This window comes from Mesoplodon mirus, assembly GCF_964341445.2.
Source record: "Mesoplodon mirus genome assembly, chromosome: 3".
NCBI classification, from domain to species: Eukaryota; Metazoa; Chordata; class Mammalia; order Artiodactyla; family Ziphiidae; genus Mesoplodon; species Mesoplodon mirus.
The window spans coordinates 123,488,510-123,604,172 of record NC_138978.1 but is presented as its reverse complement, the minus strand read 5'-3'; the positions used below and the strand labels follow the sequence as shown (position 1 = coordinate 123,604,172).

The 115,663-nt window shown below is 43.6% G+C and overlaps 4 protein-coding genes across 5 annotated transcripts; 2 read left to right on the top strand and 2 right to left on the bottom strand.

Annotated features, from left to right (window-relative positions):
- Positions 1–18,363: 18,363 nt before the first annotated feature.
- On the bottom strand, positions 18,364–18,765 carry NHLH1 (nescient helix-loop-helix 1; the record flags this gene model as incomplete). Its single annotated transcript, XM_082612976.1, has 1 exon — positions 18,364–18,765. The coding sequence occupies one exon, from the start codon at positions 18,763–18,765 to the stop codon at positions 18,364–18,366; it is 402 nt and encodes a 133-aa protein (XP_082469102.1).
- Positions 18,766–29,742: 10,977 nt separating this feature from the next.
- On the bottom strand, positions 29,743–44,555 carry NCSTN (nicastrin). Its single transcript, XM_082613749.1, has 17 exons — positions 44,378–44,555; positions 43,040–43,144; positions 39,160–39,283; positions 38,607–38,728; positions 38,031–38,176; positions 37,119–37,269; positions 36,716–36,825; positions 36,300–36,452; positions 35,523–35,627; positions 35,265–35,342; positions 34,224–34,396; positions 32,649–32,751; positions 32,439–32,534; positions 32,057–32,144; positions 31,642–31,796; positions 31,190–31,402; positions 29,743–30,543 (listed from the first exon to the last, which is right to left on the bottom strand). Exons 1-17 carry the CDS (start codon positions 44,460–44,462, stop codon positions 30,421–30,423), a joined length of 2,130 nt encoding a protein of 709 aa, XP_082469875.1. The 5' UTR covers positions 44,463–44,555; the 3' UTR covers positions 29,743–30,420.
- Positions 44,556–44,591: 36 nt separating this feature from the next.
- COPA (COPI coat complex subunit alpha) lies at positions 44,592–95,318 on the top strand. Its single transcript, XM_082613743.1, has 33 exons — positions 44,592–44,727; positions 47,727–47,840; positions 48,029–48,102; positions 51,545–51,625; positions 53,414–53,490; positions 54,221–54,330; positions 59,541–59,650; positions 61,003–61,102; positions 61,704–61,839; positions 62,475–62,557; positions 75,143–75,293; positions 76,217–76,283; positions 77,228–77,303; positions 79,193–79,275; positions 80,101–80,240; positions 80,805–80,890; positions 81,006–81,144; positions 86,573–86,735; positions 86,838–86,984; positions 87,753–87,942; positions 88,065–88,160; positions 89,322–89,410; positions 89,604–89,727; positions 90,598–90,687; positions 90,868–90,977; positions 91,381–91,458; positions 91,622–91,690; positions 92,246–92,382; positions 92,644–92,830; positions 92,929–93,039; positions 93,358–93,519; positions 94,181–94,375; positions 94,643–95,318. Exons 1-33 carry the CDS (start codon positions 44,688–44,690, stop codon positions 94,700–94,702), a joined length of 3,675 nt encoding a protein of 1,224 aa, XP_082469869.1. The 5' UTR covers positions 44,592–44,687; the 3' UTR covers positions 94,703–95,318.
- A 3,144-nt stretch (positions 95,319–98,462) lies between these two features.
- PEX19 (peroxisomal biogenesis factor 19) lies at positions 98,463–105,359 on the top strand. Of its 2 annotated transcripts, none has more exons than XM_082612449.1 (8): positions 98,463–98,567; positions 99,984–100,093; positions 100,527–100,692; positions 101,129–101,214; positions 101,430–101,591; positions 102,322–102,498; positions 102,665–102,709; positions 102,930–105,359. In XM_082612449.1, exons 1-8 carry the CDS (start codon positions 98,498–98,500, stop codon positions 102,951–102,953), a joined length of 840 nt encoding a protein of 279 aa, XP_082468575.1. In that variant the 5' UTR covers positions 98,463–98,497; the 3' UTR covers positions 102,954–105,359. The 2 variants fall into 2 exon arrangements, with proteins under 2 accessions (XP_082468575.1, XP_082468574.1); XM_082612448.1 differs by having other exon boundaries at positions 102,878–105,359.
- The last annotated feature ends 10,304 nt before the right edge of the window (positions 105,360–115,663 follow it).

Sequence of the window (115,663 nt, the reverse complement as noted above, 5' to 3'; positions counted from 1 at the left end):
TGTAGGATGGGGCTTCCCTGGTAGCGCAGTGGTTAAGAACCCGCCTGCCAATGCAGGGGATATGGATTCAAGCCCTGGTCTGGGAAGATCCCACATGCCGCGGAGCAACTAAGCGCTTGTGCCACAACTACTGAGCCTGCGCTCTAGGGCCTGTGAGCCACAACGACTGAGCCTGAGCACCACAACTAATGAAGCCTGTGTGCCTAGAGCCCATGCTCTGCAACAAGAGGAGCCACCACAGTGAGAAGCCCGTGAACCTTAACGAAGAGCAGCCCCTGCTCGACGCAACTAAAGAAAGCCCGCGTGCAGCAACAAAGACCCAATGCAGCCATAAATAAATAAATAAATAAATAAATTTTAAAAAATAAAAAACAGAAAAAAATTTTTAAAAAGAACTGTAGGATGTAATAGGTTTGTTTTGAGGTGTCTCTCTCAGATAAGCTGCTGATCTCTTTGAGAACAAGGACCAAGCCTCATTCATTTCTACATGAATGGCACATAAAAGTCACTAAGTTAGTATTAGTCCCCTTCCCTTCTAACTTCCTTTTCTTTCTCTATTCCTAACCTATCCCCAAACTTTACTACTCCCTATTCATCCAATCTTTATCAAGCGTGAACTTCCTCAGATCCCATCCTATTATCACCAATCTAAAAAGTCACCTACAATTAAACCAGTGGTTCTCAACCGTGGCTGCAGATTTTAATCACCTGGGAAGCTCTGAAAACATACCAATACCCAGGACCCATGCCAGACTAATTAAACCAGAAACATCCGAGTTGTGGCCCAGCTATCAGCATTTATTTTTTAAGTTACTTCAGGGATTCTAATGTGAGAACCACTAAATCAAACTCTTTTTTGATAGGCTTCCTCCTTTCTTGACACAAGGAATGCCCCCACCTCCCTTGCCTAGGACTAATCCCCCCAGGTTTCATTAGATCCTATCCTTTCCCAACTCCATTTGTTATCCCCAGTCTCTACTGTATCTAACTTCTAACTCTTGTAGCAAAATAAAATACCTCCCTCCACTCTGCACCCTCCTCTTGCTTCAGCCCTCTCTTCTTTTCTTATCATCCAGTCTTCTCAAAAGAGTAGGTTCCTCACCACTATCCTTCATTCCTCAGCTCCTTGCAACCCAGCCATCCTCTCAATATCTTTCCTCTTCCTGACTTTGAATATCGATATTTCCCAGAATTCAGCCTTTGTCCCCTTTACTCCTCACCCTACATCCTCCCCCAAAGTAATGTCATTCTCTCCCTTGCCTTCAGTCAGTGCTTACTTATTAATGCTCCTAAATCCAGGTCTCTCTTCTGAACATCAGACTCAAATTTCCAGCTTCCTACTGGACATTTTATTGCCTATTCTTTTTGGTACTTTAAATATAGTAGGTTTAAAGGGAACATATTATCTTCCCTCCCCCATCCCAAATCCCTTGGCTTATTCAGACCTTTCTCACTTCCATACTTGTATCATTCCCTTCCAATCTATCTTTCTATCTGTTGCCAGTGTGATTTTTCTGAAAGAGAAATCAGACTGTCCCTCCATTGCCTAAAACAATTCAATGACTCCCCACTGTCTACGAGATGAAATCGAAACTTCTTGGCACTCTATGCAAGGACTTTGAGCCTCCCCCTCCAGCCTTATCTCCTGTTGCTCCCTGAGCATTCAAAGCCCAAACATGCAATACGCATACGTTCTAACTAGACCCATCTACTGGTTGTTCTGCCAGCTTAGGGCTTTGTTACTGCCTCTTCCTTTCTGAGGTGTTTTCTTTGCCTGAAATCCCATCCCCGTCCTCTCTGCCTAGAAAATTCTGTACATCCTTCAAGACTCCACTGTGGTCTCCTCTCTGATTCCTCCTCAACTTTCCCAAGCAGAGTTAGATGCCCCTTTCCCCAGAGAGCCTCCTTTGTGCTCCCAGAGTTCTGCACTTTATGGCATTGTATGGTAATTTCTTATTTACATATCTGTCTGCCCAGCTGGTTCTGTGAGCTTCTGAAGTGGAAGAAACAGTGCTTTATGTATCTTTCTACCCTCAGAACTTGGCTCAGTGAGTGGGACACAACAGTAAATGTTTGTCTAGTGAAACCTAACAGAGAAGAGACTGAGAGGAGATAAACTGGAATATTTGATGTCAAAGAAATCTTTCTGTATTTTACAGATAAGGAAACAAGGGTGGAGAAGGTAAACCCACTGCCCCCAAATCATAGAGCTGACTAGTTGGCAACACCAAAATTGGAACCTAAGTCTCCCGATTTCTTGTTCAGTAGTCTGTCAACTATATCATATTAACTGAGCATTAATTGTTTCACTTGAAATAAAGATACAGGGCAGATGGAGCTTAGCTTTTTGTGGACCGGTGCTTTCTTTGAGACTTTGATGAAAACTACAAGCTCTCTCCAGAAAAATGCGATAGAATTTCCCGTCCATTTTCAGGGGATTTAGGGAGTTAGTTGTTGAGTGAGGGATGATTGGAAGCAAGAAGGATCTAGAAATGGAGAGACCAGTGAGAAGGCTAATGCAGTAGTTGAGGAGAAAGAGCAAGCAGGCTCTAAGAGTAGGGGAGTAGAAAAGAAAGTTCAAATTTCAGAGGTGCCCTGCAGGTGGGATGGATAGAGTTGGGGAACAAGGAGGCATTTAAGATGACTCTAAAAAAAAAAAAAAAAAGACTCAGGCTTCTGATATAGACATTAAGGAGGATAGTGATGCCACACATCAAATTAGGGGCTACTGAGGGAGAGTAGGTTTGAAGGGCAGATAATGTGTTTGATTTGACAGGTGTCTTAGATGTCTGCAGGCCCTCAGGGTGAGGATGTCCATAGGAAACTGGCAACAGCACAAGTACCTTCCACATCTCCTGCCACTCTTCCTCAGACCATCTGGATGATCTATTTTTCTCTGAATCCAATACATACTTTCCTGCCTCCATCCCCTTTGTCTATCCCATTCCCTCTAAATGGTGTACATTACATTCACCATCACCCTTACTCAAATTATTATTATTATTATTTTATTTTTTTTTTTTTCTATACGTGGGCCTCTCACTGTTGTGGACTCTCCCGTTGCGGAGCACAGGCTCCAGACGCGCAGGCTCAACGTCCATGGCTCATGGGGCCAGCCGCTCTGCGGCATATGGGATCCTCCCGGACTGGGGCACGAACCCATGTCCCCTGCATCGGCAGGCGAACCCTCAACCACTGCGCCACCAGGGAAGCCCCCCCCAAATTATTTCAAGGTCCAATTCGGGTGATAGTTTCTCTGTTAAGTTATTCCTGACACCACCAATTTGACCAATTTAATCTCTCCCTTCTCTAAAATCCCAATTTTTTCTCTGAACATCTCTTACCATATTTTATATTTTGAATTTCAGTTATTTGTGTTATTGAGAAAAAGGCATAAAAAGAGAGAAAAATAAATCAAGGATAGACAGTACAAATAAATGACAAATAGCAAGATGAAAAACGTAAACCCAGCTATATCAATAATCACATTAAATGTGAATGGTATAAACACACCAGTTAAAAAGCAGCATTGGTCAGATTGAATTATAAAAGTACTATCTCACTATACACTGCCTACAAGAAACCCATTTAAATATGGGAAAATATATGTCATGCTAACACTAATCAAAATAAAGTTGGAATGGCTATATTAATACTAGATAAAGTAGATTCCAGGGCAAACGTATTACTAGGAATAAAGAAGGTCATTTCATAATAATAAAGAGGTCAATTCATCAGGAAGACATAACAATTCTAAGCATTTATGTACCTAATAACAGAGATTCAAACAAAAACTGATAGAGCTGCAATGAGAAACTGACAAATCCACAATTATAATCAAAAATGTCTATACCCATCTCTCAACTGATAGGACAAGTAGACAGAAAATCTGTAAAGATATAAAGAACTTGACCATCACTATCAACTCACTTGGCCTAATTGACATTTATAGAATATTCCACTCAACAACAACTGAATACACATTCTTTTCAAGTGCACATGGAACATTTTCTAAGATAGAACATATTGGGCCATAAAAATCATCTTGATAAATTTAAAAAGAATCAGATCATACAAAATATATTCTCTGACCACAGTGGTATTAAATTATATATCAATAATAGAAAGATATACAGAAAATCCCCAAATATTTAGAACGTAAATAATACAATTTTAATTCATGGATAAAAGAAGAAATCAAAAGGGAAATTAAAATTTTTGAAATGAATGAAAATAGGAACACAACATAATCAAGTCTGTGGGATGTATCTAAACCAGTATTGAAAGGGAAATTTACAGCTCTACCAGCCTATTAGTAGAAAAGAAAAAAGCCTCGAGTCAAAGATATAAGCTTTCACTTTACAAAATTAGAGGAAGAGTGCAAATTAAACCCAAGTAAGTAAAAGAAAGGAAATAATAAAGATCAAGTAGAAAATCAATGAAATAGAAAACAGAAAATTAATAGAGAAAAATCAATGAAGTCAACAGCTAGTTCTCTGAGAAGATAGGTAAAATAGATAAATCTGGCCAGACTGATCAGAAAAACAAGATCTGAATCACCCTATAGCTATTAAAGAAATTGAATTGAAGTATAAAAGATTCCCACAAAGAAAATACCAGGTGTAAATGGCTTTACTGGTTATTTCTACCAAATATTTTAAAAAGAAACAATACCAATTTTATACAAACTCTTCCAGAAAATTGAAGCACAGGGAATACTTCCCAAGTCATTATATAAAACCAGTGTTACTCTGACACTGGAATAAGACAAAGAGATTACAAGAAAACTACATATCAATATCCAGTATGAATAGTTGCAAAAAATCCTTAACAAAGTTTTAGCAAATCAAATCCAATACTGTATAAAAAGGATAATACATCATGACCAAAAATGTAAGATGGATTTAACATATGAAACATTGAAAACATTTTAAAAGATTAAAAAAAGAAAAAACCAAAAAAAGGAAAACACATGGTCATCTCAATATCTATGAAAAGACATTTGACAAAAATTCAATATCAATTTCTGATTTAAAAAAAAAGCTTTCAATAAATTTGGAACAGAAGGGAACTTCTTCAACCTGATAAAGGGCATCTACAAAAAACTATGGATAACATCATATTCAAAGATTGATTCTCATAAGATGAGGAAAAAGGCAAGGATGTATGTTCTTACCACTTTTACTCAACATTATACTGGAGGTTCTAGCAAGTGCAATAAGGAAAAAAAAAGGCATGCAGATTAGAAAAGAAGAAGTAAAATTGTCTTTATTCAGAAATGACAATCATCTTTATAGAAAATTCAATGGAATATTTTTTTAAAGTTACTAGAACTAATAACTGAGTTTAGCAAGTTTTCAAGCTACGAGATCAATACACAAAAATCAATTATATTTCTACATACTAGCTGTATTAGTTTCCTAGAGCTGCCCATAACAAAGTATCACAAACTAGGATGGTTTAAAACAGCAGAAATGTATTCTCTCACAGTTCTGGAGGCTACGGATCTAATATCAAGGTGTTAACAAGGCCATGTTCCCTCTGAAGGATCTAGGAGAGAATCCTTCCTTGCCTTTTTTAGCTTCTGTTGTTTTCTGGCAAGCCATGGGTTCCTTGGCTTGTAAATGCATCACTCCAATCTCTACCTCTGTTGTCACACAGCCATCTGTTCCCTGTGGATTTTTACATCATCTTCCCTCTCTGCATGTCTGTGTCCAAATTTCCCTCTTCTTATAAAGACATCAATCATATTAGATTAAGGCCTCACCCTACTTAAGTACGACCCCATCTTAACTCTAATTACATCTGCAAAGACCTTATTTCCAAATCAGTTGACATTCATAGGTACTGGAGGTTAGAATTTTAACATATCTCTTGCAGTGGGGGAGACACAATTTAACCCATAACATTAGCAATGAACACTCAAAAAATTAAATTTAAAAATACCATTTATAGCATCAGAAATATAAAATATTTAAGGTAAGTCTGACAAACGATGTGCACTGAGGGACTTCCCTGGCAGTCCAGTGGTTAGGACTCTGCGCTTCCAATGCAGGGGGCGTCGGTTCGATCCCTGGTGTGGGGAACTAAGATCTCACATGCTGGGTGAAGCGGCCAGAAAAAAAAAAAGTGTACACTGAAAACTACAAAACATTGCTCAGATGAATTAAAGAAGACCTGAATAAATGGAAAGGTATACATGGTTCATGGATTGGAAGACTCAATATTGATAAGATTTCAATTCTACCAAAATTGATCTAAAGGTTCAATGCAATCCCAAACAAAATCACAGCAATCTTTTCTTTTTATAGAAACTGACAATCTGATTCTAAACATTATATGGAAATGTAAAATGCCTAGAACAGCCAAAACAACTTTGAAAAAGGAGAGTAAAATTGAAAGATGTATATTATATAAATTCAAGATTTATTATAAAGCTACAGTAATCAAGACAATGTAACATATGCATAAAAAAAAGATAAGTAGATCAATGGAACAGAATAGGGAGTTCATAAATAGATCCACATACATATGGTCAACTGATTGTTGACAAATGTGCAAAGGCAGTACAATAGAGAAGAGATAGTCTTTTTAATATAGAACAGTTGGATATCTACATGCCCAGGAAAAGAATGTCAACCCACACCTTGCATCATACACAAAAATTAATTCAAAATTGATCACAAAACTAAATGTAAAACAAAACTTCCAGAAGAAAACATAAGAGAAAGTCTTTGTGACCTTTGGTTAGAAAAAAATCTCTTAGATGTGACATTAAAAGCATGGTCCATAAAAGACATAAAATGATAAATTGGACTTTACCAAAATTAAGAACTTGTGCTTTCAAAAGACACTTCTAAGAGGTGAAAAGACAAGTCACAGACTGGGGGGAAGTATTTGCAAATCACGTATTTGATAAAGAACTTGTATCCAGATTATATAAAGAACTCTCAAAACTAAAAAAAAAAAAAAAAAAAAAAAAAAAAAGTAATACATAAAAATATTGCAAAGGAAAAAATAAAATTGCTCTTTTAATTTAAAAAAAGATGGATTGTTCAATAAATGGTATTGGTATAATTAGGTAAACATTGGGAAAAAGCAAAGTTGGATTCCTACCTCATTTCTTATATCTAATGAAATGCAGATAGATCAAAGGACCAAAGGTAAACGGCAACAACACCAACACAATAATAATAATATAACTACTAGAAGAAAGCAGTGGAGTTTCTTTTTTTTATCTTCTGATCTTGGAGCAGGGAAGGCCAAGGCCCAAAATACAGAATCCAGAGAAGAAAAAAACTATAAATTTGACTAAATAAAAATGTTCTGCATGCAAAAGAGTTAGTATCCATAATCCTATAGATTTTACAATCCTATAATCCTAGAGATACTGCAATCAATTAGAAAATTCCCAACAATCAAACAAAACAATAAAAGAATATTTATGACTTTACATCTACCTGAACAGCAAAACTTATAAGTTGGATGATATCAGGTGCTAGTGAGGTGGTAGGAAATAGAGATCATCACGAGCTGCCAGTGCAAAGATGAGTTGATATGTTTTGTAGCACAATTTAGAAGTATCTCATAAAATTGAATATATGTATAGTCTATAATCCAGTTCCATTCCTAGGCATGTATGACAAAAACGACCCTGCAAAGGATAAATAAATTGACATATTCAAGGATATCCATTGCAGAAAAAAAACTGGGGGAGAAAAATCTTATATAATAAATACATGGTATTGATAGACTGTACATATGGTATATGCAGATAAAAAAAGAACTAGTTCACCATATACTGTATTTTAAATTCCATCTCATAAGAAAAGCAGAATAGAATTTTAAAACACAATGCTCAGTAGGAATAAAAAAGGAAAGAAAAAGTAAAAGAAACAGACTGAGATGTACATCACAATATTGTCCTGAAATATAAAAACATGTTAAATAATGTAATGTACGGATCCTGGATACATACGAGTCAATAAAGGGATGAAAGGGAGATTCAAACACATGCACTAAATAAATGAGTAGATTCCTATGGGAGGGGTGGCAAGGAAAATAGGGTCAAGGCTGGGAAGAGGAAGCAACAAAAAGGGAGGCATGGACGAATTATTTAGCGTGTCACAAACTGAGGAATTAACTTGATTATAGCAGTTGAACAAAAGAAGAACAAAAACATTTTTGTTCTCCTTAAAATCAATTGTGTTTTTTAAAAGAAAAAATATTGCATAAAATTTTTTTAAATAAACAGTTTTTTTCACTTAAGAACCAGAGAAGCTCATGAGGAGACCACCTGAGACTAGATTAAAAGAATGCAGGTCCTGCGTGCACCCTGATCCTTATCAGCAACCCCACTCTTGAACTATTGCTATAAAACTTCTCATCAAATCCCCCCAGGTTGGGGCACACAGTTTTTCAGGGCACGAGCCTGCTGTGTCTCCCTTTGCCTGGCAAAGCAATAAAGCTATTCTTTTCTACTTCACCAAAAAATTTTTAAAAATAAATAAACAGTTTTTTTCAATAGGCCAATGATATGAACAGGCAAGTCACAGAATAAATACAAATAAGCATATGAAATTATTATAAGCATATGAAATTATCATATGAAATTATCTAATAAGCATATGAAATTATTATCATCAACCTCAAATAGGGAAAATTCAAATTAAAGAAAAATTTGATATTTCTCTTGCCCATAAAGTTGGAAAAAATAAAAAAGAATGATAATATCCATTGCTATGAAGGGTGTGAAGAAATGTAGACTTTCATGTATGGTTGGAAATAGTGGAGGTCGATAAAGACTTTTTGGAGGGCAATTTGGAAGAATCTATCAAAATTTTAAATGTTCATTCTCTTGAATCCAGCAGTTCCATTTCTAAGAATCTACCCTCCGAAAATGTTCACATTTGAGTGAGCAAATATATACATAAGTGTACAAATGTATGCATAGAATGATATACGTTGCAGCATTATTAATAACAAAAGATTGGAATTAACCTAAATGTCCATCAGCAGGATGGTTATATTAATTATCATACATATGTCCTATGCAGAAGTTTAAAAAGTGAAGTTAGTCTGTATGTACAAAGAAGATTTTTATAGTGTGTTGTTTAAAAAAAAGTAACTGTACATATTAAGTTAAAGTCTAACAGTAAATGTACAATATAATTTTAAATGCATGCACCTATGTATTTATATACATTTGTAATGTAAAGTTTGGAAAGATGGTTCAGACCAAATGGTTAATACAGATTACTTTGGGGGAAGGGTAGGTAATTCATACCCACACAGTTGGTACATCTACTTTTAACTCTATGTACGTATGTTAGTATTATTTGAATTTGTTACAATAGGCAAATATTACTTTGGTAATTTTCTTTTAACTTGCCTTTTTAATTTTTTTAATTTATTTTTGGCCGTGTTGGGTCTTTGTGGCTGCGCGCAGGCTTTCTCTAGTTGCGGCGAGTGGGAACTCCTCTTTGTTGAGGTGGGCGGGTTTCTCATTGCGGTGGCTTCCCTTGTTGCGGAGCACGGGCTCTAGGCACTCAGACTTCAGTACTTGTGGCTCGCAGGCTCTAGAGCGCAGGCTCAGTAGTTGTGGTGCACGGGCTTAGTTGCTCTGCGGCAAGTAGGATCTTCCCAGACCAGGGATAGAACCCGTGTCCCCTGCATTGGCAGGTGGATTCTTAACCACTGTGCCACCAGGGAAGTCCAGTAATTTTTTAAACGCTTTTTAAAAATGAGTAATCCTATGGTTTCCAGTGGAGTGAAAAGATAAGACACAGCTTCCAGAGGAAAATAACATATGAGAACCCCATCTGAAATGTCAAATGGACTGGAATATATGAATGCGTATTCTCAAGGTGAATGTTAACAGGTAGATGTTGGGACAATACAGAAAACTGAAGTGGAAGATAATAAAAGCCATCATCTGTCTTAATATAACCACCATTTATTGAGCTTTGTTATGCACTAGCATGGGGCTAAGGGCTTAATATGTTACATCTAATAAGGAAACAGATGTTTGGAGATTTCAAGTAACCCACCCAAGCCACACCAAAACCCATGTGATAGTAGGTAAATGATCTCAGTACCATTCAATGTGGGGAGGGCAATCATAGAGATGTGCATAGAAAGCTAACGGGGAGCAGGAAGGCTATAGGAGGGTTTCCTGGAAGACGGGACATCTTTGTTGTCTTGAAGGCTGAGTAGGACCTACACAGGTGAAATAGGAGCAAAGGCACAGAAGTCAGGATCAACGTGGAGCGTGCCAGAGAGCTCGTTATAATGTTAGAGGACAAAGTGTGAAGGATGGAATAGCAGTCGGGTTGCAAAGACTTGCAGGAGCTGCACCATGAAGGGAATTTCGTGCCATGTTGAAGAATTTGGATTTTATTCAAGAAATAATGGGGAGCCATTAAAAGGATTTGAGTCTAGAACTGTCGTGATTAGATTTGCACTGGGGGTAGGTCACTCTGATGGCAGTCTGGAGGGTGGATTTAAGGAGACGGAGCCAAGAGTCAGGGAGACAGCTCGGCAACTGCGCTAGTCCAGGCAAAGGAAAGCGGGGGTGGTACTCGTGGAAATAAAGAAACGGTTCCAAGTCTCGTTTAGAAGACAAAATGGATAGATGTCGATGATGGATTGGAGGTGGGAGCCAGGGCAATTGAATGCTGATGGTGCCATTTAGTCATATGAAGAGCAACAAGGGAGAAGTCGGGATGAGGGGAGGAGAGAATAAAGAGGCCAGTTTGGGGATGTGGAGTTGGAGATTTCTGGGACACGTCCTAGCAAAGAGGTCCAACTCTTTTGGTCACAAACCCAGAGAGCCAACTTCCTTCTGGACAGCTCCATGGGAAGACTCCTCAACAGCTCTTGTTCAATGTGTCCTTAGTACGTCACCACTACTGCCACCATCCCCACCACAATTCCCCACAGTTTCTCCTCCTATTTGGTCTATTTTGGAAGGCAGCGTCACTGTTCATCCAGGCTTCCCAGCCAGAAATCTGGGAGTTCTCTTCTAGCCTCCCACATTTAATAAATCGCCAAGTTCTGTTGAATCCACATTTCAACAGCTTTTCCTAAATCTGTCCTCTCCTCTCCATTCCCTCTGCCACTGCTTAAACAGACTCTCTTTTTCTCTCAGCTGACCTTGCAATAGCCTTCTAAAACTGTTCCCTGCACAGATCTTACCCTTGCTCATCTGTCTTCAGAACTGTCCTTAAAGTGACATTTCTAGAATGTAAATCTGACGGCATTTATCCACCCTACTCGACAACATTTACTGGTTTCCTATCATTATGTGGCAAAGGACAAGCTCCCTAGGATAACATATAAGGCCTCTCCTGCCTGGCCCATGCTTACCTCTCCCGCCGTTCTCCATCACTCTCCTGTCCCACCAGCCCCTTTTATTTTACGTCCTAAAAATACCAAACTGTTTATGGTATGCTCTTGCTCACAAAGCCTCCTCAGGCCTCCATGCCTTCGTACCTACAGTGCGTTCTATCTGGAATATCACTGTCTCAGGTAGAGTTCCCTGGGAAAGAGATTCTTACACACTGAGGTGTATGCAGGAGGATTCTTTCAGGAGACAATACCTGTGAGGTGTGAGAGAGGCTGTATTAAGCAGAGAGCTAAACTGAAATGCAATGGGATTGCGGGAGAGGCCTCTGGCAGTCCCATGGGGGATCTCAAGCTGGGACAGCCCTTCATGGTTGTCCCTGGAATAGGGCTGTGTAGCCCCACGCACCAAGCAGCCCTTGCATGTACACTGCCTAGGGAGGGAGAGCAGCCTTAAGCAAGGCAGCTTTCCTCCTCCAAAGGCAATTCCTGGAGAGAGACTCCTCGGCTGTGAGTCAACACTCCTGCATCTGGGGAGGTGAATGTCCTGTCCAGTGAAGGAGGAAATTTGCAAAGGGGGCTCCTGACAGCACACCACAGAATTTTCTGCAAGCACCTTCACAGACCTGGCAAATCCCTTTCAGTCTTTGAAGCCCAGCTCAGGTTTTACCTGCTCCCTCCTTCACCAGCACTCCCTCTGAGTTCATACTGACTTCTGATGCTTGCATATGCTTTTCACCCTCAGGAAACTGATGTGCTTCCATGTCTGTCTCCCTGGTAGATACTGAGGAGAGCCTGGGCCTGTATTTCAGAACCTAGAACAGTGTCAGGCACACATTGGCTAGTTAATAAAGGTATGGTGCACTGAATAAAATGGGAATGACTGGTGAAGGAGACAGCTACAAGGTTATAAAAGGAGAAGGCTTGAGTTTAAGTGCCACTAAGGACAGCAGAGAGGTGGATGCCAAAGGGTTGCTGATCTCAGGGCTCTCCCTCTCCTCTCACTTCATGTGGGAACCAGGTTAAACCCAAGAGTCCCAGGTTAAAGCAGAACAAGGCTCTGCTCTTGGAATGATCAAAGCAGGGCAGAAGCCAGCAAAAGTCTGTCACTTGTAAATAACTGTGTGGCTGATGGAGCTGGGAGGCAGAGGTAAATCCTAGAAGGAAGGATGTAATGGTCTATATGGGAAGAGAATCTTAAGAAAGAGTAGATATATGTATATGTATAACTGATTCACTTTGCTGTATACCTGAAACTAACACAACATTGTAAAAATCAACTATACTCCAATAAAAAGTAAAAAAACAAAACAAAACAAAACAAAAAACCTAGAGTGAAGGAGAGGAAGTTAAACAGCTTCAGTTCTCTGTGCCATACCTGACAGTTGTCACTCAGATTCCAACATGAAAAAGGGCACAAAAACAAGCACGCCGATGTATGTGCATACAGAGACCACAGAAGCAGGCAAGCACCCTCAGAGTAGAACACACACACACACACACACACACACACACACACACACACACACACCCTGAATGAAATGGACACAGGAAAAAATCAATCCAAAAATTATAAACCATTAATATATGTAAATGAAACACCATTTATCCCTAGACAGCTATCAGCCTTCATCCACCTTCCAGAAACCTCCGACAAGAAGAGAACTTTGGATTGCAGGTCCCACCACATCTCCTTCACCCTTTGTCCCCAGTCTAGCACCATCTTCTCATTTCCCATTTCTTAGCAGCTCCCAGCCAGAGAGGGGGGAGAGTGAGAACATCTCTAATCATGGACAGCAGGGGGCAGTGCTCCATAAGCAATAATCAGACCTGGCTCAGAGAAACTTGCTTAAGGGAGAGAACAGGGGAAGAGGAGGAGCAAGAGGTCCGCCCAACACAGCGTTCTGATCATATTCCCCCACCCAGGCCTCCCTCCTTTTCTGTTTCTTCAGCACCCACCCCCCTTTTCCTCAGCTACTACGTCTCCATCCTCAGTTTAGCAGATTTCAGAGTTTGGCTCTACCCAACTCTCCAGAGAAGCCTGAGCTAAGGGATCCACAGCCTCTTGTCCCCTCCCACTCTATCTTGGTTTCCAGGGTGGTCAGGACCCCTGAGTTTTTGGCTGGACTCTTGACTGATGCTCAGGAGCCCACATGAGGGGCTTGATTCTAAGACCACCCACCTCTTGAAGGATGCATGCATCCTCACTGGCACCAGTGGCACAAATGCTGTGGTGGAACAAGGGCTGAATATCAGGCCCCTTCGCTGCCCTGGCCTGGCACATTGCACAGTGCACAGACTGTGCAACAGTACAGGTTGGCCCTTTTACTTGCTGCCCCTGAGGTACCCTAAGTGAGAACTTATCATGCTAAGCACTGCCACGATGATCTCGTTTAACCTTCATAACACGCCTTTGAGGCAGGTCTCATTATCTTCCCCTTTTTGCAGATGAGGAAGTTGAGGCCCAGGGAGGCATGTGCTTTGCTCATTATGGCACAAAGCGCAAAAGGTAAGTATGGAGCTGGGACACACGTCCTCCGGCTGCCAGGTATGAGCTTTCTCTCTCCTCTAGCACAATGTTGCTGCTTCTGCTGCGGCCACCACACTGACTCCCTTGTCCCCAACTCCCTCTCTGCTCTCTTCCTTCTTCTCTCTGGCGAACTAGCATTTGAGGACTAACCTTCCTGTTAGCTTCTTTCTTCTATCCCCAATCCTTACCCAGCTGGATTTCAAGAGCTTAGGAAAGGACATAAGAAAGCAAGAAAGAGTCAGAAAGATGAAGGAAGGGGGTGGCCTAAGGGGCCTTCCAGAAAGAGGAAGAAGAGAAGGCAAAGAAGTCAGGCACTGAATTGGGAAGGAAGGAAGGTGGGTGAAATGAGGGAGAGGAGCCCTGTGCCCAGACTGGAAAGGGGCACAGGCAGGGTCTCCATTGTGTGGGCACAAAGGGGCCATATGCCTGGCAGCCTACACAGTGTGTGTGTGTGTGTGTGTGTGTGTAAGGGGAGGAGAGGGAGGAGTGGCTAAGAAGTCCCCCCCCCATTCTCTCAAACCCCTGGGGCCCTGCTGTCTGCTCTGTCACTGGGGGTGGGGTTTTCTGAGAAAAAGGTCAGAGGGGAGCAATTATGACAGACAGCATGGGAGGGTCAAGGCCAGCGGTAACTGGGGATGGAAGAAGGCATGGAAAGCTGAAGGGGCATGGTGGGGAGGGGCTAGAAGAGGGAGGGGTGAGGTGCCAGAGCCCCACTCTCCAGGTGCCCCCAAACCGCCCCTCCCCCACCCCACTGGCCCACTTGCTGGGGTTTGGAGGTTGTGAAATGAGGGCCCCCAGATGCATCCTCTTCTAACCTTCCGTTCCTCCCTCCTCCTTGAGTGCTAGCCCCGGAGCGCTCTCTTTTCCCCTCATCCAGGGACTTCCATCTCCCTGACAGTCTCCTCTCCCAGGGCCTGGTCCCCTGCTCCCTTCCCCCTCCACTCCCCACCTCCTTCTCCCATCCTGTGGAGCAGAACGGCAGCCGAGGCCAATTGATTATCTGAAGAAATTCGGAGCTAGCAGTAGAACAGCTGCAGCCGCCCCCTCTCACCAACCCCAGGCCCTAAGGGATCCCTGAGGGGAGGGGCCCTTCTGCTTTCCAGCGGGGCAAAGTGATGAGAGGAGGAAGGGCGCTCAGAGGACTGAGACTGCTGTGCAGTGGAAGGCGCAAAGTACTTGAGGCCAAGTAACCCCAGTCCGCCATCATGGGTGAGTCCCATCACCTTTGTGGACAGCATTTCACCTGCCTTTCACACAAAAGTGTTGGATTCAACAATTTCTGTGCTCCCTTCCCACCCTGGCCCCTTGTAGTCCTCAGATTCTCCGTGGTCTCTGTTCAGCCCTCGCTCTTGCCAGGTTCTGGGCAGAGTACATTTCATCTAAATCAGATGGGGAAGGGAAGATGTCAACCTCTTCCCGTATGGGCGTTCTTCCCTAAGTCTAACTCAAACCCCTCTTGCTGCTGATGTCATTCTTTGCCCATCAGAGATGAAAACAGCACCCTTCAGAGACTGAAGGACATCTCAGCATCTTCCTCCCAGTGTTGGCCTTCAGCCTTCTCAGAAGGCCTTCAGCCTTCTAAAGTTTGGAAAGGATCTTCAAGTTCACCTAGCCAGGATTTCATCTGGCAGGAATGGCTCCCTGGTAACTCTGCCTACAGTGTTTTCTTCAGACTGTCTATTTGGACTCCTCCTCCTTGAGGCAGGCGCTTCCACTGCTGGACAGCTCCAGATGTTGCAACGCTTTTTGGAGTTAAAAATCTGTTTCCTATCACTTCCACCTACTGGTCTTTGTTCTGCCTCCTGGGACCACATAGAATGCCTGTTTTTGTTTTTTCTTTCAATATTTGAAGATGGGTTTTATTGTCCCTAACTCTATTCTTGTAAAGACACATATCCTCAGTGTTTCAACTATTCCTTCTGTGAAGTTGTTTCCAGACCTTTTGTCTTCTTGGCCACACAACTCTGAATACTCTCTAGTTTATCAAAGTTCCTGTTAAAATAGGGAGTCCATAGAGTGTCACCTGTCAGGCTGGCTCATTTCAGAGAAGCAGAAGGGCATTGGCAGTATAGGACAAAAAGAACCTGGGTTTGAATCTTCTCTCTGCCCTTTACTAGCTGTGTGACCTTGGGCAAGGTCCTTCTCCTCTCTGGGCTCTAGTTTCCTCATCTATAAATTGATTTTAGAGTCCCTTCCAGGATTCCTTTGATATTCCTTCAGCACTACTTTTTATCCCTTTCCCTATTCTTCTCTTAGTACCAGGTTCTCCACTGTATTCTCTCCAGTATCTGAAAGTTGGGGAACATAAAATGGGCCAAGAACTGTGATTGCAAGGAATTTTGATCCAGCTCAGAGACAATAATGGGGAAGGCCATGTTTCATAGCCATGGCATGAAATGTTTCATAACCCAGCAACATGGACCCACAGACACATGTTTAACTTGGGTTCCACTGGGACACTCAGCTTCTTCCGTGATCCACAGAGACCAGGAGCAGAAGCACAACATCAGAGGGGTCAGAAAGTTTCACTCAGTGGGTGCCAAGATGGAAGTACATGGCACTTTAGGTGGAGAGGCCTGGGACCTGTTACACCCTCCCCTGCACTTCTTTACTCTGTGACCCCTTCTTCTCTCTTTTTTCATTTGGTCACCATAGTGAGCTCTCATGATCCCATCAGGAAAGCCTTCAAGGCTTGGGACCCTCAATGCCCACTCTATCATAACCTACAGTCCAGTTTCCCAACCCAATTGAATGATCCACAGCTGTACCTGGTGCTAGAACGAGGTCACTTTAATTTTTCTTTTTGTATGAAATCAGAACTGCAACAGGAGGAAATCACACACAGGACACAGGACACAGACCTTTAGGGCCCACTGTTGGGGGTCTTAGGAAGAAGTGAGGGTCATGGGAGAGGGCGGGAGAGAGAAAAGGAGCAGGCAGGACTCGGGTGGGATTGTCTGGGGATGGAGGGAGCTGAAGAAGGATCCAGGAGCCCTGGAAGTGGGGGAGGGGTGCCATCCCAGAGGACTAGGGTGTCAGGACAGATGGATCCCAGGAAGGGATAGGGGTGTGGTGAGCAAAAGGGATCCCCACACACACCTGGAGTTACAGAAGGAGCAAGAAAGGGAAGGGAATAACTAGGGAGGAAGCAAGAGAGACCTGGCTAGGACGGCCAGGAGCTCCCTCACTCGACCCCAAAGTGCACGACTCGGCAATAAATAGTAATATTTATAAATAAATAAGTAAATAAATAGATGAATAAATAAATAAATACGTAAATAAATAATATCCTTGTAGAGCTAGGAGTTTGGTGCGAGGGAGGTGGAAGCATGGGAAGTGCGGTGAGCTCATCTCTTCTACACAGGTCCTCAGGCCCTTCATTCTGCCACGGACCCTGGGCTACTGAGCAGGGGGCGCTCAGCAACATGGGGGTAGCGCAGAGAGCCACGAGGTGGGATGGGGTAGGGGGGTATCTTCCCTTGCTAAAGGCAGCTTAAGGAAGCAGAAAAAAAATAATAAACAGGTCCTAGGGCCGGGAGAGCTGAGCTTTCCCAGAGGGCAACAATAGGGCATCCCCCCTGCATCCGAGGGAGAAATCAGTGTGGGTTTTGCACATCTTTGTGGTGGACTGGGATGGAGGAAGCAGACATGAGATTTGGCCCACTCACTGCCTGGGCCTTTTGCAGATACTCTGGGCTGATTTGGGGGACATCACCCCCTACCCCAAGATCTAGGTTCCCTTTCTCTGGCTGCACACAAAGAAGAAAAAAATTGGGATGGTTGGGGTGGGAGGAGATAGGGAGGGGGCCAAATAGCTCAGAGAGGGCAAGGCACTCACTACCAAGTAAGATTCGAGGTCTGTATATGCTAAGCCTCAGGAACAAGATAGAAAACAGGAAGAGTTTTTCCATAATCCCCAGCTACTGAGATGCCCCTCACAGGAGCTACCTCACCATGCCCCTGCCTCCCAAGGGCTAGACTGAGATGTCTGAGAAAAAGCCCACCCCCTCTAACCCCAGCCTTCCCCGTTCCTGTTCCCATGGCCCTTCTCTACCATGGGCAGGAGAAGCTGCAACAGGGTGCGAACAGGATGGGAGACAGAGTCAGGGTCTGGGGAAGGGGGTGTGTCTCTGAACATTTGGATTAGGAGTAGGAAGGCAGCAGCCCATGAGCGAGCCAGGGGGAGACCCCAAGACTGTACACCCACCACCCAAGCAAAAACATTTCTAACCGGCTGGGTCCCAACAACAAACTGTAGAAGGTACCCACGACAAGAGCCCTCCGGGTGCCTGGGTGAGTAAAAGGAAATCTCTTTCGACCAATCGACCAACCGGTGGGCACTCTGCCTGGGCCCGGGGCCAGTGGGTACATGCTATGCCAGAGTACAGGGGCTCAGGGAGGAGAGGCCGTTCTAAGCAGTGAGCGGTGAGGAGGGACCCCAGCGAAAACCCGGGGAGAGGAGTGAATCCAGGGCGGGAGGCAGGCAGTGTTCAGACGTCCAGCACGTGATTCAGGTAGGAGATGTAGCAGATGGCCAGGCGCAGGATCTCAATCTTGGAAAGCTTCTTGTCGGGGGGCAGCGTGGGCAGCAGCTTGCGCAGCTCGGCGAAGGCCAGGTTGAAGGCTTCCACGCGAATTCGCTCCCGCGTGGCGTGGGCCGTGCGGTACTTGGCTGTGGCGCGCCGCCGGCGCCGCCGCTCCTCACGGCTCAGGTGCTGCAGGTCTTTCCGGCCCGGCTCTCCTGGCTCCAGGACGCGAGCCTGGACCCCTCCCGGCCCCCCCGGCCCCGCCCCGTCAGGGCCCGCCCCGCCCCCACAGTCGCTGAAGCCTGACTCGGTCTCAGAGTGGGTGGGAGGCAGGTCCAGCTCCATGGTGTCTGAGTTGAGCATCATGATGGATGCCCCTCGCCCTGTGAGATCAGGATCCCCTCCCCACCCCTCCCTCTGGGAGCCTGAAAGCTGGTTGCGGGAGGGGCAGGAAGGGCCTGGGGTGGTGGGGTCTGCCACTGAGCTCAAGGAAGTGAGAGCCACTTCAGGGTTCCATGGTCAGCGTTCTGGTCGGGAGCCTGGAAGAGAGAAGAGGAAATGAGTAAGGGCAGAGGGAGGAAGGAGGGGACAGCTCAGAGATGGGGAGGGGTGAGGAAGGTTTAAGATGGGCTGGGAGAGGGGGAGGTACTGTAAGCTCGGGGAAAGAATAGCAGAAACATGGGGAGGGGTGGAGGCAGTGAGGCAGGAGAGACAGGCAGGAGGCCATGGTGTCAAGGAGTAAGGGGAAAGATGGAGAGAAGGGAAGAGATCCAGAAAGTCGGCAACTGGAAAGGAGAAGAAGCAATGAGAAGGACAGGGTCAGGATAAAACTGAGCAAGAGGATTAAAGACCTAAATGTAAGACCTAAAACTGCAGCTCCTAAAGAAGACACAGGGGGAAAACTTCATGACATTGGACTTGGCAATGATTTCTTAGATGTGACACCAGAAGCACAGGCAACAAAAGCAAAAATAGACAAACGGGAGACTACATCAAACGTACAAAATTTGTGCGTCAAGGGACACAATTAACAGAGTGAAAAGGCAATGGGAGAAATTATTTGCAACTCATATAGATGTAAGGGGTTAATATCCAGAATATTATAAAGGACTCCCACAGCTCAACTTCAAAAAACTAAATAACTTGATTAAAAACTGGACAAAGAGCTTGAAGACATTTCTCCAAAGATGATATATAAATGACCAGCAAACATATGAAAGGATGCTCAACATCACTAATCATCAGCGAAATGCAAATCGAAATCACAATGAGATATGTATGACCTCATACCCATTAGGATGGTTACTATTAAAAAAAACAAACAAACAAACAGAAAATAACAGGTGTTGGCGGCAAGGGTGGAGAGAAATTGGAACCCTTTGCCCTGTTGGTGAGATTGTAAAATGGTGCAACTGCTATGGAAACAGTATGCAGGTTCCTTTAAAAATTAAAAATAGAATTACCATATGATGTAGCAATCCCACTTCTGTGTTTATGTCTAAGGAAATTGAAATTAGGATCTTGAAGATATATCTGCACCCCCATGTTTATTGCAGCATTATTCACAATAGCCAAGACATGGAAACAACCCAAATGCCCATCAATAGATACACAGATAAAGAAAATGTGGCATATACATACAATGGAATATTATTCAGCCTTAAAAAGGAAGAAAATCCTGTCACAATGCTACAACATGGATGAACGGTGAGGACATTATGCTAAGTGAAATAAGTCAGTCACAAAAACACAAATATTGTATGATTCCACTAATACGATATATCTAAGTATTCATCTTCATAGAAGCAGTATGTAGAATGGTGCTTACCAGAGGCTGAGGGGAGGGTGGGGAAGGGGAGGTGTTGCTCAAAGGGTATAGAGTTTCAGATTTACAGGATGAAAAAGTTCTGGAGCTCTGTTTCCAAACAATGTGAATATAATTAACACTACTGAACTGTACACTTAAAATAGTAAATTTTATGTTATATGTTTTTATCACAATACATTTTTTTTAATAATTAAAAAAGGGGGGAGAGCTGAGCGAGACTGGAGCCACAGCTCCAGGAGAGATTGGCTGTGGCTCTAAACCTTTCCCAGTTGTGAGGGGAGCATTGCAAGCCTTGGCCCTGCCATCCCCTCCCTCCCAGGGCCTGTCTCCACCCTGGCTGCTTCTGTATGTGTGTGTGGAGGGGAGAGGATGATAAACACGCAGATTGCCCTTTGTAGAGTGGACTGGGGCATATGGAGCTCGGCACAGCTGCCCAATTCAGTCCCTCCCAGCCCCCAAGCCCCACGACAAGACCATTGCAGACACCAGATCCTACCACCCCGACCACTAGAATCAGGGGGAGGTATCTCCTCTGGCCACAATCCCCCTGCTCAGGACAGTCCCTTCCTCCAACTCTGTCCTCAACACCCTCAACCCTTGCCATTTCCTGGCCGTTTCGGCAACTCTGCAAGGAAGATTGGGGAAAGGGAACATAATCAACTTTCCACTCCACATCCTCCCCCAGCCCAAGGCCAGTTCAGATTGGCCGGCAGAGAAGGATAGGGGTAGCTTTTGGAGGCCACCATTTGGGGCTTGGCGAAGGTTGCTTGTCCCTGGGACCAGAGGAAATCAGGGAGAGGCAGCAGGAACATGGTCTGGGGAAAGGCTGGGGAAAGGGCTTTGCTGTGGGGGAATGTCAAGTGGGAACAGTGGGCCAGTCGCTGTGAGCTCAGCCGGACTTAAGTGGCAGAAACAGAAGCACAGAGGCTCCTTCGCAATCACCATATCCCCTTCCTCACCAGTCCAGGTTCTCCTGCCTGATGGACACCTTCACAGGGGTCAGGACTCCCCAGCCTTGCCCCGCCCCACCATGCAGAAAACCGGCTCAAATGAGTAGTCCACTAACAGTAAGCTCTGAGGTTGGGGGTGTGAGATCATCAACATCTGACAGCATGTACGCACACAGCCATAACACAAAACAGAAGGGGGTGAGTGCTGAAATTTAGAACACACTGCATATTCCAGGGTCCAAAGGAACACGAGGGGATGGATGGCAATAGCGTGGGAGACCCCGAAGTCAGCACCTCCCAGTACGTGTTTAGTGCACCAACTCCCCACCGCCTTGATTCAGGAATTCAGCTACGGGGTTCTCAGCACATCTATCACAGCCCAATTCTCCCTCTGCCTGGTCCCCATGTTCCTTCATCCCTGATCACTTGGCCCTCCCTTCCCCCCTTCTGCTCCCAATCTGACCCCAGTCCCATTTCCACCTGGACCCACTGTCTTCCCCAACTCAAGTCCTGGCAGCAGCTTCTATTCACCCATCAAGTCAGTCCTCACCCCAAAATCCACTTCTGGTTTCAAAGTTGCAGGTTCCGAGGATCAGAATTCCAAGCATCCAGGATAGGACTTCCTGCCCCACTTCTGCCATCCCCAACCCAACTGAGAATAGATAGGCACAAAGAGTCAAAGAGGTGAAGTGGGGAAGAGGGAGGTGCAGGGACAGAGAGAGACACAGCGTGAGAGAAAACTAGAGGGAGGCTCTGGGAGGGGACTTGAGCCAGAGAGTGGGAGGGACACGCCCACCCCTCCCCAGCCTTTGGTTCCCCCTTTACCTAGGAGGAGCCTGTGAGGGGATCCAAGCTGGCAGGACAGGGGGGCAGCGTTGACAGCCCCAGTCTCCTCTGGCTGCTCAGAGCTCATCCGTCTGCAAAGTTATTGACCAGCTTTCTAGACCTCTCCGGGGCAGCGTGGCGTGGCTGTACAGGCTCCGGGGCATAGGAGAGGGCTACACATGTTGGGGATATAGGGCCCAGGTGGAGGGGGTGAGCTTGGCCAGGTACTGGGGACACCCGCACTCACACGCACACACACACCACACGCTCACAGACACATACACACCTGAGCTGGCCCAGCCCTATGTATATATATGGAGATACACACACACACCCCCAGCTCTCCATTGGCTGGCCCAGCCCCCCCTTATCAATATTAAACAGTAAGGCCAGGCAGCCATTGGCAGAGGGATCTGGGAACCCCCCTGGGAGCTGGGGGTGGGGCTGGCCCTGGTGGGGGCGAAGAGTGGGGGAGCAGGGACATCTGTTCTCCATGCATATTTCATAAGCAAGAAATGGAGAGCTGGGGAAGGGGTGGGGCTGGGGCGAGAGCCAGGGCAGGATCACAGATGAAACCCCTCAGTCTCCTACACCAGAGGCGGCAGGGACAGAGGCCCCCAGCAAGCCAGGTTTAAGTACCATGGTCCCATTCTTAGTCCCAGCTGGGCTTTGACAGCCCCTTCCCACATCTCCTTTTCCCTGGGAAAAAGGCTCTCCAAGATACTAACAGGGAAATCGAGAAAAGGGCAAGTGGACAGCACGAAAACGCAGAAGAGGTCTCTAGAGTCCTTGCCCTCACCAAGCTCTCATTCTTCGTAAAGCTGGTTCCCACCAGCCCCTTTGCCAGGCTGCCTGTGGCTACTGTTCAGGCCCCTGCCCTCGTCACCCTGGGACTCAATCACCCCACACCCTCTTATCCCAGACTCCAGCCTCCCACCTACACAATCACCAGGGGAGGAGTGGGGTCAGATTCCTGACACAGATCCTACAAGGAGTTTTTCTAGGCTGGCTGGCCCAACCTGACCCACGGGGAATTGGGAGGAAAGAGGTAAAGGCTAAAAGGAGCAGGGTACAGGAGTGCCGGGAGAGGAAGAACCAGGGTTGGAAGGACACTGGAGGAGGAGGGCAGGGCACCCAGGCAAGCTTCAAGCATGCTGGGGCATCAAATGAGCAATAAGAAAACTAGCTACAAAATCATATGCAAATGGGCATTGATTAAGTTCACATCAATAGCTCAGCTGCCTGCAGCCTATGTGTGCATGTGCGTGCATGTCTGAGTGTGTGTGTGTGTGTGTGTGTGTGTGATACAGGGTGGCAGGAGCAGGGAGCAAGGGAAGCACAGAGGCAGTGGGCTACACTTCCGTATCTGAAGTTCTCTTCCCCACTCAGCTGTTGAATGTCTTCATTGAACCTCTGTGAATATCCAGAATGAACCACGGCTGGGAGGACTCCAGAGACGGCTACAGTGCTACAGTGAAGAAAGCTTTGTCGGCTGTGTGACCTTGGATGAGTAACTCAACCTCTTGAGCCTCAACCTTCCTTTTCTGTAAAATGGGATTAAATATAGCTGCCGCTTAGGTTGCCACGGAGATTAAGCCAGATAATGCATGTAATGGGTCTGGACCTTAGTAGGAGCACAGTCCACCTGCAGGCTTTTGGAAGATTTGCCATTTCCCTGTTGCTGATCAACATTTTCTGGGCTTTCTCCAGGGTAAGACATTCCCTAAGGGGAGTCCTGTAATTCTTCCCCAAGCTCCCTCACCCCCAGGTCTGGGAGGTGCCAACTCCCACCTGGGCAGGCCCAGACAGGTGCCCAGGCGCCAGCAGATTGGCTGAGCTGGAGGGGAAAGGAGGCTTGAGGAGGGGGGCTGGGGGGCAGGGGATCAGGTGGCATCTCAGTTCTTGCATCATCATTGCCATGGTGCTGATTAAAAACCAATCTCTACCTAATGAGCCCCCAACAAAAACAATCCTACCTCCCCCACCCTGTTGCCCTCCACCTCATCCAAGAAAATTGGGAGACAGAGAGACTCAGGAGAGAGGGCCATGGAGGAGAGGAGAGATACGGAACAAATGGGAGATGATGGAGAAGAAGCAGAGGAAATGAAGGGGGAGACGTGGGGAGATGTCGAGACACACACAGAGAGGAACAAGATGAGAAAACAGAGTCATGAGGTTACAGACATGGGGAAGATATAGAGAAACGGGAAGACTCGTTATGGGGAGATGGAGACGTAGGGGAGACAGAGAGATAGAAGAGAGAAGATGGGAGCAGAATTGCCAGGTTGCCAAGGCTTTGTGGAAGATTCGGGGATGCAAGATACAGGGGTATAGAGACATGGGGAGAGACATGAAAAGAGGAGATGGTTAGGGAGACACAGACCTGGGTGAATTATGGACGTGGAGAAAACACGGATATTCAGGGTACTGATACTGGGAGAGGGTCCTGAGGAAATCCCCAACACAGGGTAGAGATATACAGACATGTGGGAAGCAGAGTGCAGACAGTTGTGAGGAAACAAACAAATACTGGAGACAGGGAGACAAGGAGGGGAGACACGACAAACAGCTATAGAGATGAGGGACTGGTACTGAAATGGGGAGGCCTGGCTCCCCAAGGGTGAGACATTGAGAAAAACAGAAGCAGGACCTGGAGAGACAGTAGAAGCAGAAGGGCACCATGGTGGGGTGGAGATGGGAGAGAGAAACCAAATCCTTGTGCCCAGCCTCCCTCCTTTTAGTCAGTGCAGCTCAGATACTTCAACCCTGCAACCGCCATCCTCGAAGCACCCGGCCCAGGCTGTGCCCAGTGCAAGCTGAGGGTTGATGGTACATGGGGGTGGGAGAGTGCTCTGGGACCACCTCTGTCTGCCTCCTCTGCATCTGTCATTCCAGGGTCCTGGACTCTGGGGCCCCCAGCCCCAGTGTTCACTCAGGGATTCAGTTTTTGCACCTAGGGGGTGTAGCTAAAAAGGACATAGCGTGTGATAAAGAGGAGGAGCTAAAAGCATGGAGTGGTGGGAAGAACTACTAATTCTACTGAACTTGGGGCCAGTAGACCTGGGTCCAAGTCCTGGTGACCTTGGACACATCATTAACCTTTTTCTTTTGGCTGCGCAGCTTGTGGGATCTTAGTTCCCCAACCAGGGATCAAACCCAGGCCCTTGGCAGCGAAAGAATGGAGTCCCAACCACTGGACCACCAGGGGATTCCCTGGACACATCATTAATCTTGACTGAACCTATTTTGTCATCTGTGAAATGGGAAAAACATTGCCTTCCTCGTAGGGCTTTTGTCCCACCGTGCGTGGGAAAGTGCTAGGTACCCCAAACCCTTACATTTGTGCAGTGATTCAAAGGTGGCAAGAAATCGTCCACGCATGTATATGAGGCATGATGATTGAGGGAGGCTGGGGAGAGCTCTGAGGTCAACTCAGGTTGCCAGCAGCTCCAGGCCCCACGGGGGGAGGAGAACCCTGGGAGTTGTGTTGGGGTCTTTGCTGTAAGCAGGGCAGGAAGATGGGGAGGGGGTGGGAGGATGAGTGTGGCTCTGTGGTTTATTGTTATTTTGCATTTGATAGGCGTTCAAGTTTTCAGATTGTTACTCCTCATCTTTTTTCATCGCCACACTGCCTGCCTGTGAGGTAGATGGTGGGGGAGGGAGGTTGGGATGTAAGGAAGACATGGGGGCAGGGGGCCTGGTCCTTGAGGGTGGGGGCAGGGCCTGGAGGAGCTGGGAAGCCGTGGGTTTGGCAGGAGAGGGGGTGACATATGTGGGGAGCCCTGGGGACCCAACCAGGCAAGCGGCTGGCAGAGAGAGCAGACGGCATTAACCCTCACTGTGCCACACTGCGCGACCTGTCCCGGGAGTGGCCCAGGGCGGGGGTGTTATCATGTGTGTTCTGGGTCACAGGAGCTCCTGGGCAGGATCTGTTATGTTCCTGGGAAGCGCTGGCTCGTCTTGGATCTTCTTCCCTCTTTGAAGTTCCCTCCTCGTCTGCTTCCACGTGTTCTCCCTCAGTCTGTCTTTCCCTGTCTCCACCTCTCTGTGCCTCTAGGTGACAATGGGTCTCCACAATCTGTCCCCCTCTCTGCCTCCAGCCCGGCTGGAAGCCCCTTTTCAGCGCCAGGCCCTGAGCCCTCTCTCACCCCCGGCCCCCAGGCCTTGTCGCCTTTGTCTCCTAAGGCAGCCTTTCCTTTCTTCTCTCCTCTCTGCTCACCTCTCCCCAGCTCCAAGCCCATCCCAATCTCATTAGGCCTCCTCCGACCACTGCCCCCCCACCTCTCCTCCTCCCTCCCCCATCCATCTGTCTTCCCTGAAGCCCTCCTCTTTGTGTCCACCCATCTGTCACCACCAGCTCTGCCCCCCCCCACACACACACACCCGCCTGGCCTCTCTCCCCTCAGGCTCAGCTCCCTCAGAGCACTCCCAGCCTCCTTCCCTCCTTCAGCCCATCAAGGATTGCCTACTTCCACTTGCCCTTCACCCCTTTATTCTTTTTCCAGATACCCTCTTTCATCTCTGTTGTTCCTTTTTCCCCTCCAGTTTCTCTAACTCCTCCTCAGTTGATGGGGGGAGAGACAGGGGACTCTAGGATCCTGGCCCCCAGCCCCTGAGCAGCCAGCCAGCCGGAGCCAGAGGCTGGTAATATTTACTTACAGTTGCATCATCTCCTCAAGCCTCCTGAGATGCCCCCTCCACTCCTGTCCCACGTTCTTCTGGTTGGGAACAGGGGCTCCAGCTGCCCTTCTCAACAACAGGAGTGTGCCAACCCCTCTACCTTCTGAGTGTGGGACTCAGAAAGGAATCAAAATCTAACCTGAGGCCCACATGGACCCTGACCTTCCAAGGCTCTCTGCTTCCCAAACTCCCACCAACTCAACAACTCCCACCAAGCTTTTTTGAGGATGGGAGGCTGAGTTTCAGGATGGCTTTTCTACCACATTATGCCACTACCCGCAGTCTACTGTCCCTGGGTTAGAGGGCAATCAGTGCCCCCCAGGCCTCCCTCTCCAGTGGGAGAACTTTCTAACTACCTTCAAAAGCTCATGAATTGGCCAACCCTTCAAGCCATCCCCTGCCCTGAGGGGTTTAGGATGAAAGGGAGAAGGGAAGAGAGGCTGACTGTCAGAGCAGGGCGGGGCCTCAGACAGCAGCCTAGTCTGACTCCACTTTGTGCAAATGAGAACACTGGGGCCCAGAGAGGGGAGTGCCCTTTCCAAAGTCACACAGAGCATTGGAGGCACTCCAGAAAATCTGGTCCTGAGCTCTTCCCACAGCAACATGAAGCTTCTCCTTACTGGCCCCACCCAAAGCGAACCCTCCATCCTCTGAACTTGGGTAGAACTTTTTATAGCACTGATTTTGCGTGGAACATATGCTGCCTGGCCTGGTTATTTATCTCGTGTCATGTCCCATCCTGCCATCTAGACTCTGGATCCTAAGTCTCTAAGGGAAGGTGCCATATCTCATACCCTTTTACGATGCTGGGACAGAGTGGCTTGCCTGTAGTCAGGCTCAATAAATGTTTATTACCACTGTAGCTGCCAGTGCAGATATAAGAAATGTTCCAGTCTCTGCTCTAATATGCTGTGTAACCTTGAGCAAGCCACGTCACTCCTCTGGGCTACTGTTTCCCCCATCTATCAAATGAGTTAGACCATACACACAATTTCTCAGGGCTTATCATATGGTCCCTGGAAGAAACAAAGTCCTCTTGAAAAAGGTGGGATCTCGGTACAGAACACCAGACTCTGGGTGAAAATATCTCCTCCCAGGATGTGCCTCTGGGATGTGGGAGACAAAAAAGAGTAAACCCTTTACTCAGAGAAGCTGGGAAAGAGAAACCAGCTAATAGGAAAGCCTTCGGTGCTAGTCTCGAGGGACCAGGTGTCACAAGAGGTAGAGACAGGACAGACTGGGTCCTGGAGCAGGGTGGTCTGTTATTCAACAGTCCACGTAGGTTGGGTGGAAGAGAAGGTGCCGTGAGAACTAGCAGTGGGTAGGAGTAGGGAGGGAGGGAGGGAAGCCCTGTGGGCAAGGGAGGAGCTGGAAAATGACAAATTTCAGAAGGCGGCACAGAGGTAAGCAGGGCCTGGAGCAAGCAGGAAGAGGGAGGCTAACGAGTTAAGTCTGTGGCCCTAAGACGCTGCTAGCCAATCGCATGCGGTCTCCAGGACACAGGAGGTGGCTGGGGAGGAGTTAGACTGTGGTCTCAGAAAGAAGGCCCCAGTGGGTCATCTGGGGGTCTATCGCCCCTTCCGTGGAGCCTGGTCTCCTCAGGAGACATGTTTTTTGGTTTTGTAATTTCTTTTTTTGGGGGGGGAGGGTGAGGTAAGGGTAGCATGGAAGGCGGAAGACAAGCTGGTGCTGACGATTCCTCCCTAGGAGGAGACTGGAGGACAGAAAACCCTACATCCTGTACCCTTCTCTTGCCCACCCCATGCACTGATTCTGCCTAACCCTCTGCTTCCCTGTTCAGCCCTCTCACTGGTTCTCAGCCACTTCCTCACTTCCAGAAGCTGCCAGCAGGATGAGGGAGCTTAGTGTTCTGTCCACTGGGAGACCTGTTGGCCGAGGGAGGCATGGAGTGGGCCCAGGCGATGGTGGCAGCTGTGCTCAACTCCCGCCAGCACAGTGCACAGCTTCTCCAGCTCAAACTGGGAGGGGTGTGGTGGAGGGGAAGCAGCGGGGTGTATTTCCACATCCCAGAACCCCAAACATGCCCCCTGAGAGAACTTGGAGAGAAACCTTGAGAAAAATCACCTCCTCTCAGCAGTATTTGAAAAGGTAGTCTAATCAGGAAACTAAGAGGAGTGCTTGGGACTCTGAAAATGGCCAGTTCTTTTCCATCTCTGCTGTCTTTAGGCACGTTGGAGACAGGCCCTTGGCCAGCAGCAAGCGGAGAAGGTTGGGCTTCAGGCGCCACTCTTACCGGTTCGCGTGCCCCCTCAGCTGACTCAGCCCCTGCCCATCATCTAGCAGTTCTGCTATCCTCCAGAATTCTGACTCTGTGAAGACCCAGGGAATGAGAGTATCGCCAAAGAGCGATTCTCTTTCTAGAGGGGTCCAAACTACTCGTTTTGGTCTACAAAATGCCCACTGACAGCACAAACCGCTTAGCATGCCACCCAAGGGCCTTTGTGACCTGGCCCCAGCCTGCCTGCGTATCCCTACGGCTCGGGAACACTGAACCACCTACCATTCTCAAGCATGAGCCATGCCTTTTCTTGGCTCTGTGCTTCCACACCTGGTGAGCTCTAAATCACCACCCAAGTGCCTCCTCCTCTCTGCAGCCTTTCCAAATGTCACCCCCACTGCCCTGAATCCCTCCATGTGCTACCAGAGCACTCTGGAGAGGCTGCGATTTCTCCATTTACTACACCTAGTTGTGAGTGTATGTTTCTCCCTTTAGCCCAAATGTGAGCTAATCAAGGGTCAAGGCTGCTGTATTCCCTTCATCTCTGGACCGCAGCCCGGGCCTCAGATAAGGAAAGAAATGTCTGTCGAATACAAAGTGGGAAGAAACCGTGCTAACGTCGCTCTTGTAGAGGGAAACCAGGATTCCAGGGCTCCACAAGGAACCCTTCTGCCAGAACTTCCATTGTATTTGACAGAGCTTTGCTACTCGGGCTCTCTGGGGACTCAGAAGAGAGCATCTGAGGTTACGGTTCCACGACTCCAATCTGGGATCACTGAACAAGGGGGCTCAGGAAGAATAACAGATAATGGTACAGGACATGTGGGAGAGTCTGTTTTAATGAGACTCGTTATTTATATACTTATATACACGTACACATACACACACAAAAGGAAAAAAGAAAACAAAAATAGATATTACAGCTTAATAAAAATTACAACTGAGCACTGTGGGCTGGAGGTGGGATACCCACCCAGCAGCACACCCACCCTGATGTGCCATCTGAGGGCCTTGAGACAGGACAGCAGGAGGGAGACAGGAGGCTCAGCCCACAGATGGCTCCTGTCCTCCTCAGGGCTTCCTTGCAGTTTGCTCCCAGCATTCACCCCTTCATGTCCTTCCTGGTCAGGAAGGGGGCGAGGGGCGGGGAGCAGAGGGAGGTATAAGGTGGGACGGAAAGAGAAGAGGGATCCTGAAGAAGGGAAAGTTAGGGTAGGTAGCTAGGAGTCAAAACAGGAGCAAGAAGCTTCTATTTGTCATCCCAGGATTTGGCAGGGGTGAGGAAGAAGACACGGGGAAGGGGAGATGGGAAGGGGAAGATGGGGGCGGCAGGTAACTCGTTTCTCCCTCAGTCTCTTTTGGGCAGTTCCACTTTATGTTAATGTCAGTCCGAGCCAGGCCCAGAGAGGTTCCAGTGACAAACTAGTGGTTTATGTCCCAGTGGGATAGATGATCTAGGAAGTGAACTGCAGAGCTGGCAGGAAAAGCTGGGGTCCTCTTCAGTAAGACACAGATCCTGGTTCCCCGGGAGCAATGAAAAGGACATCGGCTTTGGCATTGATGCAGTAGGTGACGACAAGAGAGAAGACGAGGACGCCGAAGCCCACCATCAGGGTGATAAACTGCAGGAGGGGGTGGGCAGGGAAGGAGAAAGGTGCTCTCAGAACTCGGTGTAGTTGTGGATAACTGTTTGGGGCTGGGAGCCAGGACATTGGAATTCCAGAGCTGGCTCCAAGCACCAAGTACTGAGCAATCACAGGCAACGTCTCCCCAGTCTGGGGACTTAGTCTCCCCATTTGAGAAGAGGAGTAAAGTACCTCTGTCCTTGCTTCTGCCTTTTTTACTTAGATTTTAAGCATCCAGAAGGTAGGGCCCATGACTTTCTCTTGTGGCCAATTACGTGACTGACTCACTTGTGACAGGTGCTCAATAAGTTATTAGATTGACTCGTCCTAGCGATGGCTGGTGGACATACCGGATGGGAGTGGAGCTGCGGAAGGGCTACATAGGGTCCACAGGGGAAGGCATATTTCTTTGGGTCTCCATGGGAACATATGTCCAGAATGAACACATACGCAAACTATCAGTGAAGACAAGCTTCCTAATGGCGCATGCTGGCTGACCAGGGACAGATTTGCAGCAGGTTTTTGTGGCAAATCTGGGGCAAATGGGAGATGGAAGGGGGTAAGAGACAAGAGGCAATAAAAAGAGGTCAAATAGACCTCTGCCACCTCCCCCACGCCCCACCCTCCCCAACCCATGTCTCACCTCCAGCTCTTTGCTGGCTATCAGAAATATCCGGGCGCGGATGTCTTTCCAGCGGCTCTCAGTCCATGTAGAGTATTCAGTAGAGCCCCACTGCTTCAATTCAAAGGCAGGGGACAAGGCCCTGGCGAGTCGTGCCGTGGAACGCACACACCGGGGAAGCCGGTCTGTCTCGTTGGAATTCAAAGGGCCCTGAACCCAAGCGTACTCGTACAGCTGCACAGAAGACAGGCCACAGCAAACGGGCTGACAGGATCCTCTCTCTCTCACTCTCTTTACCCTCTAGATGGTTCGTTTTTACCCAGGCTACTGCCTCTTCAATACTCAAGTTCAAAGGGCTGCATCCCTCCACCTCTCCATCCCAGTCTCTTGGGTCCAATTGGGCCTAGGAGATCCACCAACTTTCCCAAGGGAAGGGGACCCTTGGGGCGCCTCCAATGTCCACTACCACTCACATCCTTGTTTTCAGTGGGGACTTTACTCGGATCCTGGCACTGCTCTCGGGTAAGGCTGACCGCCTTGCCAGTCAAATTTGCCAAGGCGTACTGTACAACGTAAGTGGTGTTGGTGGGGCTGGAGACGGCGATGTAGTGCTGAAGAGGCCCGTCACCTGACCGGAGACCACAGGGGAAGGGAGGATTTGGTGGGTGGGAGGTGGGGTGCAGATGGGCAGGGACAGGAAGAGCCCAGGGATAGGCAGGAACCAGAGAAGAGAAAGTTAAGAGAAAAGGATCCAATATCAGGAGGAAAAAAGGAAAACAGGGGGGAAAGAAAATAGGAGAAAGGAGAAAGGAAAGATTAAATCAAAATGATGACTTTTTCTCTCTCCCTTCCCTTCGTTAAGGGTCCCATCGCACATCAGGTGCTTACCCAAGTAGGACCTTAGGTCCGGCCTGAGGATAGACTGGAACCACGAGTTGTTGGCTCTAACCAGGAACCCATAGAGCAGGCGGGTAACCTAGGATTGGGACAGGGAATTCCTTAGAGCCCAAGGAAAGAATTATTAGTGGAGATCCAGTCATGGGGTAGGAACCAGACTGGCCAGACACTGGGGTTGGGGAGACGGTGGCTGGTCACAGGATGCAGATGAGGCTCACCCGAGAGCTCTCTGGGGCATCAGTGATCCTCACCTGCACATCCAGGGCCGCTGAATGCCAAGGTTTGGGAAACTAGGCAAGGGACCGGGATAAAGGATGGGGTAGCCTGCTGTGTAAACAGAGACAGAAAGGAGCCAGGGCCCACTTGCTCTTACCGTTTGGGGATCGGCCTGAATGGTGTGGCTGAAGTTGGTTCCTCCTGCGAGCTGGTACAGTGCACGTCCCAGCACCGTGGCCACACCTGCCAGAGCCTGTAGTAGGTGAGGAGGTGGCTGAATGGCCCAGGTTCTCTGACCTCCAACATTAACATGCTAGCCATCTGCACTGTGTTCCCCATGCTCCCACCCAGCCCGGGTGGGTGCTACCTTGGCAGTGTCTGTCACAAAGTTCAGGTCCTCTTCAGGGCTCTGCCCTTCAGGGTAGGTCACATTAATGTTCTCAGCAGTGTCGTAAATGCTCTGGTAATAGCTGCCAGAAAAGCCAGCATGAGCCTTGGCTGCACTCAGCCAGGGCCCTGCCCTTTCCTCCCTCAACTGTCCCTTCTGCAGGAACTGCAGGATCTCATTTTTCCTCATACAGGGAGGAGGGAAGAGAGAAAATCAGGATTCCATATTGAAGAAGGTGTAGAGAATGGCAAAGTAGGAGTGAACGTGGGAGTGCTTAAATACAAAGACTCATCTGACCGACAAGACAGAAAAGGTAAATAAGATCACAATGCGGGAACCGTTCCTTCCTGGGAGATCTTTAAACGTAAGAGACACTTCCGTGTCATTTGGGTTGGAGATACAGGACGGTGGCTAAGACGACTCTCAGAGAACCCTGCTATATGTTATCAGAGCAATCATATGATCGTTTCAATGTACATCCATATTGAAGGTGGCTGGGAGTAGAGGGGGATGAGCAGGTCTGTCCACAAATATGTAACACTACACTGGGTCAAACCACCCTGATGCTCCTTGGGAAGCCCCAAGGAGACAGATCTTAGAAGAGAAGCTAAGAGGACAGCGCTCCCAGCCTCTACCATCACTGAATGCCTGCCCCCCCCCACAGAATCAAGACAGCCTCATGGCCAAGTCCAACATATGTTCAAATGATGAATCACCCCTCACCACAAAGTGATACAGAAGACAGGTTTGGAGAAGAGAGCTGACCCTATGTATCAGAACCGTCACGGCCCTAAATAAATGAGAAGGTGCTGTTGGGTGGGGGCTGGAGAACCAGAGCTTATGCATTGTTACTCAGAAACTCGGCCTGTTTTGAGAAGGGAAGGGAGGCTGGGGGCTTAGCAATCCAGCCTGAGTCAAGTCCCCCGTTACCCGAGGCCTCAAGTTAGGGGCAGTTTAGGGGTGCCTAGGACCAGCAGAGAGGTGACTACCAGGGCCTCACCCCTTATTGCTGGAGCCCCCTCAGCTGTAGGGACATTTTTACACCCACACTGAACCACGTGCACTTACCACATGGCAAGAACATGTTACATTTCACAGAGTGTGAGTACTGTCTGTGGCACCCTTGGGCGGGCCATAGGCACCCTTGGGCGGGTCGTAGAGAGCAGGGACAGCTATCTGTGCTCCAGCCAAAGAACCCCCAACATCATTCTAGTGCACGTTTGAGATGATGCCCTCTGCTGGCAGCCCTGGGGAACTCAGGCCCCTGGAGAGCTTTGGAGAGGTGGAACCACAAATGAGGATTGTGCTAGGAAAGGGCTCAGGGTGAGGATGTTTTCTAAGATGAAATGTCAAGTCAAATGCAGGGACCAGGTTAGATGTGAAAAAGACACTGAGCAAAGAACACAGATTGACCTGAGATTTTGGCGAGGGTCGTGTGGGAACAGGGGCGAGCAGTGATCTCTCTCGACACAGAGACATTTCTCTCTATGGACCTCTGGCTGCAGAATAGATTCTCTTCGGGAACAAAGAGGATGCAGGCTAGGTGACTCTTACTGGTTATGGAAGACAGCAGAATGGTCAGCAAGAACAACGCCAGAGATGTTTCGAGCTCGAAGAAATCGCTGCAGAGAAGATGGTGGGAGAGGCTGGGACCGACTCAGCCTCCTGAGGACTACAGTAGGGACGCCAGCACCGCTCTTCTCCAGGGTGGTCAGGAGCTCCTCCACCTGGGGGATGAGGGGCATTAGCTGATGGGACGCATTGGGGACAGGAAGCAGGAAGAGGTCTCTCTTAGACCTGAAACACTCTCTTCTTCAAGTCCCCAACCTGTTAAGCAGCCCTAAATTCTCCTAGATCTAAATCCTTCAAGCCTTTTGGGATCAAGGCTCTCTGAATTTTCCTGCAGCTCCCACTATCCTGTTTAAGTTACGGCACAGAGAAGTAAGAGGCCTGTGGGTTCTTTTTTTTCATATTTACAGGTAAACCCCACTGTCCTCAGGACACTGTCTTATCCTCAGCCGATGTTTTACTTATTATTTGCTGTGTAGAACTGGAGGAGCAAAAAATAATACAAAACAATGCTGAATGCCACACCAGTAGTCCACTCTGTAGGGGCTCTAAGAAGCCAGAGCAGGGATGACACTGAAGCTGGCATGGCAGGAAGAGGACCTCAGGGAAAAAACAGACCTATTTTGAGGGAGAGAGGGTCTTGAACAAGAAGTGAGGAAAGTGGAAGACGGTTTGGGTAGGGAGTCTTACACAGCCAGGATGAGGAAGGGCAGCCAGGACAGCTGGGTCCCTGGGGCAGCAGGAGACAAAGGAGGCACTCACACCCTGTCCTTAATGGGCAGTGATAGTTCGCTAGGCACCGAATGATCAGAGAACCATCCATCTCAGGGAACCAGTGACAGGAGCTGAACTCATGGTTTTTCCCAGGGAGCTGTAACAGCTGGGGTATTCACCCTTTGGCCAACACCCAACCTAAGGTCCTGTTTCACAGGCCCCAGAGGCTGGTGCGGATAGGGCCAGGACAAGAGGGTGCCCATATTCTAAGCTGTTGAAACGGGAAGTGAGGGGAAGAGATGCTCAGATTACCTGGTTCTGTACAGTTGCATTTTTCTGAGACATGGGGTCTGTGTGCATCCAAAGCTCTAGTGAATTTCTTAAGGCCACCTGAGAAGATGAAGAAGCAACATTTATAATTAGTCTCCCATTCTGGCCCATATCGGGGAGAAAAGAGTGGGATCAGAAGTCAAGGGAAGAGGTGGTGGCACCTGCAGTGGGCACAAGAGAACAGCAGAGGTGAAGCTTTAGGAGGTAGGAAGGAAGGGGTGGAGGATACATGCTGCACACCTGTCCCAGCTCCACGAATGAGTCAATGTTCTCTAACTGCACAGGAAACTTGCCATTTTCCATATCATAGACCATTCTTGAGCTGCCAATGTAGTCAAAAGTTTCCTGAGGGGTGGAGACAGGTGGGAAAGGGAACAGAGATTCCAAAGTGTTAGGGCAGCCTCAGTGCCTTGGGGCCAGATCATCAAAGCTGTAGGTACAAAGGTTATTGTCTGTGTCATCTCAACTGCTGGCCAGCTTAGTCACGTGACTCTGCCCTCCTCCCTACCCCAGCTCCCAGCTGTGGCTATGCCTCACATGTATGTGCCACAGGACTTCTCGAGCCCAGACGTGGGGAGAGCAGCCTAAGTGGAGGCCCAAGGCGAACATCAGCTGTTAAGTGTCTGCTTTTTGCTTCTCCCCCATCTCCGCCGACTGAGCCACGGCTGCTGTTCCTTTATCCTAGGGCCAGTCTGTGGTGGCAGTGGGGAGAGGCAGGAGCCTCAGGGCTCCTGGGTGGAGGTGGCAGGGAAAGGGTCCAGAGAATGTAAAAGAATGTCTCAAATAGACCGTATCCGTGGGGAAGTGAGGGAGTTGGCATTATACCAATTCCAGGTCAGGGTGCAAAGGCTTCCTACAGTGGGGGAATCTGAAAGGGAGACACACATAGACACATCCAGAAGCTCTCTGGTGAATAACAATTAAGTTAAGTGCTGAGATCTTCCCCAAACAATAGCCACTCCCATCTTCACCACCCACTCCTTCCCGGCCATCCCACCCCAGCCAAAGAGCCCTCACCCCTTGGAAGAAGACAAACATGACATTGCGGGGCAGGGTGGTCACGTCGGGTGCCTTCTGCAGAGCTTCGGCTGCAGCCAGCTGAGTGACGAAGGAGGCAACGGCACTTTCAGCCCCTGGGGCCACATTCCAGAAAAAGGAACGACTGTCCAGCTGGGCATGGCAGACAAGGCAGGGGAGGTACACTTTGAAAATGGAAATTTGGGGCAGGCCCCAGTCCCCCTCTCCTGTTCTGGCCAAGAAAATATTCATGTCCTGCGGCGATGGCTAGAACCCCAGAGTCCCACAGCCCAGATCCCTCTCCATCTGAGGCTCCCCACTGTAGCAACTCAGACACCTGATATGCCCCAAACAGGCCTGCCTGCCTGCCCTTTCTGTGCCAGCCCTGCCCACCCTGATCAGGGGCCAACACTCACCCGGGTGGCAGCCACCACAACCTTGTCATCGGGCTCCAGCGTCTCGGAGGTATTTACAGGCTTAAGCATGCTCCATACGTTGTAGTCGGACAGGGGGTCACAGACGATTTCTGAGCAGGACACAGACAGTGAGAGATCAACAGGTAAGGGAGAAGGTAGCTACAGAGAAGGTCCAGAAGACCTCTCTGTAAGTCATTTTCTGTCTCCACTCTTCCACGTTGGCTTCTCTGCCACCGTCCACTTCGGGGACAAGCTGCCTCGATGGCGTAGAACTGCTTCCACTTCTCCCACCCAGTGCTCCTTACCTGTGCCCACTCTGTCCTGATAGTGGTCTTGCCCACATTCCCTGGCCTGACCCCTCCTCCCCACCCAGGGCACCCAGCTCGCCTCGGATCTGTCCTACCTGGGTTGATGCTGAAGGAGCTCTGGATGAAGCTGCGTCGCATGCAGGTGACGGTGCTGACGACGGCGTGCATGTGTGAAAAGAGCTGCATGGCGCACAGTGGGAAGGCCGGCGCTGAGCCGTTCTGACTCAGGTTGTGATCGCGGTAGCACTACAAGGGGAGATGAACCCTGATGAGGCAGCTAGCTGTGGAGTCCACCCCATACCTCCCAGAAGGAGGAGGGCCCAGCTCCATCCTTAAGCCATTCCCACATCTGTCCCTGAGCTACAGTTGTCCTGGTACAACCACAGGAGCTATAAGGTCAAAGAGAAAAACTCACCAAGAGGTGCCAAGGGGCACAGAGTCAATGACTTAGCTGGGGCAGATGAAATTACCCTATACCAAATGGCCTGCCCCAATTTGGAGCTTCAGTCACTGCTCCTAATGTGATTTGCTGTAAAGAGCACCAAATTGGGAGATGAAAAATGAAATTCAAGACAGCTTGCGCATCAACTCACCATGTAACTTTGGACAAATCTCTTAACTGCTCTATGTATCAAAATTAGAGAACATTAGATTAGAATTAGAGAACATTAGAGCTAAAAAGAATTTCAGAAATTACTGAATTGAATCTCTCAATTTCTAGTCCAATGCTCTTTCTTACCACACTAAAGGTTCTTAATCAGGGCTCTATACCTTATCTCATATTAAATATTCTTTATGTTTTCTTCCAGTCTAAAAGCCTTTAATGCTATAATTTCAGGCAGGAGAGAGACAGGGGAATGTGAGAAAAATAAACCTCTTGGCTCTTCCTGGAGCAACTGTCTTTCAGAGGGTGTACTAGTAGAATGAGGCTCTCTCTAAACAGGAGCAGAGCCTAAAAAATAATTCTCTTTCTAAGTGGAATTGCTAGGAGCTGGCAGAGTCATTACCTGCTTAATGACATTGGTTTCATTTTCATCTTCAAGAAGGAAGATGGGGAAACTGAAGTCTTCATAAGCCAAGCCATCGCCCAGGGAGTTCCATGCTATCTCTCTGCAGTGAGCAAACTCTGGCCCATAGGAGTTGGAGTAAACACCTGAAAGGGAGGACAGGGGATAGGATGTTGGGACACCAAGCACTCAGGGACCAGGTAAGGAAGGAGGGCTAGGATATCATAGGATTGGGACTAAGAGTTCTGAAGGAGGGGGTGACTCAAAGAAGCAAGTATCAACCTATCATCACCTACAGTAAAACAGACACTGGTTATCAGGGAGCCCTAAGCTGGGCAGTTAGGGATCTGAGCATGTGACAAAAAGGGAGGATGGAAGGTAAGCAGAAGAAAGGTGAGCAGGAGAGAGAAGGGATGAGTGGTAAAGACAAAGAAACGAATCTTCTGTTTGGGAGTCAGTTGCTCACACTATACACAGACAGACGCACACCTCTTCCCAAGCCCTCCAAGATGTGAGAATGAAGCAACAATGAGCTTTGGGTGACAGCAGGCTACCCTGATCCCTTGGGGCTCTTACCAAACCCATCATTGGGACACTGCACACTAGGAGAGAAGCCGGAGGCAGGACTGGGCTTGGCTAAAGACACTGCAAGACCAGCAATTCGGCTCGTTCTCCCCTTCAGCTTCTCCATCAGATTCCTGGAATAGGGTGACAATGCCATGAACGAAGGCAGGGAGGTTATCAGGCAGCCCGACATCCTGCCCCCTAGGATGGAAACAAATGGGGAGTTAGGGGAATCAACACTGTCGACTCATTTCTTGTCTTTTCGGTCTCTTAGCTTCTGAGTGAGAACCATGACCTGATCTGAACTCAGGGCTTAATCTCATCTACCCTGTCTCTGTGCACCCCTTCTTCCTCCCTGGGGTCCTTATTCAACTAGAGCTCTACTTACAAGGTCACTGAGACGATTCCTTTTAATGGCCCATCTTTTCTTCGGAGGATCACTCCACCCCCTGCCCTGATCAGACCAGGGCAGCCAAGGGAAGTTTTCACTCACAAGTGTGAGGATTGTTCACTGACTCCTCCCCTCTCTGGACGCATTTCCTCAGCAGGAACACAGAGTTCTTACCTGGTAAAGAGCGTGCCCTCCAGCAGAACCACATAAGGGGGGTTAGGGCCATCGGTCAACACCCACTGTAGGTCTTCTTCCTTCTGTACTACGTGGATAACCCCTGTGTCCCCACTAACGGAAGCTGCCAGAACAGAATGGGTCAAAATAAAGCACCCACAGCTGACCATTTTGACTTTGCTTCACTGACTCTGCAGATCATTTATCCCCATTTATTTATCATTTATTATCTTGTGACAAAATGTCACAAGACGTTGCGTTAATGCAGCCAACTCTGGACTGGAACTGAAAGGCTGAATTGCCCTGGCTTCATTTGAAGGCTACTAGGAGGGAATAGAGGACAAGAGAGGCCCGAAGTCTACTCATTAGAGGCCTTGTTTGTTAAATGTCAGAAAGGCTCTACGATCTTCATTTTCTTGCCCTCTTCCCTCAACCTCATTTAGCCATGTATACAAGATTCTGTAACAGCAGACACCAAAGTCTTTACACATGCATTTTCTCCATGAAACGGCAGGCTCTAGATCTCAAGCTTAGAGTTCTAGCACTGAATCTTCCTTTTTGAAAACATATGTGTAGATTTCCTTGGCCTCATAGCCTCCTTGGATCTCCATTCCTTTGCCCTATTTGGAAATGACTTTACTTGCTTTTGGCCAGTTTTGGGAAAGGTTAATCAAGAAGTTCAAGGAGTTCTGTAGAATAGTTTCCCAAATGATGGGCCTTGAATAGATTAGGTGTGCTGATATCTAGTCCTCTCATTGTTGGGGACCAAGGGTTTCCAAAAACCCTATACTGGTCACCCCAGGCCAGGAACAGACTCATTCATTACCCCAGGATGCTCTACAAATAACATTTTCTTTTATTTTAAATATTTGTTTATTTATCTGGTTGCACCTGGTCTCAGTTGTGGCAGGCAGGCTCGTTAGTTGCGGCATGCACATGGGATCTAGTTCCCTGACCAGGAATCGAACCTGGGCCCCCTACATTGGGAGCTCAGAGTCTTAACCACTGCACCACCAGGGAAGTCCCAAATAATATTTTCTATATGTTTCATGACAAAGACTGGAAGGCACCGCTTTAGAGGATGGACGATCCAGTCCAGAATGCCTTGAGTTCTATGTAGTAATACCCCTCAAGTCCCTAGTGATCCATGTAGAGACATCCTAGGGTCTCCCCACACGTTTTCTCCCCACTCAAAACTGGATGTGTTACTCATAAATTGTTTTAGAGCAGTATTTCTCAACCCTGGCTACATATCAGAATCACTCTGGAGTTTTAAAAAATAGAGATGCTTGTGCTTTACCTCAGATCTACTCGATTTAAATCTCTAAAGGTGAGACCCAAGCATGTGTATTTTCAAAACACGTCACATGGTCCTTTATTAGGCATGAGAATTATGGCTCTAAACCAAGACACTGGAATACTTGTAACTTACAAGAGACAGAAACCACAGGTACTTTTCAGACTGCCAGCCACATAGAATTTTTCTCCCATAGGATCTGGTAAAAGCTAGATATAGAAGCAGGTCCCCAACATTCAACTAAGTCATATATAGCAAATACTTCGTAAGTTCATGTTGATAGTGATAAAACATAGAGGAAAATCAGAATCTGGAATAACTTTGGTAAAGATTTAACTACCAAATGGCAATTCTAAGTAAAACAATAGACAACAGTGCGTGCCACAGCATTTAAAACACAAGAAAAGAAAGCTCATCTGGCAGATAAAAAATATGTAACTTCAGCTCCAAGGAGGACAGGAAGAAGACAAGCTATAACACAGGCCTGAAAAAACCTGGATTGGACACTGGGTTCCCATTGGTGACTGTGTAGTCTTAAATAACTTGCTTACTTTCTCCGGTCCTTCAATGGGGAGGTTTTCCACCCCTATTCATCTCATACTGTAGGAAAAGAGTAAAAAAGGAAAGAAAGGAAGGAAAGTAAAGAAAGCTACAGATAGCCCCTTATGAGCACTTTTAAAAGGGTCCAATATAAACAGAGCATCAGAATCAGAAAATCAAATCTAGGTCTTTCTCTCCAAATTTAAGCGGGTGTAGCTTGCTCAGGATGGATAGATATGAAGACTTAGAAATAAGTATGTTGAAAAGGAAACAAGATCTTAATGAGGAAGTGGCCAGAGTCCAGCCCCACCCCTTTCGTCTCTCTGTATTAGCACCAGGCTTTATCTCTAGAGGCTACTGCTTTGCTTCCCACAGGGCTGCTCTAAGAACATGCAGCAGAATGACCCATTCCCAAAGGGGATATCTTAGAGCTCAGCTTCAGGAGGATGGGGGCCTAGCCTTTTGCACTAGAGTGGGGTTCCAGCAAGACCAGCAGTCTGATCTCAGCCCACACTGGACCTGGCTCCCTTCTACTCACAAATCTAGTTTAAGAACAAAGTCCAGGGACCTCCCTCGTGGTCCAGTGGTGAAGAATCCACCTTCCAATGCAGGGGACGCGGGGTCGACACCTGGTCAGGGAACTAAGATCCCACATGCCGCGGGGCAATTAAGCCCGTGCGCCACAACTACTGAGCTCACACACCTCAATGAGAGAGCCCATGCGCCACAACTACAGAGCCCATGTGCCTTGGAGGCTGCATGCCACAACTAGAGAAGAGAAAACCCACAGGCCACAACTAGAGAGAAGCCTGTGCACCACCACAAAGACCTGACGTGGCCAAAAAAAATAAATAAAATACATAAATAAAATAAATAAATATTAAAAAACAAAACAAAACAAGGTCCAACAAAAATTTAATTTGGGACTGTTTGGAACCAGTTAACCTACTCCCAGTATTTCCTGTAGTAAGGATATGGACAATTAATGTAGAGTATAGCTAAGGGAAGGATGGCTAGAAAACTAGTAATTGCCACCTTGAGCAAGTCCTTCACTTCCCACTGTCTTCTTTTCTCCAACCAAAGTGGAAGGTTTCAGACAATCACACAGTCCTGCTGAGACCACACTCAGCATCATCAATAAACACCTATTAAAGGCAGTCTGACTTTCAGCTTTGTGCACTTATATTCTAACCATTTTTACAGGAGTAAATAAATTCGGAGGTAACCAATTTGATGACGAAGAAGTCGAGATCTGACTCGAAGTTTCCTGCATCCCTGCAAAACTACATTCTGACAAAGCTACTATCCATAGAACAAAATCTGAAGATAACAGGTTAAGCAGCAAAGGAACTAGGGATTCAGCCTTCAGATTACAACTTTTTTCCCTCTTAAATAGTTTTATAACCATACCACATTGACAGGGTAGCCTGTCTTGGAACACATTTACAAAACATAAAGACAAATCTAAATCCTTTACTATTTCCTTTTGTAACTATTTGGTTTCTCAATGCCTTCTTCTTCAAAGAGATCACTGCCTTAAGGAAGCCCATTTTGGTTCCAAAAAGAGCATTCAGAGTGCAGGTGATGAGTGGACTTCATAGAATAAGAGGCTTTTACTCCTTAGAAAAGACTGTAACTTTCTACCTAACCAACTGGGTGGTTAAGAGTCCTGGTTTAGAAATTAGACCACCGGGGCTCAAAGCCAAGCTTCATCACTTAATAGCAGAATGATCTTGGAAAAGTTACTACACTTCACTAAGTCTCAGCTTCATCATTTGTAAAATGGGGGTAATAACAGGACCTACTTATGGGGTTGCTGTGATGGTTAAATGAGATGTACATGTAAGAACCTTGTATGTAGCATTTCCTAAATGTTTGCTCTTATTAATTATCTCACCTGGTTTGACAATTGGTTCTCTATCACCTACTACCCACATCGCCTAATTTGTGTGCTACGACTCCCAAGGAGGACTTGGATTATTATACCTAGGGCACAGACTGAAATATCAATAGCCACGAACACAAATCCCAACCTCAACTCACACTGGCAGCCAATCTGATGAGTAGCATTGAGCAGACGGACACAGGGAGCTGTTTTATTTAAGGGGATGTAGATCTTCTTCTCCACTGAGTTTCCTTCACACAAACCTGATCAGAAGATAAAAAGTGTTAAGAAGAAATTGAGAGACATTGGTACTAGCCTCTATCATGTCACAAATTTGTTGTATGGCTTGAGTATATCATACTTTCTAAAATGGGACTAGTGTCTATTCTTCTCACCTCTTGGGCACATTATTGGAACAAATAAATGCACCCAGCTATGTACCACAGAGAGTTACTACAAATCATAGAGCAACTGACATTGAAGCTAAAAGACAAAAAACTTGATTGGTCAAAGGAAAGGTATTTAACCTCAGGTGTACCTGCTTCTGGTTGCATGGACAACCACACTTCTGCTTTTCTTTTCTGTATGTACACGACTAATTAGTTAATAAATGAGTGCCAGTCTAAGAATATAGATCACAACAGCAACAAAATCTTCTTGAGACATTTTTCCAGGGGTCTGAATGGAACTGGGAGAAAACTTATGCCAAACACGCTGTCAGTTAGTTTAACATCAGTAAGTCATTTGTGTGTGCCCACAGTGTGAGGCAGCTAGTTTCTCCTTTGGGGATTTTTAAAACAAACAATCTCAATTTGGGGGAAGGTATCGTCGTGGTTATAAACAGGCATGTTTGTATTTTAGGGCTTGACCAACTAGAAAACCATATACCAGAAAATGAATGGGTGTAAGCAAACACCTGTGCACATTATAAATGGCTAAAGTTTCTTGAATCATTATTTCACGGCATAGACAGTTAAGAGAACTAATATCTTACCTTAGTTTCACTTTATTGATGGGACAAACTGAGGTGAAGGACAGGGACGCGGGTTTACGGTGGAATAACAGAGAAAGAAATAAGGCATTTACCTTCCTAAGCGCCGCAATGCACCCACAGAACCAAGCGCTTTGATCTTAAAAGTCTAAACGCACTGGGAAGAAAGCTGAACGCTAACACCTGTCCTTTCTGATTGTGCGTGGGGTGGCTGGGACCGTGGGGGAAACGAGATACCCGGACAAAGTAGGAGAAAGCGGGGCTGGAAGTCCAGGAAGAGGCCTGGAGGAGGAAATTGGTCTACACGACGTGCCGCGGGGGAGAAGGGACCTTCAGGTCCAGGCAAAGGGGGAACTTCTGTCGTGGGAACGAAAGAGAAAGAGGATTTACAGGGTGGGGGGACGGAGGGGCTGCGGGGACCAGAAGGGAGACGGCAGCGCTCGGGCCGGCCAGATCCGGAGGATTCTTCTTACAAACTGGAGCTCAAGGGCCGGGTAGGTCTCACCTGCCAGTAGGACGCAGAAAGACACAAGGCGAAGGAGACTCCGACTTCCCAGGTCGGCCACATAGCCGCCCCCATCCGTGGCCATCTTGCGTCTCGGTTGAGCGGAAGCCCTGGTTCCCTCCTTGTCCGGCAGTGGCCTCTCTAGGCCAACAATGGCGCCGTCTCTGTGGCCCGGAGCTCCTGGGGCCGGAAGTTCGTGTCTGAGGAACTTCCGGGAGCAGCGGCTGAGGGACGCTGACGTGGAGGCAACCAAGGGACAGCAGGGAGTGTCAGGGCTCGGATTAACAGGTTGAAGCCGGAGATCTGAAGGATGCTAACCAAATTCGAGACCAAGAGTGCGCGGGTCAAAGGTAATGGAGATTAAAAGGGGGAGAACGGAGGCTGGATGTCAGGGGCGGCGCTGTCACTGGGGAAGAGAGAGAAGGTAGACTTAACGGGCTGAATTGGGCCCACCGTGCGAACCAGAGGAAGATGGGACCGAGGGAGGTTAGGCCTGGCGGGCGGTTCTGTAGTCCTGTCTCCTTTAGCGTGCCCTAGGGATTTGATTTTCCTGTAGTGGTTAACGAACCGCTGGAGGTTCCTTAGCTTCGCTCCTCCTCCCCTCCTCTCCTGGGGCCTGTGACGCGACTTTTATTCTGCTCCCAAGGCCCTGTGACCTGTTGGTTTTTTGATGACTGTGTTGTAGAGAGTGGCCCTGGGGATCGAGTCTCGACCTCTGCTATTCGTGTCCAACTCTAGGTTTTTCGGAGACGAGCACTGGCTATCTCTCTTAAGGAGGCCTTGGGCTGCACCATATCAACCTCCAGTGCCTCCATTGGGCTCTGTTGCCTACCTGGAAACAGGACATGGTTAAGTCTTAGTTTGCACAGGTTGCCAGATAAAATAGAGGATGCCTAATTGGATTTGAATTTCAGATAAAAGGCGAATAACTTTTTAGTATTGTTCACTTTTTATCTGAAATTCAAATTTAACTGGGCATCTTTATTTTTATTTCCTGAATATGACAACTCTAAAACTTGTGCATCAGTGGATGGAGGTGGAGGACAAACAACTGAAATTGCAATAGTAGTCTCTTAGAATGTTAGAATGAGAAAGCAGAGACTTGGGGAAAAGATTTGTATCTTGAATATTTAGTAACATAAAATAAAAATTTTTTAAATGTAGCATAGCAAAGTGGTTAGAAATTTGCTGTTTGTAGTCAGGTGGGCTTGCTTTGGAATCCTGAAACATTCGGTAACGAACTGCACTACCTTGGGCAACTTAACATTTCTAAATCTATTTCCTCATCTGTAATATGTGAATATGTAATATGTAATATGTGTAATGTGTAATATGTGAATTCTTTTATAGAGAGAATTAAAATGAGAAACTATATGAAAGGTGACTGGCGTAGACTCGATAGCTCAGAAACTGGATGCCATTATTAATGTAAGAATAGATTCTGAGCGAATTCTAAGTCTCTTGGGAATCTTGGTTATGAAGAAGAGTACCATTAAGAATTCCTGGATAGTTGAAATGGGTCTTTATAATCCTCGAGTTTTCTCTTCTCCTAATTTCTTATCGGGCAGTAGGGAAGGAAAGTCGGGGCGGGGGGAAGGATATCAAAATATTTGAGAGTAAATATCCATTAATGAGTGTTCCTGTATATAACGGGGGGGGGGCGGGGGAAATGAACAACCTAATGGAAAGTTTAGAAGAAGAAATAAAAATGTTCAATAAATGAAAATACTCTTTATCTCAATAATAATGAAAGAAGTGGTCTTAGATTAGTAAAGCAAGCAAAACAACAAATAGGTGATAACATCCCATGTTGACCAATGTGTGCAAAATGGGTACCTTCAGAAACTTGGCGAGACTGTATGTTGATGCAGTCTTTTTGCAATCAGATGGTATCTACCAAAATGTTAAATGCACATACCCTATTCCTGAACAATCTCATTTCCAGTCTTTAGCCTAAACCAGTAATAATGCAAATAGGGTAGATTATGTGTGGAAGCATCTTCCTTAGGTCCTATTTTCTGGTAGATAAAAGTTAGGAGAAAAAACTTAAATGCCCATGAGTAGAATAATTTAAAAATGTGGTGCATTTATACCTTGCAGTTATTAAAAAGAATGAGTCTACATTTATATGTACTTAAATGTAATGAGATCCATTGTATTCAGTTAAGTGAGGAAGGAAGTTTGCAGAACATGATAATGTTATCTCCATTTTCATAAAATGTTGTGGATTGCATTAAAAACCTGAAAGACTACAGTCCAAACTGTTAGCAGTTGTTACTTCTGTGGACTTCCATTTCCAGTCATGATGGAGTAAGAGAGACCAGGTTTATCTTCCCACCTTAAATACCTGCATAACTGAACAAAATGTGTGAAACAAAGGTTTTCAGACATTGGACAACAGGCAGTGCGAGAGTGATTCTTGAGAGAAGGGAAATAAACAAGATGAGTCCTATGATTGTTTTAGCTTACTACCTGGAGAGAGTTTCCAGGCTGCAGTACAGGGAGGGGGGAAGAACCCCGTGGTCTCACTGAGGAGACAGAGTTTAGAGTTCAGGGAAGTCAAGATAGCTAGAAGTTGCTGGGCAAAATACTAGAGAAGAGGGAGCTGCACAGAGAACCCTAGAGTTCTGCAGGGGATCCTGTCAGGCCTTTGAGTACTAATCTGCACATGCATGTGAAGAAATGACCCAAAGCCTGGGAAAGAACCACTAGAGAGGAGAAGGCAGAACAATCCCATATTGAGCTCACATACTGGCCAATATAGACCTCCTGATACTATAGGGCATGATATAGAGATTTCAAATGGGTATTGCTTTAATAGTGGTGCCAAATTAGCCCTAAGCTAAAGGCTGCTATGGACCCATCCTAACAAAACTTAAAAAGCAAGCCTCGGGGCTTCCCTGGTGGCGCAGTGGTTGAGAGTCCGCCTGCCGATGCAGGGGACACGGGTTCGTGCCCCAGTCCGGGAAGATCCCACATGCCGCGGAGCGGCTGGGCCCGTGAGCCATGGCCGCTGAGCCTGCGCGTCCGGAGCCTGTGCTCCGCAACGGGAGAGGCCACAACAGTGAGAGGCCCGCGTACCGCAAAAAAAAAAAAAAGCAAGCCTCAAAAGGATCAACTAATTCCAAGTAACTGCATCCTAAACCAAAGCCCAACAGTATCTAAAGAAATATAACAAAAAATCCAGCACGTTAATACCATAAAATTCACAATGTGTGGCATCCAATCAATGAATGTATGAACCTAGGGTCAACCTAGCTGTCCTGTTTTCTTATCAGAGTTGGCAGAAGGTGACATCGTGGGGCTTATTTAGCTCATTGGATCATTGTCTGTTTTTTTTTTCCCCCAGGACTCAGTTTTCACCCCAAGAGACCCTGGATCCTGACCAGTTTACACAATGGGGTCATTCAGTTATGGGACTATCGGATGTGTACCCTCATTGACAAGTTTGATGAACATGATGGTAAGATAACAGTTTCTAGGAGGAAGCTAAAAGAGATATAAATATTTATTGTCTTCTGGAGTAGTTTCAACTTTCTTTAGGATTATAGAACATGGGAGGGATAGAACTGGAAAATTCTGAATAAGAATCACCTTAGAGACTAGGAAGCATAACTCTCTTTAACGTGTATTGCCTGCCTTCTTCCTCAGGTCCAGTACGAGGCATTGACTTCCATAAGCAGCAGCCACTGTTTGTCTCTGGAGGAGATGACTATAAGATTAAGGTATAGAGGGTCTGTCATGACTGGGAGTAAAAGACAGGCAATGTGAAGTTTGGGAATTATGGAAGGGACTAAAAACCCAGACATCTCATTCATACAGAGCTCAGGCTTTTGACATTATCCAGAGCACTTATCCAGCAGACATTTATTGAATGCTTACTGTGTAGCAGGCACTGTTTTATATTTTTGGAATTCAAAAATAAATAAGAAATGATTTCTGCTCTCAAGGAGCTTTTATTCTAATGGAGGAGTTAAATATATACCCAAATAATAGCATGTACAGTTTAGTGAGTAATACAATAGAGAGATAACCAAAGTGAAGTAGGGAAGGACAATCTGGGTACAAAGACCAAAAGGTATGACATAGCTGGATACATTTGAGAAACTATAATTAGTTTTGTGTGGATAAAATCTGGACAAAAGGTGAGAGAAGGAGCAGAAGATGAGAAGGGCCAGATTATGGAGTATCTCTTTGTAGTGCTCAGAAGTTTAGATGTTATCATACAAAAAACAATGAGTCATTAAAGGCTTTAAGTAGAGGAGTGACATCAGATTCACATTTTTTTTGAAAAGGTTATTTGAGTGGCGGTATAGAGAAAAGATTGGATGAATTGGGAAGACTGGAGGCAGATACTAGTTAGGAGACTCTTATAAAAGTCCACGTGGGAAATGAACAGAGCAAGAGCTTAGGCAGTAACATTAAAAATGGAGAGGAGATGGGGGACTTCCCTGGTGGCACAGTGGTTAAAACTCCACGTTCCCAATGCAGGGGGCCTGGGTTCCATCTCTGGTCAGGGAAGTAGATCCCACATGCATGCCACAACTAGGGAGCCCGCCGGTCACAACTAAGGAGCCCACGTGCCGCAACTAAGACATGGCACAACCAAATAAATAAATAAATAAATAGGACTTCCCTCGTGGTGCAGTGGTTAAGAATCTGCCTGCCAATGCAGGGGACACAGGTTCGAGCCCTGGTCTGGGAAGATCCCACATGCCGCGGAGCAGCTAAGCCTGTGTGCCACAACTACTGAGCCTGCGCTCAAGCCCACGAGCCACAACTACTGAGCCCGAGTGCCTAGAGCCTGTGCTCCACAACAAGAGAAGCCACTGCAATGCGAAGCCCACGCACCGCAACGAAGAGCAGCCCCCACTCACTGCAACTAGAGGAAGCCCGTGCGCAGCAGTGAAGACCCAATGCAGCCATAAATAAATAAATGAATAAACAAACAAATAAATGGGAGAGGAGATGGATGTATCTAACTAAACCAGAAAAATTTACTTCATGAAAAAAATAGTCTTCAGAAGCTACCTCAGGGAGTTATAAATTATACAGTAGAACTTAGGTGACAGGCGTGACAAGTGACAGCTGCCTGTAGAGAAAAGAGGCATTAGAATTATAGGAAGGACAGTTCTTTCTGGTTTCTAGGTTTTAGGCACTGATCCTGGGGGCAGTTAGTGGAAGTTCAAATCACCTGATAGGCCTCAAAAGCTCCTAAGGGTATCACTTCCTTGTAATATTTCTAGTAAAGTGATGACCATTAAGTATTAAGAATGGTTAACTTGGGTTCCTTATGATCTGTTTAAGAAAAAGACTGAGTGACGTTGAAGAAAAAAAAATTTTTTCCCCAAATCATTAAATTTTTGAAAAGTAGTTATCTTTCATTTGTACGAAATATCCAGATCAGTAGAGCAAATCAGTAGAGACAGAAAGTTGATTAATGGTTTTCTGGAGTTTGGTGGGGGGTTGGGAGAAAATGAGGACTACTAATGGGTATAGTTTTCTTTTGGGGGTGATGAAATGTTCTAAAATTTATTGTACTGATGGTTGAACAACTATGAACGTATTAAAAAAACACTGAATTCTATACTTTAAATGGGTGAATTAGATGGGATTTGAATTATATCTTAAAGCTGATATTAAATGAATTAGCTAGCTGTTGGGTGTGTACTGCTATTATGCTGTGGTTTAAATTTATATTTCTCTAATGAAAGTGGGATTATCTTGAAAAGTTATGTTTATGGACCATCATATTGTTTGCAATACCCAGATAAATGCAATATTAGTATAATCCTGATTTACAAAGAGTAAGACAGGAATTACAAATGGCCAAGGTCTAAAAACCCTATAGGGCTTTCAGAATTCACAGCGCTGGAATTTGATAGAAGACTATAAAGGAGTCAAGACAATTTGAAGCTAGAAATATGAAAGTTTAAAATACTGAACTCTATAAGAGGAAATAAAGCTAGTTACAGAATAGTATTTATGGTATGATCTAATTTTTGTGTGAAACTCCAACTCCACTGTGTACATGTATATTTATTTATAGATGACTCAACAGATGAAGGTGAAGGTACTGGAATATTTTCACTTTTCATGTTATTTACCTTTTCACGTTTCTGCTGCACATACCTTTTGAGCATGTACTAAGTGTTAGCTGCTATGTTAGGTGCTGGGGTATAGTGTTGAGCATGATGGACAAGGACCCCACCTTTAGGGAGCTTACATTCTTTTTTGGACAGTCAGACTTAAGGGTTATTCAGATTTGTTACAGGAAATGGGATTACCTTTTGTGATTTATGAAAGAAAATTTATCAGTTTTTAAGTAAAAATAGGAAAGAATAGTAACAGGCTGGCCTAGATAGATTATAAACAAGTGTTAAATGTTATAGAAGGAAAAAAAGGCATCTGACCTCTTATTTTTACATTTTTGGGAGTTTTTCTGGATGGGAAGTGTGAGCTGTCGTACACTTATGGTCCTGGTTTCAGCGTCTTCCTCAGTTGTGTCCATTGATGCCTGATACTTTGGTAGTTGGCTTAATTTCTTATCTGAATAAGATGTTTTTCTGCTTAGCTCAGCCTAACTGAGCAATGCAGTATTTTCCATAGTGATGAGTTAAAATATGTTTGCATGATAGATGAGTACAGACCATGAATGTATGGGCATTATTTGCCATCAAGTTAGGAGTCTAACAAAAGATGATGCTATATATTATATCGTTGTTTCCTTTGCAGTCATATCCATCCTACTTTTTCTTATCCTGAGCTAAGGTGATAGGTAAGCACTAAGTAAGGGATCTGTATTCAAGCTAAGAACACAATAGTGCAGTAGAAAGAAGAATTTCAAGTTGAGCCTTAGATAAGCATTTTGTCTTATGTTATCAAATACAGATGGTTTCTTCCCAGAAAAAAAGAAAAACCTTTCCATAATTTTATCTTTAGGTTTCCCTAGCCTTGCCCTTTTTCCTTCCCCACATTTTGTTTAGCTGACTTATATTTTCATTCATGGTCTTTTCCCCTCAAACCTTAAACAAGATTCCCTATCAAGATTCTTACCTATTTAAAAAGGCCAAAATATAAATCCAAACTTGTTTATTGAGAAACCTGGGCCTTATAGGGGCGCAAGACCTTATGTCCTATTCCTTAGTTGAATTTTTCTCTTTGCAGGTTTGGAATTACAAGCTTCGGCGCTGTCTCTTCACATTGCTCGGGCACTTAGACTACATCCGCACTACGTTTTTTCATCATGTAAGTAGCCATCGTGGCTTTGTTTTAGAGCATTCTTCAGTTTCCCTGTAGGAATCTTCTACTTGTTCCTCAAGCATCCATGCTTTGATAACAGAATTATGTTATTGGTTCTTCTAGGATCTGTGAGGTGTTGTTGACCTTTCTGCTTTGTTTCCTTCTGCAAGAGGAAGCACTCAGGGTTATATTTGAATTTAATTTAATTGGATTCAGTGGGCTTTATGAAGAAGGCATTGATTCTCTGTAGGGAAAAGCAGAGATTTGATTTTAGGTTTGCTGAGCTAGCACACAAAAGTTTGCAGTCTAATCACATGTAGGGTATTAATAAATAGTGTGTCTAGAGGAAGGTCAAGGTAAGATGCCATTTTGATGAGCTAACAAATGTTTTGAAACATTAACAGTCATGTTAGGATTTTAGGGTCTGGTAGAGGCTATTCCTTTAGCCAAGCTTACGACCTTTCTTGATCTGTTAGGTATTACAGTAGACAGATACTGAGTTACAGATTAGAGACTCCCAACCTCTTAATCTAGTCCCAACCTGACTGGATTTCTCTATAATTACATGCTATTAGAATTAACCTCTACTATTCCTTGACTCTGAGTAAACTAAATCTCTTGAATTAAGTAAGAAAAAATATAATGAAATAAACAATAAATTCCTGGCTAATAATACTTTATTTCCTTTTTTAAAATTAAAAAAATTTTAGGATAGAATAGGAGACGATGAATGCTAAAATTATAGCTGAAACATTTGAGAATGAGGGCCATTCAATAAGATAATTTACTCAGAAGGAACTAATTGTCATTGCCATTCAGGACTTGCTGAAGGCTCTTGCCTAGAACAAGTTGCCGTTCAGCTGGAAAGTTATGAAAAGCTTATTTCCTTTTATTTTTTCAGTTTAATAAGTATATGTGTACCTTGTACTTATTAAGTTCATTGCTAAACACTGGAGATACAACTGTGACTAAGAAATACTTCCTTTTCTTAAAAAGCTTGAAGACTCTAAAAGGGCTGAATTGTTTTTACACGTTACTTTCTGCTTTGTTTACTGAGACTTGGGAATTTTTTGAGACTGGATGGTCTGACAGGGAGAAGTCAGACTTTAAAACAGTATTCCAGGGGCTTCCTTGGTGGTGCAGTGGTTAAGAATCTGCCTGCCAATGCAGGGGATATGGGTTTGAGCCCTGGTCCGGGAAGATCCCGTGGAGCAACTAAGCCCGTGTGCCACAACTACTGAGCCTGTGCTCTAGAGCCCGAGAGCCACAACTACTGAAGCCCGCGTGCCTGGAGTCCATGCTCTGCAACAAGAGAAGCCACCACAATGAGAAGCCCACGCACTGCAAGGAAGACCCAACACAGCCAAAAATTTTAAAAAATAATAATAAATAAATAAATTTATTAAAAAAACAAACAATGTTCCAATCTTAGGGTTAAAGAGAAGAGATCCTTTCACAAGATCTTAATTTACAAGATTATTTATAAATATAAATCATATATACATATGCACATATGTAAAAGTAAATGTAAAAATGTGTTATACTATTTGCCTCTGAGAATCTATTATGTCTGGCTTCCACTCTTAAACCTTATAGCTGAAAGTGGTGAAGTTGGGAAAAGCTGGTAGAATGGTAAGGAGGAATAGATAACTAGCCTGATAAATCAAAATCGTTTAGAAACTAGCTGAGACGTTAGGCAACGGAATATTTCCTCCAAAGAGAGAAATGGGTTACAGCAGCCTGGAAGAACACATTTGTTTCATGTTCAAACCCTTTGTCTGGAATATTTTTCAGGAATATCCTTGGATTCTGAGTGCTTCAGATGATCAGACCATCCGAGTGTGGAACTGGCAGTCTAGGACCTGTGTCTGGTAAAGCAGGAGACAGAGAGCTCAAAAAACTTTCATTTCCTAGTATTTTCATAATCAGCTTCTCTTCAGAATAATCATCTCCCTTCACTAATGGGCTATGTCCGCTGATTAATTACTGATTATATTTGTAAGACACTCTTGTGTATAAAATGATAAATACAGAAGCAATCTCATTAGTAATATATGAACCTGGATTTACTGGTCATTTCTTACCAGGCAAAGGAGGTCATATAGCTAGGCTTTTAGAACAAAATTTTTGGCTGGTTTTCAGTTCTGTTCCTGTGAAACCTGAGTCAAGATCTAGACTTCTGTCCTGCTTTGTATTTGGGTGTAGAGCTTTCCATAAGTATGTAAGGACCATTTAAAGTTATGGCCTTTAAGAGGGATACCCCACTAAAATCTAACATAGCTTCCAGTATGAATTACTAAGATTTCATCTATTTTGGTATTTTAATGCGTCTAATCTGAGAGGAAAGCTGTACAGTCTCAGTTCTCCTGAAATTAGTAATATGTAAATACTAAAACATTACAGGCAAGAAGAGAGCCACTCTTGGAACAGCTGACCTTGCTTATTATTATTAGTTCAGAATTGTTAGGATGACTTGCCTTTGCCTCCAAAAAAGTATAATTGGACCTGCACCTGCTCCATATGGAACATGGTATTTAGCATGTAGGAATCTGTAGATTCCTGCCTCTAATTTGGTATTGTCTTTCTTTTTTCCTCTTGCAGTGTGTTAACGGGGCACAATCATTATGTAATGTGTGCTCAGTTCCACCCCTCAGAAGACCTGGTTGTATCAGCCAGCCTGGACCAGACTGTGCGCGTTTGGGATATTTCTGGTGAGCTGCCCAAGTTCAGGGGACAACCTAGTGGTGTCTGGCGCAAAACTGCAATTGCTTAAAATAGTGAGGGTAGTTGGCTTAGAACAGAAAAACTTAGAATATTCTGTTCTCATATAATAGTGTCTTTGATTTTGAGGGTATTAAATCTGCTTTGATGGTTTTTCATGTTAGAGGTATTCTAAGAAAAGTGGCTGCTCTAGAAAATTCATTTTAATTTGAAGAAAATTTCACCTTTTAGTTAGTTCAGTTTTAGGGAGTATTTGATTAAGAATCAAGCTTTCCACTAAAATAAAAAAAATCTTTGACAAAAATGAATTTTGGGAGTAGATTAGTGCAGGGCTCTTGGATCCTGTGGCTTCATTTAGAAATAGGAAAATCCTTCTATTATATATCTTCTAGTGTAAGGAGCATGAGGGTTGGAGGAGGGATTTTCACATCCAGAAAACCTTTTAAATGGCAGACTTCTAGGATGAAAAATAACTTGTAGATTTTGGATAGTTCTGATAATCCCTCCTTTCACAGTTTGTATATAGTATCTTGATTTTGGGATAAGGATTTAAATTTTTAGTGCTTTATAGAGGAGAACTGAGAATTTAAATGCAGAGGAAGGACTGTACCTATGAGATTGACATGCTGGAAAAATGGAAGTGCTTTGCTGGAACAGGGAAATGAAATTCTAAATGCTATGGTTCTCTGCCCAGTTAAATTTACTTATCACTTCCTGAATTGTTTCTAGTTGTTTGTTGCCTTAGAAATTCTTAGAGATGGGGTTCTCTGAAAGGTCTATGACTAGACCACAGAACACTGTTTCAATTCTGTAAAAAGAAGGACTCCTCATAGGTCCTTGCCTGGTTCTTTGTGGTAATAAAGGAAGTTGATAACTTTTCCCAACTCCTTGTGGCATGGTGGGCTGGGGCAGCATGATACTTGCTGTTTTAACAAGCAAGTTAGACAATTTGGATTCCTGTGTGCAGCACTTGAAATGTTATAATAGCAGGTGTTTAAGATTCATGTAGTGTAGAGACAAGCCAAGGGGAAGATGAGGACAGTTGGAAGTAGAACTTCTGCATCATGCTGTGTTTGCAGTTTCAAAGGTTCAGAATTAGAAGGGAGTGGTATAAACAAGATTGTCTTGGAGATAGGGCAGTCGTCCTCTCTTCTGCTAGGGCTTTTGCCATTGCAGTTTTTTGTCAGACTGGCTAGGCTTTTTGAAGTACACCCAGATGTGACCAGCCATGCCAGCGGAAGGTGTTAGGCACAGGCACTGTGAGCCTGTGTCCTCTCCTCACTGCTAGTACCAGGGAGCTTACTCTTCACTCACGCAGTAACCTAGCTATGGCTTTCCATGGTTTTTCACTGTGCACGCATTCAAAGCACCCTCTCTGTCTCAGGATATGGGAGCCTGATGGGGTTGGATCCCAGGTCATGCTGTTCCAGCTGATCAGGGGCAATTACTTAGAATAGCCTCTCCCAACTGGGGATCTGTGAGAGAATTATGTGCTACTCAAACACTTTGAGTGACTGTTTTCTCAGTTCTTCTAAGAATGGTATACAGGTAATGCCATTCTAGATCATAGAGAAGTTAATTTGTTACATGCATAAACTGGTGCTTTGGCCACTGGGGCTTAATTCTTTCATAGTGCATCAGGTTGGAGGGGCCTTATACTGCTCCACTCTTAAGAGTACTGTTATGCCACCTGATTCTGGCAGAGCAGGTTCCCTGTGGCCTAGCTAAAGCAATTTGGGGCACTTAGGTGAATGGATTCTCTTTGGTCATCATGAAATGCCCAAGGCAAGAAATCCTTTTCTTCACTTTTGTAGGAAAACATATTTGCATCAGAATCAAAGGCCCTAAATCAGAGAAGAGAGGGAGAGGGTCTGACCCCATTTGGGGTTTATGCTTGCTCTTGAATGTGTAAAGTGCATGGATTACTATGTAATAACATTACAATTGCTATACCTAGTATATGTGATACTGAAATTTTGTACTAATGTTACTAACGTTAATTCTCTCTTTACCGTTTCTAAGTGTTTTTCTATACTCACAACTCTCTTGATTTCCAGTAACCCCTTAACCAGAGTGGAAGGAGATGCTTTGGTATTTAACCAAGTGGAAGGAGCTTTTGGGTTCGACTTACGCATTCTTTCCTTTTCTGGAAGTCAGCATACTCTTTTTAGCAGAGTTATTTTGCCTGGGTTCAAATAAATCTGAACACAGGAAGAGAAATTAGCAGTCAGCTCTGTTAGGAACCAGAGTTAATATTTCCAGTGTTTCCAGGAGGGAAAAAGTTAGTTCTGAGTCAGAGAACAAAAACCCTCAAATTTAGAGGACTGGTGAAAATTCTAATCTTTCTGAGTGACTCTCTTTGAAGGGGGACACTCTCTGAACTAAGTAAATAATAAGAAAACAGAGGTCTTAAAGGAAAACCTGTCTTCTTGATACCCCTCCCATTAGGATTAACCCACAGGGCTTAGCTTAACTTGATCTTTTGTATTAGCCTGGCAAAAAATATTTGTTTAAAAGGGAATATATTTACAACCTAGATTTAAAAGATAGGTTACTTTTTTAGCTTGAGCTTCCAAGTAAACTGACAGTGAAATTATTTTAATGTGCTTATACTTTTGCATGTCAAGCCCATGTAATTCAGTCTTAATCTTTGAAATGACTACTAAAAAAGTATTAATTTGCTGCCAAATCCTGTCCTCATCCCTCTCTTTTTACTACTTCCCCTGGTTCCCACTGGGAAGTGTGCATCAAACTGGTCCATTCTGAGTGTGTCCTCCCCTCCCTCTGGATCTGAGTAGCTGCTGTAGAAATTTTCCATCTGTCGTTCAGTCCTAGTGAGTAGCTTGTCGAAGGCTCAAATATTTCTTCTCTAAGTATCTTTTCACTGCCTGTCACTATTCATCTCTCTGTTTTTGCTCTTCCCCTTTTCCTGGATCATTACAAGCAAGTGCAACAAAGCTTCCATTCTGTCATACAGCTTTCCTTTTAATGTGTTTGTTGAAGCTTATTGGAGGTGAAGTTCCTCGCAGCTGTCTGTCTTTATATCTTCCTTTGAATCTGTTTCCTACACCAGACTCATTAGAAAAAGTTGACAGATCCCATTAAAGGGATAAATGAAATAAGTGAAAGGAGACATCCCTGTGATGATGTGTTTTTGAAGCGTTAGGGGAATGAATTTTTTTTAAAGCATTGGTTTTATTTCTTTCTACCTGTTGGCTAAATGCTTATCATGGGCAGAGTATAAGATAATTAAAACTGTCATGTCCTTTTAGGCACTTGCTTCTCTAATGCTGATGTTTAGGTGCCATTGTACTAGAAGAGGTACATTGTAATTTTAAAACAATGAAGATAAATGCAGTCATTGAACTTAATTTTTTGTATTTTCTTACAGGTGCCAAAATTTAGGCTTATAACCATGTAGGTTTTATTTTAAGTGATAGCTTTTATTTCCCCCCTATTACAGATATTTGGTTTTTTTACTTTATAAGTACCAGGTAGTTTCATCTTCCTTTCCCCCCACCCCCAAATACTCCAAAAGATAGGATTTTAGTCCCAATTCTATTTTCTCTCTGTAAGCTGGTATAATTATCCCTGCTTGCCTACCTCAAAGTGTCGTTACCCAGATCAGCTTTGAAAACCACAAAGTGCCTTTCACCTGTAAGGTAGTAGTGTTACTGTAATTTTGATTCTGACTAGCACAAAATATCAAATTTTAAAGACAGGTTATGGTTGAGCCATAAATGTGGGCCCTATACAAATAAGACTCTCCTTATTCTGGTGTCTTTTTTGTTTTGTTTTGTTTCATTTTGTTTCTTCCTATCCTTCTATCTATCTATTTATTTTTGGCTGCGTTGGGTCTTTGTTGCTGCGTGCAGGCTTTCTCTAGTTGCGGCGAGTGGGGGCTACTCTTTGTTGCGGTGGGCGAGCTTCTCATTGCAGTGGCTTCTCTTGTTGCAGGGCACAGGCTCTAGGTGCACGGGCTTCAGTAGTTGTGGCACACGGGCTCAGTAGCTGTGGCACATGGGCTTAGTTGCTCCACAGCATGTGAGATCCTCCTGGACCAGAGATCCAAACCTGTGTCCCCTGCATTGGCAGGCGGATTCTTTTTTTTTTTTTTTTTTAATTTTCTTTTAACATCTTTATTGGAGTATAATTACTTTACAATGTTGTGTTAGTTTCTACTGTATAACAAAGTGAATCTGTTATATGTATACATATAGGCAGATGGATTCTTAACCACTGCGCCACCAGGGAAGTCCTTTTCTGTTGTTTTTGAATTATGGGCTGATTTCTCCCTTTAGTCTCCAAAAGTTTTAATAGCAAGATACATATATTCAGATCTATAACCAGTCTTTTGAGCAAGTGTTTAAAGGGATATGACAGTTTTAATAATTTTTGTCCCCTGCCCAAGAGTCAAGAAGAAGATATCAGTACACTTTTTGCACAATTTGTAGTTTTACAATATCATCCACCAAATAAGCTGTTTTATATTTGATAGTTTTAGTTTCCTTAACTCCTTTGGAACTTCCCCATGAGTTGCCTAGAAACTTCTAGTTTGAGAAACACTGAGCTGCAGCCTCCTCAAATGACTTTTCTTTTAAAACTTTTTGAGATGATAGAAGAAAAGTTGCTATAGATTTCATAAAGTTGAAAGTAGAAATTGAATGTTTACCATTTGAGGCCACATTTCAAGAATATTGAAGAATGGAAATGGGTGTTATCTCAAGTAGACAGCTCTTGAGATGAGGTTTGTTGAAGAAATTAGCTATGTCAGAAGTTTGGATTGTCCTCCTCTGGGAAGAAGACCCAGTAATGGGTCTGTTAAGGGAGGAGAAGAGAAGATAGTGAATGTACTTCACTATTTTGAACAGTTTTGTTTGTTTTTTGTTTGTTTGTTTGTTTGTTTTGGCTGCACCACATGGCATGTGGGATCTTAGTTCCCCAATCAGGGATTGAACCCGTGCCCCCTGCAGTGGGAGCGTAGAGTCTTAACCACTGGACCGCCAGGGAAGTCCCTCGAACAGTTTTAGAAAGAGATAGATAGGAGCTCTTGCATCTCTCCTTAGTCTCTCTAAATTTCTTTTTCCCTTCTTTTTCCTTAATGTTAGTCTATCACTGTACCTTTCTGCATTTCTGTCTCTGTGCTCTTTTTGGTAACATTATGTTTACATTTTTCATCCCACTCCTTACCCCTTCAAAGGTCTAAGGAAAAAAAACTTGTCCCCTGGTGCAGTGGAGTCGGATGTGAGAGGAATAACTGGGGTTGATCTGTTTGGAACTACGGATGCAGTGGTGAAGCATGTACTGGAGGTACTTATCTCTCAGGGAAACAGTGACAATATGCCGTTCATTTATTCATTCCTTCGACAAAGACTTATGCAAGGTTTACTGAGTGCCAGGCACTGTTTGAGGCACTGAAAATAGAATAGTGGGTGAGCCAACAGAGAAATGAAGCTTATGTGCTACCTGAGGGAGAGTCATGTTACCTTATAAACATGAAAGCTGGCATAGGCTCCATCACCATCCCAAAGCAGAGCCCATTGTCAAGCCTCTTGAAGGGGAAGGGGAGGATAGTTAATCAAAGTTATTGAGAACCAACCATGTGTAAATAACTTGCATGCATGGTGGGAAAATAGAAAAGCATAAGGGAAACAAACTAGATTTAAAAAAAATAATCCTTACAGCTATCTACTGGTAGAGATATTATTAACCTCATTTTGCAGATGAAAACATTGAGATTTACGGAAATTAAGTGGTTTACCGAAGTCTACACAAGTCTAGTAAGTTGAAGAACTAGGCTTTGAACTTGGATCTATCTGACTCCAAACCGAGCTGCTTTTCACCGCAGAATGGTACCTCTCAAAAATACTGCTAATTCGAAACTACCTTATCTGTGATTCTGTTATAATACAGAGCATAAACTTATAAATAGGGTAAAAGGTATCTTAAAATCAGCAGTTCTTAAGCTTTTTGGTCTGAGGACCTTTTTATACTCTTAAAACTTACTTAGGACCCCGGAGAGTTTTTGTTTATGTGCATTATATCTGTCAATTTTTATCATATTTGACGTTAAAACCAAGAACTCCTAAAACATGGACTATGTAAGGATAAAGTCTTTTAGCCACCAAAGCAGTGACATCATCACATGTCATGTAACCTCTGGAAAACTCTACAGTCATGAGAGAATAAGAGTGAAAGGGGCAAATAATGTTTTAGTGTTATTATGAAAATCATTTTTGACCCTGCAGATTTCCTGAAAGGTTCTTGGAGCTCATCTAAGAGTTTCTTGAGCACACTTTGAGAATTTCTTCATTAAGTTATAAAATTGGCCTTTATTCTTGAGATGCTAGTAACTGGTTGGAGAAATAAAATATAAGTAGACAAGTAACAAAACAAGGTTGTATATCCCGAATGCAAATGAAGCTGAATTTGGGAGTAGAGGATTTGGGAATTCCCATGAGAATTTGGGAATAATATTAGATTGATGTAGTAATTCTCATGGTCAGATCTTAGAGCAGCAGTCCCTTGAGTCTTTTCACATGAAGAGTAAAAATCAGAGACATCGTTTATAACCACTAGCATGGTCCATTGGTTTGCTTTGAGTAACAAATATAAAGAAGAATGACTTTTTTAGTTTAGAAGAGCCACCTTTTTTTGTACAGGGTCATGATCGTGGAGTTAACTGGGCTGCCTTCCACCCCACTATGCCCCTCATTGTATCTGGGGCAGATGACCGTCAAGTGAAGATCTGGCGCATGAACGGTGAGTGAACCAGTGACAGTATCACCATACCTAAAATATTGGCTGCTGGCCAGCAAGGTGAAGTAGCCAGGTTTTCCAGACTTAGTGACCCATTTTCCTACCTTAGGTTGTTAAGCTAATCCTGGGAGCATGACAATTGCCTTATTCCCTTTTTTTCCTTTGATGGCATCCTCATTTTGAGGAGTATGAACATAATTAAAAATAAGAATTCATTTATTCAACAAATAATTTATTGAGTACCTACTTTGTACTAACCATTGTTCAGGGTTCTGAAGATAACAGTGGTGACTGAACCAGATAACATTCCTGCCCTATGAAGATTCCATTTATTCAATAGTGGCAGCTAGTGACAGAGCAGGGTAAGGAGATAAAGAATGACAGAGAAGAGGTGTTATAATTGATAGGAGGGTGAGAATGAAATAACAAAGAAATATGTAAAGATTCAGAGTCTTAAATGAAGAAAATTGCCCTATTAGAAAGGAGTTGGTAACTTAACATTTTGTAGTAGTACCTAGCATTCGGTTAGAGGATGTCATAATTTGAAATCCCAAACTTAAAGTAGTAGGGAGTTGTGGTGACCTAATTCTTCTTTGTCCTTCAGAATCAAAGGCATGGGAAGTTGATACCTGCCGGGGCCATTACAACAATGTATCTTGTGCTGTCTTCCACCCTCGCCAAGAGTTGATCCTCAGCAATTCTGAAGACAAGAGTATCAGAGTCTGGGACATGTCTAAACGGTAAGGGGGTTACAGTGGTGTGTGATCAAACCCAGGGGAAAGCCTCTTACTCTCTCTCTTTTTAAAAATTAGATTAGAATACTTTTTGTTTCTCAGCATGCAGAAAAATCAAATTATATATTATGAAAACACGAAGGGACCTAGTGTTAGCCAACATTTACAAATCTTCCATGAAATAGAAATTTCTGTGTATGTTCTTTTTCTCCTCTAAATTTAAGCAGGTTCTTCTGTAGCTACAGAAATAAGAAATATTAAATGAAAACAGTACAGTAGAAAATTATGATGAGTGGGTGAAGTTGTAATACCAAAATAGTAGAGTCAGTTTGAAGTCCTCTTTTTTTTTTTGGTCATGCTGCACGTGGCATGTGGGATCTTAATTCCCAGACCAGGAATCGAACCCAAATCCCCTGCACTGGAAGTTTGGAATCTTAACCACTGGACCACCAGGGAAGTCCCTGAAGTCCTCTTTCTATTCCTTGGTAGAATTTATCATGACTGTCTTTATTTAGAATATGCAGTTCACTGTCCTTGATTTAGCTTTTTAATCAGGCCTACCACTTAATACTCTTGTATGTGATAGGCTGAAGTTTCCTTGGAAATTAATATTTTTCTTTGTGTACCTTTTACTTTCCTAGGACTGGGGTTCAGACCTTCCGCAGGGACCATGATCGTTTCTGGGTCCTAGCTGCCCACCCTAACCTTAACCTCTTTGCAGCAGGTAAAGGCCATTTCTTCTCTTTTTTCCTTTGGTTCAAAGTTTATAAGACTTGAGAGTGATTCTCCATTAGCTTTGTCTCCAGCAAGTATATAGTAGGATGACAAGGAAAAATAGAAGTCTCAGAGCCACCTAGTTGAAGCTTTTCTCCTTTTTAACTCCCTTACCTTCTTGGTATAGTGTTCTTTATCCACCAAAATTCATTTAATAATAAAGCCCATTCTCTCTGTTTTTTTTTCTTTTGGCCATGCCACACGGCTTGTGGGATCTTAGTTCCCCAACCAGGGATTGAACCTGGGCCCTTGGCGGTGAGAGCACTGAGTCCTAACCACTGGACCTCCAGGGAGTTCCCCTAAAGCCCATTCTCTTTGATTAGTTCTTAGGAGACTTAGAGGCTAATACTGGACACTTGAGGTTCCTAGACTGAGGAGCTAGAAGCTGAGTTTTATTCATTCATTTAGCAAATACATACTGAGTATCAGCCCTAGTCTGGGTGCTGGTATTCTAGCAGTGCATAAAACAATGTCTCTTACTTTATAGAACTTTTTTTGAGTTATAATTAACTTAAAATATTTTATTAGTTTCACAACATAGTGATTTGGTTTTTTTTTTAATTTTAATTTTATTTTTGTCTTTGGCTGTGTTGGGTCTTCGTTACTGCACACGGGCTTTCTCTAGTTGTGACAAGCGGGGGCTGCTCTTCATTGTGGTGTGCGGGCTTCTCATTGCAGTGGCTTCTCTTGTTGTGGAGCACGGGCTGTAGGCGCATGGGCTTCAGTAGTTGTGGCTCACGGACTCTAGAGCGCGGGCTCAGTAGTTGGGGCGCACGGGCTTAGTTGCTCCATAATATGTGGGATCTTCCCGGACCAGGGCTCGAACCCGTGTCCCCTGCATTGGCAGGCAGATTCTTAACACTGTGCCACCAGGGAAGCCCTATTTGATATTTTTATACATAATAAAATGATCACTACAATAAGACCAGTTACCGTCTGTCACCATACAAAGTTCTTACAATATTATTGACTATATTCCCTATGTGTACATTACATCTTCATGACTTATTTATTTTATACCTGGAAGTTTGTACCTCTTAATCCCATTCACCTATTTCATCTGCCCCCCTACCTCTCCATTCTGGCAACCACCATTTGTATCAAAAAGTCTGTTTCTCGGGCTTCCCTGGTGGCACAGTGGTTGAGAGTCCGCCTGCCGATGCAGGGGACACGGGTTCGTGCCCCGGTCCGGGAAGATCCCACATGCTGTGGAGTGGCTGGGCCCGTGGGCCATGGCCGCTGAGCCTGCGCGTCCAGAGAGGCCCTGAGAGGCCCGCGTACCGCAAAAAAAAAAAAAAGTCTGTTTCTATTTTGTTTTGTTTGTACATTTGTTTTTGTTATTGTTTTTGTTTTTTGGCGGTACGCGGGCCTCTCACTGTTGTGGCCTCTCCCGTTGCGGAGCACAGGCTCCGGACGCGCAGGTTCATTGGCCATGGCTCACGGGCCCAGCCGCTCCGCGGCATGTGGGATCTTCCCGGACTGGGGCACAAACCTGTGTCCCCTGCATTGGCAGGCGGACTCTCAACCACTGTGCCACCAGGGAAGCCCTGTACATTTGTTTTTTAAATTCCACATATAAGTGAAATCATACAGTATTTATGTTTCTCTGACTTATTTTGCTTAGCATAATACCCTCCATGTCCATCCATGTTGTTGCAAATGCAAGATTTCATTCTTTTTTATGGCTGAGTAATATTTCATTGTATATGTATACCACATCTTCTCTATTCATTCATCTATTGATGGACAGTTAGGTTACTTCCATATCTTGGCTGTTGTAAGTAGTGCTTCAGTGAGCATTGGGGTACATATATCTTTTTGAATTAGTGTTTTTGTTTTCTTTTGATAAATACCCGGGAGTGGAATTGCTGGATCATATATGGTAGTTCTATTTTTAATATTTTTGAAGACCCTCCATATTGTTTTCCATAGTGGCTGCAACAATTTAAATTCCTACTAACGGTGCACAAGGGTTCCCTTTTCTCCAAAGCCATGTCAACACTTGTTTCTTGTTTTTTTTTTTTTTTTGCGGTACGCGGGCCTCTCACCGTCATGGCCTCTCCCATTGCGGAGCACAGGCTCCGGACGCGCAGGCTCAGCGGCCATGGCTCATGGGCCCAGCCGCTTCGCGGCACGTGGGATCCTCCTGGACTGGGGCACGAACCCGCGTCCCCTGCATCGGCAGGCGGACTGTCAACCACTGCGCCACCAGGGATGCCCTGTTTCTTGTCTTTTTGATAATAGCCATTCTGTTAGATGTGAGGTGGTATCTCATGGTTTTGATTTGCATTACTCTGATGATTAGTGATGAGAACCTTTTCATGTGCCTGTTGGCTATCTAAATGTCTTCTTTGGAAAAATATCTATTCAGGTATTCTGCTTATTTTTAAATTGGCTTATTTGATTTTTGATATTGAGTTGTATGAGTTCTTTATGATTTTTTTTTTTTTTTTTGGCCACACCACACGGCATGTGGGATCTTAGTTCTCCGACCAGGGCTCGAACCTGGGTCCCCTGCAGTGGAAGTGTGAAGTCTTAACCACTGGACTTCCAGAGAAGTCCCAGTTGTATGAGTTCTTCAGATTTTGGATATCAACCCCTTATCGGATATATTCTTTGCAAATATCTTCTCTCATTCAGTAGGTTGCCTTTTTGTTTTGTTGGTGGTTTCCTTTGCTGTACAGAAGCTTTTTAGTTTGATATAGTCCCATGTGTTTATTTTCATTTCCCTTGCCTGATGAGACATATCCAAAAAAATATTGCTAAGCCTGATGTCAAAGAGGTTACTGCCTACACTTTCTTCTAGGAGTTTTATGGTTTTAGGTCTTACATTTAAGTCTTTAATCCATTTTGCGTTTATTTTTGTACATGGTTTAAGAAAGTGGTTCAGTTTGATTCTTTTATATGTAGCTATCCAGTTTTCCCAACACCATTTATTGAAGAGACTGCCTTTTCCCTATTGTATATTTTTGCCTCTTTTGTCATAGATTAATTGACCACGTGAGCATGAATTTATTTCTGGGCTCTCTATTCTGTTCCATTGCTCTATGTGTCTGTTTTTGTGCCAGTATCATACTGTTTTGATTACTATAGATTTCTAATATAGTTTCCATTCTGGGAGCATGATACCTCCAGTGTTTTCTTCTTTCTAAAGATTGCCATGGTAATTTGGCAACTTTTGTGGTTCCATACAAATCTTAGAAGTATTTGTCTAGTTCTATGAAAAATACCATTGGTATTTTGATAGGGATTGCACTGAATCTGTAGGTTGCTTTGGGTAATATGGACATTTTAACAATATTGATTCTTCCAATCCATGAGCATGGTATGTCTTTCCATTTATTTGTGTCGTCTTCAATTTCTTTCATCAGTGTCTTATAGTTTTCAGAATACAGGTCTTTTACCTCCTTGGTTAAATTTATTCCTAGGTTTTTTATTCTTTTTTGATGCAATTGTAAATGGGATTGTTTTCTTCATTTCTCTTTCTGATATTGCAACAGACTTCTGTATATTAATTTTGTTTCCTCCAATTTTACTGAATTAATTTATTAATTCTAATAGTTTTTTTGTGGAATCTTTTGGGCTTTCTGTATATAGTATTGTCATCTGCAAATAGTGACAGTTTTATTTCTTCCTTTGCAATTTAGATGCCTTTTCATTTTCTTGCCTAATTGCTGTGGCTAGGACTTCCAATACTATGTTGAATAGAAGTGATGAGAGTGTGTATCCTTTTCTTGTTCCTGATCCTAGTGGAAAAGCTTTCAGCTTTTCACCATTGAGTATGATGTTAGCTGTGTGTTTGTCACATAGGGCCTTTATTATGTTGAGGTATTTTCCCTCTATACCCACTTCGCTGAGAGTTTTTATCATAAGTGGATGTTAAATTTTGTCAAATGCTTTTTCTACATCTATTGATATGATCATACGATTTTTACCCTTCATTTTGTTAATGTGGTGTATCACATTGATTTATGGATGTTAAACCATCCTTGCATCCCTGGAATGAATTGTGCTTGATCATGGTGTATTATCCTTTTAATGTATCATTGTATTTGGTTTGGAATGAATTGTGCTTGATCATGGTGTATTATCCTTTTAATGTATCATTGTATTTGGTTTGCTAGTATTTTTTTTTTTTTTTTTTGCTGTGTTGGGTCTTCGTTTCTGTGCAAGGGCTTTCTCTAGTTGTGGCAAGCGGGGGCCACTCTTCATTGCGGTGCGTGGGCCTCTCACTGTCGCGGCCTCTCTTGTTGCGGAGCACAGGCTCCAGACACGCAGGCTCAGTAGTTGTGGCTCATGGGCCTAGTTGCTCTGTGGCAGGTGGGATCCTCCCAGACCAGGGCTCGAACCTGTGTCCCCTGCATTAGCAGGCAGATTCTCAACCACTGCACCACCAGGGAAGCCCGGTTTGCTAGTATTTTGTTAAGGATTTTTGCATCTATGCTCATCAGGGATATTGGCCTATAATTTTTGGTTTCTTATGATCTTTGCCTGGTTTTGGTATCAAGGTAGTGCTGTCCTCATTAAATGAGTTTGGAAGTATTTTTTCCTCTTCAATTTTTGGAATAATTTGAAAAGGATAGATATTAACTCTTCATTAAATGGAATTTACCTTTGAAGCCATCTGGACCTAGACTTTTGTTCTTTGGGAGTTTGTTGATTACTGGTTCAGTTTTGTTAGTAATTGATCTATTCAGGTTTTCTGTTTCTACATGACTCAGTCTTGGAAGATTGTATGTTTCTAGGAATTTAGGTTGTCTAATTTGTTGGCATATCATTGTTTGTAGTATTCTCTTATAATCAGTCCTTTGTATTTCTGTGCTGTCAGTTGTAATTTCTCTTCTTTCATTTCTGATTTTATTAGAGCTCTCTTTTTTTTTTAATGAGTCTAGCTAAAAGTTTGTAGATTTTATCTTTCTAAGAACCAACTCTTAGTTTCATTGTATTTTCTATTGTTTTTTTAGTCTCTATTTCATTTATTTCTGCTTTAATCTTTATCATTTCTTCCTTATACACACTGAGCTTTGCTTGTTCTTCATTTTGTTTTTGTTTTTTTAATCTACTTTTAGATTGATTGAGATTTTTCTTGTTTCTTGGGGTAGGCCTGTATCACTATGAACTTCCTCTTAGAACTGCTTTTGCTGTGTTCCATAGATGTTGGACACTTGTGTTTCCATTTTCATTTGTCTTCAGGTATTTTTGATTTCCTCTTTGATTTCTTTGTTGACTCATTTGTTGTTTAGTAGCATGTTGTTTAGTCTCCACATGTTTGTGTTTTTTCTACTTTTCTTCTTGTAGTTGATTTCTAGTTTCATACTTTTTTGGCGAAAAAGGCACTTGAAATTATTTCAGTCTTAAATTTATCGAGCCATGTTTTGTGGCCTAGCATGAGATCTGTCCTGTAGTATGTTCAATATGCACTTGAAAATAATGTATTTTGCCGCTTTTGGATAGACTGTTCTCTCTCTATTAATTCTATCTAGTCTAATGTGTCGTTTAAGGCCAGTGTTTCCTTGTTGATATGATCTGTCCATTGATGTAAGTAGGGTGTAATGTCCCCTAGTATTATTGTGTTATTGTCAATTTCTCCCTTTATTTCTATTAATATTTGCTTTATATATTTAGGTACTCCTGTGTTGGGTGTATAAATGTTTGCAAATGCTATATTCTCTTGTTGGATTGACCCCTTTATCATTATGTAATGCCCTTTTTTGCCTTTTGATATAATCTTTGTTTTAAAGTCTATTTTGTCTGATATGAGTAATGTCCTAGCTTTCTTTTCTTTTACATTTGCATGAAATATCTTTTTCCATCCCTTCACTTTCAGTCTATGTGTATCTTTAGATCTGACTTGAGTCTCTTGTAGGCAGCATATAGATAGGTCTCATTTTTTTTATCCATTCAGCCACTGTAAGTCTTTTGGTTGGTGCATTTAGTCCATTTACCTTTAAAGTAATTATTGATAGGTATGTGCTTTTTGACATTTTGTTAATTTTTTTCTGGTTGTTTTTGTAGTTCTTCTCTGTTCCTGTCTTGTTCTCTTGGTTTCTTCCCTTGTGGTTTGATGGATTCCTTTAGTGTTACATTTGGATTTGTTTCTCTTTATTTGTTGTCTATCCATTGTAAGTTTTTGTTTGTGGTTCCCATGAATTTCATAAATATTGAACTGTATATATATATTTGTCTATTTTAAGCTGATAGTCATTTAAGTTCAAAGGCATTGTAAAAGCACTACATTTTTGCACATACCCCATTTTATGTATTTTATTTCATATTTAATATCTCTTTATTTTGTGTATACCTTAACTATTTTTTGTAATTATAGTTGATTATACTGTACTTCACCCTTTAACAACGTGGAAGTTAGGGACACTGACCCTCTGTGCATTCTAAAATGTGCATATAAGTTTACAGTTGACTCTCTGTACCTGTGGTTCCATATCTGCAGATTCAACCAACAGTGGACTGTGTAGTATTATTGTACATATTTAGTGAAAGAGAACTGTAAGTGGACCAGTGCAGTTAAGATCCATGTTGTTTAAGGATCAACTGTTCTCTGGTCTTTTAACTTTCATACTAGCTTTTTAAGTGGCTGATCCACTGCCTTTACTATGTATTTGCTTTTATCAGTGAGATTTTTCCTTTGATGTATTTTCTTTTTCTTTTTATCTTTTTAAATTTTTTTTTAAATTTATTTTTGGCTGTGTTGAGTCTTCATTGCTGCACATGGGCTTTCTCTAGTTGCGGTGAGTGGGGGCTATGCTTCGTTGCGGTACGCGGGCTGCTCATTTCAGTGGCTTCTCGTTGTGAAGCATGGGCTCTAGGTGTGCGGGCTTCAGTAGTTGTGGCACACAGGCTCAGTGGTTGTGGCTCGCTGGCTCTAGAGCGTGAGCTCAGTAGCTGTGACGCACGGGCTTAGTTGCTCTGCAGCATGTGGGATCTTCCTGGACCAGGGCTTGAACCTGTGTCCCCTGCATTGGCAGGTGGATTCTTAACCACTGCACCACCAGGGAAGTCCCTCATATATTTTCTTATTTCTAGTTGTTGCCTTTTCTTTTCTGCTTAAAGGAGACCTTGACATTTCATGTAAGGCTGGTTTAGTAGTGAACCCTTTTAGTTTATGCTTGTCTGAGAAACTCTTTCTCCTTCAGTTCTGAATGATAACCTTGCTGGATAGATGCTAAGTGGTAAGTCTTTTCCTCTCAGCATTTTAAATGTATCCTGCCATTTCTTTCTGACCTGTAAAGTTTCTGCTGAAAAATCAGCTGAGAGTCTTATGGGGTTTTCCTTGTATGTGATTAGTTGTTTTTCTCTTGCTGCCTTTAACACATTATTGACCAGAGATGTATTAATACGTCTTTTGTTACCTGAATGTTATTGACTGGAGACAGATCAATATGTTTTTAGAGAGTGATACAATTAACATCACCATGCAAAGTTGTTAGAGCTTAAAATTGATCAAGCGTTCATTATACAACTTACAATTGTTGTTACCATTTGCATTTTGCTTCATTAGGTTTTTGTTCCAACCTTGTGTATATTATAAACACAAGTTTGTTACCATAAAATTTTCAGAAATGATGCATTGCGAGATTTTGAGTGAAGGAGAATTTTTCGGTGAATTCTATGCAGATACTTTCTCTGATTGTCCAAGTGACATATATACTAGTGTCTCAGAAGATGATAGTTCTTCAGAATATAGTGCTGATTCACACAGTGTGAACGTTAGACCAACAAAAAGACAAAAAAACTTAGTGATTGATTCTGATATGGAAAGTGAAAATGAAACTCATGGTGCTGGAGAATGCTCCCATGCTTCTGCAGAAGAGTGGATTGCAGACAACATTTCATAAAAATTAGAAGACTTTACAGGTATGTCAGGTGTAACTATTGAATGTAATAACCTGCAAAGTGTTAGTGAAATAACAGAATTAATTTTTGGTAACAACTTTTTCGAGTTGGTTGCTTCTCAAACAAACTTGTATCACCAACAGAATGAAAAAGCATATAAAAAGTATGATAAGGCTTTATAATGGACTGATGTAACCAATAGTGACATGAAGAAGTTTCTTGGATTAATAATTTTTTAAGAGGTATGAAGCTTCATTTTTTTTTGAATTTTATTTTATTTTATTTTATTATACAGCAGGTTCTTATTAGTCATATATTTTATACATATTAGTGTATATATGTCAATCCCAATCTCCCAATTCATCCCACCACCGCTCCATCCCACCACTTCCCCCCCTTGGTGTCCATACGTTTGTTCTCTACATCTGTGTCTCTATTTCTGCCTTGCAAACTGGTTCGTCTGTACCATTTTTCTAGATTCCACATATATGCGTTAATATATGATATTTGTTTTTCTCCTTCTGACTTACTTCACTCTGTATGACAGTCTCTAGGTCCATCCACGTCTCTACAAATGACCCCATTTCGTTCCTTTTTATGGCTGAGTAATATTCCATTGTGTATATGTACCACATCTTCTTTATCCACTTGTCTGTCGATGGGCATTTAGGTTGCTTCCATGGATTAATTTTTTTTTTTTTTTTTTTTTTTGCGGTATGCGGCCCTCTCACTGCTGTGGCCTCTCCCATTGCGGAGCACACGCTCTGGATGCACAGGCTCAGCGGCCATGGCTCACAGGCCCAGCCGCTCCGCGGCATATGGGATCTTCCCGGACCGGGGCATGAACCCGTGTCCCCTGCATCGGCAGGCAGACTCTCAACCACTGCGCCACCAGGGAAGCCCCATGGATTAATAATTTTGATGGGACAAATAAGAAAGTCATACTGGAAAGAATATTGGCCGACTGGTCCCTTACTTGAAACACCTATCTTGCCAAAGACTATGACGAGAAGAAGGTTCGAAAAAATAATGATGTTTCTTCACTTTAACAATAACTCAGAAACTCCACTTCCTGCAGACAGAGGTTCAAAAGTTAAACCTCTCTTAGATTATTTTCTACCAAAATTCCCATCGATCTATATACCCAAACAAGATCTATCACTTGGTGAGGCAATGATAAAGTGGAGAGGACGACTCAGATTCAAAACCTATAATCCCAGAAAACTTACAAAATAAGTTTGGTCAGGATGGTTAACGAAAGTGAAACTGGGTATATATGCAACCCTGAGATTTACATGGGTGAAGGATAAAAACTGCAAGAAACAATCTTACTGGTTCTACAACCTTATCTTGGTTCATGGCACCGTATTTACCAAGACAATTATTACAGCAGTGTGTCCACATCTGAAATATTGTTGAAAAATAAAACCAGAGTTTGTGGGACTATAAGAGAGAATCATGGTCTACCAAACCAATTAAGAGAAATCTAAAAATCTACAGAGGGGAATAATCACATTCTTATGGACGGGAAAAGTGATTTTTCTTATATGGAAAGACAAAAGGCTAGTCTGCATGATGACAACTATTCATTATGCCTCCATAGCATCTACAGGAAAAGAAGACAGGAGGACCGACCATCTGATGACTAAGCCCACTTGTATATTAGAGTATAATAAATCTATGAAAGGAGTTGATTGATCCAGTCAATACCTGGCAAACTGCAGTATCCTCTGGAAAACTCGAAAATGGTTTAAGAAAGTGGGTTTCTATTTCAGTAATTGCAGTTTATTCAATGCGTTTAAAATTTATTGTAGCCTTAATGCACAGAATAAAATGACTTACAAGCAATTTTTGTTAGCAGTAGCTAGAGAATGGGTAATTGACCATTCTGGTGAATATAGTGGTAGTCCCGCACCTGGTCCTTCTTGTGGTGTTTCTAAAAGAGCCCCCCACAAAGATCCACCTTGTCGACTATCAGGTAAAATAAAAGAACGTATTCTAGAGGAAATAATACCCACAGGACTAAAAAAAAAATGACGCGAGGCTTCCCTGGTGGCGCAGTGGTTAAGGATCTTCCTGCCAGTGCAAGGGATACAGGTTCGAGCCCTGGTCCGGGAACGTCCCACATGCCCCAGAGCAGCTAAGCCCGTGTGCCACAATCACTGAGCCTGCGTGCCATAACTTCTGAAGCCCAAACACCTAGAGCCTGTGCTCTGCAACGAGAAGCCACCTCAATGAGAAGCCTGCACACTGCAACAAAGAGTAGCCCCCACTTGCCACAACTAGAGAAAGCCCGTGTGCAGCAATGAAGACCCAACGCAGCCAAAAATAAATAAAATTTAAAAAAAAATGCCGCCAGGAAGTGTAGAGTCTGCTCTTCCAGGGGAAAGCACAGTGAAACACGATATATTTGTAATAGATGTTCTGTTCCTCTGCACAGAGGTGCCTGCTGTACTGCCTGTCACACTCTAATGAAATATTAGAATGCTTTAGTAAGACATGTACAAAGTTTCAAAGAAATACATTAAGTGCAAAAACAGTTGTTGATAGTTATACTCAAACGTGGATGTTTCAGTATTCACTTACATAACAAATCGCTGGCCACAGGCATCAGTTTCTGCAAAAATCCCCCAGCCAATAATGGGTAAAGATTCTCTCCTTATCTGTAACTCTTGCCATTTTAATTATAATATGTCATGGTGAGGATCTCTTTGGGTTCATCTTATTTGGGAATCTCTGTGCTTCTTGGACCTGGATATCTACTTCCTTCCTCAGGTTAGGAAACTTTTCAGCCATTATTTATTCAAATACGGTTTCTGCCCCTTTCTCGCTTCTCCTTTGGGAATCCTATAATGTGAAAGTTAGTATGCTTGATGTTGTCCCAGAAGTCCCTTAACTCTCCTCATTTAAAAAAAAATTCTTTCTTCTTTTTGCTATTACGATTGGGTGATTTCCACTATTGTGTCTTACAGATTGCTCATCTGTTCTTCCATATAATCTAATCTGCTGTTGATTCCCTGTAGCATATTTTTTCTGTTTTTGTATTCTTCACTTTTGATTGGTTCTTTCTTATATTTTCTAAGTCTTTGTTGAAGTTCTCACTGAATTCTTCCATTCTTCTCCCAAGTTTGGTTAGCATCCTTATGACTGTTTCTTTGAACTCTTTATCAGATAAATTACTTATCTCTGTTTCATTAGGGGTTTTTTTCTGGGGGGTTATTTTGTTGTTTCTTTTGGAACATATTCCTCTGTCTCCCTTTTGTTTGACTTTTGGTTTTTGTTTCTATGAATTTAAGCAAAACAGCTACCTCTCCTGGTCTTTTAAGGAGTGGCCTTAAAGGGTGAAAGCATTCCTGTGTAGATTGTTTGCACCTGGCAGCTTTGGCAGGCTTGCTGGGGCTGGAGTGCATCTGAGCAGGCATAGTCCCTGGGGAATGTGGTCTCTTGGTGGAGTGCCTGGGGCTGGAGTGGGTGTGGGGCAGTCACTGGAAAGTGCTACACCTGAGGCCATGGAACTTTTATTTGTAGTGAAGGGAGGTAGACCCATAAAACAATAAATATATAAAACAATGTATGGTGAAAACTGCTTTAAAAGAAAGTTAAGCAAAAGTAAGTGGGATAGAGAGGGAGGAGTGTAGGGACTGCTGCTTTATACTGGGTGTTCAGGAAAGTGAAGGGGAATGATAAATACCTTGAGAGTGGGGACAGCAAATGCAAAGACCGTGATATGAGAAATGTTTAACATGTTTGAGGAACATCAAAGTGGCCAGTTAGAGCACAGTAAGGGGCTAAGTAATAGGAGGTAAGACCAAGCCAGATCGGGCATTGCCTTGTACGCCATTAGAATTTAAGACTTTATTCTGAAAGAATGGAAAACCATTGGAAGGTGTTGGGTAGGGAAGTGACATGATCTGATTTATGTGTGGAGTGTATACTGGGAGGACAAAGACTGAAGGTTTTTCTGAGTGATGGATAATGTTAGTAGGGAAAAGCAAAACATTTTTAAAAAACAGAACCAGAAAGGCTTTTTAAACTAGCATCCATTTGTTCAGCACTTACCTTTTTTTTTTTTTTTTTTCTTTTTGCGGTATGCGGGCCTCTCACTGTTGTGGCCTCTCCCGTTGCGGAGCACAGGCTCCGGGTGCGCAGGCCCAGCCATGGCTCACGGGCCCAGCCGCTCCGCGGCATATGGGATCCTCCCAGACCGGGGCACGAACCCGTATCCCCTGCATCGGCAGGCGGACTCTCAACCACTGCGCCACCAGGGAGGCCCGAGCACTTACCTTTTATGTTTGTTATTTGATAGTGACTGGGGAAGGATGGAAATTATTGTAATTTCTGTTTTCAGGGAGCTCAGTGTATACTGGGGGTGATATACCTAAACAATTACAGTGCAGAATGGTACGTGCTGTGAGGGAGGTTTGTACAAAGCAGCTAGGAGAACACAGAGGAGGGTTTGTCTAATGTGGCAGTATGATAGAGTGAGTATTGGTAAATGATTTACAGGTGTTTACTTGAATAAAGATTCCAAGAATTGTGAGAATTTAGGCAAATAAAGAATGCATTTAGTTGTCTTAACTTTGTTTTTAGCATACATATACAGTCGTCATCTTTGTCTATCTCCTGTTTCCAGTTTTCTTTCTTGCATACAGCTAATTCTTCCTCCCTTTTCCCCGTGGCCCAGGCCATGATGGTGGCATGATTGTATTTAAACTGGAACGGGAACGGCCAGCCTATGCTGTTCATGGCAATATGCTTCATTATGTCAAGGACCGATTCTTACGTCAGTTGGATTTCAACAGCTCCAAAGATGTAGCTGTGATGCAGTTGCGGAGGTAAATCAGACTTATTTCTTCCCTCCAAAGTGTCTCATCTGTTACCATGAAACAATACTCACAAACTGGAGTCTGTTCTTTTAACAACGTTTTAGATCTCATCTCCTGTCACAGATAGAATCCCCAGGAGCATGGTGGTGGCCATGAGGCCAATGGGGGCTTCCCTGTTGACAATGCTAGAGACCCTGTGGAAAGGAAATCATACTGCCAAGTTTGCCAGGTGTCTTGAAAATCAGGGAAAGTTTCCTGGTTGAGAGTAGCCCAACTTGGTGATAGGCCTCTTTGCCTTTATTTAGCATTTCTTTTCTATACCTCTCCCTTTGCTTTTCAGCAAAATGCATGCAACCCTAATGTCTTTGGAAACTCTTAACTCTGAAGATACTATACTATCTAGGGTGCCTGGCAAAAGGAACTATCCTCTTGGAAAGCCAGATGTATCAGCATGCTGAAACATTCATGGTGGCAGGCTTTGGCATAAGGGTTTGATAACCACCCTCCAGCATTACTACAATAAAAAAATTGGTTTGTGTTATCACTCCAAGGGACAGGAGAAACTAGCCAGAGACAAATCACATCATGTTACTCTGTGGTATCCACTGCAATTATGTGTAGGAATTTGTACCCAAGAAGAATCAATCCCACTCGCTACAGTGAGTGCTAACCATACCGTCTGTTGGATAAGTAGACTTGTACTAGGTGTGCTTTTTTAAAACTCTATGCTCAAAGCTGAAATAGGGGAGTCCCTAAGCCTTAAAGGAAGGAAGAAATAGATGCAACATTCATTTATTTTTATTTCTGATTATAAAAATGATAAATATATCTGTAAAGATGAGGTAAGTAGGAGGTGGAGGAGTAATTCCTTTTTTCCTATTGTCATTATGTCTTTTTACTAATTTCTCTGTTTTTTGTATATATATCTCCAGTGGTTCCAAGTTTCCAGTGTTCAACATGTCATACAATCCAGCAGAAAATGCAGTCCTACTGTGTACAGTAAGTAAACCTCCTAGGATCTCCTCATTTCCCATAGGTCTCTTTCTCATGCCCTTAGAGGATCTCTAGTGGCTTCTTAGAAACTATTTAATGGTCATTTTGAGAGAGCTGAAACAGTAAACAGAGGCTCAAACCAGGTAGTCTTCAGCTGTCATAAACATGTTAAGGGTTTGTGTACTTACATCTTTCATATGGCTAACAACTTCTAAACTTAATGGAGCGTTGGGATGAATCACCCAAATCACTGAAAGTAATTTGAAAGAATGTTTGGGACTATATCCTATTCATAGGAGATGCTTATCTTGATTCCCTCCATTTGGGTGAAAATAGTAGAGCTGATTTTGAGAAGAGTTCCTTTCAGTGGTGTTACCTTTGGGGGTCATCAAGTAGTCCTCCTCATTTCTTGCCATACAATTAAAAAAAAAAAAAGAAAGAAATGACATTCTAATTTTAGTGCCTTCATTGCCAAGTCAGAAGAATGAAAACCTGTCTTTCCCGATATGGTGTCTAGTGTCTGATCCCAGTTCTTCTCCAAATCTAACAGCCCCATATTTTCCTCCTGGCACTTTTCTTTAATGTTTTTTCTTTGATGTCTTTTTTTTACCTTCAAACAGACTTTTAAGTTGATGAATATACTCAGGTGGGGCACTGGAATATTGGGGTCTTAGTCTGTTAATTTGTGGAATAGAGAGCAGTCCTTGCTTTCACTCAAAAGATATCTACATCTTTGGAAGATAAAAGAAAAATAAGGTGACATGAATGCTGAATTCTTTGGCAACGAGCCCTATAATTTTAGCTGTAGAAACATTCAAATGCCTTCTGAGTGGAAGGTGTGAAAAGTATAGTTTCAGGTTGCTGTCTGTATAATGGTGCTGTTTTCTATGTCAGAGTAAACTGGTATCTTGGGTGCTCTCTTACTAACTATTCCTCCCTTTCCTCTACAGAGAGCCAGTAATTTAGAGAATAGTACCTATGACTTGTACACCATCCCCAAGGATGCCGACTCCCAGAATCCTGATGGTAGGCATTCTCTTTGTATACCCGACTCTGCTCCTAGCTCTCCTCATCCATAGCATCACTCCTCTTCAAGTTTTTCACATTCCGTCCCCAGGCCATGGCCACATCATTCATGTCTGTTGGCAGGTGCTGCTGACAATTGCATCAGAGGCAACTGTGGTGTGAAATATTCATGTTCCTCCTCCATTTTATTACTCCAGCTAGATATATATATTTTATAATTTGGTTATTAGAAACTCTCCATTTTCTCTTTCAGCACAGCATGTTATCCTAGTTTATTGTCAGCTGATGTGACTTTCACCCTGGTAGTTTCATTTATTTAAAAAGGTTCCAATCTTGCAGTGTCTCATCCTGGGACTAGGGACTTATGCTCTCCCATTCATATCCAGATCCGATTTGCTTCCTTTTGCATGTCAGAAAGATGAGGCTGTTAACAGCCCCTCACCCCACCAGGGATTCCGGATCCAGCTGAGACCCCTGCCTACCTCTTCCATCACCACCATCCCTTTTTAGTCCTTTCTGCTAGAACTTGCTGACAAAACATTCTCAGAATAGATTTGAGTCTCATTTATGCTCCTTTTAGTGTACTCCCTCCAGTTGGTTTGTAGGTCAGAGGTTTGTTCCTCAGGTCCCCACTCTTAGTACCATACTTTCATGATATTTTAGACCGAATCAACAGATTCTGAGAAATATTTTGCTAGCTCTGTCCTATTGTGGGTGCCACTGTGTCATTATTGCTGCTAATATCATCACTCTCCTATAAGTGTGGTCATGGTGAGAAGAGAGAAAACCTGTATGTCTTTGATATCCATAAATCAAAGCCTCCCCTATAAATTAATCAGTCAAGCCATTTCTGACCAATTTTTTTTGTTTGGTCCTGCTTACCCATCCCCTTGCTTCTTTTCCCCATCTGTTTACAATTAATAGAGTCTAAAATATTTTTGTTTTGTCTTATAACCACTTTTATTTTATCTTCTCCATTTTTAAGGGAGATAATAATTATTAAAGGAATAAAGGTACAGCACAGGAAGAGAAAGAGGAAAGGCTTGAATAGTGTGGTTCTTCGGCCCCTGGAAAATGGGAGTGTTGGTTGTGATAATAATTAATTTTGTAAATTGCCTGACACCCCTGGTTGTCAAGGGGTGGCCTGGCAAGGCTGACCAGCACGTATTGTCCAGTTTCCTGCTGATACTAATAGATAAAAGAGTATTTCTGCACATCCTTCTGTGTATCTCCTTTGAAGTTTCCCCGAGTGTGGAGTACCCGTTCGGAATTCTAATCATCCAGTGAAATGTTTGGGAACTGAGAAACATGTTGTAACTTTGTTGAGTGATTGATTGACATTCATGGAGCATCAGCTTGGTGCTAAATACTGCCCAGCATAGAGCTGCCTGGATTTAGTTAGGAGCGCTCTGCCCCATCCTACTCTACTAGGAGTTCAGCATTTGCATGTTAAAAACAGCAGAGCAGCTGCGTCCTGGAGAGGGGACTCTGTCTCTACTCCAGCTTGTTGAGATAGGAGGTCCAAGACACTCACAGGCTGCTTGCTTTGTGCCGCAGCTTGGCCAGCGAGGCCCTGCTCGTTAGCTTGATGGAATGTGCTGTCTCCCAAGATGGGGGTGATCCTTCTGCCAGTATATGGTGTTGGCTGAAATGCAGTCACTTGGCCTAGAGAAAAGAGGCTTGGCAGGGGTGGAGGTTGGAGTTTGGAGGGGACTGGTGGGGAAAAGTCACTGACAATAGCCTCAGGTTATGGCTGAATGAGTTAGGAAGCAGCTGAACTGGCAAAGCCAACATGGCAGCCAGCAAGACTGGCAGCTTCATGGCACCTGACTCTGTCATCTGACAGTAGCTTACTACATGTTCCTGCCCTTTGGTTTTGCTCTTCCCAGCTCCTGAAGGGAAACGATCCTCAGGCCTGACAGCTGTTTGGGTTGCTCGCAATCGGTTTGCTGTCCTAGATCGGATGCATTCGGTGAGTTAAGACTAAAAAGGGAAATTAATTTGGAGAGTGTGGTGGCAGTGGCCTGTGTATTGCAGAATAAAGAGCATTTTTTGTTTCCCTTACTCTGCCCTGGGCAGCTGTGGTCCTCGTGTATTGGCTGCTTTCTCCTTAACGCTACCCCAAACCCCTTGGGAAAAAAAAGGCCTTAAAATTGATTTGATTGGGTGGATGATCACTGTGGCTCTGGGCTTAAGAACCAAGCTAAAGTCACTCTTGATAACACAGGAGCCAAAAAACATCAAATTTGAAATAGGTGAGCTGGGAAGTCTCTGACGGTCCAGTGGTTAGGACTTGGCACTTTCACTGCTGGGGCCCGAGTTCGATCCCTGGTCTGGGAACTAAGATCCTGCAAGCCAGGTAGCAAGCCCCCACCCACCCCCCACCCAAAAAATGAAATAGGTGAGCTAGATAAGGAGTAGATCCTCTTATTCTACTACCTCTGATGGTACTTAAAATGTAATGGGTCCTAAAAAAGTTAAGCAGAGCTCTCTCAAGAAAATATTTAACAAAAATTTAAGCCTCAGAAGTGCTGTATTCTGTCTCTGGTTGATTGAGGAATTCAGATTTTAGTTGGACGTCTCAGGATATTTCAATTGGAAAAAACCCCAAAAAGCTATCAAGACCCTTGGAGAGGATCTTAGTTGGAGTGGTCTATGTAGAGTGGTGATTGAACTGGACAGACAGAAAAAAAAATACTTTGTTTATTGAAGCTAAGGAATAATTGCTGAGGGACATTGTCAGCTGGCATCATCTTACATGTATTTCTCTTAACCCCACCTTATATACTCATTTCAGCTTCTGATCAAGAATCTCAAGAATGAGATCACCAAAAAGGTACAGGTGCCCAACTGTGATGAGATTTTTTACGCTGGCACAGGCAACCTCCTGCTTCGAGACGCAGAATCCATCACGCTCTTTGACGTACAGCAGAAGCGGTAACATGTCAGATGCCCCTAAGCAGACAGGCATATAGTGGGGGAGAGTGGAAATCTTTAGTGGGAGCTTTTCTTCCCCCAAGTGAGTTTGACCTGTGGCTTAGCCACTTCTTGTGCTATAACTCCAAGACTCTTTCTAACCACTTTTTTTCCTCTGTGATCACTCTCCATCCTGTACATACACACTAGCATTACAACAAGGGGCTTATTTGTTTTCAGAGCAATTATCTGAACAAAGAATGCTCTTGGGACTTAGAATAATAAGGACACAGAAATGAATAACATAGTGCCTGTACCTAAAGGAGCTTATAGTCCATTGGTGAAAACAGACATACACAAGTCCCTAATAATACATGGGAATGAGGGGCAGGGAGTTGAGGAAGAGGGAAGTATACAATGTGAGCCAAATGTTTAAGTCACTGAACTGTAATACAGAAAATGTTTATTCGGTATTATTTTAAGAAATTTCAGTTTACATTAATTTGGAGATGAAAAGGAGGTGGGTCATAACCTGGAATAAGGGAATCAGGTCCACTCACATTTGCCCTTCTCTCTCTATCCCAGGACTCTGGCATCTGTGAAGATTTCCAAGGTGAAATATGTTATCTGGTCAGCAGACATGTCCCATGTAGCACTACTGGCCAAACATGGTAAGTCTTCATTATGTCCACCCTGATTTAGAGACCAGTCCCTGCCTCCCCATCCCTGCCAGTCCACTTCACTCACCCTGTCCAGCAGAGCACTCATGTCCTTTGCCTCTTACAGCCATTGTGATCTGTAACCGCAAACTGGAGGCTCTGTGTAACATTCATGAGAACATTCGTGTCAAGAGTGGGGCCTGGGATGAGAGTGGGGTATTTATCTATACCACAAGCAACCACATCAAATATGCTGTCACCACTGGGTAAGTTGATGATCTGAGATACAGAATGGGAGAAGGTGGCTTCTTAAAATCACTGTCCTGTCTCAGGAGACGTACTGAAGTCCTCCTTGAACTGTCTTCGCGGAAAAGCTTTGTCTGGCATATATGTGCTAGGAGCATCAAAACTTCTTTTTTCAACTCTTTTAAAATTGTGAAATATGACACAAATATAGAAAATTACATAGGTTATAAATATATGAAATAGCAAATAGTTACATAATGAACATCTGTGTAACTGCCACCAAAGTCAAGAAATAGAACATTTCTGACACCCCAGAAGCCCTTTGCCATGTGGTCCCTATTGATCACAGCCCTCTCTCTTCCTCAAAGATAACATTCTGACTTTTATGGTAATTTCTTTCTTGCTTTTCTTTGCAATTTTACCACCCAGTGTGTGTCTTAAAATAATGATTTAATTTTGCCTGGTTTTGAACTTCATGTAAATTAATTCATGCTGAATATATTATTTCATATTTTGCTTATTTTGCTCAATATATTGTTTGTAAGATTCATCCATGTTGTAGCTCTAGATTATTTGTTTTTGTTGTTGTATAATATTCTATTATATAAATATGCCACAGTTTATCAGTTCTATTCTAGAGGGATAGTTGGGTGATCTCTAGGTTTTGTCTATTATAAATGATGTTCTTTTAAACATTCTTCCATGAATTCTGGTTCATATGCACATACATTTCTCTCTAGAGCAGAATTGCTAGGTCATAGAGCGTGCTTATCTTCACATTTGCTAGGTAATGTGAAAGAGTGGTTTTACCAATTTGCATGCCCACCAGCATTGTATAAAAGTTTCTTTGCTTGTCACGCTGGCCAGCACTTGGCCTTTGTCAGACTCATTTTTGTCTGGTGGATGTGCAATGTATCTTGTAATTTTACTTTGCTATTCTCTGATTCCCCAGGAGATTGGACAACTTTTTATTTAGCCATCCATCAGGATATCCTCTTCTATGAATTCTGTTCAAGTCTTATCCTTTATTTAAATGAGTTATCCTTGTTCTTTTGTTATAGGAGTTCTTTGTATATTTGAATATCAGTCCTTTGTCAGGGCTATGTGTTGCAAATATTAATATCTCCTCCCATTCTATAGTATGTCTTTTGATTTTCTTTTGATATCCGTTAATGAACAGAAGTTCTTAGTTTAATGTAGTTGAGTTTATGAATCTCATTCTTTATGGATATCAGGTTTTGTGTCCTATTTAAGAAATCTTTGTTGACTCCAGAATCATAAAGGCATTCTTTTATATTTTCTTAAGAAAACTTTATAGTTTGCCTTTTATATCTAGGTCTATAATCTACCTGAAGTTGATTTTTTTGTATGGTGTGAGGTGTCATGAGCTCAGCTTTACTTTTTCCATAAGGACACTCAGTTTTGTACCAACATCAGGTATTGAAAAAACCAGCCTTTCCCCACAGTTCTGCAGAGCCATCTTTGTGATATATGAATCACATTTACAAAAATGCAAGGATCTGTTGTTTGTTTTTGTTTTTTTATTTTTGGCTGCATTGGGTCTTTGTTGCTGCATGTGGGCTTTCTCTAGTTGCGGCGAGTGGGGGCTACTCTTCGTTGCGGTGCGCGGGCTTCTCATTGCGGTGGCTTCTTTTGTTGCGTAGCACAGGCTCTAGGCACGTGGGCTTCAGTTGTTGTGGCACGCAGGCTCTAGAATGCAGGCTCCGTAGTTGTGGCACATGGGCTTAGTTGCTCTGCGGCATGTGGGATCTTCCCGGACCAGGGATTGAACCCGTGTCCCCTGCATTGGCAGGCGGATTCTTAACTACTGGGCCACCAGTGAAGTCCCAAGGATCTGTTTTTTGTGGTCTGTCTCTGATTGAATTCTACACTGTCTTAAGTATTATAGTCTTGTAAGTCTTTACATCTAGTAAAGCAGTTCCACAAATCTTACCCACTTTGTTTTACTTTTTTTTAAGTTATTAGGCTATTTTCAAATTAGTTTTGCCTTGAAAAGGCATATTTTTAAGTAATTTTTTGTCTTGAAAAAGTATAAATTTTAGATTAGCTTGTGAAATTCCATGCCAAAAAAAAAAAAAAAAAGACAAATGGGAGTTCCTGGGCCCTGGTTGGGGAGCTAAGATTTTTTTTTTTTTTTTAAGAAAGTTGATTTTTCTCTCTCTTTTTTTTTAAAATTAATTTATTTATTTCTGGCTGCATTGGGTCTTCGTTGCTGCATGCGGGCTTTCTCTACATGCAATGAGGGGGGCACTACTCTTCGTTGCAGTGCACGGGCTTCTTATTGCGGTGGCTTCTCTTGTTGCGAAGCACGGGCTCTAGGCGCACGGGCTTCACTACTTGTGGCACACAGGCTCAGTAGTTATGGCGCACGGGCTTAGTTGCTCCATGGCACGTGGGATCTTCCTAGACCAGGGCTCGAACCTGTGTCCCCTTCATTGGCAGGGGGATTCTTAACCACTGCGCCACGAGCGAAGTCTCAGGAGCTAAGATCTTGCAAGCCTCACGACATGGCCAAAAAAACCCCAAAAAACAAAAAGCAAAAATCCCTATTGTGATTTCAGTTGGGATTGTGAATCTGTATGTGATTTGGGGATTTTGGGTGTAATTGTTATCTTTACAATATTAAGTTTCCTAATTTGTGAACATGATATAGTAGCTTTTCATTTATTTAGGGCTTCTGAAACATCTTTTAATAAAGCTTCATAATTTTATCCATAGAGATTTTGCATTTTCTTTGTTTAGATTTATTCTTAGGCACTTGATAGTTTTTAATGCTATTTGTAAATGGATAATATCCATTTAAAAATTCAATTTTCTAATTTTTCCCAATATTTAGAAATACAACTAAGTTTTTTTGTTTGTTTGTTTGTTTGTTCTTGCGGTATGCGGGCCTCTCACTGCTGTGGCCTCTCCCGTTGCGGAGCACAGGCTCCGGACGTGCAGGCTCAGCAGCCATGGCCCACGGGCCCAGCCGCTCCGCAGCATGTGGGATCCTCCCGAACCGGGGCATGAACCTGTGTCCCCTGCATCGGCAGGCGGACTCTTAACCACTGCGCCACCAGGGAAGCCCCACAACTAAGTTTTAAATTAACTTTATTTCAGAGACCTTGCTAGACTCTTTATTAATTCTATTAATTTTTTCATTTATATTTTCTTTTCAAATACTCATAGCATCTGTAGGTAATGACACTTTTGTTTCTTCTTTCCAGCACTTATTCTTTTATGTATTTTTCTTGTCTTACTGCACTGACCAAGATCTCCAGCACAGTGCTGAATAAACACAGTGATAGCAAACTTTCTTGTCTTGTTCCCAATTTACAGGCTGACTTTTCAGTGTATTGGCATTATGTAAGCTTGCTGTAGATTTTTTCTAGATACTTTTTATCTACTGAGGAATTTCTTTGCTATATCTCAAATGAATATTGAATTTTTTTAAACCCCTTTTCTGCATATATTGAGGTAGTCATGCAGTTTTTCTCCTTTTGTTGATTAATGTAGTGAATTAAATTGATTTTTTTTTAATGTTAGACTAACATTGTATTCCTTATACAAATCTAACTTGGTCATGATGTTTTACCCTCTTCAAATATTGCTTGTTTCAGTCACTAATATTTTGTTTAGGATTTTGCATCTTTGTATATATATGTGTGTGAGATTGCCCTGTGATTTCTCTTTTCCTTTCTGTCCTTGTCAGGCTTTGGTATTGAGGTAGTGCTAATTTCATAAAATAAGCAAAATAATATACTTTATTCATCTGTTCTCTCATTGAGTTTGTATAAGATTGGAATTAATTCTTCCTTGAATGGTAGGTAGAATTTGCCAGTGTAGTCATTCAGGCCTGGTACTTATAGGAGGATTTAAAAATATGATTCATTTAATTTTGTGTAATAATTACAGGACTGTAGGGGTTTTCTATTTCTTTTTAGTCAATTTTGGTAAATTTTACTCTTCTGGGAATTTGATCATTTAAAAACATTTATGCATATCCTCATTCTGCAAGATCTATAGTGATATCCCTTTTTGCATCCCTATTATTGCCTTTTTTTCTTTTTTTTTTTAAATAAACTTATTTATTTTGTTTATTTACTTTTGGCTGTGTTGGGTCTTCGTTGCTGCCCGCAGGCTTTCTCTAGTTGCGGTGAGCGGGGGCTACTCTTTGTTGCGGTGCATGGGCTTCTCATTGCAGTGGCTTCTCTTGTTGCAGAACACGGGCTCTAGGCAGGCGGGCTTTAGTAGTTGCAGTGCGTGGGCTCAGTAGTTGTGTCTCGTGGGCTCTAGAGCACAGGCTCAGTAGTCGTGGTACACGGGCTTAGTTGCTCCACAGCATGTGGGATCTTCCTGGACCAGGGCTCAAACCCGTGTCCCCTTCATTGGCAGGCGGACTCTTAACCACTCTGCCACCAGGGAAGTCCCCATCCTTTTTTTCTTAATTAGCTTCATGAGAGGTTTATCAGTTTTACCCAGCTTTTGCCTTTATTGAACTTCTCTATTGTACTTTTGTTTTCTATTTCTTAATTTCTACTATTGACTTTATTTTTTCCTTCTAAGTACACTCTTTGTTTTAACTTTAAAAAGAACCATAAGGGGGGCTTCCCTGGTGGCGCAGTGGTTGAGAGTCCGCCTGCTGATGCAAGGGACACGGGTTCGTGCCCCGGTCCGGGAAGATCCCACATGCCGCGGAGCAGCTGGGCCCGTGAGCCATGGCCACTGAGCCTGCGCTTCCGGAGCCTGTGCTCCGCAACGGGAGAGGCCACAACAGTGAGAGGCCCGCGTACCGCAAAAAAAAAAAAAAAAAACATAAAATTTTTGAGTTGGATGCTTACTAATTTTTAGTCTTTCTCCTAATATTAAGCATGTAGACCTCATTAATTTTCAGTCTTTCTTCTAATATAGTATATGCACTTAACACTATAAATTATCCATCAAGTATTGTGTTAGCTATAGCCACAAGTTTTAATCTGTAAACTTTTAATTTTTATTCAGTTTAAAATATTATGTGCTTTGCATCATTTCTTTGTACATCAGAAGTCTTCACATCTACCTCTCTTCCACTTTCACTTATAGCTTATAAGGAAGGATTTAACTGTTCATAGTGGCCTAGTGATTATATATCAGAACTTAAGATTTAACTTTTGGTCTGGTTCTGATAGCTGTGTCTGTTAGATCCTAGAGTACTAGCTTATAAAGAGAAATCATATCATCTGCCCCATCTTTTCCCACTTCATACAAGAGAATAAAATAAATTAATTTGGCATTTAGTTCTGCTCTTTTTTGAATCACTTCCCATCTATACTGTTGTTCAAATGACACTTGACAAAAGGGTAATGAGAAGATAAAAGGCTGGGTCCTAGGCTTGTTTTATTTCTTTATAGGCTGAATTTACTCCTACACTGGCTTAAAGTTGTGCTCTCTAACTCTTATTCTTAGGGACTATGGGATCATCCGAACTCTGGATTTACCTATCTATGTCACACGGGTGAAGGGCAACAATGTATATTGCCTAGATAGAGAGTGTCGTCCTCGGGTGCTCACCATTGATCCAACTGAGTTCAAGTTCAAGCTGGCCCTGATCAACAGAAAATATGATGAGGTATGAAATGAGGAAGCATATTAGGAGTATTGAGAAGGGCAGCACTCCTTTTTTCCTATAAGTGATCTCTATTTCCTGCCCTAACCCTCCCCAAATGTCTAGGTACTACACATGGTAAGGAACGCCAAACTTGTGGGCCAGTCTATTATTGCATATCTCCAGAAGAAGGGATATCCTGAAGTGGCACTGCATTTCGTCAAGGATGAGAAAACTCGCTTTAGTCTGGCACTGGAGTGTGGAAACATTGAGGTGAGAGAAGTATGGTTATAAGCCCCATATTGTTGTAGAGGAGGTGAGAGGGTTAGGGTGGCATTGGGAAGACATTATTCTGGGCTTGCTTCTTCAGCCAATATAATGGAATTTAGAATTTTTTTAGTTGTTAGATTGAGCTATCTTCCTGTTGCTGTTTGCCCATCTTTGCTTCTGCCCCAGCATTTCTACTGTTGTTGTCGCTCTGAGTTAGTCTGAATTCAGTAACTTTTAGAACAGAACCAAGATAGCATAGAATTTGAAAAATTTCATTATTTCCTTGACATTTGACTTGCTAACTGGCAGCTTAGATGAAGGAGTACTTATTAAATGTTGAGGCCTAGAGCCTATAGGCATTATTTTTAAATGGGGAGAAGCCTAAAGAAAATTGACTTTCCAGTTCTGAACTTCCTTCTTATTTCTTCTGAGGAGCCCCTGTGGATCTTCAAACCTGGAAAATGGGAAATATGATAGCTAAGCAAGAATTGGCCTTAGGGAATCAGCAACTGCTAGAAGATGATTTTGTTATAAAAGTAAATTTCTGAGGAGGAGGATAATGTGATGTGATTCTTCTATCCATGGATCCTAAGGGATCTTATTTGTTGATTGAATTTTCAGTAGTATTAGATTGAAAACAAAGCTAGGAGGATTGAAAGTGTAAAGAGTTCCTTGGGAGATTTACTTAGAGACGGACATTTTGACTGTAGTCCCTGGTTTTGAGTCACAATAACCTCCAACCTGTTAACTCTAATTCTTGGGATTCTTTAGATTGCTCTGGAAGCAGCCAAAGCACTGGATGACAAGAATTGCTGGGAAAAGCTGGGAGAAGTGGCCTTACTACAGGGGAACCACCAGATTGTGGAAATGTGTTATCAGCGCACCAAAAACTTTGACAAACTTTCCTTCTTGTACCTTATCACTGGTAATCTAGAGAAACTTCGCAAGATGATGAAAATTGGTGAGACCCCAGAAACTAAGGATGGGAAAAGGGGTCCTTGGGGGAAGGAAGAAGGCAAATAGAGGCAAGAGAGAACTTGAGAGAGAAGACCTAACTTGGTGTCTCTTATTGACTTGGTGCAGCTGAGATCCGAAAGGACATGAGTGGCCATTATCAGAATGCCCTCTACCTGGGAGACGTGTCAGAGCGTGTACGGATCCTGAAGAACTGTGGGCAAAGTAAGTATCCAGGACTCACTTCCTTTGGGGCCTTAGGAAGTATTTTCTCTTTATGGTGAGTTATTCATGTGTAGTAGTGAGGGATTTCCCTTCATTGCACATTTTTTCAAAAGAGACTGCATGCTCCTACCATGCTCAGAGACTTTCTTCAAAGCCAAATGGAGGGACAGCCAGAAAATATAGTTTGGCTAGGCACTCTTAGGAAAATAGTTAATATCTTGGGGGAAATGGGTTTTAAAAAGTCCTGGAGCAGATACCATAGTAAATGTGGTTGGTTGAATGCCATTAGAGTTTTATTCTTTTACTTCAAATCTGGAGGTTTCACCCATTTATTTATTCATTTTATATTTAAGGGGTATTTTTTGAGAACCCACTGTATACCAAGCATTATACTAGCACTTGAGATACCTTAGGGAATAAGAAGGGTGAAAGATGTGGTGTGGACCAAGGTGCTAGCTGTGAATGGGTGAGCAATGGTCAGATTCGGCATATATTTTAAAGGTTTAAAGAACCAACATGATTTGTCAAAGGCGAATGGTTGGGGGGATGTGGGAGAGAGGAGACTGGGATGAGTCCAAGGTTCTTGTTAACACTGATGATAGATCTTGAGGATAAGCAACTGTTTTAGTTATTTATTGCTATATAACAAATTACCCAAAACTTAGTAGTTTAAAACAACAGTGTTGATTGTCTCAGTTTGCAGCATGACTTAGCTGGGTGCCTCTGGCTCAGTGTCTCTCATGAGGCTGCAGTCAAGGTGTTGGCCAAGGCTGCAGACATCTCAAGGCTCAAGTAGGGGAGGATCCACTCCCACATTCGCTCTGTGGCTGTGGGCAGTCCTCAGGTCCTCACTGGCTATTGGCTGGGAGATCTCAGTTTTCTGCTCTGTCGTCTTTTCCATAGGGCAGTTCACAGTATGGCAGTTGGTTTCCCTTAGAGCAAATGAGGGCACCCAAGATGGAAGCCATAGTCTTTGTATCCTAATCTCAGAAGTGACATCCCTTCATTTCTCCCACACACTGTTCATTAGAAGCGAGTCAATAGATCCAGCCCCCACTGAAGGGAAGGGGATTATGCAGGGACTTGACCAGGAGGCAGACATCAGGACACCAGTATTCACTTGGAAATGTACCTATACCACAAAGTCTGTTTTCTTAACAGAGTCGCTGGCCTATCTCACAGCTGCTACCCACGGTTTAGATGAAGAAGCTGAGAGCCTGAAGGAGACATTTGACCCAGAGAAGGAGGCAGTGAGTCTTTATTTACATAAGTATCTCTGATTACAGGATTAACTCTGAGATCTTGGGACTATTTAAACCTACAAATGTCACTCCCCACCTGGTTACCAGGAGAGGCAGAGAAACAAATGAGATCAAAGGAGGCTCCATAACCTTCCCTAGATGGTTCCTGAGAGCTGTTTGCTTTTAACCTTCTATCTTTCAGATTCCAGACATTGACCCTAATGCCAAGCTGCTTCAGCCACCTGCACCTATCATGCCATTGGATACCAATTGGCCCTTATTGACTGTGTCCAAAGGGTTCTTTGAAGGCTCCATTGCCAGCAAGGGTAAGTGCCCGCTTCTTCCATAGCATTTTTGTTGTGTGCTTGTTTTCTGAAAAGCTGTCCTAGAGAGTACCATTAACTATTCTGTCCTTTTCATCTGTCCTTTTTTCTGTGTGATGCCTCATGCAACACTGAGATGCCAGTTAAAGTTACGGTACGGTCTTAAAAACTAAATAAAAGCATTATGGCATCATTAAAATTTGGAAAATAGGAGGGAAAAAAAGAGATGTTTCTTAGTCCATGGCTCTAACAACCACTGTTAACATTTTGGTGTATTTTCTTAGGTTTTACCATATATGTAATCATACCCTCCATTCTGTGTTTTATCATTCATGACATACAATCTTAAGGTACTAACTCAGCTACCTCAATTCTGTCATGTGGGTATAGCCACTACCACTCCCACCCTTACACTCCTGTTTTCTCGGCTATGTCTACTAGTTTGTTTCTCCCAGCTGAGAGCCTAAATAGACCCTTGGGCATTTCGTGCCCAGTCCTGCTTTTTCTTCCATATCCTCTCATCTAGCCTTTGTCCTCATGCCCTGTACACACTGTAGTGGTGGTAACTTAGCAAAGATCTCAGCAAGAAATGCCAAGAGTTGGCACCAAAGGCTGGTTAGTAAGAAATTGTTTGAGGCAGTTTTTGGTGGCAGGAAGGCCAGTTGTTTTCATCTCTCTTCTATTCCCTCTCTCTGTGAAACCTATGCTAACCAAGTTAGCATAATATAGACATCACAAAAATAAACAAAAACAGTAAGTGGACAGAACATTGGCACCTGCTTCTGTAAGGATGCAACAGTTTGCCTGCAGAGGAGGCCATATCTCAGACTTAGCTGGCTGTAACCAGCTCCTTTCTGTTCCTTCCCTCTGTAGGGAAGGGAGGAGCACTGGCTGCTGACATTGACATTGACACTGTTGGTACTGAGGGCTGGGGAGAGGATGCGGAGCTGCAGCTGGACGAAGGTATGCATGTTCTTCTAGGAGTGTTCTGGGCAGATGGGCTCCCTGGAGTGGGACTGGGTTGTGGGGCAGTTCTGCAGGGTGCTGGACCATAGGACCAACAAGGATCCCAGTGTTTTCCTTTCCTTTGGCTAAAATTGTGTCACTTTGAGAATCTATGTTGAGCCTGGATTTTCCTTACAGATGGGTTTGTGGAGGCTACAGAAGGTTTGGGGGATGATGCTCTTGGCAAGGGACAGGAAGAAGGAGGTGGCTGGGATGTGGAAGAAGATCTGGAGCTCCCTCCTGAGCTGGTATGTGGAATTTTCACCCTTGTAAGGTTCTCTCCATTTCTCCTTGTGCAGGCCGGAGGCCTTATCATCCCCCCAACACCTGTCCTGAGGTCCCTGAACGGGAGGGGGTCTGGATCCTCCTAGTCTGATGCTTATCTCCCATTTGAAAGAAAGAAGAATAAGATTAACTAGGGTTGTGTCAGTGTCATCTTATGAAAAGGGAGCAAGCTTTTTTGCCTGATTGGAGCTTTTGGTGTATCGTTTTGTTACTGGGGAAGCTTCTCCTATTTTGAGAGTCATCTTCCACAACCACCACCCCTCCTCCCCAACAGAGGCTGGGAATAAGGTAGAGTTATGTTTAGATTTATCAGGGCAAATTGCTTGAATGGCTTAAAAAATGACTCACTCTTTTTTTTTCCCCTAGGATATACCCCCTGGTGTAGCTGGTGGGGCTGAGGATGGGTTCTTTGTGCCCCCGACTAAGGGAACCAGCCCAACTCAGGTAAGCAGGGAAACAGTCCTGTAGGGATAAGTGTTTCTGAGCTAGCTCTCCTTGATTAATGTGTAAATAATATCGACACTCTTCTATTACAGATACAGAGTAGGACTATTGGGAAGAGAAAGAGCAAAATTTCACTTGTCTTGGGTTTTCTGTTTCTTGTTAGATCTGGTGCAATAACTCTCAGCTTCCAGTTGATCACATCCTGGCAGGCTCTTTTGAAACAGCCATGCGGGTAAGTCTTAAAGCTACCTTGGCTTTTGTTGAGTGTGCCTTACCTAGGGTCCCAGGGGGATGACCGATTCATCTTAAGCAAATGGAAATTATTATACCCACAAGGGCAGAGGTGTATATTTAACGTGGAAGTCTTTGGTCTTGCCTAAGGAAACTTGCCTCATAAGGCTTTCCTCGTATGTGCTTTCAACCTGGCTTAGTAATCTCGTACGGTGGATTCTTCCAGCCATCTTCCACCCCTTTATGGCGTGCTTTCTGGCTCACATCACTGAAGTGAGCACCCCTTAAGGAACAGGTGTATGTTTTGAACGCTGAGCCGTGTGCTATAGTAGCACTAACAACCACAACTGCAACAGCCACTGACATTCAGTGTTGAGTGTGTGCCAGGCACTATCATAAATGCTTTATGGGTATTATTAAAGGAGGTAGATCCTATAATTAAATATAATTTACTGATGAGGAAACAGGTACAGAGAAGTTAAGTACGTTGCCCACTGCCAACTAGTTTTTAAGTAGCAGAGCCCAAATCTTATGTTTCTTTCCTCTTGTATTCCAGCTCCTTCATGACCAAGTAGGGGTAACCCAGTTTGGCCCCTACAAGCAACTGTTCCTGCAGACCTTTGCCCGAGGCCGTACCACCTATCAGGCCCTGCCCTGCCTGCCCTCCATGTATGGCTACCCTAATCGCAATTGGTAAGGCCCCTTGCTCCTGGCTTCTCTCTGTTCCAACTTAGGGTAGATATTTCAGATGGTCACCCCAGAGACAGAATTGGCCCAGAGCTGAGGTTTCCTAGTAGGAAAAGCTCTTTGGCTTGGCACTCTGTCAGGTTTGGTTTACACCCGCTGCATCCATTTCCCTAGCTTCTTTCAGAGCAGGGTATTGTGAGCATGTTGCCAGAAGAAGCGGTGAAGTCCTAGTGGGCTCCTGATCATCCCGTCTTCTTTCTCCTTCAGGAAGGATGCAGGGCTGAAGAACGGTGTACCGGCCGTGGGCCTGAAGCTCAATGACCTCATCCGACGGTTGCAGCTCTGCTACCAGCTCACCACAGCGGGCAAGTTTGAGGAGGCTGTGGAGACATTCCGTTCCATTTTACTCGGTGTGCCACTTCTTGTTGTGGACAATAAACAGGAGACTGCAGAGGTAAGGGCAGTCATAGTGTCATAGTCACACGTGTCATAGTGCTGGGCACCCCCACCTCCTTGCCTCTGTACCATGACCTTCTTTGGCCCCCTCTCCAGGCTCAGCAGCTCATCACCATTTGCCGTGAGTACATTGTGGGTTTGTCCATGGAGATAGAAAGGAAGAAGCTGCCCAAAGAGTCTCTAGAACAACAGAAGCGCATCTGTGAGGTAAGACCTCTGGGCCTCTAAGCAGTACAGAGGCGTCTTCCCTTTTACCCACTATTAGGTCTGAATTCTTTAGGTCTCAGTATGGGGAGTAAGAGAAATTTGGGCCCATTTCTGTGAGGAAAGGATATATTTCTCCACCCGTCTTCCTCATCTCATCAGTCCTCCATAACTAGGAGGCAGAAGATTTCTCTGCTTTATTGCCAATCCTGTTTTTATTGGGTTGTTTTGCTGTGTTTCTAATGCATATGTGACCCCTTATAAATGACCTATCCCAGCTTTAGCATCAGCGTGGCATGTGTTCCTCCTTCTGTCCACCAGATGGCAGCCTATTTCACCCACTCAAACCTGCAGCCAGTGCACATGATCCTGGTGCTACGTACAGCCCTCAACCTCTTCTTCAAGCTCAAGAACTTTAAGACTGCTGCCACCTTTGCTCGGCGCCTGTTGGAACTTGGGCCCAAGCCGGAGGTGGCTCAACAGGTATGTGGGAACCCCTTTAGTGAGCGTAGGGGAACTAGATCTGCTCTTACATGGAGGGAGTCGAAGACCAAGGTCCTTGTCTCTGAAACAAAGTGCTGTATAACAACATTCAACAAAAAGAGCCAACAAAATACCACCCTCTACTTACTGGCATGGGGACCTCCCTTTGTTCCTGGAAACTGAACTAATATCTTACTCAGACATGGCACCACTGTGAGAGTGTGACCTGCAATATGGAACAGGTCCTCTGTACCTGAAAATCAACCCAATCCTGTCCTTAAGTTCTAGATTTCCCCTCACCACCACCACTAGCCTTCATATACATGTCCCATTACTTGTGTTTTCCAAAAGCTTTCTATTTGTGCAATGAAAGCCAGTTTTAACCCTTTCAGGACTAACCCTGAGAATTCTCAGACTTAGTGGAGGAGTATGAGTCTAGATCCATGGAGCCACTTTGGGATAGAGAAGGAGAAAGCCTGATACAACAGGAATGGCAACTGTTACCCCTTCACATATGACCTATACAGAGGACGTATTCTGTATTCATTCAGTACAATTGCATCTACATCAAAGAAACTACTAAACCATGGTGATGAGATCATTTGAGTTGTGGTGTGCAGCTTTCAGTCCTCTTAAATAAAATATTCCTTCACTCTTTTAGACCCGCAAAATCCTGTCTGCCTGTGAGAAGAACCCCACAGATGCCTACCAGCTCAATTATGACATGCACAACCCTTTTGACATCTGTGCTGCATCTTATCGGCCCATCTACCGTGGAAAGCCAGTGGAGAAATGTCCACTCAGTGGGGCCTGCTATTCGCCTGAGTTCAAGGGTCAGATCTGCAGGGTCACTACAGTAAGTACTGTCCTTGAGAAATACATCTAGAATTCATTCTGTCTTGAGGGAAGGACCAACTAGCATGTTGGTCCTTTTTGTCTCCTGTATTTCCCCCTCACACCTTGAGGCAGTGACACTGGAGGAGGGTAGAACTTCCCACTGCTCCTTCCAGTCAGTAACAATAACAAACCACTTTACTGTGCTCACTGAGGTGTGGAGGGAGTAGGCTTTCTAGGCTTCTCACCCTCACAAATCCCTAACTTTCTTCTATTTCTTCTTCCATAGGTGACAGAGATTGGCAAAGATGTGATTGGTTTAAGGATCAGCCCTCTGCAGTTTCGCTAAGGCCTGCTTCATGTGTGTAGGGTTAAGCACCATGTTTTCCCACAGACAGTTAGCCTTTATATCCTTCTAACTCCTTCCTCCTCAACTACCCTTCATATTATTGATGTTTAGCTCTCTCTACCCTAAAACCTAATGTCCTTTTCTCTTCTTCTATGGCTAATCAAAATGTCTAAACCTGACTTTTTTTTTTTTTTTTTTTTTTTTTTGCCTCTGAGGACCTCTCATCTCAAGGTAACTACAGTTGTGGTCACGATTGGCCTTGCCTTCCCAGCTTGGATCGTTCAAAGAACATTTGTGATGAACATTTGTGAAATAAATTCCTTCTATATTTATTCCTTCCCTCCCCACCACCTTTGTGTACTTTTTGTTAGAAAGGAATGAGATGTAATAAATAAGATAGCATCTTTTACTCAGTCATAAACAAGCTGTTAGCCATCCCCATTTTCCTTGGGCATTTAAACTCCGAGGCAGATATCCTCTGTGTGGCCAGAAACTTAAAGTCTGAGAAGAAACTATTTGATTTTCCAGAAATGCACATCACTTTTTGTTGACTTGTTCTTTACAAAGATTGTTCTTGTATTTTGTTTCTCACACTAAATAAAGTAAATTTCTACGAGAGCTTTGTGGCTTGCCATTTGTTTCCTGGACACTCTCATGTTCCTACTTATTCCACGTAGCTGTCCCATCAAAGCAGATACCTTTCCTTCAATAATTATTTTTAATTACAAAGGTAATAAATACCTATTTGTTTTTTAAAGTACATATTTTTCATAGGATATAGTGAATTGCTGTGAGAATGGTAGAAAGCAAGTAGTTCCCCTATTCCATTATTGACTGCAACTTCCATCTATTGCTAATTATAGAGTGTATTCATTGAGCACCTGCCACGTACTTGGTACTGTTCTAGATGTTTTATGTGATATATATGTGATTAATTGGTAATACATTGTATATAGTACAGAAATTACAATGACAATACAGAATTTTGCTTGTCATGTACTAAGATTAATTCCGTAGAGTGATGTACTGTGCCTTTGATTAAAATATATACTTTTTTCATTTTAAATTCATGTTTTCAATAAACAGTACATTCATATAGTTCAGAAATCAGTAAATGTAAAAAGCTATTCTGTAACATCTTCCTCCCACCCTTTTCGTCAGCCACCCAGTTCCTATCGCCTTCCCCAAAACAGGTAACTGCCGTTGTTAGCTTCCTTATATCCTGCCAGAGATTTTTTGATGTATAAACAAGCAGTTATGAATATGTTCTTCCCTATCCCCCTGTTATACCTAAATGGAAGCATACTAATGATTTTAAGTTGCCTTTTTATTCATGGATATGTGAGTTATTTCCAGTCTTTGGATATTATAAACAGTGCTGCAATGAGCAACTTGAACGTACATTGGACAGGTGTGGAAAGTGAATCTGAGGATAAACTATAAGTGTAACTCCTGCTGTCAAAGAGGGCAGGGCTTTGTATCTTTTTAGCTTTAAAAGATACTTTCTTAAACAGAATCCCCAAATTAAGCCTGCCCTCTCAAAAATTTGCACACTACTTTCATAACACTTTCTCAAGTTATAAACATTCTTTCTGTAGCCATAGGCAAGTTGATGAAAAATTTTGGCAAAATGGCAAAAATTTTCTGTAAGTTTAAAATAAATTATAAAATTAATTTTGCATACCAACAAACGTTCTGAACTGAGGGATATGAAAAAAGTGGACAATCCTCATGAAGCTTATGTAATTGGGGAAACAAAATGGATACATGTGAAATAATTAAATACCAGGCAAGAATTTGAAGTTGGTTAATAAACAGTGGAGAACCATTAAGTCCTTACTTGAGAGAGTGATATAAAGAAAATGTTGTAACATACTGTTTTGCAACAGTGTTCACTATACGTGAAAGGTGGGAGGTGAGTAAATACTGAGATGAGGTGTTAGGCTTATCAATAGTAAAGCAAGTTTAAGAAATAGTGCAAAGGAAGAATCATGCTTATTTTCAACTCCATCTTAATTCTCTTATTTACCATCTGATGTTTTCCTTATTAACATACTTATATTACCATATTAATGTAAAGCCAATATAAATACCTGTAATGTGTGCATGGTATAGTCATATTAGAGATAACACATGTTAAGCCGTTTGGAGTTGAATGAGAAAGTTAACCTGGAATAGATGTTACAGATGTTTGGGAGAAAGAGATTAATCAGGGAAGGACCTTAGAGTCCCAAATTTAATGTTACATATTTGTAGTATGAGTCCTAGAGTGGTGAAGGGTTTTGAACAAAGCAATTTAATGACAAGAGTTGGGACTGGAATTTAGGTCTTCTGACTCCAGAGTGTTTTCTCCCAAATCACAGTACTTGTGCCTGGAAGAACACAGTAGGTTTTGCACAGGTATGATTTTAAAAGTCTGTGCCCTATATGTCAAGGAAAGAGTAAATACCTAAACTGGTGTTTGACACAAGTACTCAAGTGTGTGTTTTGGAAGATAAGGATGAAAGTCATGAAGTAACTTCTTTCATTTAGTGTGATTTCTCCCTTTTAAACTTTATGGTACTTTATCCTTACTTCTTATAAGACACTTAACCTTGTGCCATACTTACTGTGTGTATGTCTAATCCTACCTCCAGCCTAATCCCCAGTCAACTACCTTACAGCAAGGGCTGGTCCTGATTTCTCTCTCTGCCCTCCACTGTGCCCAGCATAGGATATTAAACAACGACAGATGCCTTCCAAGTGCTGAGATAGGTTTGTCTCAGGCAGTTGATGCATTCTCACAGATCTGAATAGAACAATTCCAGAGGAGGGAAGGGATGTCTGGAGTTGTCTTTATCTGAGCCTCCTCCAACTACACTCCATTGAGTTCTGCATAGAGAAAAGGAGATAGGGAAGGCAGGTCTATTACCACTACATTCCAATTGCCTCCTTGCTTAGTCTAAGGTCCAAGAGTCGCTTTTTCTGCCTGATTTAGTTAACTAACATTGAGTTCGAAGTTATTGGCACTGTGACAGTTTTAATGGGGTGCAGGGAAATCAGAGATATCCACTAGATTCTGCAGAGAAACATGCCTCATTAGGGCCTGGGAGAGCAAAGAGCAGCCAGTGAGTGCCCAAGTTTTAGTCCCTAGCCTAGGAGCTGAGGGTGCAGCAGTGAACACGACAGATGAAAATCCTTGCTATCATGCTGCTTAAATTCCAAGGGGCTTGAGAGGAGATAACGATAAATAAATAAAATACATAGTATGTCAGATAGTGGTAAGTGTTGAGAAAAATAAAGAGGAAAAGGGTATAGGAAGTGTATATGTGTGGGGGGGAGGGGTTGCAATTTTATTTAGTGAGGCCGAATAAGGCACTTCAGAGAAGATGACGTTTGAGTAAAATACTGAGGGAAGTGAGAGGAAATTAGCATGTTGGGTGTACGGTTAACTGTCGTTATTGATTACACATGCACAGCTTCTGGTTGTTCGTAGGCAGTTTGTCCCAATTTGGCCTACCCACAGTTCAGGAAGAAATAATAAGCCAGGTAATGCGGGCAGTTGAAAGAAAGGAGGCCAAGCCAGTAAGAAACCTGGCAGAAGGTAACAGTAAATTCCGCTCTGTTGGTTCTACGTTCCTAGAGAAAGAGGGGAAGAAAAAAAAAAAAGAAAAAAAAAAATCGAAGCTTCCTGTCCCTTTAAAAATGGCGGCCCGGCACGGGCCAACAATGCCATTGGTTGCACGAGGCAGAGGGGGAGGGCGCGGGGGGTGGGGCGAGGAGCCCTGCCTCCTACGGCACGGCGGAGGTGGCAAGATGGCCGCGGCTGAGGAGGATGGTGGTGTTGGGGCTGAAGCCGACCGGGAATTGGAAGAGCTTCTGGAAAGTAAGAGCCCGTAATGGGAAAGGCCCGAAGGGGGCAGGTGTAAGGATCCCTTCAGCGTGTTAGGTCAACCTGAGGTATTTGGGGCGGAGCAGGAAAGGTTCTCCAAAGGTTGGTCGGCGGCGGAGAGTCTGCGACCCCCGAGATAATCTCTGGGTCACCCTCTCCTTCCTCCGCGGCGAGAGCCGAGGAGCTCGCTTTGGGTCCCTGAGCGGCCCAGACCGTTGATCTCCTTGCCGGAGGGGAAACTAACCCAGAGGACGATGTTTCACGATCCCGCTCCAAACTCGCCTTACTTTAGATTAGTAAGTTCTTAAAGTCTGACTTTCTCCCCGCCGGCAGCAGCCTTCGGTCCTCGGTGGGCCGCGAACCGGACATCCACGGATTGCTACCATTAACTCTTAGCGCGCCCGAAGTGCGTCCTTCTGTGCACTGTCCTGTTCTCCTTAACATGGAAGACACGCCTTTCCTTCTCCCAGTCCTTTCACCTTTCTCTCACCAGGCCCCTTTCCAGTTCTTTCATCATGTCAGAGCTCAAACACACTCCCTTCCCATTATTTTGAAAAACAGGGTGAGAGGGCCTCTGGGGAAGACAGTTCACCCTCTTAAAAGAGGGTGGCTGTACTTTTCCTCCTTAGCCCTGTTTCTTGCCCAGAGTGGGGCCGCTGTCCTCCCCTTACACTTAGAGTCTGGCAAGCAGAATGGTGGTGAGGACAGAGGCTTTTCAGGGAAGAGGTGAATATTTTTTGTCTCTTGCTCAGTCACAGACACAGTGGGCAGGCGGAAAGATGAACAGAAATTGTGAGAAGTGCTAAGTGACTGTGTGAGTCTGCAGAGAGGAGGCCAGAGGGAGCTCTAAGAGCTTTGGGGAGGGAGAGTGAAACTGGAAGATAGAGTTCAGTGCCCTCCCATGGAGTGTAATATGGAGTCCCTCAGTTCATACTAGTACCAGGACCCATGGGAAGCTAGGTGAAACATCTTGTGGCTTCAGCTCTCTTGCCAAAGATTATTCCCTTTAGGGCTCCAGAATGAGTTCAGGGGGTTAAGGACATCTGTGTTCTCTGCTCCCCTTGGATATCTGTATGGGATTTCTAGGGATCATTAAAGAATGGCAAGGAAGGCACTGTATAGATGGAGATGTCTCTGCAGAAGTTTTAACTCTCTTCTCCCAGCTCTGAGAGAGATGCTTGTTGCATCTTAAGCGATTTCTTCCCCTTTGATCACAATAAATTAGGTAATGGGGAGGGAAGTGGGAGGCTTATTGAGGGGTGGGTCAGGAGAGGGAGACTCAAAAAAAGGAGAAAATTTTAGGAAAGTTGACAGTGTGAAAGATTGTTCTCTTAATGCTTTTCCCAGAAACCCCCCAGCCTTGCATCCTCATCCATCCCCAAATACACGCCATGTTTCTTGTTTCTGAAGGTGCTCTTGATGATTTCGATAAGGCCAAACCCTCTCCAGCACCCCCTCCTACCACCACGGCCCCTGATGCTTCGGGGTCCCAGAAGAGATCGCCGGGAGACACTGCCAAAGTATACATTCCACCCACTTAATGGATGGGGGTGGGGGACAATGGGCATGCAGCTCTGAGCAGGGGTTGGGCAGGCCCCTGTGGGCCAGAGGGGAGTTGGGGGAGGTGCCTTGGCCTCACATTGCTGAGTGCTCTTGCAGGCCTCAGTCCTTGTGAAACAGGGACTTGAGATTGAGTAGAGGGATCTCAAGGAAGTTCTTTAAGAAAAGAGCAGATTTAAATGGTTGGATTGGGAGTGACACTCCATACCGTTCCCTCAGTGGCCAGATGCCTTTTTGCTGCTCTCAGTAAGAGAGGTAGTCAGAATGTCCAGTGGAGGTGGGTAGGAGGGAAGCACTGCCTTTCCCAGAGCCACTGCCTGTGACTTTTGTCAGAGGTCATGTGCAGCGGGGTGCCAAGTAAGAGATGCACTTAGGCCACGTTCTCCCCTGCAGGATGCCCTCTTCGCCTCCCAAGAGAAGTTTTTCCAGGAACTGTTTGACAGCGAGCTGGCTTCCCAAGCCACTGCAGAGTTTGAGAAAGCAATGAAGGAGTTGGCTGAGGAAGAGCCCCACCTGGTAGAGCAGTTCCAAAAGCTCTCAGAGGCTGCTGGGAGAGTAGGTGAGGAGGGGGCCCCAGACAACTGAAAATGTCTGAGCAAACCTCCTAGGTCATTGTTGCGTGAGGACACCAAACTTTATAAAGTTGACAGCAATTATGATACCACCGCTATGGGATGGGGGAGGAGATGGGAGGAGGCATGAGACCCTGTTTAATGAAAAGCGTGAGATAAGTTGGAAAGTAACAGAAAAGATTATTGAAAAGGGACCGTTTCAGAGGTCACAGTGTTAACGTGGGTGTCATTGTGGAGAACAAACTGACACACAGTTATGTAGTTTTGTGAAAATAACTATGAAGATAACCGTAGAGTCTTCAAAGATTTGGGGTGCTAGTGATTCCCTAGTACATGCTCCATATCCAAGCTGGTAACCAGGTCAGTCTAGGCGAGCAAACAGTTAAAATCCTAAATGACCTTGGCTCTTTTCATCTCTCCTAGGCAGTGATGCGACTTCCCAACAAGAATTCACTTCTTGCCTAAAGGAGACATTAAGTGGACTAGCCAAGAATGCCACTGACCTTCAGGTGAGGGGGAAGAGATAGGGAACCACAAGGGGCCCACTCCCAGACACTTCACCAGCAGAGTCTCAAAAGGCAGACTCTCTTGGGTATCATCTCAAGTCTGTCCCTGCCTGACTACTTTGCTACAGGCAAGTTTAAATAGTTCTTTCCCATCTGAATGGTTGGTGAGCATCCCAAGAAGGTAGTATACTTGCTCACCTCCCTCCTGTCCTTTCTAGAACTCTGGCATGTCAGAAGAGGAGCTGACCAAGGCCATGGAAGGCCTGGGCATGGACGAAGGAGACGGGGAAGGGACCATCCTCCCCATCATGCAGAGTATCATGCAGAACCTCCTGTCCAAGGATGTGCTGTACCCGTCACTGAAGGAGATCACAGAAAAGGTTTGTGAACTTCTATTTATGCTTTTCCTCTTTGTTCCCCATTGTATCAACTCCTGTGAGCTGCTTTGTCTATTTAGAGCCTGCAGAGATAGAGTAACTCAAGTGTACAGGTTCATCTATTTTTTTCTCCTTTATTTATTTGGAGGGGGAGAGTTAGGGAGGAGTTGTATCTCCAAGAGAATAAAGCTACCATACGGAGGATGTTTAAGGTAGAAGGGGAAATGCTTCAGCTCTAGTTTTCTGTAAATTGTTCTAAGTCTCTGTTGTTATCTGATCAGCCTTTCTTGCATTTCCAACTTCATTCATTTCTCCAATAAGTTTTCACTGAGGATTTACTGGCTTTATGCTGTGAACAATTTTAAGAGTAGTTTAAATGATGGTCTCTGCCATCACAGAGCTTATAGTGTCACTGAAGAGATTTTTAAAGGTTGTTAAAACAAACAAAAAAGAAGGAATATGTGACAGAGATCATATGTGGCCCTTAAAGCCTCAAATATTTACTATCTGGCTCTTCACAGAAAAAGTTTTCTGTCCTCTGGTGACCGTAAATGCTAGCATAGCCAGGTGATCTGATTGAAGTGAGTGCTACTTCTCATGCTGAACTCGCTTATTTAGCTTTTCCTTCTCCTATGTTCCTGTGCCCTTCATGTTTTACTCTTCGTCATATTTTATTGCCCTTACTTATTCATTGTTCACTTACTTCCTCCCCACCCATTCTCTCTTTGCTTAGTATCCAGAATGGTTGCAGACTCACCGAGAATCTCTACCTCCAGAGCAGTTTGAAAAATATCAGGAACAACACAGTGTCATGGGCAAAATATGTGAGCAGTTTGAGGCAGAAACCCCCACAGATAGTGAGGCCACTCAAAAGGCTCGTTTTGAGGTGGTGCTGGACCTCATGCAGCAGGTAAGGCCTCCTCTTGCTGTCTGCCCGCTGCTGCTATCTGCTTGCGTGTTCAGTGGAGGAGGTGTCCTGGAAGGATGCCTCCCTGCCCAGCTAAGGTGGAGGAGGGAGCGCAGGAGAGGCCACACAGCATGGTCTTCTCTCTTGTTCCTCTTTCCTTATTTTCCAGCTACAGGATTTGGGCCATCCTCCAAAAGAGCTTGCTGGGGAGATGGTGAGTATACCTTCTCGTATACTTTAATCTGAGCCCCAGTTTCCAGTATTTTGTAACCTTTAGTGATTCCACCTAAGGTGATAATTGTGGCTGCTGGGGATGGACCCTCAGAAGCTCTAACTTTCTGAAATAGGAGGAGTTATCTGAGTCCCTTCATCTCTTCTCCAGCCTCCTGGCCTCAACTTTGACCTGGATGCCCTCAATCTCTCGGGCCCACCAGGTGCCAATGGCGAACAGTGTCTGATCATGTGAAACACAACATGCTTTCTTCCCTGATTCCCAGCCGTGGGGGAACGTCTGGAGTCAGCAGAACCACTGGGAGCTGAGGCAGGAGTGTCGCCTACAGGAGTGGTCTGCCCACTGCCATCTGCCATCCCACCCAAGATTGTGCCATATCAGCTGAGGCTTTTTCTCTGTACTTCTAGGAGTAAGGCCTGTTCTGCAGATCATTTCTGTGAACCCCTTCCATTGTGGTTTCTGCTGCTAGCAAAGGCCCAGCTACCTACCAGGTGAAGGAAGGTGTCCCTTTGGGGGCATGCACCTTCTTTCCTCTCCCAAAATAATGTTATACAGGGCCACACTGAGTTCACTTTTGTACCCAGGGTCTTCGTGCCTTGTCTCTACTCCCTGTCTTGGACCTGGGGAGCAGGGACAGAGTCCTAGGACTCTATATTTCTATAGTTCTCTTGGGCAGCACCTGTGGGAATGAATGGGGAGAAACTTAGCCTGGGCTGGGGGTTTAGGTCTGTCACCACACCCTCTTGCCTTCAGACTGTTCTGAATTCTCTGAAGGGAAAGTAAGTGGGGGGGCTTTTGCATCTAAAAATATTACTCTTTCACAGTAGGTTGAAAGAGAAGCCCTGGGATTCTCCTCTCTCCAGGTACAGAGTCCTCAATTCCCTGTTCCAGCCTGAGAACTCAAGTAGCTGCTCTGTTCTTTCTATAATGCTATGTGATCTGGGTGAACTCAGCCCTTGACCTTCCTTTACCCCCTGCCTCTCCTCTCATCTCTCTATTTTAAATACCTCTTTATTCCAACCCTTCTCTGAGCCCAAACTGTGACAAAGAAGGGCCCATCCTGTTTCCCCTCATCTAGTCCATCCACCACCCTCACTGCCCCCCCATCTCCCTGGCAAACATATATAATTATAGTGTCAGGTCTAGGAAATGAAGTACTGTTCTTCTCCAGATACATTTTGGCTTATTTGAGACATCTGATTCCTTTGAATCCTGTTCATTGATTCAGGGAGGTAGCTTGGGAAAGGTGGGGTGGGATGCAGCCTGGGTCCTTTTTCCTGACTAATAAATATTCTGAGTGAGGGATTGTAGCCTGTTTTTCATCCAAGTCTTTTCCTAATCTTCCTCAGCTTCTCTAAGCTGCCGTGTGAGGAATGTTAGCATAACATTGCATTACTGGGTTCTACCACCACTTCCTTTCCCCAGCTCAGTCTGCACCTCAGTTGGCAAAGGAGACTGAATGGCCATCTTTCCTCATTTTCTCTGAATACTTCAATTTGGGAAACCCTTCAACTGGTATTGTATTTTAACATTTCACAGTATTATTATTAATGTTAGTAATATATTGTTAACATGCTTACTAAATTATTTTTCTTTGAGCTGACCTTGCTCTTCTCTGTGGGAACCAGTGAATCTGTAGACCTTGGCTGCCACATGTTGGTGGATACTCTGGTCAGACCAGCTGGCTGTCCTGGTTCAGCACTCAGAAAATAACTTCCAGAGCAAATTTGTACTTATCATTTGTGGCACTTTGAGCTCGTGACATGTCACTTTCCCTTGGGTTAAGACTTTTCACCCCTTAAGATCCCACACATTCTGTGGTATTGGCGAGGAAGGAGATGTTCTTAAGGCCTAAGGCTGTTTGGGAAGGTCCAGCTACTGTACCTTAGAGTACAGAAGAGCCCGGGTCTGAATCTGAGACTCCTCTCCTCTGCAAGAGATGGGAAAGTACAGACAGAGTTGTGATGATGGTCGCAGGACGTGAATGGCCAAAATTCTCTCCTTATAACTCTAGCCAAAAACTGGATGAGGAAAGAGAAAAAGGAGGGAAGAACGAAAGGGCCTTGCACCTTGAACTATGTGCCAGTTTTCCTTTACACATTCTCACTTATGCTGGCCTGGCCAGGGCTTACGCCAGGAACCTAAACAGATGCCGCCTTAAGTTTTGTTCCCAGGCCATTCATTTTCATTTTGATTTTGATTGAACATGAACAAATTGACCTCAGGTTACGCTCTGTTCCAGAAATACTATTTGAATTATTCTAGGACTTGTGGAAAGATGGAGCAGTCCTTCTCAAACTGTGGTAAAGGACCAGGTTTTTTGTTTTATAAGTATCCTATCCTTTGTCCACCAATATGTGTTCCATATGCGCAGTTCACACTGTGGGCTACCCACCACACAAGTTTGACAACACCAAACTGACCAGACCTCTTCCACAGGATAAGGCCACTGATCATGCATTTGGATATTATAGCAGTCAAAATGCTAGGGAATTCCCTGGCAGTCCAGTGGTTAGGACTCCGAGCTTCCACTGCAGGGGTCATGGATGGGTTCGATCCCTGGTTGGGGAACTAAGATCCCACATGCCCCACGGCGTGGCCAAATAAATAAAAAAATAACAAAATGCTAAAAGGTTTCTGAACACATTTAATTTCTAACTCATTCTTGTTGCAGACTGGTGAAAAACTGTTCACAGACCAGTACAAATTTCCAACCACCTGAGTAGCACTGCTCTGGGGCCCTCCTCAGTCTCTCCACAGCTGCATCAGCCAAAGGGATACATTTCTATACTTGTTCCATGTGAGGGTTGCTTCTACTGAACCTTTTCTTCAGCAAGAATGTGTCACTGTAAGGACGTTTCTAGTATTTTTCTAGCCTGCCTTTGCTGCTTAAAATAACCATCACAAAGCTTAGGTTTAAGCTGTATGTTAAGTGTTTATGCTGCTCTCAAACTTTAAAGGAAGTGCCCCTTTGTTCCAAAGCTCTGTACATTAGAAAACAAATTTGTGATTGTGTGGATGGTTTAATTAAGAAGTTAGTACTGTGATAATCACGTTCCTATGATTCTGGAACATCCTGGCAGGGGCCCCATGAGGTGCTTATAATGTGCTGCTGAGATGGCTTTTTGGGAGCTTGGGAGAAACGATGGCCCACAGTAAATGAAGTAGAGATGACAGACCATACGAAAAATGATCAAAAGGCTTAGAGGAAGTATGCATGCAAGAATGAGTGGATATTTCACTGGAAAACCCACCTGCTGACTATGTTTCTCAGGAGGGCCTCAGGAAAATTTTGTATAAAGGAAAGGCACTAATGAAAGGGTCACCAGCATGTTTGAGAAGAAGTGGTTGTCTCTGTGGGTGGAGGCTGATGGAAGAGGATGTTTAAGAACTGGTTTCCCTGGTAGTGGTGGGGATAATAGGATCCTAGCATTTGTCCCTGATAGCAGAGGCCAAATGGCAACACTTAACTCTCAGAAGCAGGGTGGGTGAATTTCTATAAGGGTAGCATGGTCAAAGTGGAGGTGGCTAATGGAACGTGGGTGGTCTTAGGGACCATATAGATGGACAGTCAAGTAGGGTATGATTTACATATAATTAAGAGTGACCAAGAATGGTTGAACAGAAGGCTGAGGTCAGTAACTTCAAAGAAAAGTCACAATTCCTTGCCTAGTTTATAGGCCTGAGACAGTTCTCGGACTCAATCTGTCAATTGAATGCACAATTTACTTAGTTAACCGTACACTAGGGAAAGAAGACTACCCAAAATTTTTGAGTTGGAAAACCAGGGATACGGGGTCTGAGTTGACACTGATACCAGGGACCCAGAGCACCATCACGGTACCTCCCATTCCTGCATTCCCCCCGCCCCACCTCACGCCAATTACAGTAGGAAAATATAGGGTCAGATAATAAATGGAGTGCTTGCCCAGGTCTGTCTCACAGTGGGTCCAAAAATCCACTTTATGGTCATTTTTCCAGTTTCCCTAGATAATCAGAATGGTCATATTTGGCAGTTGGCAGAGAGCCCAAGTAGAAGTCCCTGAAACTGCACCCGCACCTCTGCCAAAATAGTAAATAAAAAGTAATATTGCATTCTGGGGGAAATGGCAGCAATTCGTTACACTCTTAAAAACTTAAAAGGGTGCAGGGGTGTTGGTCCCCATCATACCCTCATTTAGTTTCACCATTCTGGTCCTTGCAAACATTGGGTGGGATGTAGTGGACTACAATGGACTGCTGTAAACTTAAGCAATTAGTAGTCCTGATTGTAGTCCTGTGATGGATGTATTTTCTTTTTCTTTTTTTTTTTTTTTTTGCATTGTAACTTCCTAATGTGATTTTATACATTTATTCTGAGAAATAGAATAGAAAAGCAGCCACTGGCAAGCAGGAGCTGTTCTGGCCCTTACAACTATGTCTCGATATTTTTCTGTTGAACACAACCAATTTTACATCAGACAAGCTTCATCTCTGGCCTGTGTAGATAACGAGACTCTTCACCTGCAAACACAGGTTGAGTCCACACTCGGTCTGAGAAAACATCAGCTCTCTTTCCTGGTGTCAGGACTTAAGGACGTTCAAGTTCTTGATGTCTCGTCACAGGAAGAATTCAGTGAGAGACAAAATGATAGGTAAAAAGTGGATTTATTTAGAGAAAAACACACTCCACAAACAAGAGTGTGGGCCATCTCAGAAGGCAAGAGGCCAGATGTATTTTCTTTACTGGAGAGTGACGCAGCCTCTAATATATATGTGGCTATTAATATGTACCATCTGGCCTTTTTTACAGAAAGTTTCCTGATCTAGTGAATATATTCTTTCAATACTAATCAGGAAGAATCAGAAGCAGTTGGAGTCGCAAGTGATGGGCAACAGTATACGTTCACAGTTCTTTTTTAAAAAATATTTTATTATTTTTATTTATTTATTTGGTTGTGCCAGGTCTTAGTTGTGGCAGGCGGGCTCCTTAGTTGTGGCTCGCCGGCTCCTTAGTTGTGGCATGCATGCGGGATCTAGTTCCCCGACCAGGGATCAAACCCGGGCGCCCTGCATTGGGAGCTCGGAGTCTTAACCACTGTGCCACCAGGGAAGTCCCAGTCCCTATGTTCACAGTTTTGATCTAGAGCTATGTTAATTTTTCTCTCTTTCACAGTGTAGTCCAAAAGGACCTGGATATTCTGTAGAATATCACATTTGTTTGCTTTATTAAGCTTATGCTACTCAGGTGTTAAGGATATGCTAATCAGATCTGAGGAACAAGCAGTGTCAAGTATTCTGGATTCCTTGGTGAGACACATACACTCCAGAGGGTGAGAGAGAAATTCTTCAAAAGATGCAGGGCCCTGCCATGTTGGTTAGGTTTTTAGGTGTCCAGTGACCTGGAGCATTCTGGGACATCCTCTCTAGTAAAGATAAGTTATTGTATCTTGTGTCTTTTACCATAAGAAAGTAGCACGATACTTTGGTAGGCATATTCCAGTTTTGGAGGCAGCATATTTTTGAACTTGGGAATGCAAGAAAGGCCTCTACAGCAGGTCCAGCCTGTGATGCAAGCAGTCCTGCTGCTTGGGCCATAAGAACTGGAAAATTCCATGGTAACTAGAGGTATCTGTGGTAGGAAAATACGTGTGTGGATTCTCTGGCAATCCACAGTAGGAGAGTTCCAGCACAGACCTCTTGGGTTCTGGAGTAAGGTGGTGCTTCCTGCGGTAGAGAAAGTTTCACCATTGCAAAGCAGCTCCTGGCATACTGTTAGGTCCTGATAGAGATTCAGTGCCTAACCACAAAATATCAAGTGACTATGTGACCAGTTGCCCATATAAACAGCCTGTTATTGTCAGATGTGCCAAATCATAAGATTGGGTGGATACAATAGCAATACATATTACAATGGAAATTGTACAGTTTGGAAGAAGCCCAAGCAAATTTGGCACAAGTAAGTTAAATTGAACAAAGGGCCCCGGGCCTCCATATTACCTACATCTGTTGCACTAATACCTTTCTCTTAGCTCATGCCTATGGCAACATAAGAATTCCTTCAACCATTTGACAGAGGAGGAAAAACTCCAGGTCTGGTTTGTGGATGCTTTAGCTTGATCATGTTAGGGCAAGCCAAGTATGGACTACTGCTTCTCAACCGCCTCTTCCTGAGTGGTCCTGAAAGACAGTGATGAGGGGAAATTCTCTCAATGGGTAGGGCTTTAGGCAGTTTACTTGACCGTCCGCTTTGGAGAGAGATGTGGCCGGAGGCAAGGATATACATGAACTCACAGTCAGTGGGCTGGTTGGTCAGAGGCCCAGAAGGAGCAAGATAGGAAAATGGGGTCTGGTGAAGAGCATTTGGGTGGATTTATGAGAGTGGGACTTATGAAAGTATTCACCAGAAGGGTGCTAAATAATAACTATGGATAGGATAATTTAGTTAGGACAATTTCAGCTATCCCAGTTCTTGCACAGTGTGTTTATAAATAGAATCACCACGGTGGCAGAGATGGAGGCTGTTTTTTTGCCTACTAACATGGACTCTTCTCTTACCCAAGGCTGACTTAGCTCTGCTATTTCTAAATGTCCATCTTGTCAGCATCAAAGAACAATGCTGATCCCCTTGTTAAGTACCACTACTCAAGGAGAACAGCCTGCCATTTGGTGGCAAGTTGGTTACATCAAACCTTTTCCATTCTGGAAAAGACAACAGTTTATTCTGATCAGGACTGATATATATTTTGCTTTGCTTATAAGTGCCTGAGCCAGTACTACCATCCAAGGACTCAGAGATGTTTGATTTACCAGCACTGGGTCCTACATAATAATGCCTTGGAACAAGGTACCCACTTAATGGCAAAGCAGGTACAGCAACAGGCACATGACAGTGGGATCCAGTGTTCCTACCAAATACCTTATCACCCAGAAGCCTCTGACCTAGTACAGTGGTGAGATGGCCTTTTGAAGGTGCATTTGTGGTGCCAGCAAGAATGGAGTGCTGTCCTTCACAATACAGTATAAACCTATATGACCATAATAGGGTGCTTTATCCCCAAGAGGTAGAATTCATGGGCTCTGCAACCAAGGGGCGGAAATAGGAGTGACCCTATTCAACATCACTTCCAGTGATCCACTTGAGGAATTTGTACTTCCTAGGAGTCCCTGCAACTTTAAATTCTGTGGGTCTGGAGGTCCTGTTTCTCAGAGTGGGGATGCTTCTACCAGGCACAGCATAAGAATCTCAATAAACTTAAAGGTATGGCTGTCATCTGGTCACTCTGGGCTCCTAATGTCAGCAAACTATCAGGCAAAGAAAGAAGTTGCCATATTGTCTGGGATAATTAACTCTGTTATGAGGAGGTAGGATTTCTGCTACATTATGAATGCAAGGAGGAAAGTGTTTGATGCACATGTGATCCCTGGGTTATCTTTTGGTCCTACTATACTCAGTTTTAACTGTGAATAAGTAAACAATTATGGCCTGATAGGGCATGATCTCCAGGGGCCCAGAACCCTCAGGGATGAAGGTCTGGATCACCCCATTAGGTAAGCCATCTAGACTAACAGAAGTTGTAGTCAAGAGGGAGATGAATCTGGAATGGGTGGCATAGAAGGAAGGTGATGAATATCATTTGCAGTTTCTGGACCAACTGCAGCAACTCGTCTTGTGTTTCCAGAAATTGTGACTAACTTGACTTCTGGAGAAACTGCGTAGAGAGAGTGAACTTAATGTACAAAGCAAATGGATCTGAGCGGTGCTAGAGGTGAACTGTAGTAGACACTGTTGGTACCCTGTCCAGAGCCCCTTTACCAGGAAGTGAGTGTCAGCTGCTAATAGCTCACTGCTGCATTTTCTTGAGAATCACTCTCTGCCAACAGAACCAACTTCTGGAAACTCCTGGAAGGTTGTGCCTTCCCAGGGATAACACCACAGCCAATGGAATGATGTCAGTTTCTGCAAAGAAGTCAGATGGGATTCTGATACGGATTGCATTATCAGTAATGATAAGTAATCAGTAATTGTGTTATCAGCAAATGATACTGGGGTGCAAAATTCCTTCTTGCTTTCCTCAAAGTGGGACAAATGTGCCATTTATGTGCCAAGAGTTCCCAGTGGAGGCTAAACTTATCTGCTGAACCCATATCTTTGCCTAACTTGCCCCCTCTCCTATCTTGCTTCACTCACTCCATTCCAGCTTTTACTTGAGAGCACTCCCTCAATAAACCACTTGCACAGAATTCCTTTCTTGGACTCTGCTTCTAGGGAATCCAACCTAAGACAGGAGAATAGTGGTGGCTACTAAGAGATTTGAGTTTGACAGAAGGTAGAGCAAAGAGCAAAGGTGAGTTCAATTGGGGAATGTTAAGGTGCCATTGGCTGGAACAGAAGGGAACATCCTCAACCTGATAAAGTGCAACTACAAAAAATCTACAGCTAACATCATACTTAAAGATCAGGAACAATACAAGGATATCAGCTCTTCTAGTCAACATTATGCCAAAGGTTTTGGCCAGGACAATTAGGCAAGAAAAAGAAATAAAAGACATTGCGATTGGAAAGGGAAAAAAAAATGAAACTGTATTTGCAGATGGCATGATATAGGAAATCCTAAGGAAGCCACTAAAAAGCTATTAGAACTAATGAGTTCAGCGAGGTTGCAGGACTTAAGTTCAATATACAGAAATCAATTATATTCCTATGCGTTTTGCAGTGAACAATCCAAAAGTGAGACTAAGAAAACGTCCATTCACAAAAGCATCAAAAAGAATACTTGGGGGAGGGGACTTCCCTGGTGGTCCAGTGGGTAAGACTCCACGCTCCCAATGCAGGAGGCCCGGGTTCAATCCTTGGTCAGGTAACTAGATCCCACACGCGTGCCGCAACAAAACGTCCGCATGCTGTAACAGAGTTCCCGTGCCAGAACTAATGATCCCGCATGCCACAAGGAAGATCCCACATGCCGCAACTAAGACCTGGCGCAGCCAAAATAAATTAATTAATTTTTTAAAAATGGAATACTTGGGAGAGGGAGAATAGGAAGAGGGAGAATAGGAATACATTTAACAAAAGAAGTGCAAAACTATACTGTTAAAACTACAAAACAGGGCCTCCCTGGTGGCGCAGTGGTTGAGAGTCCGCCTGCCGATGCAGGGGATACGGGTTCGTGCCCCGGTCTGGGAGGATCCCATATGCCACGGAGCGGCTGGGCCCGTGAGCCATGGCCGCTGGGCCTGCGCATCCGGAGCCTGTGCTCCGCAACGGGAGAGGCCACAACAGTGAGAGGCCCGCATACCGAAAAAAAAAAAAAAAACTACAAAACATTGTTGAAAGAAGGAAGATGTAAATAAATGGAAAAACACCCCATGTTCATGGAGCACAAGACTTGCCATTGTTAAAATGTCCATACAGGTCTTCCTCGACTTACGATGGGATTACGTCCTGATAAACCCATCATAAATTGAAAATATATTAAGCCAATACATTTAATACGCTCAACCTACCAAACATTGTAGCTTAGCCTAGTCTACTTTAAACATGCTAAGAATACTTACATTAGCCTGCAGTTGGGCAAAACCAGCTAACACGAAGCCTGTTTTATAATAAGGTGTTGAATAGCTCATGTAATTTATTGAATACTGTACTGAAAGTGAAAAAGAATGGTTGCAAGTGTATTGGTTGTTTACCCTCGTGATCGCGTGGCTGACTGGGAGCTGTGTCTCACTGCTGCTGCCCAGCGTCATGAGAGAGGATCATACCGCTAACCCAGGAAAAAGATCAAAAGTCAAAATACAGTTTTTACTGAATGTTTAACAGTTACACACCACCATAAAGTAAAAAAAAACGTAGGTCAAACTATTGTCAGTTGGGGACTGTCTGTACTCGCTATCTCCATACTCAATGCAATTCTTATCAGAACCCCAGCTGAATTCTTTGTGGAAATTGACTAGCTAATCCTAAAATTCGTATGGAATCACAGTGGACTCAGGATAAGAAAATAATCCTGAAAAAAGCAATGGTAATCAAAACAATGTGGTGATGGCACATAGCTAGAATAGACATAGATACCAGTGGCGTATAATTAAGAGTCCGGAAATAAACCCATACATCTATGGTCAACTGAGTTTTTACAAAGGTGCCAAAACCATCCAATGAGGAAAGAATATTCTTTTCAACAATTGTGCTGGGACAACTAGGTAGCCACATGGAAAAGAATGAGTTCAATCCTTACTTCACACCATAGGCAAAAATTAACTCAAAATAATTTAAACACCTAAAAGTAATAACTAAAACCATAACGATCTTAGAATAACACATGGGGTAAAGCCTTCATAATTCTGGATTTGGCTAAGAATTATTAGATAGGCCACCAAAAGCATGAGCGACAAAAGAAAAAAATAAATAAATTGGACCCCATCAAAATTTAAAAGTTTGTGCTTCAAAGGACACCATCAAAAAATTGCAAAGACAACCCATAGAATGAGACAAAATATTTGCAAATCATGTAACTGATAAAGGATTTGTATCTAGAATATGTACTCTTATAACTCCATAATAAAAAGACAAATAACCCAATTTAAAAATGAGTAAAGGATTTGAATAGACATTTCTCCAAAGAAGACAAAAACGTCCAATAAACACATGAAAAGATGCTTGACATTGGTAGTCATCAGGGAAGTGCAAATCAAAACCACAGTGAGATACCGCTTCACACCCATTAGGATGTCTAGAGTCAAAAACTTAAAAAACATTGGTAAAAATGGGGAGAAACTAGAACCTTTATACACTGCTGGTGTGAATGTAAAATGGTACAACTGCTTTGAAAAGCAGTCTGTCAGCTCCTCAAGTGATTAAACGTAGAGTTAACCATATGACCCAGCAATTTCATTCCTAAGTATATACCCAAGAGAAATTAAATGAAACTTATGTCCACACAGAAACTTATACATAAACGTTTATAGCAGCATTTTTCATAATAGCCGAAAGGCAGAAACAACCCTAATGTCCATCAACAGATAAACGGATGAACACATACAATGGAATAATATTTGGGTATGAAAAAGAATGAAGTACTGATACATGCTGCAAAATGAATGAACTTTGAAAGCATGCTAAGTGAAATAAGCCCGTCACAAAAGGCCACATACTATATGATTCTATTCATATGAAAGTCCAGAATAGAGAGATCCATAGAGACAAAGTAGATTACTAGTTTCTTAGGGCTGGTGGGGGATGGGAAAATGGGGGGGGTGATACCTAAAGGGGACTGGGTTTCTTTTTGAGGCGATGAAAATGATTGAAAATTGACTGTGGTGATGGTTGCACATATCTGTGAATGTACCAAAAGCCATTCAATTGTACACTTTAAATGGATGAATTGTATGGTATGTGAATTTCATCTCAATAAAGCTGTTTTTTATTTTTTATTTATTTATTTTCGGCTGCTTTGGGTCTTCGTTGCTGCGCACTGGCTTTCTCTAGTTGTGGCGAGTGGGGGCTACTCTTCCTTGCGGTGCACGTTTCTCATTGCGGATTGAGGTGGCTTCTCCTGTTGCAGAGCACAGGCTCTAGGCGCGCGGGCTTCAGTAGTTGTGGCACGCAGGCTCAGTAGTTGTGGCTCGCGGGCTCTAGAGTGCAGGCTCAGTAGTTGTGGCGCATGGGCTTAGTTGCTCCGCAGCATGTGGGATCTTCCTGGACCAGGGCTCAAACCCGTGTCCCCTGCAATGGCAGGCGGATTCTTAACCACTGCGCCACCAGGGAAGTCCCCCAAAGCTGTTTTTTTTTAAAGTGCCATTGGCTATCAGGTATGTCAGTCTAAAGCTTGAAGGAGAATCCTGATTTGGAAATAAAGGCGTAGGAGTCATCATTATATGGATAGTAGTTTGGACTGTAAGAATGGATAAGATCACTTTGGAAAAAAATGTAGAATGAAGAGGAAGAGAATCTCATGAAATAAATGGTCAGAGAGAGATAAATAGAACTATGGAATGTAGTGTCACAGAAATCAGTGGGATTGAATATCTAGAAGGGGTAATGATTATCACAACCTCGAACGCAATAGGAAAGCCCAAAATAAGAAAAAGAAGATTTGGTAATAGCAATTGATTTGGTGGTAATAGCATTGGTGCGTATCAAAGCAGTGAGCGCAGAAACCACACCACAGAGGGGGAGTCTTTTATCTCCATAGCTCCACTTTAGTCCCTCTTGTCAAGGTCTTAAATAATCTCCATATTTCCAAATCCAGTGGTCAATTTTCAGTTATCTTAGCCTCAAACTCTTAAACGGGAATGACAGTTTATAGTGCCCTTCTTGAAACATTTAAAAATTTTGTTTTCTAAGATCTCTTGTTCTCTTGGTTTTTAAATTCTATTTCCTTCTTGCTCCTTTTAAATAAATTTTGCTGGGTTTTCTGTCTGACCCCTACTAGTTGGTGTGCCTCAGGATTAGAGGGCTCAGTCTATAGACTGCTTCTCTTTTCTTCCACATTAACTAAGTGAATGTTCCCCATCTAGTGCTTATCTATGCCATTTATACCTTAATAGCTCCCCAATTTATACCACCAATTGTCTCTTTTCCTATGAGCTTCAGATTCCTATTTCAATTGTTTACTCAGTAGCTCCATTTGGAAATCTAATAGGCGTCTCCAGTTTAACCAGTTTAAGATAGAACTGGACATTTTCCCCCCAAAATTCCTTCTGAACCCCCGCCCTCACCCTGAGCTCTATGTCAGTAAATGGCATTACTATTTGTCCTGTTGCTTAAGTCAAAAAACCTGAGATATCTCGACTCTTTCTCTTGTACCCCATATTCAATCTATTAGCAAATCACCTCTGCCACCTTCAAAGTACATCCTGAATCCGACCACTTCCTACCACTTCAACTGCAGCAGTAGTCTTGCAGGTCTTCTGCAATAGCTTCCTAACTGGTCTTTCAGCTTCTATTTTGCCTCCCTG

Coding starts and splice junctions, on each gene's coding strand:
- NCSTN (XM_082613749.1), bottom strand. CDS start 44,462: ATGGCCACGGATGGGGGCGGCTATGTGGCCGACCTGGGAAGTCGGAGT. Junction 38,177..38,606: donor GTGTCCCAATGATGGGTTTG/GTAAGAGCCCCA, acceptor CCTCCCTTTCAG/GTGTTTACTCCAACTCCTAT. Junction 37,270..38,030: donor AAACCAATGTCATTAAGCAG/GTAATGACTCTG, acceptor CTCCCCTTGTAG/TGCTACCGCGATCACAACCT.
- COPA (XM_082613743.1), top strand. CDS start 44,688: ATGCTAACCAAATTCGAGACCAAGAGTGCGCGGGTCAAAG. Junction 92,831..92,928: donor ATAAACAGGAGACTGCAGAG/GTAAGGGCAGTC, acceptor CCCCCTCTCCAG/GCTCAGCAGCTCATCACCAT. Junction 93,040..93,357: donor AACAGAAGCGCATCTGTGAG/GTAAGACCTCTG, acceptor TCTGTCCACCAG/ATGGCAGCCTATTTCACCCA.
- PEX19 (XM_082612448.1), top strand. CDS start 98,498: ATGGCCGCGGCTGAGGAGGATGGTGGTGTTGGGGCTGAAGCCGACCGG. Junction 100,094..100,526: donor CGCCGGGAGACACTGCCAAA/GTATACATTCCA, acceptor TCTCCCCTGCAG/GATGCCCTCTTCGCCTCCCA. Junction 101,215..101,429: donor AGAATGCCACTGACCTTCAG/GTGAGGGGGAAG, acceptor TGTCCTTTCTAG/AACTCTGGCATGTCAGAAGA.